Source organism: Lactuca virosa, chromosome 7 (assembly GCF_052849685.1).
Source record: "Lactuca virosa cultivar CGN04683 chromosome 7, Lactuca_virosa_CGN04683_v6, whole genome shotgun sequence".
NCBI lineage: Eukaryota > Viridiplantae > Streptophyta > Magnoliopsida > Asterales > Asteraceae > Lactuca > Lactuca virosa.
The window spans coordinates 224279157-224414382 of NC_136432.1; the positions used below are offsets into that span (position 1 = coordinate 224279157).

At 36.1% G+C, this 135226-nt stretch overlaps 5 protein-coding genes, 1 long non-coding RNA gene and 2 other non-coding genes across 12 annotated transcripts; 5 read left to right on the top strand and 3 right to left on the bottom strand.

Annotated features, from left to right (window-relative positions):
- Positions 1–45315: 45315 nt before the first annotated feature.
- Positions 45316–48476, bottom strand: LOC145123857 (MLO-like protein 11). 5 transcript variants are annotated; one of them, XR_013715368.1, is made up of 6 exons: positions 47873–48354; positions 47715–47773; positions 47515–47594; positions 47223–47296; positions 45664–45710; positions 45316–45503 (listed from the first exon to the last, which is right to left on the bottom strand). XR_013715368.1 is itself a non-coding variant. In XM_079059059.1 (6 exons), the coding sequence occupies exons 3-6, from the start codon at positions 47759–47761 to the stop codon at positions 45450–45452; spliced, it is 228 nt and encodes a 75-aa protein (XP_078915185.1). In that variant the 5' UTR covers positions 47762–47773; positions 47873–47980; positions 48365–48476; the 3' UTR covers positions 45316–45449. The 5 variants fall into 5 exon arrangements, 3 of the variants coding, with proteins under 3 accessions (XP_078915185.1, XP_078915186.1, XP_078915184.1); XR_013715367.1 differs by having other exon boundaries at positions 47219–47296; XM_079059059.1 differs by lacking the exon at positions 47223–47296 and adding an exon at positions 48365–48476 and having other exon boundaries at positions 47873–47980.
- Positions 48477–51624: 3148 nt separating this feature from the next.
- LOC145126132 (protein TUNICAMYCIN INDUCED 1-like) lies at positions 51625–53330 on the top strand. The gene is made up of 3 exons (XM_079061538.1): positions 51625–51840; positions 51967–52311; positions 52386–53330. Exons 1-3 carry the CDS (start codon positions 51715–51717, stop codon positions 53172–53174), a joined length of 1260 nt encoding a protein of 419 aa, XP_078917664.1. The 5' UTR covers positions 51625–51714; the 3' UTR covers positions 53175–53330.
- A 14075-nt stretch (positions 53331–67405) lies between these two features.
- On the top strand, positions 67406–71491 carry ALDH6B2 (aldehyde dehydrogenase 6B2). The gene is made up of 19 exons (XM_079060717.1): positions 67406–67562; positions 67673–67761; positions 68330–68401; positions 68519–68680; positions 68786–68864; positions 68952–69106; positions 69235–69298; positions 69381–69460; positions 69537–69602; positions 69723–69773; positions 69867–70018; positions 70098–70188; positions 70284–70364; positions 70490–70567; positions 70673–70708; positions 70811–70854; positions 70945–71023; positions 71108–71198; positions 71287–71491. The coding sequence occupies exons 1-19, from the start codon at positions 67538–67540 to the stop codon at positions 71400–71402; spliced, it is 1611 nt and encodes a 536-aa protein (XP_078916843.1). The 5' UTR covers positions 67406–67537; the 3' UTR covers positions 71403–71491.
- Positions 71492–72959: 1468 nt separating this feature from the next.
- Positions 72960–74320, bottom strand: LOC145123448 (uncharacterized). The gene is made up of 5 exons (XM_079058660.1): positions 74202–74320; positions 73768–73821; positions 73559–73645; positions 73278–73441; positions 72960–73169 (listed from the first exon to the last, which is right to left on the bottom strand). The coding sequence occupies exons 1-5, from the start codon at positions 74221–74223 to the stop codon at positions 73077–73079; spliced, it is 420 nt and encodes a 139-aa protein (XP_078914786.1). The 5' UTR covers positions 74224–74320; the 3' UTR covers positions 72960–73076.
- A 15373-nt stretch (positions 74321–89693) lies between these two features.
- Positions 89694–89796, top strand: LOC145127915 (U6 spliceosomal RNA). Its single transcript, XR_013716522.1, has one exon. It is a non-coding gene; the product is annotated as a U6 spliceosomal RNA (small nuclear RNA).
- Positions 89797–90419: 623 nt separating this feature from the next.
- On the top strand, positions 90420–92916 carry LOC145123429 (uncharacterized). Its single transcript, XR_013715142.1, has 2 exons — positions 90420–91865; positions 92541–92916. It is a non-coding gene; the product is annotated as an uncharacterized LOC145123429 (long non-coding RNA).
- Positions 91671–91773, top strand: LOC145127914 (U6 spliceosomal RNA). The gene has a single exon (XR_013716521.1). It is a non-coding gene; the product is annotated as a U6 spliceosomal RNA (small nuclear RNA).
- Positions 92917–114923: 22007 nt separating the features above from the next.
- LOC145124859 (GATA transcription factor 24-like) lies at positions 114924–117194 on the bottom strand. The gene is made up of 6 exons (XM_079060329.1): positions 116333–117194; positions 116137–116220; positions 115891–116024; positions 115661–115765; positions 115371–115476; positions 114924–115279 (listed from the first exon to the last, which is right to left on the bottom strand). Exons 1-6 carry the CDS (start codon positions 116777–116779, stop codon positions 115133–115135), a joined length of 1023 nt encoding a protein of 340 aa, XP_078916455.1. The 5' UTR covers positions 116780–117194; the 3' UTR covers positions 114924–115132.
- Between the last annotated feature and the right edge of the window lie 18032 nt (positions 117195–135226).

The window sequence follows — 135226 nt, forward strand, 5'->3', positions numbered from 1 at the left end:
AAATATAAAATATATGGTTTTTTGTAATTGCTAAAAATATTTTAATACTAAGAATAATCAATTGGAAAATGATTAAAAAAAAAAAACACGCACACTAGGTACAAAGTTACAACCCAAATAAAGTGGACTCTAAACCCAGTCTATCACCAGCCAGCTATAGCCCAATTCACTGGTTTCATATAAAGTTACTCCCAATTCCCAAACACATATACTAATTATCGGTCTACAACTTGAACTAGAATATTTGGATCCAAAATTTCTGTATTAAACCTGATTATTATTGCAATAACCAAAAAGCTACGATTTCATGGTTTTTCTTCATGTTTAAGATTCTAATTTGCTTGAATTTGATTTTCACACATTGTTCATTGAGCCTTCTATGCTAGCTGGCTTGGGCTTTGGGCTCAAATTACTATAATACCATATCTGTCATTCATCAAGAGAGCCTGGACTCCTTCGTTTCCTTTTATTTTGAGCCCTGTATATAATAACTAAAAGATAACAAATATATAAACATAATGAAAAAACTGCAAATTTGGACCCTATAATTCGTCAAAATTTGAGACTTTGGTCCAAAATGTTTTGGAGTTGCACACTTGTCCAAAAAGTTCCATTTGTTGTGACTTTGATCCAGTTTGTTTTGAACTTTTTGAAAATGACGAGTTTGCCATTTGTATTTTCATTTTTTATTTTTTTATATATTTAACTATTTTCTATATTAAAAAGGAAAAAAATCACCCCACTCTCTACCTATTACTAACCACCCACCACTTCTACTCTCTCTCTCTCTCCCCACAACCGCCATCGGTACCACCGCAGCCGTCAAACACCACCGACTCCGATTAAGCAAAAAAAAAATTCAGATTTGCAAAATAAAACACTTATTTTTTAGATTTGCAATCTCAAACATGACTATCAATTTTTCTGCAAACTCAAGAACACTCAAGAACAACATATTTTTATAAACTGAATTTTTTCGAAAAACCTTAAACAAACAAAAGTCAAGCTGGTTCTCACTCTCGTTTTTACAGCAGCTCATGTTTGATTCATTCATTTTCCGTCGCCACCGCCATCTGAAAAACCTTAAATATTCAGATGTGACCGCCGCCGCCACCATCTGAAAAACCCTAAATATTCAAAACTTGTTCGTCTTCTCCGGTAGCAGTGGCGATCGGAGGGTTTTCAAAGAGGCTACGGTTCAACATGGGTGGGTTTTCACGAGTGCTCTTGAAGATTTCTAGACCTCGTTTGCAAATCTGACCGCCGCCACCACCTTTTGAAAAACTGTAACCATAGCGCTATCTGGAAATTTTTCCCTATTGCGGATCTGAAAAAACATTGGACCAAATATGCTATAAAACTCATTTGTGGACCGATGGTGCAACTCCAAAACTTTTTTCGAACAAATTGTCAATTTTTGACATACCACAAAGACCGTTTTTGCAATTTTGTCAAACATAAATCTATATGCATTTATATTTGTCTTTTTTATTATCTCATAATAATTCACGAGACTAAAATAAGTACATATAAATCGAAACACATATCATATAAACGGTAAATTACACAAAAGTCATTATAATTTTACAAGAATTTGATTTGATATTATGTTATTTTTTTACAAGTTAATCAGTTTTCTAATTTTGCAATGTTGGCCACTTAGCTGGTTAATTCAACTATCTGCTGACGCGACAGGTTAACGTGTTAATTTTTGTTGATGTGTCATACAGACATGACACTATTTCGTTATATGCATTGACGTAACATGTTAATGTGTCAAAAACTTTTAAAAAATGATACAAAAATCATTAGTTTTCTTTCCTTTTTGACATTAGTCTTTCATTTTTTTTCAATTTTGAAACTCTATTTCTTTGTTCCAAATCGAATATAATTTATTTCAGCTCCAATCGATGTCGAATCTTTCCATTTGAGACCGTATAAATAAATGTTTTTACATTTGAAGCCATATAAATAAACGTTTTTACATCTAAAAACCATATTTTTTTTATATTTCTATTGTAATGTTATGTATAAAAATGCATTATTTTTATTATAACCTTATTTTTCATTAAATATCGTAATTATTTACATATTTAAACCATATTGTGTGTGTGCATATATATATATATATATATATATATATATATATATATATATATATATATATATATATATATAACACCCTGTTTCGGATGTTTCTTAATTCAAGGTTTATGGGCTATAATTTAATCAAGAAAAGGCCTTTAGCTTTGAGGAAGTAAAGTTTAGACCTTATTGGATGATGAAAATATTGGTTATGAGATCTAAGCTCTTGATTTGTGTGCTGGAACCAAAGGGTAAAATGTGAAAAGTTATATGTCGGGCTTCTTGCATGGATTATGGTTTTAGTTCGACGTGTATTAAAAAAAAGTAACTAGACATAATTGTGGGGCTCTCCAATACCTTGTCATGCATATAAAGAACACAGAAATCGGAGTTGAAACAAAGAAGTTATGGTTGTTTGAAGTTGAATTGGAAGTTGCGGTTTTTGCCCTATGCAGGGCGTAAGAGAGCTACGCATAGCGTAGATGCTGAAATCAGATCTCGATTTTATTAATCTACGCATGGTGTAGATTTTTCTATGCATGGTGTAGCCGTTTCTGACCAAAACCTTAAACCTAAGGCTTTGAGCTTTATTTAAGGTCTCTAACTTCTTGGAACCCTTCCCATAACCAGCCTCCATCACCTCATATTGTCCCTTTGAAACCCTAACCACCAATTGTGAGATGTGGAAGCCTTAGTGTGATTTTTTGGTGCATTCTTGAAGAATGAGTCCATTAGAGAAGCAAGTGTGAGCTCCAAGCTTTGTCGATCCAAACTTTGCACTTCATCACCTATCTCTAGGAGGTATAAAGCTTTTATTTGTATTCTATTTTTGTTAAATCTCGATTGCTCATGGGCTTTTATGCTTATTCCCGTAATCTTGCTCATTGTGAGTATGGGCTACTACAGACCTTATAAGTTTCATTTCCAGTCGTTTTTGAGCTTGTAGAGTCATAAAAATGGGAGCTTAGTCACTCTCATTCATCCATGAATGAGCTCTTAACCATTTGAGTATTTTATGGACTTAGGGTTTGGTCTTGTGCTCTTTAAGCCATGCAAAAGCATAAAGTCAGAGGCTTTATCGCTTAGGACATTTATTAGGTCTAGATTTGAGAATTTGATGGTTGGTTTTTATGCATTAAGAGCTTAATAAGAAGTTGGTTAGGTAGAGCATTACGATAGGCATAATCTTAGCTACGCGGGGCGTAGCCTGAAAATGTCATGTTTTCCTTATGAGGTTCTATGTAGGGCGTAGAGCATGGTATATGTAGGGCGTAGCACCAGAAGAGTGATTTTTGGACAATTTGAATATTAGGTCAAGTAAGAGAGGGTTTAAACCTTGGAAGGGTAAAATGGTCTTTTACCCTAATTATTGCAATTATGAATCAAGACCCTTGACCTCGAGTATGGATTAGTACCTTAATTTCTTATTAGGGTCTTATTGTGTATATGATTAGTGTGGGGAGTTCTAGTATTGGAAATTCGAGTGTGAGATTTGTCTATCTGCAGATTGAGGTGAGTCTTCTCACTTTACTCATGGGTCGAAGGCACCAATGTCGGCCCACTAGATTATATTATGTAGGATGCTAGTTTTCTTTGTGATACATGCATAGAAGACCTCGGGGGTAGCCCGTGGCATTTGTATAAAAGACCATGGGGGTAGCCTGTGGCATTTATATGAAAGACAATTGGGGTATCCCATGGTACTTGTGTGTAAGACCTTAGGGTAGCCAAGGCACTACAAGGGAAAACCATGGGGGCAGCCCATGCCAATAAAAGACCATGGGGGTAACCCATGGCACTTGTATGTAAGACCATGGGGGTAGACCATGGAACTTGTATGCAAGACCATTGGGGTAGCCCATGGCAATATATGTATAATATGTGGTATTTTGGGGAACTCACTAAGCTTTGTGCTTACGGTTTGTGGTTTTCTCAGGTACTTTTAGTTCCAGAGCGAAGGTCACGACGTGATCGCACTGCATCCCCCATAGTTTATTTCGCATTGGCTAAATGTGATTTTTACTCTGATGTTTTGAGAATGCTATTACTTTTCTTATCTTTTGGAACAAATGAATGAATGGTTTGATTGATTAAAAATGAAATTTTTCCTTGGTATTTTTGGGATGTTTCAAGTTGGTATCAGAGCCTTGGTTTGAGGGATTCAGGCACACTCTTGGGTGTGTCTGAACTCAAACTAGGGAATTGGTAATCTTTTTGAAAAAAAATCTAAAAAGACTTTTATAGAATAAATAGGTGTGATGCGTGCAATCAGTCGAGCTCGAGTAAGTGATTACCAGAATACCAATACATGTTGATATATTATATGTTTTGGAATGATTTTCATGCTAGAGGTTACATAATGATATGTATAGGGTTGCATGATTGGATGACGATTAAGAGAGATGTCTATTAGGAAGGATGCCTTTTGGTGTTTTGTGGCCTATAGAGTTATGTTGCTCTAATGTTGCTTAATTTGTGCTATGCAGGACTCATATTGATGTAAATTAAATACTAAATGAATATGTTAAGTTACATGCTGTAAAGGTTAAATAATTTTAGAATGATTGATTCGGCCTTATTGCGCAGCTCTCGTCTGAGTCTAACAGTTGTAGGGTTGGGTCTTTTAATCGAAAGATTATTTAAATTTTGTTGCATGTAATTGTATTCATGAAGTAGTTAGTTGACATTAATAGGAGTCTTTCAACAGCTGATGGCAGGGTGAGGTGAGGATCCTAGGAGATCCTAGGAAGTGTTTTAGTACGAGTGGTACGCCTTTTAGCAGGTATTGGGAGTATCAGTATGAGGAAGTGACTTAGAGGATTCAGGATGATTCTTGAGGAAAATATGCACAGGATCCGTACTTGAATCCAGGAAAGTCACGAGGACTCCAAGAAGCCTACAGAATGAGGATTTCTTGGATATGTTTTGATCAATTGCATGGTTTCTTTTCAGTATGGTGGTGAGCACTCGAGGGGGAGGTTCTGGTTCTGGTTCTGGTTCTGGTTCAGGTTCAAGCCCTGGTGCTGAGCTGATTGATGAGGGGATGTGTGATCTCTTCACGGCACCCGCTGACATAGCTATGTATCGACCTCCTATGGTTAGTGGGAGGAATGTTAGGGTTCTTAGGTCATATTGGATTGAGGAGATGGAGGGTGTCTTCCGAACCAGTCCCTATCCTATAGAGGTCAAGTTTCAGTTTGCTTTATACCTCTTACGTCATGCAACAAAGAGTTGTTAGGATATGATTGTGCAGTTTGTTTCGATGATTGAGTTGGAGACTATGTCATGGGATGAGTTCACAGCCTATTTTAAGGAGAGATCTTCATTGGGTCCATAGTATGTGTCAGCAGAGGGCTCAGCTAAGAAGCCCAAGACTTTTGATTCGCAAGATAGACGTCAGTAGGGTCGGGGCCTTTGCGGCAAATACAGGAAACCACGTGATGAGGTGTGTCGATCTGGAGGTATGGGCTGCTACAAGTATGATGGGATTGGTCATGTCAGCAGGGATTGTCCCCAAGGATCATGTCTGATTTGTTTTTAATGCAACCAGGTGGGCCACAAGAAGGCCGATTATCTGGGGTTGACAAGTGTAACAGTGAGGGAACCTGCTCCAGCTACGTTGAGGATCATAGATGGCCGCGAGGGCAGAGTGGAGGCTCCAGTGGCAAGGAGCCGAACATTTTAGTTACACGATGAGGAGGCTCGAGCTTCGCCTGATGTTGTTACTAGTAAGTATCGGATTCAAATCCTTCCTGTTTGATTATTCATGTTCATGAATATGTGATTGTTGTACATGAGATGTATCATTCGAGGGATTTTCATATGTCGTTTTTTCATACCGAGAGACGTTCTTACAGGGTATATGGATAAACGGTATCAGTCTTCGACATGGAGGACATCGGCCAATGATAGGGTAAGCCCTAAGTGGAGGAAAAATGAGTATTCTATTTGGAAGGATCAGCAGACAAATTGATTTTGGGGGTCCGGGGAAATTGTAGTATAAGTTTACTAGATTTTGGTATTTGAGTTTATAAAGATCCTCTATGCTTGCGAGGTGTAAGGGATTGGTCGGAACACGAGTATAGGATTAGTTACAGTCATGTTTATTACTTCAGGGATGTACGTGTGGGCATTGCAACGGAAACTCCTAGGAAAACATCTCATTGAAGCCAGTTGTTCCTCTCTGGAACACCGAAGATTAGGTTAGAAGATTCTTGAACCACTCAGGTTGAGTTTCCGTAGAAGGGTTGGTTAGCTCGTTTTACTGATTGCTATCTTTAAAAGGGGAAGAGTTGACGTTGATCTATTAACCAACTTCGGGGTTTGGTGGATGCATCTTCGCATGGGTTTTGTTTAGTAGTTGAGATTGTTCGAGAATTTTTAGGTTATATCGGTCGACGGTGTTGTGGGTGCATCGATCCTTCATCAAGTGTGGAGCAATGTATATTTTGGACCCCTACTTAAGGTGTCGGAGCAGCGTCGTTAAGTTTTCAAGAAGGACCACATATCTACGTTGGATCCGATTTTGGTAGATCGTGTCAGTAGGATTGGTAAAGTTGTCGATATAATCGTGGTCCTGACAACATTCAGGTAAATTTGGAGTTTTCCTTAAAGCAAGAATTTGTTCGATAAGTTGTGCATTTGCAGAATTTGTTCGGTTATTTGAGATTAGCATGTTGTTTTGAATTGAGAAGGTTTTATGGTTGGGTTTTTTATTGATATGGATGGGGAGCACAATTTGGAAATATTGGGGTCTTGTCGCTATGGATTACAATTGTATAGTGGAAATCATGGAGTTGTTTAAGGAATTCGGATTATTTTATGCCCAGAAACGACATGTGTGAATGTCGAGGACTAAATGGGTGATGTTTTGGGATAGCTAGGAAATTTGAAATGTTATCAACTGATTAGATCGTAGCTGATTTCAAGTGGAGGAGAACCACTTGGGATTAATGGAAATATTTCTAAGTACAGGTCAACTTGGAATATCATAACCAAGGGAAAGGGGGTAGCCAATTTTGATTGTGGGTTGAGCTGATGCGGATTAAAGGGATAATGTTCAGTGGTTAGTTATAATCAGGGAAGCCAAAGTTGAGATTCAGGATTATCTCATTCTAGGACGTGAAGTAGCGGTATTGGCTCATGTTGGATTCGTGGCTAGGTTCAGGTTGAGGGTGGTGTTAGGGCATCTCTGCATTTTCTTGTATGATAAAGGCTTTGGGGTTCAAAGCATGACCCGAACGCCTGATAAGGTCCAGCAGGTTGGGGGTTCAGCTCGTATTGATATGTTGATTAGGTATTCTGGTGGGTAGTTGGCAAGACCATAGGATGGGCCCATGGCAGTTGTAGAAGTGTTGTAAGATTGTGGGGGTAGTCGTAGCATTCACTAGGTTAGTGGGAAGTTTTGGAAGTTTTGTGTTGGGTTCAAATTGGTTGTGAGGTGTCGAAACCTTCCTAGTCTTGTGTAGGTGTCGAAGTTTGTCTTGTATGTTTTGCATAGGGGCATGTTAGTGTCGAAGCTTTAACGTTTAGTCCCTTATGTAATTTTTGTATGCTTCAGTCATCCCTATAAATAGGGGTAGATACAATAGTTAGAGTAGCTTTTTGAGCACTTCGTTATTGTACTCTAAACATTTTCTCTATATCTTTCTGAAGCATAATTGAGCCATCCAGATCATATTTACATTTGGTGTTCATATTTCAATCTATACTCTGATTCATTTCATACACTTAATCTAAAACCTACTACATTTGGTATCAGAGCAGGATTCATACAGTTGTTATCTGATTTTCTTTTGATTTCAAAAGTTTTTGGATCTCGTTCTAGATTCAAAATCTTTCCGCGCTTCTGAATATGGAAATCCTTACAGATCTGCTGTATTGATTCGATTATGCTTTCGGTTCTCATTTGATTTCTCGAAGTTTCATTCATCAAATTCTTATTTTCAGAAGCTTTTCTCAAATCTCTTCCGTACAACAATGGCTAACTTCAACATGAACACAATGACTTTGTATTCTCATCTTCTTTGTTCATCAACAAAGATTCCTATGTTGATTCCCGAGTTCTATGATCAATGGGCTGATCGAATGGAAGATTATCAGAATGGAATCGATGAAGATCTCTGGAAGTGTAGTATTGATGAAATTCATCCTACAAGTTTGTTACAACAAGTTGGAACTGCTGCTTCTAATTCTGATGTTGCTCAACAAATAGAGAAAAGAAAGAAAAATGAGAAAAGATGCTTGCATGAACTCCGTGGTGCTCTTCCACCAATGGTTTACAACTATGTGCGTGGTTGTAAGACATCTAAGGAAATTTGGGATACTTTGAAAGAAAAGTATAAAGGTAGTGAGAAGACAAGGAAAAGCTCTGTTAAGTAATGTCTGCTTGAGTTAGGAGAATTCAAGCAAAAAGAAGGTGAGAAAATTGAGCTCTGCTACGATCATCTGAATGACTTAATATTCAAGTGCAACAGATATGGAGTCGTCAGGTCAACAGTGGAGTATAACTTAACCATCCTAATGAGGCTTCGCAAGGAATGGCGTAATGTCAGTCTGATAATAAAAACTCAACAATGCTTCAATAATTTTTCGCTGAGTGATATTTATAATGAGTTGAAAGCTCATGAAAGTGAAGTCACTGAGATAGCAGAAGAATCAAAAATAAGCTTGGGTGGTCCTCTAGCTTTGGTGTCAAAAGTGATAAGCAGAGAGACTGAGGTTGAATCAGCTGAGAATGAAGGGTCTGAAGACAAAGGACTGATAGTTAATTCTAATGATGAAGCTTTCGCTTTTTACTCAAACAACAAAGTGAAGAAATTCTTCAAGAAGCCATTCAATTCGAAGTCTAAAGCTAGTGAATCGAAAGGAAGCTTGTCTGGGAAGAATGTAAGAGAGGAGAAGAAAGTGGAGAAAAAGGAAGTTAAGACTGAGGATTCGAATATTGAAAAGAAGCTTAAGGGTGACTCAGGGTTCGACTGACATTATTGCAACGATGTGAACCATATGCAGAGTGATTGTATGCTTAGGAAGAGGGATGAGAAGAAGAATAGGATTAAAGACGAACCTACTATGTGGAGAGGCTTGAAGAGGTTCGTGCAAAAACAAAGGGAATGCCGTTGGTTGCGAGAGGAGCTGGTGAAGAAGAAGAGACTTACCGAATCTGGTCCTCAAGATCAGACGATGAGGAGATGTGAAACCTGACTCATGGAGCAATGTACACAATGTTCGAAGAGGAGGAAGAGGATGAGGAGAATGTTACTGGAAGATGCTTTGTATCAACCACAGCTCACAAGTCTCCTATGACTTCGAAGGTACATTCTCTTTTTGAATCCTTTAATATTCTGTCTAGTTCATATAATTCCATTTTATCTGAGTTAGATGTAGCTATTACATATGTTAATGATTTGCTCATTTCTGCTATTAGTGATGTTGAAAAGTCTAAAACGTTACTGCTAGAAACTCAGAGAAGTTTGGAATCGAAGAAGTCTATGATAGACAATTTAGATTTACAATTGACCAATGTAATGTGTGACAGAGATGTTGGATTAGGTGTCTAAGCCCATAACTATAATTGGTATGTACTTGACCCGAGAGTAGCATGGTCCATTTCGGGTTACATTCACCAGAACAATTTGATTGGATGGATATTTGAGAAATAGGTTATTTGTGATTTATTAATATATTATAAGTATAATATATTAATTGAGGAATCATGTTATTTAATTAGTATTGATCAAGAAATAATTTAGTGATCAAAAGAGACTAATTAAATTAACGGGGACTGATTATGTAAATCAGTGATACATATAGTTTGGACCAATGATCCATGATTGATTACTGATGGACTACGTTTATGTGAAAGTCCATGAAGTGTTAGTCCATAAGGCTAATGAGTTATTGGATTAAAAGCCCAAGGGAATTAGGGTTTAAAAGTTGAAACCCTAGGAGTTCCAAACTATATATTGAACCCCTAAGCTTGCAAAATCGGCCCAAGACTCCTAAGGTGTAAGCCTAGCCGATTTGAGCTTCATAACTTTTCTCTCATATTCATCTTTTGTTCGTGGTGTCTTGTGAACCGTTTGAGGCTTCACACTTGAGCTGTTAAGCTCTTGAAATGCCAAATTCTACATGCTACAACTAAGAGGTATTCTTCCAACTAGTTTTTATGTTTCAAATATCAAATTGTATGCTAGTTGTAGGCTTCATGTTTTGGATAATTTTATTGCATGTATAACTAGAGAAAACTTAGATCCAAAGCATTAGGGTTGTATGTGCACCATAGGGATGTTAGAGTACATAAAACCCAACAGTGGTATCAGAGACATAAGTTGTTTTCTGTTATATAATTGCATTGGTTATTTGTTCAAAGCTGGAAAAGTCGAAAACTACACTTTGATAGAAGGACTCGACGAGTCCATACATGAACTCGACGAGTTCATAGTGATCTCGACGAGTCCATAAGCTGAATTGACGAGTCGGACAGGTTGGTTGCAGTTTTTCGGGTTTTTTGGCCAGAATTGGATTAGGATCATTACCATGATCTGTTTTATATCATAAAATCTATTTTTTTATATGGTAGTGATTAACCTCATCCAATTAAAATATAAATTGTCAAATCTTGAGATAATTACTAGTTTATATGATAAGCTAATTGTTTCTAATTCTTTGATTTGAAGTTATCTTGCTATAAGAGTTGCATTAGGTTAAAATTTGATCTAAATGTCTTAAAGGAGTTACAAAACTTGCCATCAAGTTTTGGAACTCAAAAAGTTTTTTTTAAAGGAGTTACAAAACTTGTCATCAAGTTTGGAATCAAAAGGTTTTCAAGAGTTACAAAACTTGCCCTCAAGTTTTGTACCTAAAAAGTATCGTTTTATGAAACATTAACTCTAGTAATTGAAAGATTTCAAAAGGTAGCAACTCTTGGGTTCATAACTTAAAAATTAATTAAATAATTTTTTAATTTTGAATTTTTTTATTTAGAACATTGATGTTTTTTGAATAGTTCAATTACACTCTTATGGATTTTATTAAGTTAATTAAATGTTTAATTAAGATAGTATTATTAAAACCATAATCACATGGTTTAATATTAATTAAATTAAGAGTATAATTCATTAATAGATTAAACCAGCTAGTATTTTAAAAGTTTAAAATACACCCTTATACTATATAAAATTAAAAGTTTAATATATTATATATGTATAAGTAAAAGGTCAGTCTTACCGTTAGTAGGCCTCATTTACGAAGCTGGTCTATAAGGGTGTTTAAGGAAATTTCCTATAAAATGACGATTGAATGAGTATCCACTCTTACCCACTGCACTCTTGACTAGTGGAGGGTCGTTAGCCGAACGGGTAGGATAGGACACTAAACCCTCATTAAAAGTATAATGAATTATAAAGTAACTAAACCCTTATAAACTCTCAATCTTAGTTACTTTAGGAAAAATGTGAATTTGATGCTAATCCATGAAATTGCACATTGCACCTTATTGGTCAGTTAGTGGAGCGTGTGTGGTTAACCGGCACACTAATGTGGACTAATGAAGGATGGCAATGGGTTTCTCGTAAATTATCATTGATCAATGGAGCGTGTGTGGTTAATCGGCACATTGATTAGGTAATTAATGACATCGAGAATACTAAGCTAATTTTCATGGTTATTCACACCTTGTTTGTGATCCTCGGTATCCCAGTCACAAACTTGAAGAGCATAATCGAGATTAAACATGCCTTTGAAAAGTTCAATTAATCTCAAAAGAATCTAGAAATTTCAATTCATTTAAAACCTAATATTCATTTTCGTTTTTCATGGTGGAAATCGGTAAATCGTCATTTACCTACCTTCAAATATTTTACAATTGGATTACGGAATCCCTCTTCCGAATTGTAGAATATTGTGTTGGGTCCTAGCCTTAATATTTCATTTGGGTGTTATATTAAGACTTAAATCAATTAACTTGAATTTCTCCCTTGTAAATGTCTAGTTCTGACAACTATGATCTTCCCGAATCTTATGGAAAAAGCTTTCCTCATGAAGATGATGTTCACAGAAATCATACGTTACTTCCTCCACCTCCTCCAATAATTCTCCCTACCCTACATGTTCGTCGACTTGAAAAATTTCAAGGTCACTCAAACCCTATTGGCAAGCAAACACCAAGATGGAAGGTATGGGTGTGCACACGTCTTAGAGATGAAGTCACACATTGACAGGATGAGAATGTTGGGTGTCGTTGTCTCGAGGAAGTTGGTTGTTGACTTGGTTCTTCAATCACTCCCTAAGTCATATAGTGAGTTTGTTAAAGACTATTATGTGATAGACCACGACGTGACTCTTATCGATCTTACCTATTTGCTAATTGTTTCTGAATCAGCAATGATTTGGCGCACTGGTAATGCAAGTTTGATTGGAAGCTCTAGTTCCCAAACTTCCATGGACATTGATATTGGAAACATTGGAAGTCCAGAAAATATTTCTCTTCCTAAGGGAAAGGGAAAGGCTAAGTCTGAGATTGTCCCGTGTGCCATTCCAAAAGAATCTATTTGCTTCTATTGCCAAGAGAAGGGGCATTGGTTGCGAAGCTGCCTTATCTATCTGAAGGATCATGAGAATGGTAAAGTTAGAGTGTATAACTCTGCTTCAGGTAAGTCCACTATCTAACTCTATTAAGTTCCTATTTGAAGATTCTTAATACATGATGTGATAAGATCACATTTTGATGTTTTGTAGGATCGATGAAGAGAAAGGAAGCTTAAAGGAAAAGCATGTTGAGTCTGATCGCGAAGAGATGAATTTCGATCGCATGGTTCGATGATCGGATTTTTGAGCTGCTACTTAGGAGTTATGATAGATTGCTTAGAAACATGTAGTAACATAGTTTTCATTTGTAATTGCATTATAAGGACAAGATTTTCCGCAATTTTATAAATAAAGAAAATTTTGATTTTATCTTGTTTCATATTTCCTTGCAATGGCATTTATGAAAATTGGTGTTTATATATTGTTAGCAATATTGGAAAATGGATTTGATTCTTTCGTTTGTGGTAGTGTCTAAAAATTTACCAAATAAGGAAAGATTCTCATCAACCAAGTTTCAATTGGACAGAAACTTGGAATCATGCAACTTGTATTGTATGATGATAGAGAACCTTCATCTTTGGGAAATTAAGACTAATTCCTTGTTCACATATAGATATGAGTCAAGTGAAGGACTAGGGGATCTAGTACACATTGTTGTGCACTGATCAGGTCCACTACAAAATACAATAAGACTATTCGTCATGATTTACTAAGAGTTTAGTAAATATGATTATTCTTACAAGATTAAGTGTAATTGAGAATCATTGAATAAGTTTCAATGTATAGCACAACGAATAAGAAGAAACAATTAGGCAGAAAGATAAAAGTTTCTCCAATCTGAAAGGAAAGGAGAGTACTTTAGTATCGTGTTTTATGATCATCTTGATGATTATGAAAACCATATCACAATTGATCCTCTAAGGACACCTTAGTGCACTTGTATGGCTAAGAAGAAGAATCGGGAATTTTTGAAATGGTTAAATCAATTAAGGTGAGTCATACTTCGTTCAAAAATCAAGTCTTAGAGTCATACTCCAAGATTGTTTCTTGAGTGACATATCTTAAGTAGATTTATAACACATTTAGAATTGGTAGTTGTGATGTCTTTAAGACAAAGACCAACTAAGACCAATTGTATGAGGTGTTTTTCCTTAATAAGAATCCGCACTAACTCTTGAATATTTGTTTGTCAAGGAGTGTTTTCTTGACAAGAGAATCTAATATGTCAAGAAGTCAGTGGGAGTCTTAAAGATCTTGAAAAGTTTCAGGAACTAATCAAGAATAAACCTATTGTTTATCACTAGCTCACAACTTGAGGTTTGTAACCTATCGTGTTGACATATTCTTGTTTTTGTGCCCATTCCAGTTAAAAGTTGACTATGCATGTGAGTTCTATGAGTTCTCAATTGTTTGCATAAGGCAAAGCGCCTTGAACAGTGAAAGTTCATTGATCCGTATAGGTGAGCTGCTTAACAACCTGGAAGACATGGTAGGCCCTTGTGCCGCCAAGTGGCAAGAAATTAAGATTGAACAAGTTCAGTCCATATGAGTTTGAATTTGTCTTAGACCTTGTCTTATGATAATGAAAAATTCACATGGATAGGAACACAAACACCATTAAATCTAAGTGACAAAGGTTTCTCTCCAGTTCATGAAAATGATTGTGAGGAAACGCTTTCACTAAGTAGATTTTAAGGAGATAGAAGTTGTGTTAATTGTGTTCTTAAATTCGATTATGATTACGACATCCCTCTTCATAGTTCGAATTGTGAGAAATGGCAAATAGTTTGAACATTCGGAACTTATTGTTGTAAGTTCTGAATTGTTTAAACACACATATGAGCTTTCTTATAAAAGGTGTATGAGCTTAGATAAAGTATTATCGAAGCATCTCGTATCAGAAATCTGAATTGTGGAAAGAAATTCAATAAATATTGATTTCTGGAAGTCCAGTTGATTTTTGGATACATGTCAAAGCTAGTGGGAACATAAATGTTATGCTAGTAACAAAATAATTGTTATTCTAGTGGGAGCATAATTATTATGGTAAGTGTTGCTAGTTAGCAATACTATTTATAGGAAACAAAGTTCTAATTTGCAAAGTTGCAAAGGTTGAAAAGTTGTTTCGCTATAGTAAGGGAGAAGATACTTATACTTTATTTCGAATCTAAAAGTTTAGATTGAAGTATTAATCAAACTTAGTCATGGATATATATGAATACCATGTTGAAATATTTCAACATTGGAAATTCTATATATGGAAATATTATAGCAAAATACTGGTCAAGTATCATGTCATTATGAATCGTGTCCCATATGCTTCGGATATAGGATCGATTGCATATGCTATAATATTCACGTGTTCTAATTTTCCAAATGCCTAGGGCGTTAAGAGGGAAAAACGACTAGAACCTGATATGACTAAAGTGGTTAAACAAATGTCAAGGACAATTTAAGGTTCGTTAAGAATTGGTTGCTTAAGGACAGTTGGAAGTATAGTAATGGATGGACCATATTGACATTATTATGAATAGACAGAATTCTATTAATAATGCATTGCCATATGGAAAATATGGAAATGTTTTCATAATGGGAGTTGGATATTAAGAATCTATGTGTAGGTTAGAAACCTTTATGCAAGAAGGATGGTTAAAGGAATGTACTTTGAATTTGAGACTTCACTTCCTTGGAATTGTTTTGTTATCAATCTCCAGTGGAAAGTTTTGTAATATCGTTGGCAAAGTCTCTGTGACTTTGGCACCTCGACATTACAAAATATACATTGCATGATAGTTTAGAATCTAACAGTTTCTTATAGTGGCAAGAATTAGGTATTCTTACACTAAGTAATAAGGATTTGGAATTGTGAAATGAGCATCATTGAAATGTTTTCAATTGATCTATTTCACAAAGTAAGGACCATATATAAACATAGTGTGCATGCTTGGAGCATGGGATAACTATTGTTTTAATTCAAGTATTAAGTTGATTAATCGAAACATTATACAATGAATAATGTGTAATCAATATGGTGATTAAATAAAAGGTGTTTTATTTATATTCAAAAGTTTTGAGACCATATTGGATTTGATTATTCTTGTGTTTCACCTGACATGTTTTGACTTCCCGAATAATAAGATTATTCAAACTATCCACAATCGATCATACTTTAGAAGTAGGTATTGAGGCAAGACTGTCATGAATCTGTCTGTAGATTGTCTAAGTGTTAGACAAAGCACAAGTTTGCTACAGTGTTCATGAGTACTCCTCTAATAAGATTTGAGTATTGGATTAAACCCACGCTCATCTGAATCACTTCATGGATTTCATCACGAGTGATTGTGAGACGATAATATCTTATATTCTTGAAACTGAGACATATAGTTGCAGTTTACAAGTCGGTTGCACATTGATGATATGTAAACGCACTAGTAACTTGGTGTTATAAAACGTATCATTGTGTGTGATTTGATGAGTAAATAGAGCAAGCATATGAGTCAAAGTTTATCCGTTCCTTTTACCCTAAGAGGGATAAAAGCGATATCTGTGGGCCCCTCGATGATTTAGTGATGACAACCCTAAGCGCTTGGCCAAGCCTGGACTGATTTGATTTGTACAATTAGTCAGTCGTCATAAATCGAAAATCGGGAAACAACACATGAATAGAGAGAATGATTATAATCCATGTCTCAGTTTATACGATATCTTGTATAATGGAGGAATATATGATCCCTTATCTAATGGACGTGTCAGAGTTCGACAGCGGCTTTTTGAGAGCTACGATTGCTAGTCGGTGTTTAAGTCGTACTTGCAGTTATAGTTATTAGACTTATCCAAGTGGGAGACTGTTGGATTAGGTGTCTAAGCCCATAAGTATAATTGGTATGTACTTGACCCGAGAGTAGCATGGTCCATTTCGGGTTGCATTCACCATAACAATTTGATAGGATGGATATTTGAGAAAGAGGTTATTTGTGATTTATTAATATATTATAAGTACAATATATTAATTGAGCAATCATGTATTTAATTAGTATTGATCAATAATTAATTTGGAATCATTTAGTGATCAAAAGATACTAATTAAATTAACGGGGACTGATTATGTAAATCAGTGATACAAATAGTTTGGCCAATGATCCATGATTGATTAGTGATGGACTAAGTTTATGTGAAATTCCGTGAAGTGTTAGTCCATAAGGCTAATGAGTTATTAGATTAAAAGCCCAAGGGAATTAGGGTTTACAAGTTGAAACCCTAGGAATTCCAAACGATATATTGAACCCCTAAGCTTGCACCAAGACTCCTAAGGTGTAAGCCTAGCCGATTTGAGCTTCATAACTTTTCTCTCATATTCATCTTTTGTTCATGGTGTCTTGTGAACTTTTCTCTCATATTCAACTTTGGATTTTTACTCAAACAACAAAGTGAAGAAATTCTTCAAGAAGCCATTCAATTCGAAGTCTAAAGCTAGTGAATCGAAAGGAAGCTTGTTTGGGAAGAATGTGAGAGAGGAGAAGAAAGTGGAGAAAAAGGATGTTAAGACTGAGGATTCGAATATTGAAAAGAAGCTTAAGGGTGACTCAGGGTTCGATTGCCATTATTGCAATGATGTGAACCACATGCAGAGTGATTGTATACTTAGTAAGAGGGGTGAGAAGAAGAATAGGATTAAAGACGAAGCCTACTATGTGGAGAGGCTTGAAGAGGTTCGTGCAAAAACAAAGGGAATGCCGTTGGTTGCGAGAGGAGCTGGTGAAGAAGAAGAGACTTACCAAATTTGGTCCTCAAGATCAGACGATGAGGAGATGTGAAACCTGACTCATGGAGCAATGTACGCAATGTTCAAAGAGGAGGAAGAGGATGAGGAGAATGTTACTGGAAGATGCTTTGTATCAACCACAGCTCACAAGTCTCCTATGACTTCGAAGGTACATTCTCTTTTTGAATCCTTTAATATTCTGTCTAGTTCATATAATTCCATTTTATCTGAGTTAGATGTAGCTATTACATAGGTTAATGATTTGCTCATTTCTGCTATTAGTGATGTTGAAAAGTCTAAAACGTTACTGCTAGAAACTCAGAGAAGTTTGGAATCGAAGAAGTCTATGATAGACAATTTAGATTTACAATTGACCAATGTAATGTGTGACAGAGATGTTGGATTAGGTGTCTAAGCCCATAACTATAATTGGTATGTACTTGACCCGAAAGTAGCATGGTCCATTTCGGGTTACATTCACCAGAACAATTTGATTGGATGGATATTTGAGAAATAGGTTATTTGTGATTTATTAATATATTATAAGTATAATATATTAATTGAGGAATCATGTTATTTAATTAGTATTGATCAAGAATTAATTTAGTGATCAAAAGAGACTAATTAAATTAACGGGGATTGATTATGTAAATCAGTGATACATATAGTTTGGGCCAATGATCCATGATTGATTAGTGATGGACTACGTTTATGTGAAAGTCCATGAAGTGTTAGTCCATAAGGCTAATGAGTTATTGGATTAAAAGCCCAAGGGAATTAGGGTTTACAAGTTGAAACCCTAGGAGTTCCAAACTATATATTGAACCCCTAAGCTTGCAAAATCGGCCCAAGACTCCTAAGGTGTAAGCCTAGCCGATTTGAGCTTCATAACTTTTCTTTCATATTCATCTTTTGTTCATGGTGTCTTGTGAACCATTTGAGGCATCACACTTGAGGTGCTAATCTCTTGAAAGGCCAAATTATACATGCTACAACTAAGAGGTATTCTTCCAACTAGTGTTTATGTTTCAAATATCAAATTGTATGCTAGTTGTAGGCTTCATGCTTTGGATAATTTTATTACATGTATAACTAGAGAAAACTTAGATCCAAAGCATTAGGGTTGTATGTGCACCATAGGTATGTTAGAGTACATAAAACCTAACAAGAGACAGTCTTAGAACTGATAATCAAATTATGTTAAAACAAAGAAATATATATTGTAATTCGGCTAAGTGCCTTTATGGCAAGTTAACTACTTTGCATCATTCTTCTGACATTAGCAAAGAACAGCATAGGAAGCTTTTGCCCTTTTTAGCTTTCGAAAGGGAGAAAATTGATTCTACTTCCTATGACTGTGAGAAGAAAATATTTGAATTTGACAAGGTCCCAAATGACTCATATGCATATGGTGTAGTTAAAATTGATGAATGTTTAAATGCAAATTGTCACACCCCAAAACCGAAACGGCGGAAACGTTCGGGGGTGGAGGACGTCATGTTTAGTATCACAAGATATGCATTATAGTAAGCAAGTAATGAACAACCATTTCATGAGAAAGAAAGTGTTTACAATGTGTGTGTTCACAAAACATAGAATTCATAAGCAAATAACAAAACAAGACTTGAAGCTATTATGCTCCATCTTCTAAATTCCCAGCACGAGTACCTGTCTACTAGGCTCCTGAGAATACAAGTTATTTGAAAGAGTTGATCAGCAATTAAGCTGGTGAGTTCATAAGATTTTAGTGATGTAAGTAAGTTGTAAAATGTTGTTGTAAAATGTAGTTGAAAATGTAGTAAGTTGTAAGTTCTGTTTAGAAAAGTTCGCCTGTTCCCCTAGAAAATCCTATATTTCCTACTTTAATGGAAGATAAGTAAAAATGACTCTACAATCCCTTCTATGAGTACTAAATGGATACAAGTTATATAAGACTCAGAGTAAACAAACAATCGATTGTGCGCATCTGCCCTAAGGCGTAAATCACACATCCCATTGTTTGTTTGATCATTGTGGTATATAACCCTGGTGTATTCACTTGTTACTCATGGAGTTAATTGTAATGGTTCCTTTATATTTAATGAAAAGATTCTTTAAGAAAACCCTTATTTCTTATAATAAAATGGTAACCACAACGATTACTTCTATAATCACTTAGTTTATACTGGATATATATGATCTAATATCGGATAGAAAGTTAATTGGGTGAATCTGCCCTAAGCCCACAACCAAACAAGGAACAGGAAGTAAGGCGGAAAACACACATCCAACTACCTATTGGGTATTAATGATATTCAACCATGATGTATAAACTAAAGTGTTATAGAGTTAATCACCTAAGGTCCTTTAAGTTTATACTAGTTTAATAAAATGGATTAAACCCTTTACTGGTAAGTTTCTAGTTTTGTATACCAAAAGTTCTGATTTGGAAAGTATGTTTTGTACTAGAAAACTGTGCATTGACTCTGTGTCCTATGACTTTACCCATACCTGGTACCCTTATGATGACTTAATGTATACTGAGCATATATATACCTAGAATCGAATAGAAAATAGACTGGGTGAATTCGTTCCAAGCCCACAACCAAACAAGGAACAGGAAATGAAGCGGAGAGCACACATCCTATTACCTGTCGAATCCTATTAATATATATATCCTTTGATGTATACATTAAGGAATCATAAGGTTAGCATTATGGTCCTCTCTACTAAACGTAGCCTTCTACCAAGGCATCTAATGTTATGTGTGTTTGTTTCTTGCATGAGTTGTGTATTTTCCCAAATGAGACTATCATTAACCAAAAATATAGTTTTTACATTACTGTTTATTGTGAGAAGATCACAATGTGAATGAAATGGGAAAATAATAAAGTACTGTAGTGTTGTATTATAGTAACTACTGTTGTACTTGTTGTATTATAGTAACTACTGTTGTACTTTCTACCTTAAATCAATTGTTATTTAAGGTATAATGTGATATGATTGCACCATACTATCGACTAATAACACGACGATGAAAGACGTCGGAAGAAATGACACTTGGCACCCGTAGACTTGCAAGTCCCACTGTAGCGAACAGCAAGGTGTAGGATAGTCAATCCAGTATATGATTATACCCAAATTCACGCTCTCCCTCTAGGAGATTCTGGCTACAAATCGAGCCATGATAGGTGATGCCATGCCTCGAAACAGTGATTCACATTTATGTTATAGTATACTTGTATATGTATTGTATGTACTAGATGTATTGTATGTTCTCTCTGTCTAGTATGTAGTATGTTTTGTTTGTTTCTCATCATATTATGCTTTGACTCATGTATGAACTGACTCTTTGTATGCTTCATTGTACTAGAAGTAATGAATAGTATCTTCCTAAACTATACATATTATAGTTTACTAATGTTTTACTTGAACTGTTATTGAAAAGACTCATTTATCTACTAAGTTATGATTGTACTTTAAAAACGGAGTTTTTGTAAAACAATAAAGTAACATAACTTTAAAAGAGTTTTTGAAATGTTTTGATCACTTATAAAAGACATAAGCAATATTTTGAAAGATGTTTATAACAAACAATTACACAATTATCATTGTGTTCAACTTGTATTCCCCCCCCCCCTTAAAAGCATTTAAAACAGTTAAAAGATTCATTACGGGGTATGAACTCACCTGATGTGGGTGATTCAACGAATACGCGTGTAAGGATGAGAAGTTCCACGAATGAAGTCCCGAGACACAACAAGTCCTAAATGACATATATTGACATATATTGGCATGAATATAGTGTTTATAAGCAACTATATGAAAGGAAACACCTTCCGGGACTAGGAAACACTTTGACCAAGTGTTGGAATCACATGTGATTCATCAAAGGAGAGTGGAATGGTACTATCATGAGTTTACTACCATGGGTTTACGGCCAAAGGGAGTTTACGGCCGTAAACTCATCGTCAAACATGTATAAGTGTGTGTTTGAAGGCTAGGAAAGTTTTAAGGACTTTTGCTCTACACAAGGATGAGAAAGACCAACTCAATGGAGGCTTTTGATGAGTTTACGACCCAAAGGAGTTTACAGCCGTAAACTCATGGTCATTATGCATTTGAGAGTAGTTTTAGGTCCTATTCCCATCAATGAAGGGTTCTAGGTCACAAGCTTTGCATCTAGGAGGGTTTATGGCCAAAATGGCACCCTTAAAGGGGTTTACGGCCATGGGAGATGGCTTGGCCGTAAACTCCTTTTGTTCTTGTGTTTTTGATGTTTTCAAGGCTCCAAGCATGATTCCTAACTAGATATCAAGTGTAGGGAAGAGTACTTACGATATAGAGGCTTGAAATGGTTGATTTTAGCCAAGAACACTAGTGTGTGTTCTTGGTGTTTCTTGAAGATCTAAAAAAAGTTGATTTCTATGGATGAAATCAATGGATGAAGCTAGATTAAGAGATATATCAACTAATCAAGGAAGAACACTTACAACTTTTGAAGATCTAGGATGAAAATCGGGATGATAGTTGAGAGAGAAATGGAGTGTTCTTGAGTTGGAAATGAGATAATGAATGAAAAGTGAAGGAAATGAGTCCTTAAGGGGGATTTTACGGCCCACCTTGAGTTTACGGCCGTAAACTCAAGTGTTGTGGCCGTGAACTCTTTTTGATGAGGGTAAGGCTTGATTTGTTGAACAGGGTCTCTAGCAGGTACATTCTAACACTCATTCCTTAAGTGTACTAGGCTCAAAACTCCTTAGAATGACCTTTAACCAAGCTAGAACTCGTTACCAATGAATCTGACACTCAGTTGAGTTGACTGACTGAGCTTTCAAAGCAAAAAAATTTCGGGTTGTCACATCATCCCCCCTTTAGATGGAATTTCGTCCCGAAATTAGCTTTCTTACTGCACTACTGGGGGCGCTCCTCTGATTTGCAGAATACCCACTCGTAGACCTGGCAACTTTGCCCTGGTGTTCATGATACGATTCGTACTTGGTCCATCTATCATTACCACGTGTATACAAGTTGTATATAGTTAGGATTAGTAAGACGGTCGGATATGCGACTCTGCCCCAGGTCCACAACCAACAAGGAACAGGAGAGAGGGCGGAAACACACATACTAAATCTGCATAATCATAATCATATACCACCCTCGCGTATACCCTGAATAGTGATAGGTGGGCTGTATTCGTCCATAGCCTCTGTGCTCGAACTTGGCCTGTTGGACGAGTGATATTTCGTGACGGTCTGCAGACATCTGACGATAAGGCTTCGGAGGACAAAGTACTCTTCGCACGAGTACTTCGGGGTTTAGAATACGAAAGATAAAACTGAGGTTTAGGTCGGACTTTTGATACGAATGACGAAAGTTTCGAGAACTTGCCGATCAAGGCGATAGAAACATATGAACTTAGTATGGTGAGGACCACGCCAATTCATGACGAATGATAGTAACGGACTCTTTACTGAACAAAGTTTTGGCCAATTTTGAAAGAAACGTCTGTTATACGATGATGTATCCCTAGTATGTTCGACAATGTACTCCTAGTGTGTTCGAAATTGTACTCTTTGTAAATGATCCAGGGCTTTCTGTTTTCCCTTTGATGTTAACACTCCTACGTATCGTACCGCTATGTGTGCATACATACAAATGAAAGTGCTTTGATAACTGGTGATGATACTTTATATCATGATCCTCCTTGGTACCACTACGATCGCCTGTCATATACAAGTTATGGATAATTAAGATGAATAAGACAGTCGACTGAGTAACTCTGCCTCAAATCCTCAACCAAATAAGGAACAGGGATTAAGGCGGAATCACTCACTCTAAGCCTGCAGCCTCTTAGTTATTCACAACCATGATGTATATGCTACGCCATCATAGCTTCTCTAAACGGATCTTTTAGTTCTCTTGAATACTGTGATCTATTTCAATATGTGAGTTATTATAATTACTTTTTAAGTGTTTTCCCCAAGTTTTAATCTTATATGAATATAAATTAATTTTTAAAGTAATTACTATTTCTAAAACGTACCTTCTTCCCAATCAGGCTGATAAAATCACTTATGTCATGAGCTACCTTACTCGTCTCACATTGAGTTAAGAGTTGTCTACTCTGCTCGTTGACGACTCTGGGGTAGATTCTCCTGCGGTGATCATCAGAATTCGTCCATCCGCTCCTGAGTTCTTTGTTATCGGGCAGTCCCTCTGATTGTGTCCAGACTCACCACAGCCATAACAGGCTTGGTTTTCTTCAGCTCCGGGGACTTGGGAGATCGGTTGAGCCGGTGCCCTGCAGAAACGGACTGTGTGTCCCTTTCTGTGGCAGTTCAGACACTGCATTTCCCGACATACTCCGGTGTGGTGATAGTTGCACTTTCCACACTTCGGGAGGGTTCCAGCATATCGACTGGCAGGTGCTGGAGCAGCAGGCGTACATAGTACTCGCTTTTTGCTCTTGCGGGGTGTCGTGTATTGTTCGCTTCTTCTTCCTCTTGTTCCCCGACTTCTGATTATAGTCCTTTCCCTTTAATGGCTCGGGAACGAGGACTTCCACACCATGACGGACTCCATGGTCGATGAGTCACTGGGCAGGCGTTTGGCGCTATCGAATGTGGCTGGGTTAGAAGACAACACATCTCCTTGGGTCGGGGCAGTCAGACCCCAAATGTATCGTTCTATCTTCGTGCTCTCCGGGGTAACCATCCCGGGGCATAGTGATGTCAGGTCACTAAACCTGTCAGCGAAGGCCACTATGTCTGAGCCGACCATCTTGAGCTCCCATAGTTCTTGTTCCATCTTTTGTAGTTCTCCCCTTGGGCAGTACTCTTCCATCATTAACTCTTTTAGGTTTTCCCAACCTATTGAGTTAGCCACTGATAGGGTCAGTGACTTAACATGGCTGTTCCACCATGTCAGGGCTCTCTTGGAGAAGGTGCAGGCAGCAAACTTCACTTTTCTCCCTTCTGGGCACGAACAGATTTCGAAGACCGAATATGTTTTCTCGAACCATCGCATCAGCGCGATGACTCCACCATTCCCATTAAAGGAAAGAGGTTTGTAGTTGGTGAAGTCCTTGTAGGAGCACTCTCTCGAGCGCACATGGACCTCACCTTGGGTAGAATGAACAGGTGTCCCACCTCCACTAGAACTGGTAGGATGATATTGAGCCATGGCTGTTGCCACAGCCGCAGCTACTGCAGCATTTAGAGCTGTCGTATCGATTTTTGGAGGAGGTGTTGGAGTTATCGGAATAGTGCGCCTGTTTGGTCTGCGAGGAGGCGTCTTTGCTAAAAGAATACAAAGATGAGACGGAATAAGTCTAAAGCAATGGACACAAGCCGAAAGCTGAAAAGACAAGGTTATCCTAGTTCTGGGTGTATCGGGTCTTGACTTCCACAGGGTTCTAGAAACAATTCATAAAAGAGTCTATACCTAATAAACTCTATGAATTTGAAATGGCTATCCTCGAATGAATATATGTTGCCTGAATAACTGTTACCAGCTGCATGTAAGAAAATAATCCTAACACATAATGTGAGCAGTGTTTCCACTAACTCATTTAGTTAACCAAGATTATTATTTATTAGTGTGACTCATTAGACGTTCTGGTTACTTCGGTTGATCCCTCCTTCAAAACTTCTCTTGACTGCTTATGAGGAAGTGGTTACATCTATCTGGGTTGTCGTGCGAGAATGGAAGTGTCTAAAGAATCTATGACATTTAGGGTAACTTTATGGGGTGATCCTTACAAAGTCCTTCTATAATTGTACAATGTATACAAGTTGTATATAATTCAAGATTAAATAGACCTTCGAATAAGTGATCCTACTCAAAAACCACAACCAAACAAGGAACAGGTAGTGAAGCGTAGATCACAAATTCTAAGTCTATAAAATCTCAATTATATATAACCTTGGGAGTATACATTGCAAGATTATAGACCTATCCGTAAGGGTCTTTTAAGTTATCACATAAGTTGTTTACATGGCCTAAAATACTCCTATAGTACTTTAATGTAATGTACTTGATCTAGAATTCTCTTGACTCGTGTTTAGGTAAGTTTTAAGACTGTTGCAACACCACATCGCTCCCAAACACATGTCGGTCACATCTCGAATGAATATAGTTGATCAGGCTATATTGATCCTAGCTATAATTACATAACTGTTTAGGTTTGACGACAGTAATCAACCTTTAAATACTTTAGTTCTGTTCTTCTTGTGATACTTGATCTACATGTATAAGCAAGTAGGTATATTTTTATAACTTATCGTTATACTCTTAAAATATATCATTATCCAGAGCACTTAAGCCCCATTGTATTTATAGTTGTATATCTTTTATCGGTTGATATACTTAGTTCACTATAAACAATGCTCTGATACCAATCTGTCATACCCCAAAACCGGAACGGCGGAAACGTTCGGGGGTGGAAGACGTCATGTTTAGTATCACAAGATATGCATTATAGTAAGCAAGTAATGAACAACCATTTCATTAGAAAGAAAGTGTTTACAATGTGTGTGTTCACAAAACATAGAATTCATAAGCAAATAACAAAACAAGACTTGAAGCTATTATGCTTCATCTTCTAAATTCCCAGCACGAGTACCTGTCTACGAGGCTCCTGAGAATACAAGTTATTTGAAAGAGTTGATCAGCAATTAAGCTGGTGAGTTCATAAGATTTTAGTGATGTAAGTAAGTTGTAAAATGTTGTTGTAAAATGTAGTTGAAAATGTAGTAAGTTGTAAGTTCTGTTTAGAAAAGTTCGCATGTTCCCCTAGAAAATCCTATATTTCCTACTTTAATGGAAGATAAGTAAAAATGATTCTACAATCCCTTCTATGAGTACTAAATGGATACAAGTTATATAAGACTCAGAGTAAACAAACAATCGATTGTGCGCATCTGCCCTAAGGCGTAAAGCACACATCCCATTGTTTGTTTGATCATTGTGGTATATAACCCTAGTGTATTCACTTGTTACTCATGGAGTTAATTGTAATGGTTCCTTTATATTTAATGAAAAGATTCTTTAAGAAAACCCTTATTTCTTATAATAAAATGGTAACCACAGCGATTACTTCTATAATCACTTAGTTTATACTGGATATATATGATCTAATATCGGATAGAAAGTTAATTGGGTGAATCTGCCCTAAGCCCACAACCAAACAAGGAACAGGAAGTAAGGCGGAAAACACACATCCAACTACCTATTGGGTATTAATGATATTCAACCATGATGTATAAACTAAAGTATTATAGAGTTAGTCACCTAAGGTCCTTTAAGTTTATACTAGTTTAATAAAATGGATTAAACCCTTTACTGGAAAGTTTCTAGTTTTGAATACCAAAAGTTCTGATTTGGAAAGTATGTTTTGTACTAGAAAACTGTGCATTGACTTTGTGTCCTATGACTTGACCCATACCTGGTACCCTTATGATGACTTAATGTATACTGAGCATATATATATCTAGAATCGAATAGAAAATAGACTGGGTGAATTCGTTCCAAGCGCACAACCAAACAAGGAACAGGAAATGAAGCGAAGAGCACACATCCTATTACCTGTCGGATCCTATTAATATATATATCCTTTGATGTATACATTAAGGAATCATAAGGTTAGCATTATGGTCCTCTCTACTAAACGTAGCCTTCTACCAAGGCATCTAATGTTATGTGTGTTTGTTTCTTACATGAGTTGTGTATTTTCCCAAATGAGACTATCATTAACCAAAAATATAGTTTTTACATTACTGTTTATTGTGAGAAGATCACAATGTGAATGAAATGGGAAAATAATAAAGTACTGTAGTGTTGTATTATAGTAACTACTGCTGTACTTTCTACCTTAAATCAATTGTTATTTAAGGTATAATGTGATATGATTGCACCATACTATCGACTAATAACACGACGATGAAAGACGTCGGAAGAAATGACATTTGGCACCCGTAGACTTGCAAGTCCCACTGTAGCGAACAGCAAGGTGTAGGATAGTCAATCCAGTATATGATTATACCCAAATTCACGCTCTCCCTCTAGGAGATTCTGGCTACAAATCGAGCCATGACAGGTGATGCCATGCCTCGAAACAGTGATTCACATTTATGTTATAGTATACTTGTATATGTATTGTATGTACTAGATGTATTGTATGTTCTCTCTGTCTAGTATGTAGTATGTTTTGTTTGTTTCTCATCATATTATGCTTTGACTCATGTATGAACTGACTCTTTGTATGTTTCATTGTACTAGAAGTAATGAATAGTATCTTCCTAAACTATACCTATTATAGTTTACTAATGTTTTACTTGAACTGTTATTGAAAAGACTCATTTATCTACTAAGTTATGCTTGTACTTTAAAAATGGAGTTTTTGTAAAACAATAAAGTAACATAACTTTAAAAGAGTTTTTGAAATGTTTTGATCACTTATAAAAGACATAAGCAATATTTTGAAAGATGTTTATAACAAACAATTACACAATTATCATTGTGTTCAACTTGTATTCCCCCCCCCCCCTTAAAAGCATTTAAAATAGTTAAAAGATTCATTACGGGGTATGAACTCACCTGATGTGGGTGATTCAACGAATATGCGTGTAAGGATGAGAAGTTCCACGAATGAAGTCCCGAGACACAACAAGTCCTAAATGACATATATTGACATATATTGACATGAATATAGTGTTTATAAGCAACTATATGAAAGGAAACACCTTCCGGGACTAGAAAACACTTTGACCAAGTGTTGGAATCACATGTGATTCATCAAAGGAGAGTGGAATGGTACTATCATGAGTTTACTACCATGGGTTTACGGCCAAAGGGATTTTACGGCCGTAAACTCATGGTCAAACATGCATAAGTGTGTGTTTGAAGGCTAGGGAAGTTTTAGGGACTTTTGCTCTACACAAGGATGAGAAAGACCAACTCAATGGAGGCTTTTGATGAGTTTACGGCCCAAAGGAGTTTACAGCCGTAAACTCATGGTCATTATGCATTTGAGAGTAGTTTTAGGTCCTATTCCCATCAATGAAGGGTTCTAGGTCACAAGCTTTGCATCTAGGAGGGTTTATGGCCAAAATGGTACCCTTAAAGGGGTTTACGGCCATGGGAGATGGCTTGGCCGTAAACTCCTTTTGTTCTTGTGTTTTTGATGTTTTCAAGGCTCTAAGCATGAGTCCTAACTAGATATCAAGTGTAGGGAAGAGTACTTACGATATAGAGGCTTGAAATGGTTGATTTTGGCCAAGAACACTAGTGTGTGTTCTTGGTGTTCTTGGTGTTTCTTGAAGATCTAAGAAAAGTTGATTTCTATGGATGAAATCAATGGATGAAGCTAGATTAAGAGATGTATCAACTAATCAAGGAAGAACACTTACAACTTTTGAAGATCTAGGATGAAAATCGGGATGATAGTTGAGAGAGAAATGGAGTGTTCTTGAGTTGGAAATGAGATAATGAATGAAAAGTGAAGGAAATGAGTCCTTAAGGGGGAGTTTACGGCCCACCTTGAGTTTATGGCCGTAAACTCAAGTGTTGTGGCCGTGAACTCTTTTTGATGAGGGTAAGGCTTGATTTGTTGAACAGTGTCTCTAGCAGGTACATTCTAACACTCATTCCTTAAGTGTACTAGGCTCAAAACTCCTTAGAATGACCTTTAACCAAGCTAGAACTCATTACCAATGAGTCTGACACTCAGTTGAGTTGACTGACTGAGCTTTCAAAGCAAAAACATTTCGGGTTGTCACTCAAATGATCTTGTTGATATTGTAAATAAGACCTTGACCAAAATCGAACAAATGTAAATTTGGAAAAGAACTGAGAATTCAACATCTAACTCTCAAACTAATTTTGCTGATATTGAAGATAATTCTGATAATATCAGTGAAATTGAGGAGGAGGAAGTTGTTGACTGTTCGAAGTTATTTGTCATTAATGTCACTTCAATGGCTAAGGGTAAAGAAATCTATAATGATTCTTCAGTTAAAATTGACACTGACCAACCCTCAACTTCGAAAGTTCATGACTATAACCGTGTAATTATCGAAGACAGTCAGACAGACAACGATGACGAAGCGGAATCAGATGAAACAATCATTCCAAGGGTTGTGGTGGATCAAGTTTATGAGGAATCGGAAAAGTTCGAAAAATTAATGAAGGAAAAAGGTCGTCATTATCTTGAATCGAATTCGGTGGTTTATCCAAACTTAAAATGCACCGATAACATGGTGTTTCCAAATCAAGTGTTTGTTACGACGGGAAATGGATAAAAAGTCAATCCTAAGATTATCAAAATTGTTGTTGAGGACAACAAAGAAGCAACAAAAGAAGGATTTTTCTCTAATCAAAGCACTATCGAAAACAACATAAATAAAAACTCATCCATTTTACAACCACAAAAACCAAAAAGAGTTTGGGAAGTTAAGAAAGTAAAAGTTAATGAAGATAAACTTTCAACTGAATCAGTTTCTAAAGATCAAGTCACAAAAAATCAAAGTTTCAAAGAACAAATTGAAAAGATTTCAAAAGAAAATGGGATTTCAATGACAAAAGCAAGAAAGAAGGTTTATTGGGAAAATGTTGAGTCTCGAAAGAAACAAAATGTTTTGTTAACAAAACCGTCTGAAAAGAATGAGTCTAAGCCTGTTCAGACATCTCCTCAAAACAAATCTTGTATTAAGAAAACACCCGCTCAACCACAAAAAAAATTGTCAAAAAGTTCATCACAAGCTTCGAATTCAATTCCAAAACCAAATTTTCAAAAACCAAGACATGCGAATTTTCTGAAAAATCAACAATCAAAGAATTTTGCTCCTAATCATCAAACAAAAGGTTTTCACAAAATCATTTTCAAAGAAATGGTGTTCAATCGTATGAATAAAGGAGTTTTCCTCAATTTTCCAATCAAAGACGATTTTCGAATACAAAATAAGTTTTTCAACGAACAAATGTTGGTTATCATAAACATTATCAAAATCTTTTTCAACCACATGAAAAACCGGTGTTTTCAAATCAACGTTTTGAAAAGTTGGAAGTAAATGGAAAGGAAAATGCATCATTCAAACCCAAACAACCTCATTTTCCCAACCCTCCTTTGAAGCAGAAAAGTAAAGCTATGTTTACCAAAGGCAAATCAGATGTCAAGAACATTAATCACTAGTTGGAGGGGAAAGGCAAACTTTATCAGTTTGGGAAGTTTTCACAGGAAGAAATCAAGCATGCTTACGAGAGCTACTTGAATGAATCTTCGAATAAAAGTTCTTCATCCAAGGAGTTGAATCCTTTCGTTCGACAATGGAGACTTGTTCCAAAGGCGAAGGTTGAAGTAAAACAAACTAAGAAGGAAAAAGGGAAAGTCGGTGTTGAATTTAAACCATCGAATGATTTTATTTCAGTACCTTTGACTAACGAAGTGGACTTTATTGATAGTTTGAAATCGAAAGTTCGTAATTGGGTGTTAGGATCTTCATTTCATCATGCATTCTGTTCAAATAACCAAGGACCCAAACAGTCTTGGGGACCTAAATTCTTTCACTGATTGCAGGTTTTAAGTGACGAGCAATATGATGAAAAATGGTACATCTATAGTGGTTGCTCTCGTCACATGACAGGTCGAAAGGAAAACTTGCGAGATTATGGAAGTCTGGAAAATGTTGGTGTGGTGAAGTTTGGCAATAACCAAAAATGTCACGTCAAAGGTTATGGGAAGGTCACAAATTGGAAGTTTACTGTGAATCGGGTAGCATATGTAAGACTACGGGGTAGCCATAGCACTCACTAGGAATAAACTAGAAGAAAAGAAGGGTTTAGTAGAATCTCTAGGTTTAAGGATTACTAATCTTTTGATAGATAGAGACTATATTCGAATGGACAATATTATGCTTGTAAAACAAAAAAATATCTATTGTAATATTGCTAGAAGGTTGTATGCGAAATTAACTAAACTTTATCATTCGGTAGAGATTTGTAATGAACGGCATCGAAAGCTACTTCCTTTTCTTACTTTTAAAAGAGAACAGATAGACAAAACCACATATGACTGTGAAAGCAAGATAATAAATTATGATAAAATTCCAAATGATTCTTATGCATATGGTATTGTAAATATTAATGAATGTTTGAATGTTGATGATCTTGTGAAAATTGTGAATGAGACCTTAACCAAAAATGAACAAGTCAAGATTTTGAACATGACTGAGAAGTCGACACTTGGTTCTCAATAAAATTTTGATGATATTGAAGATAATTCTGATAATGTCAGTGAAATTGAGGAAGAAGAATGTGTCAATTGATCACAATTGTTTGTCATTAATGTCAACTCAATGGCTAAAGGCAAAGAATATAACGATTCGGTGTCAAAATTAAACAATGGTCAATCTTCGACATCCAAAACCTGTGATTCTCATGATTATGTTGTGGTTGAGAATTATGTGAGTTATGAGGACGAAGTTTCGAATAAGAAACCAATTCCAAGAATTGTGGTAGATCAAGTCTTTGAAGATTCAAAGGAGTACACGAAAGTGTTGGAAGATAAATGAAAACATTATCTTGAATCAAATGTAGTGGTTTATCCTAGGTTCAAGGATTCAGAAGATGTTGTATTTCCAAATCAAGTATTTTATAACAAAGGAAATGGTGTTAATGTTGCTCCTAAATTGAACAAGTTAGTAAATGAAGACAATGTGAGTGTGACAAAATAAGGATTTTATTCAAATCAAAACACAGTCGAAAATTGTTTGAAAAAAAACTCAAAAAGTTTTCGACAACAAAATAAAACAAAACGTGTTTGGGCTATGAAAACAGAAAAATCTGTTGTTGATAATAAAACAAAGAAAATTTTGTTGAGTCTTTACCTAATAATCCAAAACATCAAAAGGTGAAAACACAAACTTTCAAAAGAGAAGTAGAGAATTTGGCTTCTGATAAAGGAATTTCGAAATCAAAAGCACAAAATAAAGCCTATTGGAAAAATGAAAATGTTTTCCACAAACAAAAGGTTTTTAAACAAAAATCTCCTAAAACTGCAAAGAAGTTTTCACAAAATGCAAAGAATTTTCAAAAACAAAATGATTTTCAAAGGAGTCGATATCTTGTCCAAAATAACATTTGACAAAATGGTCTACAAAGAAATTTTCAAAACCATGGACAAATAAGTTTTGGTCAAAATCAAAACGTTTTTCAACAAAATGGTGTTGGTTATCAAAACCGATATCATAATCGTTTTCCAAATCATTCACAAATGTCAGTTCCCAAAAGACAATTCGAAAAATTGGAGGTTAAAGGAAGGAAGAATGAGCCTTTTAAACCTAAAAATCCAAATTTTCCAAATCTTGATTCGAAATATAAGATGAAAGCTTCATTCACAAAAAGCAGAGGTGACGTAAGGAACATCAATCATTGGCTTGAAGGAACAGGAAAACAATAGCAATCACAAAAGTATTCTCAATAGAAATTCGAAATGCTTACGAGAAGTACTTTAATGATTCAATGAATGAAAGTACTTCATCTCCAGAGTCTACACCAATGGTGCGAAAGTGGAAAGAAATTCCAAAGAAGAAAATTGATGTTTTTTAGAAAATGGATGAAAAAGAGAAAATCAAAGTTGAACCTTCCCCATTATATGATTATATTTCGGTGCCTAAAGCAAATAAAGTTGACTTAATTGACAATTTCAAATCGTAAATTCGTAATTTGGTTTCAAGTTCTTCATTGCACAGTGTGTTTCAAACTAATGTCCAATGACCCAAAAGGTCTTAGGGACCTAAATTCTTCTAACTGATCGCAGGTATTATGTGACGAGCAATATGATGAAAAATGGTACATCGATAATGGATGCTCGTGTCACATGACTAGGAGGAAGGAAAATTTGAGATATTTTCGAAAGTAGGATAATGTTGGTGTTGTAGAGTTTGAAAATATTCAAAAATGTAAATTCAAAGGTTATGGAAAAGTAATATGTGGAACATTCACAGTGAATCGAGTCGCTTATTTTGAAGGTTCAAAGCACAATTTGATTAGTGTTTCATAACTAGTTGTTGGAATAGGAAATCAAGTTCTTTTTTTATGAAGAAGGAAGTATAATCGCAAACAAGGAAATTAATGAGATCCTATTGAAGTCGAAATGAAAGGTAGACATGTTCACTATTGACTTGAAACCAATTATGGGCATTCCCTCAGTGTGTTTGCTATCGAAAGCATCCTTGGATCTCATCTGGTTATGGCATAGACATCTTTCTCATTTTAACTTCAAAAATTTAGATAAACTTGTTCTCAATGATCTTGTTTGTGGTTTACCTGTTTTGAAATTTGACAATGATTCTTTGTGTGCTGCATGTGAACATGGAAAACAACATTGTCAAGGTCATTCGATCATAATTGATTCAAAAATCATTGAACCTTTGGAACTTCTTCACATTGACTTGTGTGGACCTTCAACTGTTGAGTCTCTCAATAAGAAGAAGTACATACTAGTTATTGTTGATGATTTTTCAAGGTTTACTTGGGTTTTCTTTCTTCGACAGAAATCTGAAACTGCTCAAGTGATGATTGATTTTATCAAGAACATAGAATTGAGCTTAAAAAAGAAAGTTTGAAAGATAAAGAGTGATAATGGAACGAAGTTCAAAAATCAAATTTTAGATTCATTTTTTACTGAACTGGGCATTTCTCATAATTTTTCGTCTCCATGCACACTGCAACAAAATGGTTTTGTTGAAAGAAGAGCGGCGAGAACAATGCTTACATATGAGAATCTACCACAATACTTTTGGGCAGAGGCGGTTTCGACTACTTGCTTTACGCAAAATCGTTCTTTTATTCATCTTCGTTTTAACATCGCACCTTATGAAATTATAAACAAAAGGAAACCCAATTTTAAAATTTTTTCATGTTTTTTGATGCAGATGTTTCATCATGAATCTCAAGGATAATCTTTCCAAATTTCAATCGAAAGCTGATGATGGAATTTCCCTGGGATATTCTCAAAATTCTGTAGCCTATATGGTGTTGAACAAACGAACAAGGAAGCTAGAAGAAACATTCAATCTCACATTTGATGATCATTTTGTCAAGAGAGTTGAACAGTCATTAATTCAAAAACCAATTATTGTTGAATCTGAGCAAATGAATACTTTTGATATTGATCTTGATCTGATTTTTGGCATTCCTGACAGGACTATCAATGCTAGAATAAATGCTGAAGATAATCGAATTCCTGAAGAATCAAAACATTTTGATGATTCGACAATTTCAATTGAATAAAATGATGCTCAATCTTCATCAACCTCGAGAGTTAATATCGAAAGAATGCAAGTTTCGATTGATGATCAAGTGGAGGGGGAGCACTTGATTTCATCCCTTCATAACGAGAGACAAGATTCTCATGTTGAGGGGGAGCACAAGCCTCACAATGCTGATGTTGAAGGCGAGCACTTGCCTAACCATACTGATCTCGAGGGGGAAAATCACACTACAAATCCATTGGTCGAGGGGGATCCATGTGGATCGAATCATGATGAAGGTAATATTCCAAATAATGAGTTTCAAGATGTAACTGATAATATCTCAATTAGTGGAGAAGTTTCGGATGCTGATGACATCTTTGAAGATGCACCTTTAGACTTTGATCCTACATATCTACCGATGGACAAATGGACAAGAGATCATCCGAAAGACCAGATTCTTGGTGATCAAAAATCTGGTGTCTTAACACGAACCCAAATTCGAGCCAAAAATGAGGTGTTAAATGTTCATCAATAATTCTGTATGTTTAATGTTTTTATTTCGAAATTAGAACCAAAAATAGTAAATACTGCATTAGAACATCTTGATTGGGTTGTTGTAATGCAATCCAAACTTGCTGAATTTGAACAAAACAAGGTTTGGAGATTGGTTCCTAAACCCGAAGATGTTTCAACAATTGGTCTGAAATGGATTTTTAAGAACAGAACTGACAAAGAAGGCAATATTGTAAGAAACAAAGCAAGGCTAGTCGTAAAAGGTTATTCTCAACAAGAATGTACTGATTATGATGACATCCTTGCCCCGGTTGCAAGACTCGAGGCGGTACGCATTTTTCTAGCTTATGCAGCTCATAAGGACTTCGATGTCTACCAGATGGATGTAAAATGTGCATTCCTCAATGGTGTTCTGGGTGAAACGATGTATGTAGATCAACCTCCATATTTCGTTAACGATAAGTATCCTAATCACTGTTATATTTTAGACAAAACAGTATATGGGTAGAAACAAGCACCTCGTGCCTGGTATGCAACTCTAAATTTTTTTTTGAAAATCACTAAATTTAAATAAGGATCAGTTGATCCTACTTTATTTCGAAAGAAAGTAGGGTATCATCTGATGCTCATTCAAATTTATGTCGATGACATTATCTTTGGTTCGAATAATCCTTCACTATCTAAGGAATTTGAGGAATTAATGAAAAGTCAATTCGAAATGAGCATGATGAGTAAAATTAATAACTTTTTGGGTTTAAATATTCGTCAGAGCAAGGAAGGAATCTTTATCAATCAAGAGAAATATACTCGAAACTTGCTTGACATGTTTGGCATGAAGAATAACACGAAAGTCAAAGTACCTATGGTTGTTGGCACGCGCTTAAGTCCTTCATTGGATAAGCATGTTATGGATCTCACGACGTATAGGAGCATGATTGGTTCACTTTTGTATTTAACTGCAAGTCGACCAGATATTATGTTTGTTGTATGTAACTGTGCCAGGTACCAATCGAATCTCAAAGAACCCCATCTTACTGCAGTCAAGAATCTCTTTCGATACCTCAAAGGTACAGTTTCGTTAGGATTATGGTATCCTTTGAAGTTATGATTCTTTATCCAAACATTTTCTGATGCAGACCTGGGTAGATGTCAATTGGATCGAAAGAGCACAACTGGAGGGTATCAATTTCTGGACGAGAAACTTGTGATTTGGCAATCAAAAGAGCAAACTTGTGTTTCTATTTCGATAGTTGAGGCAAAATATATCGTTGTTGTTGCGTGCACATCACAAGTGATTTGGATTCAAAGCCAATTATGTGATTATGCAATCAACATGAAGAAAATACCTTTATATTGAGATTCTCAAAGCGCAATTCGCATTTGTCACAATCCGGTCCAACATTCGAAAACAAAACATATTGCTCTTTGTTATCATTTTATCAAAGACCACGTTGAAGATGGAAACATTGAAGTCCATTTTGTCAAAACAATAGATCAACTTGCTGACATTTTCACAAAACATTTAGATGAAAAATCATTCTTAAGGATTTTGAATGGATTGGGAATGATGGATGAAAGCTTTGTTCCACATTCTTTTTGAATTTGAATTAAACATATGTTTTACCTTACTTTCGATTCCTCTTATTACTTTCGATTATTAGGTATAACTTTCATGTGTTTTATTCTATTTCGACTGTTTGTGGTCTGTTTAGAGGTTACTGTTCATGTTAAGCGTTCGACTGGCTTCGCATTCGACTTCCTTTTGAATCGTTCATAATAGGATTTCAATTCGCGTCTGATGGGAGACTTTCGACGTACAAACTACTCTTAAAGACAGTTAGCTTATGGGCTGAAAGTATCTAGGTAACGTTTTAAAGTTCTTTTATTTTTGTTTTTGCTTTTCAAAAATCAAAATTCCAAAAAGATTTTATTTTTTTTGATTTTTCAAAAATTAAAAATCCAAAAATATTTTCATATTTTTGTTTTTGCTTTTTCAAAAATCAAAAACCCAAAAAGATTTTCTTATTTTTAGTTATGCTTTTTCAAAAATAAAAAATCCAAAAAGATTTTCTTATTTTTGTTTTTGCTTTTTCAAAAATCAAAAATCCAAAAAGATTTTCATATTTTTTTTTTGCTTTTTCAAATATCAAAAATCCAAAAAGAGTTTCTTAAAATTTGTTTTTTCTTTGATAAATACAAAAATACAAAAATATTTTCGTTGGAATCTCATTGTAACAACATGATGCTCTTTCGCATGCCACATGAGAATATTCATCAAGGGAATAGGTATTATTCGACAATATGTACTAGTTATGTGTCCTTAGAAGTATGTTGCAGCATGTTGTCCTCAAAGCCTCAAAGATTGTTTGTGTCCAAAGCCTTAATGAAACCTTTCACATGAAAGTTTCTTCCCAATCAGGTTGTATTCACATTAGTCGACGAGCTACCTTACTCTTCTCATGATGAGTTAAGAGTTTTCTGATTGGTCCAAAATTTTAGCAGAGGTACAATGAGTTCTTTCACCAAATATTTTTCACCCAAAATTTCTTTCACGATCACACACTATGACACATAACCAAGAAATCTCTGGTCGAAACCTACCATGATATAATTATGTCACAACTCTGTGTTTATGATCCTGAATCATTTTTCCATGATAAATGTGAAATCCATCAATCTTAAACTTAAATGAATTGACGGCGAACGTTCTTGTTCAAGATTTTCACGAAACATTTGTTTCAAGGTACCATTTTGATATTCAAATTCTCATTTCCATTCGTATTGCGTGATCTTGATAAAATGTTCTAATACCAAGACGTTTATACCCACAACGATCCAGTTTTTCATTTTTTTTTTTGGGATGAGATTTCCGAATGAATATCTTCTCTGAAGTTTTGTTACTTATAATCATCATCACCCATACTTGTTCTTGACGACACTGGTCATCCAAGTAATTTTGAACAAATAAATCACACGTATGTTAAGTTGTGATCTTGTGTAAAATTGAAGCAACCTTCGAAACCAAAAGAAAAAGAAGTCCTTCGATACTCATCAACGAGTATTCGATTGTAATTCACGGGACACTACACAAGCAGTTCTTCATCTCTCTTGATGTCGAATGAAGAGATCTTTGCTCGGGATCAATCTGTTTTCATATCAAAAGGATTTTTGATATCACGATTCTCATTATTTTTTATTATTGCCTCTATCTCATTCTTTGGCACACGAAAGCACTGAAATCCTTGAAGTTTTGGGTATTACCAACTCGAAACTTAGATTTTGCAAAGTCTGACATATGATTTCGCTTCACAATCCCATAAGCGAATGAGCCCTGCCTCTATGCCGACGAATTTGTTCTTTATTGGTAACTAAACTCATGGCATACTCATTTAGGAACGAAACTTGTGATAGTTTTTATCTAATTGGGAAAAGAGAAAGATCTGATGGATGTGACGGTTCAGGATTTTCACGGAAATCAAGGAGCAATGTGATGATCACTTTTATTACGTGGCGATTTTTTTGGTGTTGGTTAAGTAACCAACACACCACGTGGCATTTTCTTATTGGGTACCAGTTCAAATTCAAAAATAACACAAGTTATAAAAGGAAGATGATGATTTCCTTTTCAACTTTCTGCTCTCTGATTAAACCTCAAGAACCCTAACTGTTTACCGCTTCTAAATTATTCAAATTTTCTTACAATGGATGCTTCTCAACGCAATGTTGATAAAACAACCAATGACGAAGATGTGTCACAACCTATGATGAAGATTCAACACACTAATCTTCGTCTAGTTCCCACTCTTGATCAATACGCGGAGGAGTTACAGATGCTTGTTCAAACCCTAAATAACTCTGTATTATCGTATGATCTTTCTGTTTTGTTTGCAATCCCAATGGAATGGTTGTTCGTTGTTGCTTCAACAGCGGTGCTCAACAAAACAACCAAGGTGGTTACATTCCAACTTGCGAATTCAAAATTAAAGAAGTTTACTCGGAAACAGTTTGCACAAATTTTGATACTACCAACTTCAGGTACTTTCTATGAAGTTACAAATGATCAAGTGATTCATATGTTCAACGAAGTGGGACATCAACCTACACTCACTGTAATTAGCCACTTTAATAAGTCCAATTTTCCATGTGTTTAAAGTTTCTTGTTTGGGATTGTTTTAAGATGTTTGACAGATTGAAGCTCTGGACTTGGCAAGGCCAAGCTTGAAGTATACTCAGTTATGGCGTGATTATACTATGGTCTAAATGTCGATTATGCTTCACTTTTATGGGAAGAATTTGGAATTTCAATTTCTCACACGAAGCTAGCAACTAGTGTGTCGAGTGCTTGGTTTTGGGGATTAATTCTAAATGAGATCTATAGTCAGTAGAATATTATGGTTCCACCAGGTGTTGATACTGCAGAATTTCTGACGATGACTGCTCCAATGGTTTCTGTGGATGATGCTAATGTCTTTCCTAATGTTGCTCGAATTCCGGATTCGATGCTCAAACTTGTAACATCCCAAATTTCAAGCCCAAAAATTTCATTTTTAATTAATTAATTCGCAACATAGTTTACCAAAACATTTCCCATGCCATGTCATTTGTAAAAAGAAACATAACAATGTGTCTGAAAATCATATTGTCAAAAGTAAAATAAATCAGAGTACATTCCCAGAAAACTCCATGCGGAAACCATGTGTGTGTGTGATGCGCTGCTACACCGCCGGCTCCTTCCCCTTAGACGAAGAGGTACCTGAAACCAAAACTAAAACTGTAAGCACAAAGCTTACTGATTTCCCCCATCATACCACATACCATACACTCACATAGCATACATACTGCCGGACAATTCTGAGGCTCCCGTCCTACCCATGTCAAGCCATTCTAGGGGTGCTGACCTACCCATGTCAAGCCATTATGGGGTGCTGACCTACCCATGTCAAGCCATTCTGGGGTGCTGACCTACCTATGTCAGGCTATTCTGGGGTGCCGACCTACCCTCCGGTCTCTCAACCGAACACGAGGACTATTTCACCCCTACTGCTAACACATAACATCATATCTCAATCATGCTGTCAGACATATCTGGGGTGTCCGACCTACCCGTTGGTCCTAACGACCGATTCGGGGACTAGTCCCCTCCTACTGATACTATCTCACATAACATAGCAAACTAGCTTAGTCACATATCAAGCAAACCAGCATACTCGCATATCAAGCAATAGCAGACCAGACAATTATCACAAAGACAATCGTCTCAGCTAAACAACTACTAGTGGGCCGGCCTTGGTGCCTTAGATCCACTTCTACTGGAAGGTAACTCACCTCGATGTCGCGTAGTGTCGGAACTGTCCTCGGCGTGAAGGTCGGCTCTCCTCGACTCCTCAATCCCTACACGACAACACTCAAGTCATCAAACAGAACATGCACCCCTAACCAGGGTCAACTCAAGTCCAGTCAAGGTCAATATTGGACAAAGTCAATACCCAGTTGACTTGACTCGCCGAGTTGGTCTACCAACTCGTCGAGTCCATACTTCACTAACCCGATCCAACCCCGACTCTACTCGTCGAGTCTAGCAAGAACTCGACGGGTTCTCCTTCATTCAAACCATCGGGACCATCTTCATCCGACTCGCCGAGTTCATCCTTGAACTCGTCGAGTTCATCTCCCTCATACGAATGTGTCCAGTCTATGACTCGCTGAGTTGTATGAACAACTCGTCGAGTTCATCTTCAAAGATTGGGAGATTGCCTTGGACTCGCCGAGTCTGTTTATCCACTCGTCGAGTCCCATGATTCCCAGGCCCCCTTTTTGCGTCTAAACAACTAAGGGACTTCCTTCCCTAACAACTGGTCCATCCACAGAAAGGATTTTGGTGCTCAATACACACCGACTCGCCGAGTCCCAAGAACGACTCGTCGAGCCCATCCATGACCATTACTATACAGTCGATTTAGATGGGTCTTAACTCATAAAAACCATAGATCTGGTCCCCTAATGTCCATTTTACACGTAAAGTTTCCAACTTGGTGCACATGCAAGGGGTCTTTGGCTCAAAAGGCCATTAAAAGTGATCCACAAGATGCATGGGGCTCTCATGGCCATAAAGTTGGCACCTTTATGCCATGAGACCCTTCCAATGACTCAGATCTGAAGTCAAGACCTCATATAACACTCCACAAATCCGAATATGGATTGGAAAGCCCTAAATGTGCCCAAAACCCAAGTCCAAAGATGAATAAACACATAGAAGACCAAGACAGGGGAATTTTACCTTGATTGAGCTCAAAATGGAACTAGATCCCTGAATCTCTAAGCCCCAACTCGAACTCTCAAGCTTCTTTCTTCTTCTCCAAGCTACACAACCCACCAAATGTACCAAAATGGCCTTAGAACACACAAAAACGGCTAGGGTTTCGATATACAGCTCTCTGGGAGTGATAAGGACAATGGAGGCTGAGATAAAGTGTTTAAATAGGGTACAAACCCTCAAATTTAGGGTTTCACTCAAACAACACCTACTCGTCGAGTCAGTCTCCGACTCGTCGAGTAGGTCACTTAAACTTCCCGCGGATCCCGTCTCTACTCGACGAGTTGGGCCACCAACTCGTCGAGTCCCAGAGGAAATACATACAATTCTTGAATAAAATACATACCAGGAATCAGGTGTTACAAAACTGGTGGGTCCTAAAAATCAGTTGTTGGTGCAATATTTGGCTTCTATTGATTCTTCTAATCCAACTTGGGTTATTCCACCAAAGGTTTCTCAAAAAGGGTAGAAGGAACATCGAAAGGCTCTAAGGCTACAAAGAAGAAGAAACAAGTAGAATAACCATAATTTGTGGAGGAGGAGGTTGTTAAAAAAACCATACCAACGAAAAATGGGATTCTTAAACAAACTAAGAAACCAACTAAGAAACCTTCTGATTCTTTAACCAAGACATCTACTCAAGAGCCAATTGTCGAAAGTGTTGAGCCCAGTGTTGTTGAACCCTCAAATCCTATTTCTTCTAAGGGTGGTACAAAGAAGGTTAGAAAGTTACAATTTACCAGGAGGGGAGTTATTGTTCGTGAAGTTTCGAGTCCTAGATCTCTAACATCAAAGAAGTGTCGAGCTTTAGATGTTGCTCAACATTTAAAGAAGACAAAGCATGATCAAGTTCGTATTCCACTTAAGAACGTGAATGTCAAGACCACAAATGGTAGTGATAACGATAGGTCAGACATTCGAATCGAGGATTATTTTATTGGTTCACCACGAAAGGATACCCCTGTCAAGTCAACTTTTGAGGAGACGAGGATTCCTAGAGTCAATGTAAACGTATCTGATATGGATACAAACATCAATTCGGGTGATCAACAACAAACCAACATCCCTGAGAAGGCTTTAGTCAAACCATCCGGGGTTTCGAATACGGAGTCCGTTCAGGAGGAGGTCGGAACTCCAGCCATCACTGTGAACTTATCTAATAAGGACACAAATATCAACATGGATGAAGAGATGATCAATAACGAATCTACTATCACAAATTCCATTGCAACTTCAACAGCTTTACCACAACCAACATAACCAATTCCTACTTTCGTTCCTGTTTCGACTGTCTCACCAACATTTTTTGGTGTTATGCAAGAACCTATCACCACTATTTTCTCCTCACAATCAACTGAGAAGTCACTTCAACGAGACAAAGCTGATGATGAAGATATCATGGTTTCATTTGCTGATATTCAATTCAATCCAGAAGAAGAAGATATTTCTAATGAACTAATAATGTCAGGTAGGCAATTCAAGATACTCGACTTAAAGATCAATTCTCTTCTTCAAATATCAGCAGCTACTGGAGGAAAGAATTATGTGACTGGGTTCAAAATGGATTATTTTATGAAAAATCAAGAATCACGATTACGAGATCTGATAGAGAGTGTGGAGCAGAAACCAGCAGAACGATTGGCTATTCATTCAAAGAGTTTCGATTATGAAATTCAAAAGCTTCGTGATGTTGCAATTGAATGTCATGAACTCTTTATTGAAAAGGTGAATGCAACGAAGGAGCCTCTTGACTTCAAGGTTGTTGAGATAAAATCTTTGATGTCAGAAGAAGTAAAGAAGCTGGAGGAAAATTACAAGTTATTGCATGGCAAAGTCGATGTTATTGCTGGTGTCATAACTCGTTTGGTTGAATTCAACCCTGAATATACTAAGCAGCTTCAAGTCAAGTCTGAGAAGGACGAAAAAGTGTTTGAGAAAGTGGAAGAATTCTTATATAGAATTAAAGAAACTTTATCAAAGGTGGACCTCTTGAATCAATCAACCATCTCTCAAGAATCAATCTCAAAGATGGTTTCGAATATTGAGTCGAACATCAAAGTCGAGATGGCTCCAATCCTAAGTTTGGTACTTAGTTTACCAACTAATGCTCCATGTGATGTGCAAGTCTCGAAATGGGGGAGATAACAGAGTTGGAGGAGCTGGATCTTCCAAAGTTCCTGGTGATGATACATGAGTCGTGGTTTGGGAAGGTTCTTTCGACTCAAAATCCAATAACAATCCCCATGAAGCCAATAACTATATCTTCGACAAAAATGACTACAACAACCAATGTGTCGAGAGTGTCATTGAAAGGTATTTCGATTAAAGAGGGTGAAGGAAGTTCGAGTAATGCTCTTGTAAAAACAACTTCAACAATTGATCTGAAAGACAAAGGAAAGGTCATCCTAATTGAACAATCAGATGAGGAAAAGAAGAAGCTACAAGATGCAGAGTTGGAACGTCAAAGGCAGATAAATAACATTCTTAGACAAAGAGAGAATGACCCACCAGGCTTGAACAAAGGTGATTCGAAAAAATACTGGTGTTATGAAACAATCGAAATAATTGTTTTGGGGAAGAATGATGAATTTCTCAAAAGACCAAAGATGAGTTTTGAGACTGAAAATTCTGATTTCAATCAACTCGATTTTCCAATTAATCACATGCTTTTCACATCTCCACAGTTCAAATTGGCAGATAACTTCACAGACAAAAATGAATACAAAAGGCTGAAGATTCGCTTTCATGCAATCTTAGGAAAGAATGAAGATGAAGTATGGTCATTGGTGAAGATTGTGAAAGTGATGAAAATCGAAAGGGATACTCTGTTCGAGGGTTTGCTTCAGAACTTTTGTTACTCGGTTGTAAGAGCAAACAATGTCGAGTGTGAGTTCATAGTTGTTGATTTCCCTTTGATGAATTTGAATGATCTTATCTCATTTACAAAGATATTGATCAATGTGGACGTGTCAAAGATCCCTGAGATGAATCGAAATGACTTTATTATTGGATTTGGTCATATTAAAGCTTTTCTGTATAGCTACTATGAATATTTGGCTATCACAGATAATGATCTTGCCACTACTATCAAGAATAATGCAAAAGTGCCACAAACTCTGGCAAAGGCAAAATTAGACATCAATGAATTTGAAGACGGTGAAATCATTCATCAGCCTTATGGTGTTGTGATCTAGGGAAAGAACAAGAGAGGGAATTTGACGAAGTTTTTGTTTCAATTGTCTGACTTGGAAAGATATACAAATTCTCATTTCACAAACATCCTAATTCGAATCAACAACTGCAAAAAGAATGATGATGGAGACAAGGCAGAGATAAGGAAGACAATCTTGTGGTATATGGAAATCAGAAGAGAGCTTTTACTGACGGCAAATTTGATTGCTTAATTTTTGACTTTTCTCACTAAAGGGGAGAATGTTGGGTCGAATGTGTATCGTGAGAAGTCGAAAGTAGTCTGTGTCTATAAGGTGTCGAAAGTAGAATGGTTTTGACACATTATCTATTTTATAAGGCATTTCAGTTTTGATACATAATGTTTAGTCCTTGTAATTTTTTGTTAGTCTATTGTACCGTATAAATAGGGTAAGTACATAGAGTATAGGGTAACGATCTGAACGTCATTTTCTTTTGTACTCAAAATTCTCTCTCGTACTCGACAGACTATAATCAAGCCAAACATATCTTATTTAGATCCCGTGTCCATTTATAGATTTTATTGAATCAATTGTGTTTTTAATAAATCTCTAACTCACATAAGTGTTCCAATCCTAAACAAAAAATACCCAATATATTTGTAGAGAAAGAAACAAATTTCAAGAAAATATTATTTACCAAGTGGAATTATACATGAAACTGCACATATTCTAAAAGAAAATTCTAATAATAAAATCAAAAATAGTATTATAACAACATTAAAGCATCTTGAAATAGCAATGTACTAACAATAAATTGTGAACAAAGTTGGCCCGATGAACTCAAAATTGTCATTGTCCTACAAAGAAACGAAAAGATCATTAATTCTTTTTTGAATGCATATAAAAATAAATAAATCAAATTATACTTAAGAAATCATGTTTGTAACAGGAATAAAGTACATTGCTTATGTTAGTAATAGGAATAAACATTTAAAAAAAATAAAAAGTCAATGCTACCTTGAGTGATTCAAGTGTACCAAGCTTTGCACATTCCTCTTGAACATCTGAAACATAAAGAATGATTAGATAAACTCGAAAACTTATGTTAAATGCTTTTAGGTTTTCATTGATCACTTATTGATTATTGTTGAATAATCTTTCATCGATTTTATTAAAGAAACATATATAGTTACGTTTTCTGCATAAATCTACATATCAATGGCAAGATTCCAACATATAGTTCTCTTAGATATGTTTTACTAAAAAGTTTCAAAGTTTTCTATTATATGATGTAACCTTACTTTTTGTTCTTTCTTAAAATAGTTGCTATCATGAAAAAAAGATTTGCCTAGAGAGAATTAAATCTTCTGTGTCAGAGCTCTTTGCCTCTCTGCCTCTTAACCTCTTCAACAATTTTAATTATCAAGTTTATTGCAGATTTTAGGATTTAAACGTAATAAATGATAATGATTATCAATTCTCATCTAACTTTTGAATTCGCTAAAGTTTAAAAGTTATTCATTAAGTCATCAAAGTTTCTAAAAATAATTCATTGTAATATACTAATATGTCATAAATCGATTGTTGTTAACATTTACTAACACAACGATTTTTTGTCATACACAATGATATATATGTTTAAAGGATTGTACAATTTGTATATTATACAGCCTTTTAGAACATAAATTATTGTATATAAAAAAAAATATGACCGTACTAATCATCTCCTAATATCGGGTTTTAATACAATGTCAACTAATTTAACCAAATCACCTAAAATAACTTTTTTTATAAGATTTGAAAAATATATGTAGTTTTTTAACACATATGGGAATGTTTTGGGTGGTGTGGCTCATTTATTGACAATTATGGTTTTACCGACTCCGTGTCTTCATTTCTTTAGACAATACCCTTCATTACTTTCCCACCACCAGCATAAATTTAGTAATAAACTTATAAGATTCAAAAAAAAAGGACCACTTTGATGATGCATCGTCATGGTTAGATTTAACTTACAGTAAGTTAAAGTGGACATCGGTGGTATCTCATTAACCTTTAACCCATCGACATTGCTTTTTGGTCCTTCAGTATAGCTTATATTTTCTAATGCTGTTCCTAAAAGAGTTTTTGCTTCCAATTTTAATTCTTAAATATCAGCTTCTGTAACATTTTGGTCCCTGGATTGAAGGTTGAAAGACCTTCAATCCATGGGTAGTAAGTCTACAAGAAGCTGTCAGAGCTTTAGCCATTGGACCACATCGATCTAGTGCACTTAGAAAGGTAGTTGATTTCATTAGGGAATTAAATTGCAGGAAGGTCAGGTAGTCCTTTCAGGCAACTGTCACCTATTCTATATTATTTCATAAGTTGTTGAGTAACCATAATTACAATAAAGACAATCATGTAGGATCCTTGGTAACTTCAGTTATTCTTTTATTATCATGAACTGCAACTTCTATTTCCGTTTTGGGGAGACAAATATAATTGTTATTATGAAAAGATAACATAGATTAAAAAAGGCTATTATTTATTTTTTTGTTTATGTAGCTCATGATCTTAAATCCTAAATTACCTACAGAATGATGCATCATTTGAAGCCAAAAAGTGAGGCAAATTATCTTCTCTTTTAATATGCTTTGTAATGATCAGTCTGCAATAAGAAAAAAGGTAAATTTATTCCTTAATATTCTTAGATTATCATCCATTAGCTTCAAATATATGAATAAAGGTGGATTTCTTCCCACTATTGGGGTTTAGAATTCTCAAAACAATCAAAAGCCCATAAATCAATCCTAAAGATAATCATGTGCAGTTGGTAAAAATTCACCATATGAAACGTAACTTCTGGGTGAAATTCGAAAAACGTACCTTTTGGACCGATACAAATATTGGATGTACTGCTGGAGGTAACTACAAGAAGGGGTGATATGAAGCCAAGAAGCATCAACCTTGCAGACAACAATCACGTGATGATGATGATGATGATGATGATTTTATGAGAACAGTGAAAGATGTAGAAAGATCGGATCTACAATATTAATAGCTTTCATATATGATATACCAATTACCTTCTTTCATTTTTTTCAATAGCTGCAAGCATTGGCTTGCGTTTCATTTTGTTCAACCACTGGCATGCAAAAGAACATTCATTATAGATCACGTTCATGTGCAGATAACATTATAATTTCATTTTAGGGGAAAAGAGAAGGATGGAGAAGCAACTTACATTGCTCAAGTAACAAATTAATTGAGGTTTCTGGAAACAACATTATTCTCATCCATTCAATCCCAAGCAATAAGATCATAGGCAGAAAGTTGTCGATGAGTTAAGGGCCTGATTCAAAGATCATAAAGGGTTAATGAAAAACTGATGAAGGGTAGAATCGAAGAAGGGAACAGAAAGAAAGTGGAAGGAACATCGATGATCAATAACCACTGGAAATAGAACACAAAAAGCACACGTTGTTGATATACGGAAGCGTATAACAATATAAGAGGAAAAAACCCAAAATAAAGTGGGGGGAATACTTTATGAGCAAAAGAGAAAAAAAAAAGAGAAGCGATAAGCGAAGCAAAAACGTTTCCTATCTAGCAGGAGTATCAGAGACAGTATCATCGGTTTCAACTCTCTTCCCGTCACATAGAAAAAACAAAACAAACACGTATGAGGTCGCTTACATATAGATACGGGAAAAAACCCTAGAAAAAAGGGAACAACCTTTAAAGATGGCGATGGTGATGACGAAGGTGAGCTTGAGGTTTGAGACGCCTGGTCGGAGAGAGTTAGAAGATTCAAACCAAGCAAGGTCAACAAAAATTTATTATTCCTAACTTAGTCAAACTTTTATATATATATATATATATATATATATATATATATATATATATATATATATATATATAAAATGATTTTTAAATATAAAAAAAATATTTATACAGTTTCAAATGGAAAATAATCAGATATTTAATAAAAACAAAAAAATAATAATGTTTGATTTTTATTAAAAAAAATGAATATCAAAATTTTTTTAAAAAAATTAAAAACTTAATATTTTTATGTCATTTTCTTTTTGTATTTTTGATGGTCACATCAATACCATATAACCAAATAATATAATATCAACAAGATAACTTAAAAATAAAAAAAAATAAAAAATAAAAAAAATTTAACAAAACATAACCTAATCTTAAAATGAGTAAATTACAGAAATGGTCCTAGTGGTTTGTTTAAATTTGCAGCTTTGGTCCAACCTTTGAAAAGTTGATAAGTTGCATCCCTGTGGTTTTCAATTATTGCAGTTTTCGTCATTTTGTCTAACTCTGTTAGAAAAATTCCGTTAAAATCGTGTAAAATGACTAACATGCCCCTCATTTATTTATTTTTAATTTTTTTCTTTATTATTTTATTATTATTTATCTTTAAGGCAATGTTGTATTCCGATCAGCCCTTCATCGCTACTCTTCCGATCAGCCCTTTGGTCATCTTCTTAAAAAAGTAATCTTCAACCTCCAACTTGTTTGTCTAAGCAATCCGATCGAATCAAAACACCACATCCACACAACACTTTGGAAGTGGATGTTATGGACATCACCGAATCTAACTATAAACCAAAAACATGAATTCTTAAAGGATTTGTTGCACAAAAACAAGCAAAAAACTAGATACCAAACATCTTATGAGATTTCATGCACCAACAGAGGACAACAATTAGATCGGAAGGAAGGGGAAAGTGGAAAAGTAGATACCAAAAACCACATTCTAATGTGATTTGATGTAAAACTACCTACATTGCTTCATTCATGTCATTTGTATTAGTCTATCATATTAAAAATAAAAATAAATAAAAATAAAAAAACATTCCCAATTGATTGAACTTCTATCTGTCTTAAAGCATCAACATACAAAGGAAAAAAAGGAAAGCAAAGGTGTTGGGAGAGAATTTCTGCTGTAGGAGGAGATAAGTGTTGATGGTGTCAGCCGACACACGGTATCGTCGGAAGGGATGACAACCATAAGATGAGGGAGGTAATGGGATAAGGCAGGTGGCAAGTGATGCCATCAACATGGATTTCTTTGATCCTTTTGTTGTCTCTCTCACTAATATGTGTCTGGAATTCACTTTGATGAATAAGAGTAAAAGGTGTGAAGTAGGTGCAATTAAATGGTGCGACGGAGAGTAGGGGTGAGCATTTGGAACGAACCGGACCGGACTGGCGCTTGGACCGGACCGGTTATGGAGAATATTGCGGACCATGGACCGAACCTGATGAGTCGTGTCCGTGTCCGTGTCCGGGTGCAGGTCCAGGTCCGGGTTTTCCGGTTCTTGGACCCGTTTGGACCGATACAACTTTAATTGCATAGAGTACAAGTCGTTAAAATAAGTTTTTAGGTTTGATACGATACAACTTATAAAAAGGATTATGTTTCTGTTTCATGGATAACTAATCTACCTTGATGTTATAATATTATAAGTTGCAAAATTAATTTTCCAAATAAAATCAACTAACATATAAATCAAGTTCACCAAGATCCCTTTCATATGATTTATCTATCAAAGATACATAAAATTCAGAATTATAGTATAAAATGATAGTTAAAAAGTTGAAATATTTTAGCTTTGATAGCTCAACTTTGAAGGATTGTAACTCACTGAATATAATACCAAAATCAACAAAATTATAGTCTAAATTTATCTACAAACTGTAAACTAAATGTTGGAAAAAAACTTCAGGTCAATCCGACTTAAAACGAATGAGTTATGGTTGTTTAAAAAATTTTACAGATTACAAAATTTTAAAAAACTTGCTGAAAAGCTGAAAATTTTCAGCTTTGATAGCTCAACTTTGAAAGACTATAACTCATTGAATATAATACCAAAATCAACAAAATTATAGTCTAAATTCATCTAAAAACTGTAAATTAAACGTTGGAAAAAAACCTCATGTCAATCCGACTTAAAATAAATGAGTTATGCTTGTTTAGAAATTTTCACAGATTACAAAATTTTAAAAATGTTGCTGGAAAGCTGAAAATTTTCAGCTTTGATAGCTCAACTTTGAAAGTCTATAACTCATTGAATACTATACCAAAATCAACAAAACTATAGTCTAAATTCATCTACAAACTGTAAGTTGAACGTTGGAAAAAACCGCGTGTCAATCCGATTTAAAACGAATGAGTTATGGTTGTTTAAAAAATTTCACAGATTACAATTTTTTTTTAAATCGGGTCCAACCGGTTCTAAACCCGGTAAAAACCGGACCGGACCGGGATGGATTCCTAGAACCGAGAACTGGCCCGGGGGTCCAAAAAAACGGTCCGGTCCGGTCCGGTCCGATCCGGTCCACCGGTCCAAATGCTCACCCCTAACGGAGAGGGATAGAGGAGGATGCGATAATGATGGTGGGGTGGGGGAAGTCGTTCATGATGGAGGTGGGGAGAGGGCAATGTAATGATGGAGACAAGGTTATCGATTTGTAGTATAGGAAGAAGGATGGAGGGGCATGTTAGTCATTTTACACGCTTTTAACGGACTTTTTATAATAGAGTTAGACAAAAGGACGAAAACTGCAATAATTGAAAACCACCGGATGTGACTTATCAACTTTTCAAAGATCGGACGAATGTGAATTTGAACAAACCACAGGGACCATTTCTGTAATTTACTCTCTTAAAATCGAATTTATGTGGTCCGTTTTCTCATCTACTACGGCGTCGTTTGATCGGGATATGTGGTCCGTTTTCTCATCTACTACGGTTTCGTTTGATCGGGAAAACCCCTAAGCCTAAAACTCACGATTGACTTTGACTTCAAATACCCCAATCATGATTGACTTCCACGTGAGCCAATCCGATGTGGACCAATTATATCTACCCACGTATGATATCTGCGTCATACCTACGGACTCTAGAATCATCTTCCAAGTTCTAACCGTTTTTGCCTCTAAATCTCGAAGTATAAAATCTCAAAAATACAAGAACAACTTCAAATCGAATCTCTTTTTGATTTGAGAACTTATATATATTTTTTATTAATCATCCTCTTCGCCATCATTCTTCACGTATCGATGGATTTTAGGGCTTTGAATTTCGCAGGTTATGTGTGTTTGTTCGCTTTGATAATACAAGTTTCTGATATAAGAGCTCTTATCTCGATGCCAGATGTTAATCGTCATTATCCTAAAGCGTTAACTGTAAGTAATTTATGAATTTTGACGTTTTAATGTCGATTCCTTTATATCAATATTTGGTTGCTTCTGCGTTTGACTTTTGCTCTGTGAGGGAAATTTGTATCTAATTTTACCTGGTTTGTTTTTTAGGATTTGAAGGAGGCTATTGTTCAGGGATTAGGGAGTCAATCAGACAATTTCAACTTATTTGGGTTTGATTTGAAGGGTGCTTTAGTAGCTCAATCCATGGAGTTTGATCTACAGATTGATAACAAAATTCTTCCAATTAAATTGTTGGACGATGTAAACAAATGGGAGTATGTCGATTTGCCTACTTTCCTAGTGGAAGATCCGATCAAATTATCCGGCGAGAATCCACTTGTACAGAAGAAGCAGACTTCCGGCAACCGGTTGCCGAGTTTACCCCCATTCCAGCTCGCCGGTCCGATGGAGCTCTGGATTCAAGACGCCAAGGACATGAGACTCTTTCTGCCAGTAAGTTTTATTCCGATTCATATAATAAAAAACGTTTTCTGTCGATTTTTCTTAACATTGTAAACGATGTACAGCATGATGTTGACGCCGGTGAGCTGAAGAAAGTAATTCTAGCAGAAGGCGCGGTGGTGACAGTGAAAGGCGCCAAATCCGTCAGTTTACGCCACCCTCTTGACCTCCCACTCCCTTTCAACAAATCAAACAACAATTTTGCTTCCGGTCTCCAAACACTTTCCGACCACCTCCGTACCGGAACCCAACTCCTCTCTCTCCGTATCACAGGCCCCACATCCCTCAATTCTCCGGCGACACCATCGCCGACTTTCAACAAGCTGAAGCTAAAGCGACTTGCTCCTGGTTTAGTCGAACTATCCTCCGTCCCAAAGGTAAACACAAGCAACTCAATATCCGTTATCGATGATACCTTCTTTTCTCCCGGTCATTTTCCCACTTTCTGGCCGATGACATCCATTAATGGGTCGAACTCAAACCTGCGTGGGCTAGAGAAGCTGCTATCTGCAGTCCTGACCTCCACCGGAAACAATGGTGGTTCGTTTAAGCTTTTGAGAGCGGATGTATCTGCTCAGATGTATGTGAAGATGGGTTTTGGGGCGGAGAAGAAGCTGAACGGGAATGAATCGTTTTTGGAAGGATATCCAGAGTGGAGAAGTAAGCCGGAGAGTGTGAAGATGGAGTATGAGGTGTTGGCGAAGGTGGAGGGAGAGAAGATTGTGCCGGAGACGATAGTGGAAGTTGAGCCTGTTACGGTGGAGGATACGGTGGCGCTCGGTGTTGCTAGAGGGAACATTACGGTGTCGAAGATGCCAATTTTGAACGTCCCTTTTAGCCCGTTTGATTTATGAAGACGTTTGAGTCAAGTCAAGTGTATATATATATAAAAACATGGTATGAAATCTACACAGCAGATGAATTAGAAAAGTTTCTCCAATTTTGAGGCCATATATCATATCATATAGTGATAGTTGTAAATAATATAAAGATATCTCTCTTTCTCTCTCTTTTTAGGGGTATCTGTTTTATTGTTTACTTTACTCATTTTATGCTAAACTAGACGGATGTCCGGGCGTTGCGCAGAAACACTTGTTGAAATCTTTATAAATATGTGTTTTTTTTTTTAAAATAACAATAGCGTTGTTAAATTTTAATAGCGTTGTTAAATTTGATATAGTGATTCGTATTCTAAATTGATATAATATATTGATTATTTTGAATTATATAATAATATATATATTTATTATAACTGGATAATCTCAATCGTTTGAATGATTTCCACCCGTAAGTTGCTCATTAATAAAATTAAATATAATATATGGTTTAATGTTATTTATAGTTGTTATTGTTAATTAATTTTTTTAAATTTATTTGCTTAATGTTTTAATTTCTATCATTATAATTATTTAAAACATCAAACATTGTTTTTTAATTTTAAAGGTAACAATATAATCATTTATATAGAGTTATTTTTAACTATTTTTCTTGTAAGTTATTTTAAACTACTTATTTGAAAACTTTTAACGAGTATAAAAATATATTTACGAAATATTTTAGTTAAATTGATATTGCAATTTACTTTTTGCATTTAGCACTACAATTTATCATTTTTAACTATTCACAAAATATTCTTTGGGTTTTTTAAGTGGAATGAAATTTATATTTAAGTTGACACTTTAATGTTATATTTAAATTAACAGTTTAAGTATTTTGTCCAAACTGTTCAAAAGTTGTAGTTTTAAACTGATAATGATTTACATACAACAACATATTAAATCTAATAAATTAAGTATAATATGTTAAAAGTTAAAGACATAACTTTATAAATAGAAGTAAAATATATTATTTTAATATTGAAATTTAGTTTATTTATGATTACACTTTAGGTTTGATATTTATTTAACCTTATTAACCAACTTATAATCATTATCATAAATACTCTACAATTTATCACTTTTAACTATTTACAAAATATTCTTTAGGTTGTTTAAGTTCAACTAAAATTTATATTTAAGTTGACCTTGTAATGTTATATTTAAATTAATAATTTAAGTATTTTATACAAATTGTTCAAAAGTTGTAGTTTTAAAATGATAATGGTTACATCCAACAATATATTAAAACTAATAAATTAAGTATAATATGTTAAAAGTTAAAAAACATAACTTAATAAGTAGAAGTAAAAATATTCTTTTAATATTGAAATTTAGTTTATATATGATTAAACTTTAGGTTTGATATTTATTTAACCTTATTAACCAACTTATAATTATTATTAGAAAGAAATTGAAAAGTCATGGGAGTTTCAAATGAATGTGGTGAAAGGAAAAATGAATGAGAGTTTCAAATGAATGTGGTGAAAGGAAAAATGCTTCCTTTATAAGTATACTAGGCGTAACCTCGCGCATTGCGCAAGAATGCATTTAAGTGGTTAAAATAATTATGAGAAAAAATAAAAATATGTTGAAATTTACGTTTTTAGTCATGTTTTGGGCATTAACTGAATTATCAAATAACATAAAAATTCATCAACTTATATTTTGATACTATCTAATATAGTTCATACCTTATAAACTTTACTTTTACTTTTATAATAAGTTTTTGTATAACATTAATATAATCTATTTTTCTTATGTCCGATAATATTTTTTGGATAAAATAAGAAATAGGTTGTTTTGAATGAGCTATTAATAAACAATATTGAACTAATAAACTTTGTATTACACTATTTATATTACACCAAAACATCCAAGGTTTCATATATGAACTTTCAAATATTAAACATTGAAATTAAGAATGAAGTCATACAAAATATATCATTGTACATAAATGTCATCAAGAGTTTTAACATAAGTTTATTAGTAATTATGATATTTAATTTTAATTAAATATTTTGCAAGACGTACGTTTGACTTTATGTTGCTGCGCCGAGAATCTTCTTCCTTAATTTGTACCTAAAAAATTAAGGTGAATAGGCATATAAAATAGATATTACTAAGCATTAATATAAATAATAAAAAATAGTATGTAGATTTCCTACCACCGGTTAAAGACAACATACCTCTCTAGTGGTATTGATTCCTATGTGAAATTAAAGTAGTCATTCTATGTACACCTTGTTTTCTAATTACATAAACAAATATGAGTAACCAAACATAAAAATGTTATCTTTATGTAGGAAAAATATTTTAGTTAACTAACAAATTAAATAATATAAGTTTAAGAGTTAGGAGTTTCAAAACATTAATATTTTTATTAATCAATCAATTAAGTAACACATGTTGAAAATTTTAAAATCATTATTAAAAAGCATTTGAAATATTAGATTTTAAATGAATTTTGGTTAAAGTGTTTTGACCTCTTAACCACTCACACAACTCTTTAAACTATTATAATAAAAATCTACCATTGTGAACTATATATATCTCAATGTTAATCAATTTGTATCATAAGAACCATTAAGTATCATAAGTTAAAAAACTATTGAGTGGTAGTTGTTAATTAGATGCTAGTGAAAAATTATGCAGGTTTAAATACATATTATGGATTCATTATTATAAAGAAATATGAAAAGACATGGAGGTTTCAAATGATTGTGGTAATAGAAAAGATGCATATATATATATATATATATATATATATATATATATACACTAGGCGAATCCCCGCGCGTTGCGCGAGAATAGAATTATATAGTTAAAATAATAACTTTTACAAAATTATTATTTGATATTTCTACTTTGAAACAAAATGTTAGTGGTAAAGCAAACATATAGTTAACATATTAGTTTTATTAAACATTATAGTTTAATTTTTAAGTCATTGTGATATATACAATTATTTGATAATTTTATAAACCATTTAAAATTGTGTAAATTATATATGAAATGAATGATAATATAACGGGTAACAAAACGTATGAACAAAAATATGAACTGCAACTTTTAGTAACATAAAAATAGAAAAACATCTATTATAACATTTGTATTAAAAAAGATATATATACAACGAATAATAAAAAATATGAAAAATAAACACTATAACTTTTAATAATATAAAAACACTAAAACATCTATTATAACATTTATATTAACTCTTCATATTTAAATCACAAATCTCTTCAAATACATTAATGTTTTTAATGAGCAAAACTTTACAGCCTTATAAAAGAAAGGAAAATAAAAAGTTATTTGTGATTACTAATTAATAATCATAAGTTAAAAACTCTTGAGTTGTAACTAATAAATATACATAAATTAGAAAACTCTTGAGTTGTAGTGTGAGTTTCAAATGAATGCGGTACATGGAAATGTATTATTATTATTATTATTATTATTATATTCGTCTAAATAATTGGTTTTGATGCATCATTTTAATCTCTTCAATTATTAAACATAAAGATATTTAATTATAAATTTATAACATACATAGGTGCATATACATGTTAAACAAATCACATATAATATATATATATTCGTAAATGTCATATGTAATTCTTGTTGTAGTAATATGGATAAATTACTTTCATATAAAGAACATATCATGATAAGTCTATTATAATTACATATCAAATGTTCAAAATTATGTTATATTTTAAATATTGTCTTTTAAATATGTTGTGTAGGATAACCCAGCAAAAAAAGAAAAAGAAAATAAACATAATCAAAATAGAAAAACTATAATCAAATAAATAAGAGCATTGGGTGGTTGAATATATAAATAAAGATGTTACATAAACATACATTTAAATCAAAAGAAAAAACTAACATTCGTCAACTCTGCTCAAACAAAAAAAAAAACCTATATCCATTTTATGAATCTTCTTTCTTCATTTAACACCATTCAACGATAGAAACTTGATGACAATTTTTCACTAACCTACAATCAAAATAATTTTCTTGAAAAAGAAGAATCATAAAGATATTCCAAGCAAAACATTGATGTTTGGAGAGTCACATTCAACATTGAGTAATACACACAAATCACATATAAAGATTAAATGAGAAACTGAATATAGAAAAGCTTCATTTGTTTTGGTTGAAAGAAAAAATCATATTACAATTACCATCGATGCGACATAACCCATTTCTTCAAATCATCATATTTGGATCGTGAATGCTTCAACTATATGAAAACTTTTGAATCACAATATCTTCAAATCCTTCTTACATGTAAGATTTTATATAACACAAAAGACACAAAAGATTGGCCTTTTTATAGTAAACTTTTCACTAAATTCTAATTAAACATAATATAGTTATAAAACTTTTGAGTGTTAAATCATAATTAAGAAAACTTTTGAGTTGCATTAGTTAAAAAAGGGGGTTTCAAATGAATGTGGTTTGAGAAAGTTAAAAAATGGGGTTTCAAATGCATAAGATTCAAGAAAAAATGCTAGCTTTATAAGTATGTATGATATATATATATATATATATATATATATATATATATATATATATATATATATATATAGAGAGAGAGAGAGAGAGATGGAAAGTATAACATATGTATGAGTTTTAATTAATTATCTTTTTGAAACGGTACAATTACAAAACAAAAAAAACATATTTAAAATATTTAATTAAATATTTTCGACATCGCCCTATATAACATATGATCAATATATTAACGATTAAACCACAATATACAACGATTGTATTACAATAATCCAAAAACGAAGAAAATATAAAAACGAATTAGTATAACAAACTTACAAATTAAAAGCTCTAATATAATAGCATATCTCCAAAAGTGGTCATAAGACCTCAACCCAACACAAAAACTTTTAAGTTTGTTTTCTTTCTGAAATTTGTATATGATTTGTATGCATGTATTCCCAAAAGAATGACCTTTTTGCAGTAAACTTTTCACTAAATGCTAATTAAACATAATATAAGTTATAAAACTTTTGAGTGTTAAATCATAATTAAGAAAACATCAATATATTAACGATTAAACCACAATATACAACGACTGTATTTACAATAATCCAAAAACGAAGAAAATATAAAAACGAATTAGTATAACAAACTTACGAATTAAAAGCTCTAATATAATAGCATATCTCCAAAAGTGGTCATAAGACCTCAACCCAACACAAAAACCTTTAAGTTTGTTTTCTTTCTAAAATTTGTATATGATTTGTATGCATGTCTTCCCAAAAGATTGACCTTTTTATAGTAAATTTTTCACTAAATGCTAATTAAACATAATATAAGTTATAAAACTTTTGAGTGTTAAATCATAATTAAGAAAACTTTTAAGTTGCATTAGTTAAAAAAGGCGGTTTCAAATGAATGTGGTTTGAGGAAGTTAAAAAATGGGGTTTCAAATGAATGTGGTTTGAGGAAAAATATTTCTATTATAAGATATATAGATAATGATTGATTATAAGAAAAAACTAACTGGATAATCTACCTCATCTAATAAATAAAACATTTAAATTTCACATGTTCCATTTCTAAGTAGGCTATTTGACACTTGGTCGTAGAGTGAAGACACTGACCATGACTATCCAATCTCATTTATCCGCGCAAATCAAGGAGGCTCAGCTAGAAGCCTTAAAACTAGAGAACATGTCGGGTGAAGCCTTGAGAGGAATGGAAAAGAACCTAGAAATCAAGGGAGACGGAGTTTATTATTTCATGGACCGAATCTGGACCCCAAAGTTCGGTCGTTACAAAGAGGTTGTAATGAACGAAGCTCACAAGACTAGATACTCCGTTCACCCAGGCTCGGACAAGATGTACCTCGATCTCAAGAAACTGTATTGGTGGTCGAACATGAAAGCAGAGATCGCTACCTTCGTGGGCAAGTGCCTGACTTGCGCCAAGGTGAAGGTCGAATATCAGAAGCCCTCGGGTCTACTCCACCAGCCGGAGATACCGGAGTGGAATTGGGAGAGAATTACTATGGATTTTATCACCAAATTACCCAAGTCTCCGAGTGGGCACGACGCCATCTGGGTAATTGTCGACCGACTGACTAAATCCGCCCACTTCCTGCCGATCAAGGAAAAATTCAAAATGGAGAAACTCACGCGAATCTACATCCGAGAGATAGTTCGACTGCATGGTGTGCCTGTGTCCATTATCTCCGATCGAGATAGCAGGTTCACTTCGAGGTTCTGGCAGTCACTGTAGAAAGCTCTTGGAACTAAGCTGGATATGAGCACAGCTTACCATCCTCAGATTGATGGACAGAGTGAGAGAACAATTCAGACATTGGAAGATATGTTGAGAGCCTGCGTCATCGATTTTGGCGCGTCATGGAACACTCATCTTCCTTTGGTTGAATTTTCCTACAACAACAGTTACCATACCAGCATCAAGGCTGCGCCTTTCGAAGCCCTCTATGGTCGCAAGTGCAGATCCCCTCTGTGTTGGGCTGAGGTGGGCGACACACAACTAGCCAAGGGGCAAGTCCCTGACAGCACTCTCACTGGTCCAGAAATCATCCGCGAAACCACAGAAAAGATCGTACAAATCCGAGAACGACTGAAAGCCTCACGAGATAGAAAAAAGAGCTACGCCGATAAACGACGAAAACCCTTGGAGTTCCAGGTTGGAGACCGTGTTCTGTTGAAGGTCTCGCCCTGGAAAGGCGTGATACGCTTCGGAAAGCGTGGAAAGCTAAATCCAAGATACATAGGACCCTTCGAGATCCTCGCTAGGATCGGTCCCGTAGCCTACAAACTTCGTTTACCGCAAGAACTTAGCAACATTCATCCTGTATTCCACGTTTCGAATCTTAAGAAATGCGTATCCAACGAAACCCTTACGATTCCTCTCGACGAGATTGAAATCAATGAGAACCTAAATTTCATGGAAGAACCAGTCGAAATCATGGATAGAGAGATCAAACGAACGAAACAAAGTCGCATCCCGATAGTGAAGGTTCGTTGGAATGCCAAGCGGGGACCTGAATTCACTTGGGAGCGCGAAGATCAGATGAAACAGAAATATCCACATCTCTTTCCTAATGCATGATTTGTATTCTATGTTCGAATTTCGGGACGAAATTCCCTTTAACGGGGGATGATGTGACAACCCGAAACTTTTATCTTGTACAATTGATCTTTATATCAATATTAAACTCGATTTTATCACCATTTTTCACCATTTAAGGGTTCGATAAAGCGTTCTAAGCCTCATACAATCAAAGTTTGGGTCCTAGGTCGAGTAATACCAAGTCATAGTACAACATTCGGGCCATACACCCTCTCGGGAGGAGTGTACGACCGTACACATGAGTGTGCGGCCGCACACCCATCTTCCAGCCGCACATCCATCCCTATATATATAGGGTGACCCCTTCACTCATTCCTTTCTTTTGGCTGCACTCTACTTGCTCTCTCTACTTTCTCTCTCTAGAAACTTCAACCAAGAACACTCTAAGGGCCTCAAAAACGTGAATTACTCCATCATTCAACTTGTTATACTGGTAAGACACCTTGATCTAAGCTTAAAACTCTTCATGTTCTTCATGTTCTTCGTGTTCTTCATCACTTGAAGGTGTACGGCCGCACACCTTCATAAGGTGGCCGTACACACCTCAAAAACCCTCCAAAGTGAGAGTTTGATCCCCTATCTGCTAGTTGGACTTGGTATTGGCCTTGAAACACCTAAGAATCGACATTTTGGGCGTGAATGAAGAGTGTACGGCCGCACACCCCTCTGTACGGCTGCACACTCCCATGTACGACCGCACACCCCTCTGTACGGCCGCACACACATGCTGACCGCACACCCTGGCCGCACACACACTCTTTAGGCCTTACACCTCCTTTGTTTGATCATATAGGGTCCCGACAAGCATTTCCAAGTCTTTAGGATGTTTTCCCGTCACGTTTAGTCATGAAACACCCTAATTCTAACACATGTATGTGTTACTATATGTTATTAGGATCCACTTGAGTACGAAACATCAGTTGACACTCGGCACTCGTAACCGACCTTACGCTCGAATCATACGTCAAACTGTGAGTTCATACCCCTACGCTTTTTTCGAGTTTTTCATGTTTTCAAGGGGGGGAATACAAGCAAAAGTACAAGGAAACTTGTGCTCAATGTATCTCATTTTGCATAAAATAATTATATGTTCAACATGCTTTTAACACAGAAAACCGTTTTACCAAACGATTAAGAAATCAACTTGTAGAAACAGTTTTCAAAACTAAAGCAAGGAACTTGTAAATCTTATCATAAAAGGTGATATTTTATAAAGGATTTATACAAAACATAAACAGGATTTTCGGTATTATTACTTGTAAATTTGTTATTTTAAGTTGGAGACACGTCCTTGGTAACACTCCACCGGATTCGTGAGTGTAGGACTAACCCTTGTAACCAGAATCTCTTGTAGGGAGAGCGTGACTATTGTGTATAGATCTATACGGGACTGACTATCCTGCACCTCGCTGCTAGCTACAGTTGGACCGTCAGGTCTACGGGTGACAAAGTCATAAAAGATATTGGCCTCGTTACGTGTCATATCAAGTTTAATGTATGGTTATAAAACTCGCAACCTAGGTAACAGAGATTTACTTTTGTAATAATGAAACAAGTGAACTAACCTCAAAGTAAAAACCGATTTGATTACTAGAGGGTATTAATAATACCCTTAGGATTTAGTTCACTACCTATCTATTAGTTTTATTTATGTAATAAGGCTAATACACCTCATAGGGAACAAACAGGGTTTTTCAAGGAAACTACATCTAACGATATAAGTATGGTAGATACTTGTACACCTCAGACAAGAACAGATAACCAACTATCAACTTTTAAGGAAAATATAGGATTTTCCTGGGATAACTCAACCTTACATAAACAGGCTGTTTAACATATAACTAATGGATATTCAAACATCTTTCATAAGAAAATATAGGATTTTCTTGGGAAACACTTTTCAAAGGATCAAAGAAACATTTCTTTCACCAGAACTAAACGCTTATGAACTCACCAGCTTTATGCTGATATTTTAAAACTCCTTGTATTCTCAGGGCAACAATAGACAGGTACTCTTGCCAACTTTTGGAGAAGACGGAACATTCTGGAGTCACATCTTTTACTTTTGTTATATACTGTTATGTATAAACCATGTTTTCAAACAATGTAAATATTCTTATTATAATGTAATGGTTGTGTCTACTTCACTTACTATGATACAACTGTTGTGATACTACGCATGACGTCAACCACCCCCGAACGTTTCCGCCGTTCCGGTTTGGGGGTGTGACAGATTGGTATCAGAGCTATTGTTTATAGTGAACTAAGTATACCGAACCTTACATGGTATACAACTATAAACATTAAGGGGCCGAAGTGCTCTGAACTAAAAGTATACTTTTAAAACATAAAGTATTTTTACAAAAGTATACAAGTATACCTACATACCAGAAACGGTATCATGAGTAGAACAAAACAAAAGTATTTTGGATGTTGAATACTGCGGTTAAACCTGGACAGTTATGTAATCATGTCTAGGGTCAATATAGTCTGATCAACTATATTTATTCGAGACATGACCAACATGGGCTTGGGAGTGACTTTGGTGTTGCAACAGGCCTAAAACTTACCCAATATCCATACAACTTAAAATACTATAGGAGTATTTTAGTCAGAGCCGAATACATTGTAGAAATTCAGTCCTAGTGTTGCTACCTATTTGTTTCTTAGCGATAACTTATTTGCATTGGTAGCTTTCCTTTGTTTATCGCTTAGTAGAACACTCTAGCCATCATATTGAGATACATCTTTATATCTCTTGATTCGATTCCAGAGGACTTACCATCCTCTTCTTCCTGGTTGTTTATAGAACAAGATGCCTCCCCGAAAAAGACCTATCAGAAGGAATGACGACGCTCCACCACCACCACCGCCCCCTCAGTTCGATCCCGTTATGTTCCAAGCAGCTGTTACTGCTGATGTGGCTGCCGCGACGTCACAAGTTAATCCTGGCGGATCTGGTGGGCAGGGAGGTGGTACTCATCCCCAAAATCATGAAGGTGGTCAGGGACACCAAAAGGAGTGCTCTTATAAGGACTTCATGAACGCAAAACCCACATCTTTCGACGACAAAGGAGGGGTTATTGCCCTGACTCAATGGATCGAGAAAATTGAGTCCATTTTCGAAATTTGTTCCTGTTCTGAAGCCAACAAAGTAAAGTTCGCCGCTTGCACTTTCGCCAACAGAGCACTTACCTGGTGGAATGGTCGAGTCAAATCCCTAACCCTGCCAGTAGCGAATGCTATGGGTTGGGAAAGTTTAAAGGAACTCATGCTAGCTGAGTACTGCCCACGGGGCGAGATGCAGAAACTAGAGCACGAACTCTGGAACCTAAGGATGAAGGAATCCGACATTGCTGCTTACACTTCTAGGTTTGAAGACCTAGCACTTCTTTGCCCGGGAATGGTCACCCCGGAAAGCAAGAAAATAGAGAGATACATTTGGGGACTGACACAACCCACCAAAGGAAATGTCTTGGCTGCTAGGCCAAACACCTTTGACAGCGCTAAGTGTCTGGCGCAGACGCTCATAAATCATGGAGTTGATCTTGATAAAGTGACAACCGCTCCTGAGCCAGTAAAAGGGAGTGGTGAGAAAAGAAAGTTATGGAAGCAGCGGAAGGACCAGTCTTCACAGGAGCCCTCAAAGAAACAGCAAACGGTGGCAGTCCACACTGCTACTACTCTTGCCGCTGCTCCTGCCACTCAAGCACCTACTAGAAATTATGTTGGTACCCTTCCTCGGTGCGACAAGTGCAATTACCATCATAATCTCGGCCCATGTCGTGATATTTCATGCACTAACTGTGGCAAAAAGGGGCACACAGTTCGTTTTTGCAAGACACCAGTCCAACCAACCAATCAGGCATCTGGAGCAGGCGTCGGTCAAGCCTGTTATGGTTGTGGAGAAGTCGGGCACTACAAGAGAAACTGCCCCAAGGCAACAACAGCAGGTGGCATGGGGAGAGTGCTAACGATGGGTCAAGAAGAGGCAGTTGCAGATCCCATCGTTGTTTCGGGTACGTTCCTCCTCGACAACTCTTATGCATGCATTCTTTTCGATTCTGGTGCGGAGAGAAGTTTTATTAGCCATGCATTCAAACATCTCCTCAAACATAAACCTCAACCACTAACTGAAACATTTACCGTCGAGATGGCTAACGGTGAGAAAGAGAGCACTAATGATATATACGTAGGCTGTACCCTCACCTTGAACGATCATTCTTTTCCTATCGACCTTATGCTAGTCTCCATAAAAAGCTTCGATGTCATCATCGGCATGGATTGGTTGAGCCCCAATCATGCTGATATCCTTTGTTATGAAAAAACTATCCGTCTCAATCTTTCCTCTGATGAAACTCTCATGATTTACGGCGATAAACTCAGTTCAAACCTCCGTATCATTTTGTGCATCAAAGCCCAGAAACCTCCGTATCATTTTGTGCCCGGTTTGGGGTTGTGACGGCTTAGTAATAATATACAATAACAATGATTTTATCATATATTTATCTATACACTTTTATATAGTACATATTCCTTTTATAAATTGTCTTTAACACCTTTGGACGTCAAAATTTCATTCAAATTGAAAATGATACAATTTTCGTTGGCTGTTTGTTTTGCTATGACCATAAATAAAAGTCAATGTTAATCGATATCAAATGTTGATTTTTTTTACAAGAACCAATTTTTTCACACGGTCAGTTATATGCTGCTTTATCCAGAAAAATGAGCATATAACGATTGAAGTTATTGATTTTAGATAAAAGTTGTAATTTAACCAATAAAACGTCAAATGATATATACAAAGAAGTGTTTCAAAATGTAATTTAAAATATTTTCTTTTTTATTTATCAAATTCATCCAACTTTACTTACAATCTAAAATACATTGCTTTTTATTATGTTGACATTTAATCTTATTTTTGTCTATATAATAAAAAATTTGAACATACCTATCGTGGTTTCCACGAGTTATAACCTAGTATAGAATACAAAATGATAATATAAAAACTTTTAAATTATATAGAATTCAAGGTATTATAGATGTTTTTACATAGAATTCAAGGGCATTACAAATATATTCATATAATTAAAAGATTTGTTAATGTCTTTCTATTACAAATATATAGTATGTCCTTATATTTGTATAATTCCTCATAATTAAAAGATATGTTCATGTCTGTTTCTTACAAATATACGGTGTGTATTATAGATGTCTTTATATTCATATAACTAGGTGTGAGACCCGTGTACTACACGGATTGATTAAAATAAAAGTTTAATTGCTAAAAAAACTAAAAATGGTATTAAATCAAAATCGATTATAATGAGTTACATTGAATTTATCAATTATAGAGAGTCACTTTCAATTTGTTTCGGATGGTAATGTATTCGTTTTCTATCAAAACTATTTAAGAGGTTGCACTTAAACTTCAAATGACTTTTGATCCATATAAATTGACTTCTATGATTTAAGTTAAAATTTGACTTTGAAGCAGCCAATCAATGTGTCAAGAAATTGATGTAAGTTTGGTAATTATATGGTAAATTGTAATACCGTATAAGAAACATGGTATTATTTTGGAAAATATATACGATTAGCTTAGAATTTGGGTGACAATCAAAATTAAAAGCGTATTTATGATATCATAGGAAAGAAACATATATATAGCATTTATAATTTTTATTTTCGAAATTAATAGAATAAATACATTAATTAATTAATTAATCTCATTTAATACAAAGCAACCACAAATGACATGTGGAATTAATTTATTAAAAAAACCACAAAATTACCTGTGGTAAAACTTTTGAGAATTTGACAAGTGGCAAAAAAACTTTCACTGTTAGAGAGGATTAAAAGATTTTTTAATGTACATAGTGTGTTTGATATCACTTTTATTACAATAAAACTTTAGTTGTTATCAAAACCATATAAGCCAAAAGAAAAAGCAACAACCTAATCCTTGTGATTTCATTACATATGTTAATAGAAATTGCAACACCTTAAATGCTTTCCCAATATTTTCAAACACTACAAGATTTTTCTAACCTAATAATTCTTTTTTTCTTTTAATCTTCCCGTTGAAATCACACATATATTATAAAAAGATTAATTACATAGGAGTAGTTTAGCAAATTTAATTCATTTATGATTAACTATTGGTTGGCATAGTTTATATGACATATGACACTAACATTTATTATGATATTTTTCGAAAAATACCCAATAAAATTTTTATAGGAGATTTGACATTTTGACATTTCTTCTGTTTAAAACATAGTTGCTCTTCTATGACATACTCTGTATAATTTAATGATGAGTGTACGCTGATTATGATAATTATGATGCCTTGCATATTTTGATCTAATTTTTTTTTATCTTTTCTATTTTTTATTTTTATAAAATTGCATCCTAATGATGTATAGTTGTCCAATATACACTATACTTTGTAAAACTGGAGCACCAAAATGCCTTTCGGACTCATATAACCGTTGTAACAAGCGATGAGTTCAGATAATTGTAGTCGCCAAGAGACCATACCGCCATCAAGCAACTCGATTGATGTGGGTTGAGGTCGAGCCATCTTTCTTTCTAGTAATAACATGTGACAATAAGTTAGAGAGGTGGAGGCAATAAGGTGAAGCCATCTTTCCTTCACTCACAGTTTAGTGAAGGAAAGAGACGATGATATAGTGTAGGAGGTCAACAAAGTTTTTTGGTCATGGTCATAGAGAAAAAAAAAGACAGTGAATAAAAAAAAGAAAAAAACAAGAAGTGGTGAGGTATGTGGATCACTATATTAAAATATATATTTTAATTATTTCGATAATAAAAAGCCAAATTTAATTACAAAATGTAAGGTAATTATTTTAGATAGAGTGATAGACCAGTTACCAAAACTGAAAGATTTGAAAACCATAAAGCGACCTATTAACTTTTTAAATGTTAGACTGAACATATAAATTTAAACAAACTACAGGGATCATTTATGTAATATTTTTACACCCAACTAATAAAAGAATCGTTCCACTCACCCAAGATTTTGTCCGGTTTCCATTTTTTGAACACTTTTCTACTTAATCCAATCACACACTACTCTTTCTACCTATAAATTAACCGGGGACATCCGGACATATCGAACAAAATCAAGAGCATCATCATCCACCTCTAACAGATTCTCTCTACCCATCGCTAAAAAAATGTTGCGATTATCAATCCGACGAGGTAAACTTCTCTTCACTTTGTTGACGAAGTGATTTTGGTTATAATCTGCTAGTCTAGCTTGCGCTAATATGAATTTTACTGATTCGTTTTTGCGAATGATTGTGCAACAGTGAGACCTTTGAATCCTCAAATATTTGCCCTAAAAAATCGTAATCTATCTACCGCTACTGAGCAGTCTGTGATACACAGCGATCCTCCGGTATGGTTGTGTTCTTTACTGATGTTGACTGAATATCTATTTTGTGCAACTTCTTTCTATATCTAGGAGCTGGAAGTACATGTAAATGTAAAAAGTGAAACAACTTTCGGTTTTAGTATGTTAACCCCGAAAAACTAAAATCGTTTTGAGTGTTAATGGATTACCTGTTTAATTTTAAATTGATGTGGAATTCTTTGATTTCTGAGAAAAATTTGCTAAATAGATTGAGATTTACAAGTACGACATGATAAAATGGTGCTAAATGATCGAACAATATTCATTCTTATATTTGAACTCGGATTAGGACCAATTTTCTTTTTCAGACCACTTATTAGGCAGTTTATTTTGACCAATGTGAACATCAAGTAAGAAGTAATTCAATGTAAGATTATAAATTTCTTGTTGAGTATAACTGTATAAGCATCTTGTATTTAGGTTTCTCTAGTTTGATTGTGTATCTGGCAATTTCTAATAGTTAGCAACTTAGCATGCATATATGTTTTAGCTATTACTTTCACCATTATTGCATTTGTTCTCTTTCAAGGACTAATCGGTCTAATTGTATCAGAAAGTGCCCAACCTAATAGGAGGCAGCTTTGTAAATTCACAATCATCCGAGTTTATTGATGTTATAAACCCAGTAAGTCCTAAAACTCTTTCCCTTTTCCCTTTTCCCTTTTGTTTCTTGTTTATTCACATGATACATATCCATGAATCTTAACTATTATTGTCTAATCAACTACTATTATGGAGTTAGGCAACACAACAAGTTGTTTCTCAGTTACCCTTGACAAAACATGAGGAGTTTAAAGCTGCAGTATCTGCAGCCAAACAAGCTTTTCCATCATGGCGTAACACACCAATCACCACCAGACAACGTGTCATGTTAAAGCTTCAAGAGCTTATCAGAAGAGACATGGTTAGCATGTATATGTTATATACTTATATATAAACATATAGTTATATATATACACACACATACATACATACGTATATGTATTTATCAATATTATACTTGTGACAGGATAAGCTTGCCATGAACATTACTACAGAGCAAGGAAAGACATTGAAGGATGCACAGGGTGATGTGTTTCGTGGACTAGGTAAATTCATTGATGATTAAAAGTGTAGAAAGTAAGAAAACAAATCAAGATTTTGATATAATTTTAATTTGTGTGTATATTTTATAGAGGTTGTGGAACATGCAAGTGGCATGGCATCTTTACAAATGGGAGAATTTGCTTCAAATGTATCTCATGGAATTGATACTTACAGCATCAAAGAGCCTCTTGGTGTTTGTGCTGGTATATGCCCCTTCAATTTCCCAGCAATGATTCCCTTGTGGGTATGATTATGATTTATGATTCCCATTTCCCAATTTACCCTTGCTCTCTTTCACCATGAATAAACAAAAACAAGACAAAGTTATCTTGGTTCTTGATTCTTGAATCTTCCATTTAATCTTTCTTGCAGATGTTTCCAGTTGCTGTTACTTGTGGTAACACTTTCGTTCTAAAGCCATCAGAAAAAGATCCAGGTCATTGTTTTCTCCCTTTTTTTTTTCATAACAATTTTATTTTTAAATTTTTTGTTATTATACATTTATACTTTTTTTTCAGGAGCTTCTATGTTGCTTGCAGAACTTGCAATGGAAGCTGGTTTACCAAATGGTGTTTTGAATATTGTTCATGGCACCAATGTAATTTAATCATATCTTTCTCTCATTTCAATATTCAGCATCATCAATCTAATACTTTTTTTTTAATTTGAGACAGGAAATAGTGAATGCTATTTGTGATGATGAAGACATTAAAGCTATATCATTTGTTGGTTCAAACACTGTATGTAAAATCTTTTTTACATAATAAAGTTTATCCAACAATATATATATATATATATATATATATATATATATATATACACTAATCTTTTACTTTTTTACCATTATAAATTCCTCAAAGGCTGGGATGCATATATATTCAAGAGCATCAGCAAAAGGGAAACGTGTTCAGGTATCATTATCATTTCTTTCATCTTTTTCTATGATGATAATTGATAAAATAAATCTATATTTATAAAACTGATTATAGTTTTAATGGATGTAGTCAAATATGGGAGCTAAAAATCATGGAATTGTGATGCCTGATGCAAATATTGATGCTACTTTAAATGCTTTAGTTGCTGCTGGATTTGGAGCTGCAGGACAAAGGTGTATGGCTTTAAGCACTGTAATCTTTGTTGGAGATGCAACACAATGGTATTATATTATATTATTTTACTTTTTTTATTTTAATTCTATTGTGAATTTTGAAGTAAAATTTAATCTTATTTTTCAGGGAAAATGAGTTAGTGAAGCGTGCGAAAAACTTAAAAGTCAATGCAGGAGTAGAACCTGATGCTGACCTAGGTCCAGTTATTAGCAAACAGGCAAATAAAATTTAATTTTAAATATTATTATATTATGTACATAAACAATAATTCTTGTTAATTTTTTATTTGAATTTTGTTTTTACATTTATCAGGCAAAAGAGCGAGTGTGCAGATTGATCCAGAGTGGAGTTGAAAGTGGTGCTAAACTACTGCTTGATGGAAGAGATATTGTGGTATTTTTTTTTTTCAACTTCATGTGAAATCTGTTTTTTGGAATGAATGTAAGGGCAAAATGGTCATTTAGTCCCATTCAGCCGACTTAAATAAGGAGACATCGTATTGTTTTGATGTTGACTAGGTTCCAGGATATGAACAAGGGAACTTTGTTGGGCCCACAATCTTGTCTGGTGTTACTGAAGATATGGAATGTTACAAGGTATAAGCTTTTTCTAGTGCTATTTTCAGTGATGAAGATGAGGAAGGGCATTTACGTCTTTTGTACAAAGTATGTTATAAGTTTTAAACTTTTATCTTAATGCAGGAGGAAATATTTGGTCCAGTTCTTATTTGCATGCAGGTGTGTTAATAGTAATACTTTCTATATAAAATCATACTTATTTAACTGATTACGTTCATTCTCTTGAGGGCTAATTTCTTAATTTCACCTTTTATTTTTCAGGCCGACAGCTTGGAAGAAGCCATAAATATTTCCAACAGAAATAAGTAAATTTTATTCCTCTCTTTTTGTTTAAAACAAACTCCCATCTGTTTTGCTTTCATTATTTAAAAAAAAAAAAAAAACTTTTTCTGCAGATATGGCAATGGGGCTGCTATTTTCACATCGTCTGGTGTGGCTGCTAGAAAATTTCAAACTGACATCGAAGCAGGGCAGGTAAGTAATTTTACATATCCTATGAAAATTATGTAAAACATTTAAACTATTAAAATATGATTTTTTTTTTTTTTTTTGTGTCAGGTTGGCATAAATGTTCCGATTCCAGTTCCGTTACCATTTTTCTCGTTTACGGGGTCGAAGGCGTCATTTGCTGGTGACCTTAACTTCTATGGTGGGTGAATTTACAAATATGCCCTTTGTGATGTAGTAAAAGAATTTGAATTTGAGTTTGAGTTTGGTTTTTGGTGGTGGAATTGCAGGGAAGGCTGGGGTTAACTTTTATACACAGATCAAGACTGTGACTCAGCAATGGAAGGATTTACCGGGTGGTTCTGGTGTTTCACTTGCAATGCCAACTTCTCAAAAATCTTCATAATTGAATGTTAAATGTTGTATGGATAAATAAATAATAAAGTTGATTGCAATATTTGTCTGAAATGACTATTTTACCATTTTTCTGATTTATTACTTTATATTTATATTTGTTGATTAATGATATTAAATTGAGAACGAGATAAAAATAGCCACAAAGTTGCCGATGATGAGTAAGCACAGAATGTCCATATGATATAATGGTGATATGGCGAGTACACATAAGCCTACTACTCTCATTCACAATCAAAACCAATCCAACTATCCATTAAAAAAATAATTTATCTCTTTTTCACATACTCAACCCAACAAAACCCAATTTTTTACACCCATTAACATCCAAACCCAAACCAAACATTTATATTATTTATAATTAAGTTATTATATTATACAAACTACATATTATGTTTTTTTTTTTCAATTTATAACTCAATTTTTGATTATTTTTAAGATTATATAGATAATATAAAAAAACTATTAAAAAAATTCTTAAAATATATCAATACTGATATGTATTTGTAGACAAAATTATATTACGTATTTTAGTGTATTTTGTTTATTTTTATAATAAAAATAAAACGAAATTAATTACAAAATGATGTTTATCTAAAAAGAGTTATAAACAAAAAATAAAAGAAAAGAAAAAGAAAATGGGCGACTAAAGGTTTGGTGGAGCAAACCTGTCGTGGGTTTTCAAAGGAATTTCTAATTTCTTTTAAATCAATTGTGGCAACCGACTAAAGATTTAGTTGCGCAAGTCTAAGGCAAAATTGGAATCTCTATATGGCTTAGGTCCCGTTTGATACGCATCTTTCCAGGTCCAAACAGATCTTTCTGGCTGAATGGACCGGAAAGACTGTTTGATTTGCACAAAAAATGAGTCTTTCCCGGTAAGATATGTCTTTCCCAGAAAGCCCCAAAATCATATCTTTCTAGCTGAATGGGCGGGAAAGACAATTATGCACCAAACCCCGTCTCTTTCTTTTTTCTTGGATTATTAATTTTTTTAAATAACTTTTTTAAAATTTATTTTTTATTGAATTATTACTTTTTTTTTCATCATTCAGCACAGTTAATCAGATGTACAATCAAACAGCATGGTTTCTTTCCCAATCAGAAAACTTTCCCAGAAAACACTTTACCAAACAGCACTTTCCAAGACAGAAACTATCAAACGGGACCTTAGTGTCATCTCTTTAGTTTGACGATGATGAGTAAAGATCCGTTTTTGTTGAAAATTTGGTTGCAAAAAACATATTTATTAGAAGTTGATGAAAATGAAGCATATCAAACTTACTAAAACGTTGATATTATTAAAAAACAAAAAACATTTCAATTATATTATACCGGTTTCAAATCAAAAATAGAAAATAGTTTTGAAATATTATATCGGTTGCTATATAATGAAAGCAAGATATCCATAACATCAAATCCACTTTAAAAAGGTCAGGGGTATGAAGAAAAAGTGAGGATTGTTTGAAGAACAAATGCATACAAATGAAAGCAAGATATCTATAACACCACATGGTTTTAATTTTTAACCCATCATACAATCACATGATGAAGAGAACATCAAGATCATTTATTAGCCACCAAAGTTCATAACCACTCCAACAATACCCAAAAAATAAAGTTTCATTTCATCGGAATGTAATGTGTTGTGTGAAATTGCATACACTCAAGCATTCAGAGCTGTGTTTCTTCTGCATTCAGCCAACATATCCATGTAAAACTGGCACTTCCCAATATCACTCCCAGAGCTGTTAATACACTGCACAAAAAAAAACCAAGAAACATGAATGGTATATATTTGAAATCATCAAAAGATAGAGTGTCAAACAAACAAGAGATCTAAAATGGAGAGAATCAGAAGACATACATCTTGGAATGCCTTGGTGTGCATGCCACAAGCATCAGAGACAGGGTTGTTTGTAGGCATATCAGTAGCAGCAGCAACAACAGCTTCATGTTGAATTGTACGAGGACCCATCACAGCATCCACAGCCCTATGAGCAACAGCACTTCCAGTACCAAAAGCCATGCCTAAAGATGCATAATGCCATAATCACAGTTTCAGAACATGGACTATGAGATTATCACACTTATGGATGATTGATTATATGTGTGAAGATTTCAATCTATCTTTGATGATCAACGTACCTTGGGCTATAGTTGAACCAATACCTCCAAGCATCGACCCACCACCGCTACTCTGCTGAACAGGAGCAGGAGGGGGTGCACGGCTTGCTGCAACACCACAATCATCAATGGCAGATGTTAATCAGAAGAAGAAGAAGAAGAAGAAGAAGAAGAAACAAATTTATATGAATTTGATTTTGGAGTTTGAAAAAATGGCTATAAAGCGTTACCTGGGGCTGGAGGGTTGCGTGCTGGAGCACGAGCAGGTGCCCTAGCTGACCTTCCTGTAAGATAACCAAACATAAGCAAAATACGCAAAAATTGGGCAGATTCATGCGCTGTGTATCTTATGAAAGGGCTTATACAATAAGCATCGTTGTAAGTTTCCCATCGTAAGATGCTTTAGATATTAGAAAGCAGATTCCGAATATCCATAGCCCCATAGATCAACGATTTCCCAATCAAATCATGAAGGTATACAGATTCAATTACAAAATTAATCATTCGAACAATCACGGAAATGTAACGAAGGTTTAGAAACCCTAATATTGAAATGAAATGTTCGATAGTCCGGTGAGTTTGCAAATTTGATATCAAAGTATTGGAGCAATGTAGAATCGAGAATTTTAGGCTATAAAAATCATAGATCGGAAGAAAAACTTACCGCCGGAGCTTCTGCGAGGCATGGTGAGAATTCTAGAGAGAGAGGGAGAGGCGGTGGGAGGTAGAGAGAGAAAATACGTAGATGAGAATGCTTTACGATCAAAACCCTGATACCATGTGCGTATATTCTATTTATATGCAAAATCTGTGTTCCTTCGTTGTTGTATCTTATGCTTGAGATATTGTACGTTGTTGTGATAACGTTAAACCGGATAACCGGTTCCTTGACATACGGGGTTTATTCTAAACCGGGCAAAAATATTCCTTTCTAGACCAAAGATATGATCATTCACAAAAACACGTCATATATTTGCTCTTTTTCCTCCAAAGCGGGTAACTACAAAAATGGCTGTCATAAAGGGCCAAAAAAACTATGTAGTGGTTTTAATTAATAGACATAAAGTAAATGGATAAATTGATAAATTAGTGAGACTTGGCGGAGTGGATTCGCTAAAGCTGCTCGCCATCGGTCACTACGTATTTGGAACACCGCCGTCAGGCGTTCGCTAGGGGGCTCGCCATGGTTGCCTTGCTACAGACGAAACGAGATGAGAGAGAATGTTTGTTTGACTTGTGATTGGATGAAGGGGGATTGATGGGATCATTGACCACCATTTAATTCTTTAAACCTATTTTCTTCATTTAAAAAAAAATGAATGTTAGGAGTGCTACCACTCCAAATTAGGTGCTAAAAGAGAAAAATGGCATGAGACACAAAATGTGACAATGTGCTAAGAGTGTTACCACCCCCTAGCCTGAGAGTACAAGTTCTTTTATGTATTTTGGGCGTATTTTGACCCTTTTGACCAACTTTTTCATTTTGACACGTTGGTTATGTAATTTTGAGTCTCGTTTGTTGGACTAGCTTTCTAGGGTTATATTTGATGAAGATGACATTCATGTCTTTTAGATCTTTTCTTGGATGCAACAAAGAATGCAACTGTTGTTGTGTATGAATGACACTTTGATCAAGACTTTGACAATTCCAAGTGTGGTGGAGAAGAGCTTACGAAGAACTGAAACCAAAACCTAAATATGATGGTCCCAAATCGAATCTGAAATAACCCGTTTAAAATGGTTGGTTATTTTGCTAATTTACCAAAAAAATAAGTTATTTTTATTAACAATATTTTAATTTATGAGTAGTTTAAATATTATCCTCACTTTTTATTAGGGTGAGCATGGTGCATTTCAGAGTGGTTTCTGACTAAACCGAATCGAATAACACACATATCAGTTTTTGATATTCAAAACCAAAACCACATTAAATGTAATGACCCCTAAAATCCAAAGTAAAAAAAATTTATTTTTATTATAACCAAAACACTAATGTAACTTTGTTCAAGACATTGAAAGACATTTCAGTCAAAACAAATATCAGAGTCTAATCCCAAAGATCATATATTGCGGAAAGCACGTGTGTATGCGCTGCGATCGTCCCGAGCTCTTTCATTTGAAAACTAGAGTACCTGAAACAAAAACTGAAAATCATAAGCACAAAGCTTAGTGAGTTTCCCAAATACCACATATAATACAAACATACTGTCAGACATATCTGGGTGCCCGACCTACCCCTTCGGTCTATTTCAACCGGATATTGTCGAGCATATCTGGGTGCTCGACCTATCCTTGTCAGGCATATATGGGTGCCCGACCTACCCTTCGGTTTATTCCAACCGATTACGAAGATTATTTCACCCCTACCACTACCACATAATATCATACTATACATATTGTCAGACATATCTGGGCGCCCGACCTACCCCTTCGATCTATTTCAACCGGATACCAGGTCTATTTCACCGCTACCACTACCACATAATATCATACCGAAAGCATCAAGCAATACATGCACAACTGACAATTATCATGCAGACAATCATCATACTATAACATACAAGTGGGTCGGCCTTGGTGCCTTCGACCCACATATTCTACGAAGGGAGACTCACCTCGAATGCAGAAGCTTACTGAAAGAAATCCCTAGTTGCTGCTTTGACGCCTTCCCGAGCTATCAATACCAAAATATCACCCAATTAGCAATTGGGTTCCAACCCATGATCCATAATCCAAACTTGGGGTAAAATGACCATTCTACCCCTAGCCCAACAAGACTTACAACCAAGTCCCAAGCCCAAAACCAACAAGGCCCAAAACTATAAGATCCATAAAAACACATTAATGGCCCAATTTTCCAAATTGGGCCCAACCCATATGGGCCTTACCCAAAATCCCAACAATTCCTGGTCCAATAATAATTCTTCGATGGCCCAAAGACACAAAGCCCATTGGGCCCACCAAAGTCCAAAACCATTAGGCCCAATACAAAACCTTGGCCCAATTAGACATGCCCAAACAAGAGTTCAAGGCTATAAAATTCCTTTGACCAATAAGCCCAACACACAAAGCCCAAACCCAAGCCCGAAGCCCAAACGAGAACAAACCCAAAAGTCCACAGTTGAACGTACGTGGGGCGTACCCCTAGGTACGCTCAGCGTACTCGAAGATACAGATCGGGGCCTCAAATCAGTATGCGGGGCATACATGAACTTACGCGGGGCGTACCTGCTATTTCTCCAAAACTCATATTAGGGCTTAATCTGTTAAGTCCTTCCTTCAAAACCTCTGGATACCTTCCAACTAAGCTCTTAATGCATAAGGTCGGCAACATTATGCATTTACATGACTCAATGGGACCCAATCACCAATTTAATCCATTAAAACCCAACAAGAATATGCATGGACCTCAACTAAGTATCAAACAAACATTTTTATAAACTTGTAACCTTAGATCTGCCAAGAGTGGCAACTCAAAGCTTCTGGAGTGGTGCCCAACCACTAGATCTCACTCTTGAGGTCAAAATGGTACCAAAACCCACATAATCTTAGATCTCAACTTCTAATAGGCAAGTTAAGAACTTTTTACCTTTTATGAGCTAAGAATGTAGCAAATAGTCCAGATCCACAAGCCTTTCTTTGAATTACTACCTTGTAGGGATGAGATTTAGAATCGGAAAACCGAACCGGAACCGGAATCAGACCGGAACCGGAACCGTTAGAGCCAGAATATATAGAACCGGTTCCGGTTCCGGGTTTAAAAATTGGCTTTATCCGGGTTCCGGGTAATCCGGGTTTGGTTTCATCGGGTCCGGGTAAACCGGGTCTAAAAACCGGAACCGGTGTTTGGAACCGGAACCACTTTTAGGGCCGGAACCGGGTTTTTGTGAAACGTTTAAAAGATGCATATCTCGTTCGTTTCAACTCTGATTGACATACGGTTTTTTCCAACATGTAGTTTAGACTTTGTACATGATTTTAGACTATAAAATTACCATTTTTAGTGTTATATTCATTGACTTACAGTCCCCCAAAGTCAAGATATCAAAGCTGGAAGTTTTTAATTTTTCCGTTTTTTTTGTATTCGGTGAAAGTTTTAAAACATGCATATCTAATTCGTTTGAAGTTGGATTGACATGTGGTTTTTTCCAACTTGTAGTTTACAGTTTGTACATGAGTTTAGACTATAATTTTGTTATTTTTGGTTTAACATTCAATGATTTACAGTCCTCTGAATTCGGGATATCAAAACTAAAAATTTTAAACTTTTTAGCTATTTGTTTTTGTACTTTGTATTATGTGAAAATGTTAACACATGCATATCACATTCGTTTAAAATCGGATTGACATGCGGTTTTTTCCAGAGTGTATTTTAGAGTTTGTACATGATTTTAGACTATAAGTTTGTTAATTTTTGTTTCATATTCAATGAGTTACAATCTCCCAAAGTCGGGATATCAATATGAAAATTTTCAAAGTTCAACCCACTAAGTAGTAGTAATTACCAAAAAATTCTGGTTTTTCCGGGTTTTCCGGTTCTAAACCCACTTTATCCGGTTCCAACCTACCCACTTTGATGTTTCTGGATTTTCCGGTTCTAGACCCACTTTACCCGGAACCGCACCCGGAACCGAACCGGAACCGGTTCCTATATACCGGTCCGGTTTCAGGTTGTTAACCGGTTCTGGATTTTCCGGGTCCGGGTCCAACCGGTCCGGGTTTAGACCCACTTTCATCCCTACTACCTTGTACCAAGCTCCCACTCCTTGAAATACACTATAATCCACCAAAATGCACTTACAAGGCTCACAAAACTCTTGGATGCAACTATAGCTCGATATTTAGGGTTTAAGACACTGGAGGATGAAAGAGAGGCTCACACCATGGACTTAAGGAGCTTAAATAGTGAACCAACCCTAAAAATTAGGGTTTTGGAGCTCAGCACACTTCGTTACGCATAGTTTTTGTACGCTGGCCGTACTGCTCTAAGTCTCGCGTTTCACTTAATCAGCACTACGCTGGGCGTACCCCAGTTTACGCTGGGCATACTTACGCGCATACATCCTTGCATGCATGGGACGGCCTTGCCAAATGTCACAACCCGAAAATTTTTTGCTTTGAAAGCTCAGTCAGTCAACTCAACTGAGTGTCAGACTCATTGATAATGAGTTCTAGCCTGGTTAAAGGTCATTCTAAGGAGTTTTGAGTCTAGTACACTTAAGGAATGAGTGTTAGAATGTACCTGCTAGAGACACTGTTCAACAAATCAAGCCTTACCCTCATCAAAAAGAGTTCACGGCCACAACACTTGAGTTTACGGCCGTAAACTCAAGGTGGGCCGTAAAATCCCCCTTAAAGACTCATTTCTTTCACTTTTCATTCATTATCTCATTTCCACCTCAAGAAACTTGATTTCTCTCTCAACTATCATCCCGATTTTCATCCTAGATCTTCAAAAGTTGTAAGTGTTCTTCCTTGATTAGTTGATACATCTCTTAATCTAGCTTCATCCATTGATTTCATCCATAGAAATCATCTTTTCTTAGATCTTCAAGAAACACCAAGAACACACACTTTCTTGGACCTTAATCACCATTTCAAGCCTCTATATCGTAAGTACTCTTCCCTACACTTGATATCTAGTTAGGACTCATGCTTAGAGCCTTGAAAACATCAAAAGCACAAGAACAAAAGGAGTTTACGGCCAAGCCATCTCCCATGGCTGTAAACTCCTTTAAGGGTGCCATTTTGGCCATAAACCCTCCTAGATGCAAAGCTTGTGACCTAGAACCCTTCATTGATGGGAATAGGACCTTAAACTACTCTTAAATGCATAATGACCATGAGTTTACGGCTGTAAACTCCTTTAGGCCGTAAACTCATCAAAAGCCTCCATTGGGTTGGTCTTTCTCATCCTTGTGTACAGCAAAAGTCCCTAAAACTTTCCTAGCCTTCAAACACACACTTATGCATGTTTGACCATGAGTTTACGGCCGTAAACTCCCTTTGGCCGTAAACCCATAGTAGTAAACTCATGATAGTACCATTCCACTCTCCTTTGATGAATCACATGTGATTCGAACACTTGGTCAAAGTGTTTCCTAGTCCCGGAAGGTGTTTCCTTTCATATAGTTGCTTATAAACACTATATTCATGCCAATATATGTCAATATATGTCATTTAGGACTTGTTGTGTCTCGGGACTTCATTCGTGGAACTTCTCATCCTTGCACGCGTATTCGTTGAATCACCCACATCAGGTGAGTTCATACCCCGTAATAAATCTTTTAACTATTTTAAATGCTTTTAAGGGGGGGAATACAAGTTGAACACAATGATAATTGTGTAATTGTTTGTTATGAACATCTTTTAAAAGATTGCTTATATCTTTTATAAGTGATCAAAACATTTCAAAAACTCTTTTAAAGTTATGTTACTTTATAGTTTTACAAAAAATCCGTTTTTAAAGTACAAGCATAACTTAGTAGATAAATGAGTCTTTTCAATAACAGTTCAAGTAAAACATTAGTAAACTATAATAGGTATAGTTTAGGAAGATACTATTCATTACTTCTAGTACAATGAAGCATACAAAGAGTCAGTTCATACATGAGTCAAAGCATATTATGATGAGAAACAAACAGAACATACTACATACTAGACAGAGAGAACACACAATACAACTAGTACATACATTACATATACAAGTATACAATAACATAAATGTGAACCATCGTTTGGGGCATGGCATCACCTGTCATGGCTCGATTTGTAGCCAGAATCTCCTAGAGGGAGAGCGTGAATTTGGGTATAATCATATACTGGATTGACTATCCTACACCTTGCTGTTCGCTACAGTGGGACTTGCAAGTCTACGGGTGCCAAATGTCATTTCTTCTGACGTCTTTCATCGTCGTGTTATTAGTCGATAGTATGGTACAATCATATCACATTATACCTTAAATAACAATTGATTTAAGGTAGAAAGTACAATAGTAGTTACTATAATACAACACTATAATACTTTATTATTTCCCCATTTCATTCACATTGTGATCTTCTCACAATAAACAGTAATGTAAAAACTATATTTTTGGTTAATGATAGTCTCACTTGGGAAAATACACAACTCATGCAAGAAACAAACACACATAACATTAGATGCCTTGGTAGAAGGCTACGTTTAGTAGAGAGGACCATAATGCTAATCTTATGACTCCTTAATGTATACATCAAAGGATATATATATATATATATATATATATATATATATATATATATTAATAGGATCCGACAGGTAATAGGATGTGTGCTCTCCGCTTCATTTCCTGTTCCTTGTTTGGTTGTGGGCTTGGAACGAATTCACCCAGTCTATTTTCTATTCGATTCTAGGTATATATATGCTCAGTATACATTAAGTCATCATAAGGGTACCAGGTATGGGTAAAGTCATAGGACACAGAGTCAATGCACAGTTTTCTAGTACAAAACATACTTTCCAAATCAGAACTTTTGGTATACAAAACTAGAAACTTACCAGTAAAGGGTTTAATCCATTTTATTAAACTAGTATAAACTTAAAGGACCTTAGGTGATTAACTCTATAACACTTTAGTTTATACATCATGGTTATATATAATTAATACCCAATAGGTAGTTGGATGTGTGCTTTCCGCCTTACTTCCTGTTCCTCGTTTGGTTGTGGGCTTAGGGCAGATTCACCCAATTAACTTTCTATCCGATATTAGATCATATATATGCAGTATAAACTAAGTGATTATAGAAGTAATCACCGTGGTCACCATTTTATTATAAGAAATAAGGGTTTTCTTAAACAATCTTTTCATTAAATATAAAGGAACCATTACAATTAACTCCATGAGTAACAAGTGAATACACCAGGGTTATATACCACAATGATCAAACAAACAATGGGATGTGTGCTTTCCGCCTTAGGGCAGATGCGCACAATCGATTGTTTGTTTACTCTGAGTCTTATATAACTTGTATCCATTTAGTACTCATAGAAAGGGTTGTAAAGTCATTTTTACTTATCTTTCATTAAAATAGGAAATATAGGATTTTCTAGAGGAACAGACGAACTTTTCTAAACAGAACTTACAACTTACTACATCTTTCAACTACATTTTCAACTACATTTTACAACAACATTTTACAACTTACTTACATCACTAAAATCTTATGAACTCACCAGCTTAATTGCTGATCAACTCTTTCAAATAACTTGTATTCTCAGGAGACTAATAGACAGGTACTCGTGCTGGGAATTCAGAAGATGGAGCATAATAGCTTCAAGTCTTGTTTTGTTATTTGCTTATGAATTCTATGTTTTGTGAACACACGCATTGTAAACACTTTCTTTCTAATGAAATGGTTGTTCATTACTTGCTTACTATAATGCATATCTTGTGATAGTAAACATGACGTCCTCCACCCCCGAACGTTTCCGCCGTTCCGGTTTTGGGGTGTGACAGATTGGTATCAGAGCATTGTTTATAGTGAACTAAGTATATCAACCGATAAAAGATATACAACTATAAATACAATGGGGCTTAAGTGCTCTGGATAATGATATACTTTAAGAGTATAACGATAAGTTATAAAAATATACCTGCTTGCTTATACATGTAGACCAAGTATCACAAGAAGAACAGAACTAAAGTATTTAAAGGTTGAGCACTGTCGTAAAACCTAAACAGTTATGTAATCATAGCTAGGATCAATATAGCCTGATCAACTATATTCATTCGAGATGTGACCGACATGTGTTTGGGAGTGATGTGGTGTTGCAACAGTCTTAAAACTTATCTAAACACCAGTCAAGAGAATTCTAGATCAAGTACATTACATTAAAGTACTATAGGAGTATTTTAGGCCATGTAAACAACTTATGTGATAACTTAAAAGACCCTTACGGATAGGTCTATAATCTTGAAATGTATACTCTTAAAGTTTTATATAATTGAGATCTTATAGACTTAGAATTTGTGATCTACGCTTCACTACCCATTCCTCTTATGGTTGTGGTTTTGAAGTAGGATCATTTATTCGAAGGTCTATTTAATCTTGAATTATATACAACTTGTATACCTTGTGCAATTATAGGGGGACTCTGTAAGGATCACCCCATAAATTTACCTTAAATCTCATAGATTCTTTAGTCACGTCCATTCTCGCACGACAAACCCAGATAGATGTAACCACTTCCTCATAGTAGACAACAGAAGAGTCAGGAGGAAACGAGAGCAAGTTCATGAGGAGCTTTCAAAGAAGGATCAACCGAAGTAACCAAAACGTCTTATGAGTCACACTAATAAATAATAATCTTGGTTAACTTAATGAGCGTTGAGACACTGCTCACATTATGTGTTAGGATTATTTTCTTACATGCAACTGGTAACAGTTATTCAGGTAACAGATATTCATTCGAGGATAGCCATTTCTAATTCATAAAGTTTATGTAGTATAGACTTTTTATGAATTGTTTCCAGAACCCTATGGAAGTCAGGATCAGATACACTCAGAACTAGGATAACCTTGTCTTTCAGCTTTCGGATTATCTCCACTGCTATAGACTTATTCCCATCTCATCTTTGTACTCTTTTAGCAAATATGCCTCCTCCACAAATCGATACGGCAACTCTAAATGATGCAGTAGCTGCGGCTGTGGCAACAGCCATGGCTCAATATCATCCTACCAATTCCAACAGAGGTGGAACACCTGTTCATTCTACTCAAGGTGAGGTCCCTGTGCGCTCGAGAGAGTGCTCCTACAAGGACTTCACCAACTGCAAACCCCTTTCCTTTAATGGAAATGGTGGAGTCATCGCTCTAATGCGATGGTTCGAGAAAACAGATTCGGTCTTCGAAATCTGTTCGTGCCCAGAAGGGAGCAAAGTGAAGTTTGCTGCCTGCACCTTCTCCAACATAGCCCTGACATGGTGGAACAGCCATGTTAAGTCACTGACCCTATCAGTGGCTAACTCAATAGGTTGGGGAAACCTAAAAGAGTTAATGATGGAAGAGTACTGCCCAAGGGGCGAAGTACAAAAACTGGAACAAGAACTATGGGAGCTCAAGATGGTCGGCTCAGACATAGTGGCCTACACTGACAGGTTTAGCGACCTGGCAGCACTATGCCCCGGGATGGTTACCCCGGAGAGCAAGAAGATAGAACAATACATTTAGGGTCTGACTGCTCCGACCCAAGGATATGTCTTGTCTTCTAACCCAGCCACATTTGATAGTGCCAAACGCTTGGCCCAACGACTCATTGACCATGGAGTCCGCCATGGTGTAGGAGTCCTCATTCTCGAGCCATCAAAGGGAAAGGACTATAATCAGAAGTCGGGGAACAAGAGGAAGAAGAAGCGAACAACACAGGACACCCCGCAAGAGAAACAAGCGAGTACTATGTACGTCGCTACAATGCATGCTGCTCCAGCACATGCCAGTCGATATGCTGGAACCCTCCCGAAGTGTGGAAAGTGCAACTATCACCACACCGGAGTATGCCGGGAAATGCAGTGTCTGAACTGCCACAGAAAGGGACACACAATCCGTTTCTGCAGGGCACCGGCTCAACCGATCTCCCAAGTCCCCGGAGCTGAAGAAAACCAAGCCTGTTATGGCTGTGGTGAGCCTGGATACAATCAGAGGGACTGCCCGATAGCAAAGAACTCATGAGCTGATGGACGAGTTCTGATGATCACCGCCGGAGAATCTACCCCGGAGTCGTCAGCGAGCAGTGGTACATTTTTTCGAAATGGTAATTACTTTAAAAATTAATTAATTAATATTTATATAAGATTAAAACTTGGGGAAAACACTTAAAAAGTAATTATAATAACTCACATATTGAAATAGATCACAATATTCAAGAGAACTAAAAGATCCGTTTAGAGAAGCTATGATGGTGTATCATATACATCATGGTTGTGAATAACTAAGAGGCTGCAGGCTTAGAGTGAGTTATTCCGCCTTAATCCCTGTTCCTTATTTGGTTGAGGATTTGAGGCAGAGTTACTCAGTCGACTGTCTTATTCATCTTAATTATCCATAACTTGTATATGACACATGATCGTAGTGGTACCAAGGAGGATCATGATATAAAGTATCATCACCAGTTATCAAAGCACTTTCATTTGTATGTATGCGCACATAGCGGTACGATACGTAGGAGTGTTAACATCAAAGGGAAAACAGAAAGCACTGGAACACACAAAAAGTACATTGTCGAATACACTAGGGATACATCATCGTATAACATACATTTCTTTCAAATTGGTCAAAACTTTGTTCAGTAAAGAGTTCGTTACTATCATTCGTCATGAATTGGCGTGGTCCTCACCATACTAAGTTCATATGTTTCTATCGCCTCGATCGGCAAGTTCTCAGAACTTTCGTCATTCGTATCGACAGTCCGACCTAAACCTCAATTTTATCTTTCGTATTCTAAACCCCGAAGTACTCATGCGAAGAATACTTTGTCCTCCGAAGCCTTATCGTCAGATGTCCTCAGACCGTCACGAAATACCACTCGTCCAGCAGACCAAGTTCAAGCACAAAGGCTAAGGACGAATACAGCCCGCCTATCCCTATTCAGTGTATACGCGAGGGTGGTATATGATTATGATTACGCAGATTTAGTATGTGTGTTTTCACCCTATCTCCTGTTCCTTGTTTGGTTGTGGACCTGGGGCAGAGTCGCACATCCGACCGTCTTACTAATCCTAATTATGTACGACTTGTATACACGAGGTAATGATAGATGGACCAAGTACGAATCCTATCATGAACACCAGGGCAAAGTTTCCAGGTCTACGAGTGGGTATTCTACAAATCAGAGGAGCGCCCCCAGTAGTGCAGTAAGAAAGCTAATTTCGGGACGAAATTCCATCTAACGGGGGGATGATGTGACAACCCGAAATTTTTTTGCTTTGAAAGCTCAGTCAGTCAACTCAACTGAGTGTCAGACTCATTGGTAATGAGTTCTAGCCTGGTTAAAGGTCATTCTAAGGAGTTTTGAGCCTAGTACACTTAAGGAATGAGTGTTAGAATGTACCTGCTAGAGACACTGTTCAATAAATCAAGCCTTACCCTCATCAAAAAGAGTTCGCGGCCACAACACTTGAGTTTACGGCCGTAAACTCAAGGTGGACCGTAAACTCCCCCTTAAAGACTCATTTCCTTCACTTTTCATTCATTATCTCATTTCCACCTCAAGAAACTTGATTTCTCTCTCAACTATCATCCCGATTTTCATCCTAGATCTTCAAAAGTTGTAAGTGTTCTTCCTTGATTAGTTGATACATCTCTTAATCTAGCTTCATCCATAAAAATCATCTTTTCTTAGATCTTCAAGAAACACCAAGAACACCAAGAACACACACTAGTGTTCTTGGACCTTAATCACCATTTCAAGCCTCTATATCGTAAGTACTCTTCCCTACACTTGATATCTAGTTAGGACTCATGCTTAGAGCCTTGAAAACATCAAAAACACAAGAACAAAAGGAGTTTACGGCCAAGCCATCTCCCATGGCCGTAAACCCCTTTAAGGGTGCCATTTTGGCCATAAACCCTCCTAGATGCAAAGCTTGTGACCTAGAACCCTTCATTGATGGGAATAGGACCTTAAACTACTCTCAAATGCATAATGACCATGAGTTTACGACTGTAAACTCCTTTAGGCCATAAACTCATCAAAAGCCTCCATTGGGTTGGTCTTTCTCATCCTTGTGTAGAGCAAAAGTCCCTAAAACTTCCCTAGCCTTCAAACACACACTTATGCATGTTTGACCATGAGTTTACGGCCGTAAACTTCCTTTGGCCGTAAACCCATGGTATTAAACTCATGATAGTACCATTCCACTCTCCTTTGATGAATCACATGTGATTCCAACACTTGGTCAAAGTGTTTCCTAGTCCCGGAAGGTGTTTCCTTTCATATAGTTGCTTATAAACACTATATTCATGCCAATATATGTCAATATATGTCATTTAGGACTTGTTGTGTCTCAGGACTTCATTCGTGGAACTTCTCATCCTTGCACGCGTATTCGTTGAATCACCCACATTAGGTGAGTTCATACCCCGTAATGAATCTTTTAACTGTTTTAAATGCTTTTAAGGGGGGGAATACAAGTTGAACATAATGATAATTGTGTAATTGTTTGTTATAAACATCTTTCAAAAGATTGCTTATGTCTTTTATAAGTGATCAAAACATTTCAAAAACTCTTTTAAAGTTATGTTACTTTATAGTTTTACAAAAACTCCGTTTTTAAAGTACAAGCATAACTTAGTAGATAAATGAGTCTTTTCAATAACAGTTCAAGTAAAACATTAGTAAACTATAATAGGTATAGTTTAGGAAGATACTATTCATTACTTCTAGTACAATGAACCATACAAAGATTCAGTTCATACATGAGTCAAAGCATACTATGATGAGAAACAAACAGAACATACTACATACTAGACAGAGAAAACATACAATACAGCTAGTACATACATTACATATACAAGTATACAATAACATAAATGTGAACCATCGTTTGGGGCATGGCATCACCTGTCATGGCTCGATTTGTAGCCAGAATCTCCTAGAGGGAGAGCGTGAATTTGGGTATAATCATATACTGGATTGACTATCCTACACCTTGCTGTTCGCTACAGTGGGACTTGCATGTCTACGGGTGCCAAATGTCATTTCTTCCGACGTCTTTCATCGTCGTGTTATTAGTCGATAGTATGGTACAATCATATCACATTATACCTTAAATAACAATTGATTTAAGGTAGAAAGTACAACAGTAGTTACTATAATACAACACTACAGTACTTTATTATTTCCCCATTTCATTCACATTGTGATCTTCTCACAATAAACAGTAATGTAAAAACTATATTTTTGGTTAATGATAGTCTCACTTGGGAAAATACACAACTCATGCAAGAAACAAACACACATAACATTAGATGCCTTGGTAGAAGGCTACGTTTAGTAGAGATGACCATAATGCTAACCTTATGATTCCTTAATGTATACATTAAAGGATATATATATATATATATATATATATATATATATATATTAATAGGATCCGACAGGTAATAGGATGTGTGCTCTCCGCTTCATTTCCTGTTCCTTGTTTGGTTGTGGGCTTGGAACGAATTCACCCAGTCTATTTTCTATTCGATTCTAGGTATATATATGCTCAGTATACATTAAGTCATCATAAGGGTACCAGGTATGGGTAAAGTCATAGGACACAGAGTCAATGCACAATTTTCTAGTACAAAACATACTTTCCAAATCAGAACTTTTGGTATACAAAACTAGAAACTTACCAGTAAAGGGTTTAATCCAGTAAAGGGTTTAATCCATTTTACAACTTACTTACATCACTAAAATCTTATGAACTCACCAGCTTAATTGCTGATCAACTCTTTCAAATAACTTGTATTCTCAGGAGACTAATAGACAGGTACTCGTGCTGGGAATTCAGAAGATGGAGCATAATAGCTTCAAGTCTTGTTTTGTTATTTGCTTATGAATTCTATGTTTTGTGAACACACGCATTGTAAACACTTTCTTTCTAATGAAATGGTTGTTCATTACTTGCTTACTATAATGCATATCTTGTGATAGTAAACATGACGTCCTCCACCCCCGAACGTTTCCGCCGTTCCGGTTTTGGGGTGTGACACCAAATATTTCCATTAGGGACCAAAACTGGCAATAACTTCAAAATACCATAACCCCCTCATCCTAGGTCCGTTTCCAACGAACCTTATATCCACGAAAAGGTGGCGAGAAGCCCTACGCTCCAAACAACACACCCAAACCTTAAAACCTCCTGAATAAAACCCAAAATCTACAAAATACCGAGATACCCAATTACAATCATACCCTTGGCTCCGAAGACACACTCGAATACTTGGATCACTTATACCATGACAACTACATCCGAAATGGGCTAGATCCTTCCTTTCTCGAAGCCCTAAGCCTCATGACAACTGATGACTAGGCCGCAACCCCAGGCAACAGAGCAAATCTGAAACCCATTGTTACATTAAACCAATCGGTTGCGTTTTTTTTCGGTTTTAATTAATGCGTTTCGATTTTTTAAACCCCATCCGCAACTATAAAATTATATACTAAAACAAGAAGTTTCGGTCTCCCAAGTTAATATCGAATCAAACTCCAAATATTAATGTTTGTATGTCGGTTTTGATATTTTATAGATAAAGACAAAATAATTGTATATCCATCAATCGATGTGAGAGTAGATGTAATATAATGTATAAGTTTGCAATTTGATCAATACATTTATAATTAGAGAGGAAGAAGGAATTTTACCAACTAGCCGATATGGGATGAGTAAATCACAACAACTAAAAATCAAATAAAATAAGTTTAAGGAATTTGAACCCTAAACCTCAAATTCATATGTTCACCACATTAACCAACTCGACATGCTACCAATTGTTATAAAATTACATAGGTTTATAGAAGATATATGTAAATAAAATATATTTATATATACAAATCGATGCAGTTCGGGTTTTTTTGCAGTTTTCTAATTTCTAAAACCGAAACTAAACTGAATATTTCGTTCTCTGAAAAAGTAGAAACTAAACCATTAGTTTTATCTTCGTTTTTGGTTTTCTTTACAGATTTCTATTTGCGGTCTAGTTTTTCCGGCCCAACTTTTTATAATGGGGGATCTAATATAATTATTATTTATGAAAATTAAAAAAAAAAAACCCAAAAACGTCGACTCCTTTCTATCTATACGACTATATTAGTAAAATACTAAAAACTAAAATGTATAGATGTCGTCTTATACTCTGGTTGGTTTGGTGCCTGATACTGATAGGGTTTCACCATCTTCACTTTGAGGTGGTAAAACAAAAAGAGTGCAGTGAAAATTAGGGCTTACAACCAAATAGTTAGATTATCGTCTGATTAAAACAATGCCATTGCTTCCCACATCGGTGGCTGGAACGAGGGCTTACAACCAAATAGTTAGATTATCGTCTGATTAAAACAATGCCATTGCTTCCCACATCGATGGCTGGAACGTAAGCTTTTGATTTTATAATGCTTCGCCTTCGAGTATAGTTCGTCCCTTCGGGGACATCCGATAAAATTGGAACGATACAGAGAAGATTAGCATGGCCCCTGCGCAAGGATGACACGCACAAATCGAGAAATGGTCCAAATTTTTTTTTACCCTAATTCGCTCGATCGATTGCTGCATCTCTTTTTCAGATTCGGTTCAGAAAGGTACCGCTATCGGATCCTCTTAGATTCAATGCCATTTTTTCGCTTATCTCGCTAAAAAACTTATTGATTTCTTGTTATTTGCTGCAATTTCTGATGCTTATATGGATTCACAGGCATCAAGTTTATTATACAACTGTCTTTTTTAGAGGTGGAGATGAGGGTTTTTCTTTTTCTGTTTGATGTAGTTATTGTCTTCAATAGCTTCTGTTGGTTTCCTTTGTTCTTAATTGGAATTGGTGCAACTTCTGGGTGTATCATGTGTGTTTGATAACAATTAACAATCACAAACTGTCTAAAGTTGCATACTTTAACATACTTCACTGGTTCGTTGGTTAGTTTGGAATAAAGCCACAAATATGATATGATTGGTTAGACACATGATTCAGTCCTTAATGATAATGATAGTGGTTGGAAGTTTATAAGAGTTCTTTTTCGTCTTCAGGCTTGGACATTAGTTACTGAAATTATGATGTCATGTTCATAGCAACAACAACATGGAAATATGGGAAATTCATTAGTCCTGAATGGCTGATAGCATCAATTGATGATGAAGGTAAGGTATGCATGATATTTCTGATTAGTCTCTGTTAAGCTGTTAACTTTTCATGATACTTAAGTATCAGTTGTTCAATGCACATGTTATCTCACTTTCATGTCTATCATCACAATATTGTAATTTCAGTTTTTTATTAAAACATTCCACTTTAAAAGATCTTATCACTTGTAACATTGTACTTTCAAAATTCTCTTATTAGGACATTATACTTGATAAAATATACTCAATTATAGCAACGAAAATTGCCTTGTATTTAGACGTCAGTTATATCAAGATGACAAGATCCATTTAATATTGCTTTTATGAACCTAACAGAAAGCATGTTCTGCTATTTCTGTTTTAGTTGATTCTACTAATAATTTCAGGACTTGAACTTGAAACTGGACTAACGCAATTAGTGCTAATGATGGAGGGGTAATTTTGTCATTAGCGTTATCTTTTGTTTACATGGTTTTGAGTAATTAGAATCAATACATTAAGCCTTTTGATTGAATTTGTGCTATTTTTTTGTGTTTGCAATGTGGATTTAAAAATATAACTATATAATGAAAATCTACAAAAAAAAAAAAACAAACAAACAAAAAAATTTATGAAATTGCAAAATGCATCAGTCACATTGTGTGTAACCTTAGATGGTCCAATAATGTCTCAACCTTAGGATCCTATTAATGTTTCAAGCTCTTCATCGACGACAAATAGAGGTCCATGTAACTATTTTTCTCCATGTCACATAACTTAAACTTGTTCATGTGAAAAAAAAAAAAAAAAAAAAACTAAAGACACAGTTGTTGACCAACAACGAAATATCGTGGACAAAATTTAAAAAAAAAAAAATTGACTTTCGGCTTGGTTAATATTAAAAAAACGCCTTTCGATTTGGGTAACAGCCATAATTTACTATTTGCATTCACATAAAAACCCTTTGCTCATAAACCAGGTAATAGTCATTTTTTGAGAAAATTAAATAAGTGAAATTCTTTTGTTCAAAAAAAAGGATGAGAAATAGAAAATAAACAGCACACATCTTGATTTTTTAGTAAATCACCTTGTGACTTGTTCATTTTGCTGTGTATGTTGACTTTGATTACTCTTGATGGGTTCCAGTATGTTGACTTTGAGGTAAAACGAAGAAGAAAGTAAAAATTAGGGTTTTCCATCCTAATCAATTTCTAAATTTGCTCTTTTGATTCGTGGTTCCCACATCGGTGGCTATTGAAAGGCGTTTATGCTTTATATATCCTGACCTCGCATCATATATCGTCCCTTCGGGGACATCCGATAAAATTGGAACGATACAGAGAAGATTAGCATGGCCCCTGCGCAAGGATGACACGCACAAATCGAGAAATGGTCCAAATTTTTTTTTTACCCTAATTCGTTCGATCGATTCAGCGGCGTATTTCACTAGTTTTTTTGTTTCTTTTTTTTTTTTTTAATTCAATAGCTCCAGAAAGGTACGCTATCTGATCCTCTTAGATTTAATCCATTTTTTAGCTTATCTCACTAAACAGATTATTGATTTCTTTGTTATTTGCTGCGTTTTATGATGCTTATATGGATTCACATAACAAACGCTATGATCCATTGCTAATGAATGTAGATGTAATGTGTTAAGCTCCTTGTCTAAATAGTCTGGTAGAATCAGTTCATAATCAGGCATCAAGTCTATTATACAACTTTCATCTTTAGAGGTCGCTGTAGACTGTTATGTCCTTGAAGCTTCTGTTGGTTTCCTTTCTTCTTAATTTGAATTGGTGCAAGTTCTGGATGTATCATGTGTGTTTAATAACAATTATAGCAACGAAACTCGCCTTGTATCTAGAGGACATTGCTATAATTAAGTAGAAGTAGGTTGCTATATAATAAACAAATAAACGAACGTATGTTGTTGTTTCTTGCATTTAACCTAATATTTGTTGTTTTACATCTTTCTAAATAAATCTTACTTTTTCTTACATGATCAGATGATTAAAACCGACAACATTTTACAAAATTGTATATTTTATCTAGATCGCGTTATTTGTGAATGTTTTCTACTAACTTGCAAAAGCTAATGCCTTTCACTGTGCTTTATTTTTAAATATTTTCCTTACTTCTAACATTGTTTGTTTTGTATTGTTTTTTATTAGTGATCTAGAAAAGGCAAACACAACCGACTTTAAAAGAATCTTGAAACTCACCATTCAAATGATGGCACCTTCCTTCATGTTATCCCAAAGTGAAAACAAGTTGCATTACCGAGGCACAAGTGGTGAAACACAATTCAAATGATGGCAATAATGTAATATTGTGAAAAAGTATGTCTTAAATAGAAAGGCCCGGGATATACCCTCATGGTGTTATTTAGAACTCAACTTAAATTCTTTGTTATTATTGTCCAAAGATATTTTTTTATTTTTACGATTGTAATGATCTTGTGTAGGACAGTTTGGATGCACTGCTTGTTGTCTTGCAAATTATAAGCTAAAATGATTATGATTTATGAGATGTATTACTTCATCAGAACTCAAACTAGGTGACTTGTTGAACTTTTATTGTTATAACTGTTAGCATAATGCTTCTAAATGATCACAAGGGTAGTTTCGTCATTTTTTACATAAACAGGGATAACATTGTAATTTAATTAATTTGGTAGTTAGAAGTTAGCTAAGTTTGTTTGTGCTCTGTAATGTCTTTCCCTTCTGTATATAGATTGTATCTCTTTCATTTGTGAGAATTAATGGAAAACATTCTTCTCTTAGATTCATTCTTTTCTTCATCTTTCTTCATCATGAAATTCTACATGGTATCAGCTTGATCTTGTGAACGTCTTCCGCGAATCATTTCAATCTCTGTTTTTCGATCATTTTTTTTTGCAATGGCTGCACCACAGATTCCGATTGAATCTTCAACAATCGACATTTCTAGCCCTTATTACCTTGGTTCTTCAGATAATCCTAGTGCAGTTCTTGTTTCTACCATTTTCACTGGAGTTGGATTTGCTACTTGGAAACGATCTATGATTTTGTCTCTATCAGCAAAGAATAAGCTTCAATTTGTTGATGGATCTCTTCCACCACCATCAGAAAATTCCCCAATGTTTCCAAAGTGGTCTCGTGTTAATTCAATGGTGATAAGCTGGCTTCTTAACTCTCTTCACAAGGAAATCGCAGAGAGTGTTCTATTTCTCCCAACTGCAAAAGAAATTTGGTCTGAGTTACATCAGAGGTATGAACAATCAAACGGTGCTCTCATTTATCAAATTCAACAGCAGTTGTATTCGATTTCTCAAAATTCTGATGAATTCTCAACCTACTTTACCAAATTAACAAAAATTTGGGATGAATTACGTGATGTTCAAGAGATTCCTACTTGTTCTTGTGGTGCGTCTGGTAAAATCCAAAAATATCTCGAAGATCAAAGACTAATTCAGTTACTTATGGGATTGAATGAATCTTACAAAATTATAAGAGGTCAAATCTTGATGATGAAGCCTTTGCCAAGTTTGTCCACTGCTTATTCATTGATCATCCAAGAAGAAAGACAACGAGATATTCATACTTCTCCCGCAATCAACAATGATGCAATTGATATGGCTGCTACTATAGAATCGCAATTTCATTCTTCAAAGAAATCTCTTACATGTGCTCACTGTAAGAAAACAGGCCATAGCAAATCCCAGTGTTATAGGCTCGTTGGATTTCCATCCACCTTCAAATTCACAAAGACAAGAAAAGAAGAACCAAAATCCAGTACTCAAAATGTGATCACAACTACTTCTGAATCTATCACTCAAGAGCAGTTTCAACAACTTATGCAAATGCTCAATAATCACTCCATGCAACCAAACACCAGCCAAGTCAATTCTCCCATTTGTGAAAACTCAATGAATCCTGATGGTAATTCTTTTTCATTTGAGAGTTTTGTTGCCAATGTATATAAATCCTCTTCTAAACTTCAACTATATCACTCATGGATTATAGACACAGGCGCTACAGATCACATGTGTTCTAATAAAGATTTCTTTTCTTTTTTAACACCAATTTCTCAGTCTCATTCGATTGGCATGCCTAATGGTCATCACACTTCAGTTTCATTCATTGGTGATGTCAAATTACATGATTCTCTCATTTTACATGGAGTTCTATATGTTCCAGATTTCAAGTATAACTTGATTTCAGTTTCCAAATTATCATCTCATTTGCAAACCTTCACTCTTTTCACTGATGAAGCATGTCTTTTGCAGGACCCTTCACAGAAGCATAATCTTGCTCTTGGAGTGATTGGCAAAAGAATAAATGATCTTTATGTTCTTGATCCTACTGATTTTAGTAGTACTTTGTCATACAATGTATCTGTACTCAAGTCTTTTAATGACTCTCATGCTTTTGTAACAAATTCTACTCTCACTTCCAATACCATTTTGTGGCATAATCGTTTTGGTCATATTCCCATTCATAAACTCAAAACTCTTTCTTTGTTGCCTTCCAATTGTGATGAACATTGCTTAAAATCATGTGTTATTTGTTCAAAAGCTAAACAACACAAGCTTCCATTTCCTGCTAGCATCTCATCTACTACAAATCCTTTTGAACTTATTCATGTTGATGTTTGGGGTCCGTATAAACATCAAACTCATGATAAATTCAAATATTTTATAACTATTGTGGATGACTATAGTAGATACACATGGATTCATCTACTGAATCACAAAAGCTATGCTTTTACTCTCATCAAAGCTTTCGTTTCTTTGATTAAGACACAATTTGGTGCCAATATAAAGTCAATCAGAACAGATAATGCTTTTGAACTTGGTTCAAGCAATGAAGGAATTGATTTCTTTCAAGAAAAAGGTATCATTCACCAAAGATCCACACCACATAATCCACAACAAAATGGCATTGTGGAAAGAAAGCACAAGCATATTTTGGAAACAGCAAGGGCATTATACTTCCAATCAGGCATTGGTATTTCTTATTGGGGTGAATGTATTAAAGTTGCTGTTCATCTTATAAATAGAATGCCCACCAAAGTTCTAAAACAGAAATCTCCTTTTGAACTTTTGTACAACACAAAACCAGCTCTTCAACAACTAAAAGCTTTTGGTTGTTTGTGTTTTGTTTCATCTAATCCAGTTGGCCGTGACAAGTTTATGCCAAGAGCACACCCTTGCATTTTTATTGGATATCCTTATGGGCAAAAGGCTTACAAAGTTCTTAATTTGGTTACTAAATCCATTTTTGTATCCAGAGACATCAAATTTCATGAACACATCTTCCCTCTTCATTCTTTTAATAACAATCCTTCAGAGTTACCTTCTTCTCATTTACCAAACATTGTTTATGAATCATGTTCAAATGAAGAAGTTTTTTCTCATCCTTCTGTTACAGCTCAACCAATTCCACCTCTTAATCCTCCTCCTTTATCAAGACCTACTCGACAAAGACAACCACCCATAAGGCTTCAAGATTATGTTTGTCACAATGCTATCTTAGAAGGGCAGTTTGGTAATTGTGATCATACCATCACCAATTTGTGCATTGCTGATGACAATCTTCATTTTAAATCTTGTAATCCATCATCTACATCTTTTGCTTTTCATGTTCAAACACATAAAAAAGAACCTGCCTTTTATCATGAAGCAAAAGGAATACCTGCTTGGGAAGAAGCCATGGCAAAAGAAATTCAAGCTTTAACAGAAAATCAAACATGGGACATTGTTCCTTTACCTAAAGGGAAGAAAGCCATTGCATGTAGATGGGTGTTCAAGGTCAAATATAAGGCTGATGGCACAATTGAAAGACACAAAGCACGACTAGTGGCTAAAGGTTTTACTCAAAGAGAAGGCATAGACTATCATGAAACATTTTCACCTGTTGTCAAATTTAATACAATAAGATGTTTAGTTGCTTTGGCTGTAAAAAGAGGGTGGGATATTCATCAATTTGATGTAAATAATGCATTCTTGCATGGTGATTTACATGAGGAAGTATACATGAGACTTCCACCTGGTTATAAAGTCTCTTCTCCTTCATTTGTTTGCAAGCTCAAAAAATCTTTATATGGTTTAAAGCAAGCATCTAGACAATGGTATGATAAATTGTCTAAAACTCTTATCACAAAAGGATATTCCAGATCAGCTAATGATTATTCATTATTCATCAAGAAGTCTTCTACTTCAATGGTTATTATTGCTATATATGTTGATGATCTTCTTGTAACTGGAAATGATCCAACAGAAATTTTAAACATCAAAAACTCTTTGCATGACCAATTCAAAATAAAGGATTTGGGACAAATACATTACTTCCTTGGATTGGAATTCAACAAGATTGATACCGGATACATTGTTCATCAACAAAAGTTTATCAAAGATCTTTTACAGACTTATTCCTGTTGGATTAATGTCTAAGTCCATAACTATATTTGATATGTACTTGACCCGACCCGGCATGGTCCATTTGGGTTGCACTTCACCGACACAATTTATATGGATAGTCTTTTGAGATTAGTATATTTATGATTTATATTAATATATTATAAGTTATAATATATTAATATGGAATCATATTATTTAATTAGTATTGATCAAGAATTAATTTAGAATTAATTAAGTGATCAAAAAGAACTAATTAAATATGGACTCTTATATATATGGAATGGGCCAAGTTCATTTAGGTTGGGCTAAGCTTTCATGGATGGTCCATGGAGCTTTTAACCCATGGATCCTATGTAAATGAAAGGTCATGGGTATTAGGGTTTACATGGATGTAACCCTAATCCTCCATGATATATAAAGGGGTCCTTGGCTCACAAAATTGAAACAAGTGTGTGAAAATAAGAGTGAGCCGATTTTAGTGTGCATACATATTCTCTCAAGTTCTTCCAAGGTGTTTTGGTGATTTGTGATTCCATTTGAGGCTTCCACACTATTGGGGCTAAGCTCTTAAAGCTTGAAGACATCAAGCTACATCAAAAGGTAGGTCATCTAACTAGAACTTTGTAGTATAGGTGCTTCATAATATGCTAGTTAGGATGAAACCTTGGAATAGTTAATATTTGCATGTATAATAGAGAAAACATAGATCCAAGGTTTATAGGGTTGCATGTACACCATAAGAGTGTTAGAATGCCCAAAACCCAAAAGTGGTATCAGAGCCATGGGTTGTTTTCTGTTATATTGATGCAAATGTTTTATTTTCAAGTTGAAAAAAAAAGGAAAAAAAAAACATGACGTTTGTCAAATTTTAAGATAATTACTTGTTTTGTGAAAAACGAATTATTTGTAAAATTTGAATTATTTGTTATATGAGTTGAATTAGGTCAAATTTAGTAAAAGATAAAATGATATGATTATTTTATTAGTTTTAAAAGTTTGATCTAAATGTTTTAAGGAGTTACAAAATTTGTCATAAAATTTTGGAGCTCAAAATTTTTCTTTTTAAAGTTGTGATCTTAAGAGTTTTGAAACTTCCATAAGTTATGGATATGAAAGTTTTTTTTTTAATAAAAAAAAAATTGATTCAAAGTTTTTATGGAGTTACAAAACTTGGTGTTAATGTTTTAAAGAATTCCATAACTTGTTCTTAAGTTATGGAACATGGAAAGTTTCATCATAAAACACCATTAATTCCATAAGTTATGGAATCCAAAGGTTATCAAGAGTTACAAAACTTACCCTCAAGTTTTGGAATTTGAAAAAAGTTTTTTATGAAAAAAAAAATTGATTTCTAAGACTCTTGGGTTCATAACTTAAACAATTAATTAAATGATTTTAATTTTGAATTTAATAATTGGAATTATAATGTTTTGTTGAATAGTTCAAATTAACTCTTATGGACTCTATTAATAGTTAATTAAAGCGTTTAATTAAAAGAGTATTATTAAATCCATAAATAAAGATATGGTTTGAGTTTAATTAAATTAAAAGTCTAGTTTAATTAATAGATTAAACCACCAAGTATTTTAAATGTCTAAAATACACCCTTATACTATTATAATATTAAAAGTTTAATATATTATATGTATAAGAGCAAGTCGTCTTACCATTAGTAGGCCTCATTCATGAAGCCGGTCTATAAGGGGGGTATAAGGTTACTGCCTATAAAATGGCAGTTTAATGGGTGTCCACTCTCACTCACCGCTTCCTTGACCGGTGGAGGGTCGTTAGCCGAACAGGTAGGACAAGGACTATAATTCTCCCTTCATTATAAGTATAATGATAAATACTAAGTAACTAAACACTTATAAATTCCCAATCTTAGTTACTTAGGAAAATGTGAATAAGGTGCTAATCCATGAAATTACACTTTGCACTTTGTTTAAGCTGTTAGTGGAGCGTGTGTGGTTAACCGGCACACTAACCTGGACTTAACAAGGTAGGCAAAGGGTAACTTAATGTTTATCATAGTATCGTTGGAGCGTGTGTGGTTAACCGGCACATCGATTGAGGGGTAAATATTAAGGGTACCAAGTATATTTGCATGGTTACTTCACACCTTGTTTTGTGATCCTCGGCATCCCAGTCACAAAACCTGAAGGGCACACTCGAGATTGAAACATGCCATTGAAAAGTTTAATGAATCTCAAAAGAATCTAGGAGTTTCAAAACCAATTAAAACCTAATAATACATTTCGTTTATCTTGGTGGAAATTGGTGAATCGTCATTCACCTACCTTCAAATATTTTATAGCTTGGATTACGGCATCCCTCTTCCAAGTTATAAAATAGTTTGGTGAGTCCTAGCCTTAATATATCATATTGGGTGTTATATTAAGGACTTAAATCAACTTTACGTGAATTTCTCCCATTGTTGATGTCTGGTTTAGACAACAATGATCTTCCCAAACCAAGCTTTCCTAATGAATATGACTTCCCGAGTTTGGCTCATGGAAGTCATACTTCTCTTCCTCCACCTCCTCCAATTATTCTCCCTAACCCACAAGTTCAAGGTCACTCAAGCCCTAATGGCAAGCAAGGTCTATGTGTGATCACATCTTAGAGATGAAGTCACATATTGACAAGCCGGGAGAGTTGGGTGTCAAAGTCTTGAGAAAGTTGGATGTTCAATCACTTTCTAAGTCACATAGTGAGTTCCTTTGGGACTACTATGAAACATACTATGCCATAAACCTTAATGATCATATCTATTTGCTTGGTGCTGCTGAATCAGCAATGATTTGGAACGATAGTAAAGCAAATTTGATTAGAAGATCAACTTCCCAAAAGGTTTATGGACAGTGACAATGGTGACACTGGAAATCCAAAAAAAACATTCTCTTCCCAATGGAAAGGGATTGGCCATAGTCAACCCGGTTGACCAAATGGTAAAGAGAAAGGCTAAGTCTGAGATAGTCCCATTACCAAAGGGTCCATATGTTTATTTTGCCAAAGGAAGGGGCGTTGATTGCAAAGCTGCCAAATTTACCTAAGGATGTTAAAGTCAATAAGTTTGACTCTACATCAGGTAGAGCCCATTATCTAACTCTGTTAAGTTCTATTCTGAGATCCTCATTACATGATGTGACTGGGTCACATGTTGATGTTTTAAGAATCAAAGAATAGAGAGAAATCTTAAAGGAAGTATATGCTGATTCTGATCGCGAAGGTGGATTTCGATCGCATCAGAATTTTGAGCAGTTGCTTAAGAAGTTATGATATATTGCTAAGGAATAGATAACAACAATTTTCCATGTGGATTGTAAGGATAAGTTTTGCCGCAAAGTTTTAAAATAAAAGAAAATTGTTTAATTTTATTTATTTGAAGTATCCTTACAATGGTATTTGTGGAAAATTGTTGCTTATATGATTCCACTGACAGCAATATTGGAAAATGGATTTGATTCTTTCATTTGTGGTAGTGTCTAAATTTACCAAATCAAGAAAGTTCCTCATCACCCAAGTTTCAATTGGACCGAAACTTGGAATCATGCAAGTTGAATAGTATGATGAATGAGAACTTTCAAGCATTGGAAAATCAAGACTAATTACTTGTTCACATGGATGTGTGAGTCAAGTGAAGGACTAAAGGGATCGAGTACACATTCTTGTGCACTGGTCATGTCCACCACAAAGCTCGTTAAGACTATTTGATTTACTAAAGTTTAGTAAATATGGATATACTTACAAGTTTAAGTATAATTCTGAAACATTGGAAAAGTCTCAATGTATGGCAGAACGAATGGGAAGAATCAAATTAGGCAGAAAGATAAAAGTTTCTCAAATCTGAAAAGATGGGAGAGTACTTTAGTATCATGTTTGTGATCATCTTAATGATTTAGAAATCATATCACAATTAGTCCTCTAAAGGTCATCTTAGTGCATTATTATGACTAAGAAGAGGAGTCATGAATTGTTGAAATGGTTAGATCAGGAAGATGAGTCATACTTCGTTCCAAAACAATTCTTAGAGTCATACTCCAAGATTGTAACTTGAGTGACATATCTTAAAGAAAAGTTTAAAACACTTGTCAAATGTAAGAGTAAAAGTGTCCTACTCTTGTACATTTGAAATTGGTAAGTTGTGATGTTTTGGATAAAACAAAGACCAACTAAGGCCAATTGTGTGAAGTGTTTGTCTTGATAAAGAATCTGCACTATCTCTTGAATATTTGGCAAGATAGTCTTATATGTCAAGAGGATAGTGGGAGTCTTAAAGATCCTAAAAAGAATTTCAAGAACTAATCAAGAATAAAACCTGAGGTTCTTCACTAGCACACGACTTGAGGTTTATAACCTATCGTGTTGACATATTCTGTGCCCATTCCAGTTAAAGTTGGCTTTGCATAGGAGTTCTGAAAGTTCTCAATTGGTTGCATAACAACTTGGAAGCAATGACAGGCCCTGTACTGCCAGGTGGCAAGAAGTTAAGATTGCATAAGTTCAGTCCATATGAGTTTGGATTTGTCATTATCCTTGTCTTGTGACTATGGTTTTGATGATTCACATGGATAAGAACACATACACCATAAAATCTAAGGGTCATAAGGTTTCTCTCCGATTCATGAAAATGATGGTGAGGAAACACTTCCACCAAGTAGATTTGAAGCAGATGGCAAAAGGTCTAAACAATTGAGACTATGATTACGACATCCCTTTTCATAGTTCTGAAATTGTTTAGACACACATGCATGCTATCTAAGGAAAGGTGTATGATTTTGATAAAGTTTTATCAAAGCATCTCGTATCAGAAATCTGAACTTTGGTAAGAAAGTCAATAAAGTATTGATTTCTAGAAGTCCAGCTGATTTTTGAGTACATGTCAAAGCTAGTGGGAGCATAAGTGTTATGCTAATAATCATCATGTTAGTAGGAGCATGATAATTATTGTTAGTGTTGCAAGTTAGCAATGTTAATTATAGAAAACAAAAGTTTCAATTCGTGAGGCTGCAGGGATTGAAAAAGTAGTTTTGCTAAAATTAAGGGAGAGGATATACTTCATTTCAGTTCTAAAGGCTTAGATTGAGACCTTAATCATCTTTAGTCAAGAATATATATATGAATTTCATGTTGGATTGGTTCAACTTAAGGAAATTCTATATATTGCGTTCTCAAAATTCGATTATGATTACGGCATCCCTCTTCATAGTCAAATTTTGAAAACATGGCAAATAAAAATATTGTAGCAAAAGACTGGTCTAGAATCATGTCTTTATGTGAGACATCATGAATCGTGTACCATTTGCTTTGGGTACAGGATCAATTGCATGTGCTATAATATTTGTCATTTCTAAATTTTTCCAAATGCCTAGAGGCATTAAGAAGGGAAAAGGTCTAGAATTGGATATGACTAAAATGATTAAGCAATTGTCGAGGACAATCTGAGGTTTACCAAAGATTGGTTGCTCAGGGACAGTTGGAAGTATAGTGCTAATTTTGGAAGGACCATATTGACATATTCTGAAAAGAGGCATCTCTTACTCAGAAGTGATAGTCAAAATGAGAATATGGAGTTGTCTCCATATGTGGAAGTTATCTGTGTAAGATTAGAAAACTTAATGCAAGAAGCATGTCCAAAGCAATGTACTTTGAATATGAGACTTAGTTTCCATGGAGTTGATCTCCATTGGAATACCTTATAATGACTGTTGACAAGTCTTTGTGACTTTGAACATATTCATTACAGGAGGGTCAGTGCATATAAGTTTAAAATCTAAACAGATTTCGATAAATGATAGGAATTTGAAATTCTCACATTTTTCGATAAGGATTTGGGAGTGTGAAATTAGAATCATTGAAATTATGTTCAATTGGTTTATTTCACAAAGTAAGGATCATAGACAAACATAGAGTGCATACTTGGTGTATGGAAAAGCTATTGTTTAAGAAAAACATAGTGTACATGCTTGGAGCATGGGACAACTAGTGTTTTTAATTCAAGTATAAAGTTGATAAAACCGAAACAATGAATAATGAGTAATCAGTATGGTGATAAATAAAAGTGTTTATTTATATTCATAGGGTTTGATACCATATTTGATTCATTTATTCTTGTGTTTCACTTTGCATGTTTTGACTTCCAGAATAACTAAGTCGCTCTTCCTGAATGATTAAGTTATTCAAACCATCCACAGTCGGTCATATGTTGGAAGTAGATATGAATCAAGACTGTCATGGGTTGGTTTGTAGAGGTCCAAGTTGGTGGACAAAGTGGTGCTACAACACTCATGAGTGCTCATAAGTTCTGAGTATTGGATTCAACCCGCGCTCATTTGAATCACTTCATGGATTTTATCACGAGTGATCATGAGACGATAATATCTTATATTCTTCAAACCTAGAGATATGAGTTGTTACTATGAGTTGGTTATACATTGATTGCACGAAAACGCATTTGGTAACTCGATGTTATAAAACGTGCCTTTGTGTATGATTCAACAAGTAGTAGAACAAGCCATATGAGTCGAAGTTTATCCATTCCTTTTACCTTCGGGATAAAAGCGATATCTGTGGGCCCCTCGATGATTTAGCGATGACACATGTGAGTGCTTGGCCAAGCCAGGACTGATTTGATTTGTTCAATCATTCAGTCATCATAAATCGAAAATCGGGAAACAACAAATGGACAGAGAGAATGATTATAATCCATGTCTCAGTCCATATGATATCTAGAATGGAGGAATATATGATCCCTTATCTAATGGACAAGTCATTGACAAGGTCAGAGTTCGACAGCGGCTTTAAGAGTTACGATTGCCAGTTAGGTTTTGAAGTCATACTCAATAATAGTTTTAAACTTATCCAAGTGGGAGACTGTTGGATTAATGTCTAAGTCCATAACTATATTTGGTATGTACTTGACCCGACCCGGCATGGTCCATTTGGGTTGCACTTCACCGGCATAATTTATATGGATAGTGTTTTGAGAATAGTATATTTATGATTTATATTAATATATTATAAGTTCTAATATATTAATATGGAATCATATTATTTAATTAGTATTGATCAATAATTAATTTAGAATTAATTAAGTGATCAAAAAGAACTAATTAAATATGGACTCTTATATATATGGAATGGGCCAAGTTCATTTAGGTTGGGCTAAGCTTTCATGGATGGTCCATGGAGCTTTTAACCCATGGATCCTATGTAAATGAAAGGTCATGGGTATTAGGGTTTACATGGATGTAACCCTAATCCTCCATAATATATAAAGGGGTCCTTGGCTCACAAAATTGAAACAAGTGTGTGAAAATAAGAGTGAGCCGATTTTAGTGTGCATACATATTCTCTCAAGTTCTTCCAAGGTGTTTTGGTGATTTGTGATTCCATTTGAGGCTTCCACACTATTGGGGCTAAGCTCTTAAAGCTTGAAGACATCAAGCTACATCAAAAGGTAGGTCATCTAACTAGAACTTTGTAGTATAGGTGCTTCATAATATGCTAGTTAGGATGAAACCTTGGAATAGTTAATATTTGCATGTATAATAGAGAAAACATAGATCCAAGGTTTATAGGGTTGCATGTACACCATAAGAGTGTTAGAATGCCCAAAACCCAAAAGTGGTATCAGAGCCATGGGTTGTTTTCTGTTATATTGATGCAAATGTTTTATTTTCAAGTTGAAAAAAAAAGGAAAAAAAAACATGACGTTTGTCAAATTTTAAGATAATTACTTGTTTTGTGAAAAACGAATTATTTGTAAAATTTGAATTATTTGTTATATGTGTTGAATTAGGTCAAATTTAGTAAAAGATAAAATGATATGATTATTTTATTAGTTTTAAAAGTTTGATCTAAATGTTTTAAGGAGTTACAAAATTTGTCATAAAATTTTGGAGCTCAAAATTTTTCTTTTTAAAGTTGTGATCTTAAGAGTTTTGAAACTTCCATAAGTTATGGATATGAAAGTTTTTTTTAATAAAAAAAAATTGATTCAAAGTTTTTATGGAGTTACAAAACTTGGTGTTAATGTTTTAAAGAATTCCATAACTTGTTCTTAAGTTATGGAACATGGAAAGTTTCATCATAAAACACCATTAATTCCATAAGTTATGGAATCCAAAGGTTATCAAGAGTTACAAAACTTACCCTCAAGTTTTGGAATTTGAAAAAAGTTTTTTATGAAAAAAAAAATTGATTTCTAAGACTCTTGGGTTCATAACTTAAACAATTAATTAAATGATTTTAATTTTGAATTTAATAATTGGAATTATAATGTTTTGTTGAATAGTTCAAATTAACTCTTATGGACTCTATTAATAGTTAATTAAAGCGTTTAATTAAAAGAGTATTATTAAATCCATAAATAAAGATATGGTTTGAGTTTAATTAAATTAAAAGTCTAGTTTAATTAATAGATTAAACCACCAAGTATTTTAAATGTCTAAAATACACCCTTATACTATTATAATATTAAAAGTTTAATATATTATATGTATAAGAGCAAGTCGTCTTACCATTAGTAGGCCTCATTCATGAAGCCGGTCTATAAGGGGGGTATAAGGTTACTGCCTATAAAATGGCAGTTTAATGGGTGTCCACTCTCACTCACCGCTTCCTTGACCGGTGGAGGGTCGTTAGCCGAACAGGTAGGACAAGGACTATAATTCTCCCTTCATTATAAGTATAATGATAAATACTAAGTAACTAAACACTTATAAATTCCCAATCTTAGTTACTTAGGAAAATGTGAATAAGGTGCTAATCCATGAAATTACACTTTGCACTTTGTTTAAGCTGTTAGTGGAGCGTGTGTGGTTAACCGGCACACTAACCTGGACTTAACAAGGTAGGCAAAGGGTAACTTAATGTTTATCATAGTATCGTTGGAGCGTGTGTGGTTAACCGGCACATCGATTGAGGGGTAAATATTAAGGGTACCAAGTATATTTGCATGGTTACTTCACACCTTGTTTTGTGATCCTCGGCATCCCAGTCACAAAACCTGAAGGGCACACTCGAGATTGAAACATGCCATTGAAAAGTTTAATGAATCTCAAAAGAATCTAGGAGTTTCAAAACCAATTAAAACCTAATAATACATTTCGTTTATCTTGGTGGAAATTGGTGAATCGTCATTCACCTACCTTCAAATATTTTATAGCTTGGATTACGACATCCCTCTTCCAAGTTATAAAATAGTTTGGTGAGTCCTAGCCTTAATATATCATATTGGGTGTTATATTAAGGACTTAAATCAACTTTACGTGAATTTCTCCCATTGTTGATGTCTGGTTTAGACAACAATGATCTTCCCAAACCAAGCTTTCCTAATGAATATGACTTCCCGAGTTTGGCTCATGGAAGTCATACTTCTCTTCCTCCACCTCCTCCAATTATTCTCCCTAACCCACAAGTTCAAGGTCACTCAAACCCTAATGGCAAGCAAGGTCTATGTGTGATCACATCTTAGAGATGAAGTCACATATTGACAAGCCGGGAGAGTTGGGTGTCAAAGTCTTGAGAAAGTTGGATGTTCAATCACTTTCTAAGTCACATAGTGAGTTCCTTTGGGACTACTATGAAACATACTATGCCATGAACCTTAATGATCATATCTATTTGCTTGGTGCTGCTGAATCAGCAATGATTTGGAACGATAGTAAAGCAAATTTGATTAGAAGATCAACTTCCCAAAAGGTTTATGGACAGTGACAATGGTGACACTGGAAATCCAGAAAAAACATTCTCTTCCCAATGGAAAGGGATTGGCCATAGTCAACCCGGTTGACCAAATGGTAAAGAGAAAGGCTAAGTCTGAGAGTTGGCTTTGCATAGGAGTTCTGAAAGTTCTCAATTGGTTGCATAACAACTTGGAAGCAATGGCAGGCCCTGTACTGCCAGGTGGCAAGAAGTTAAGATTGCATAAGTTCAGTCCATATGAGTTTGGATTTGTCATTATCCTTGTCTTGTGACTATGGTTTTGATGATTCACATGGATAAGAACACATACACCATAAAATCTAAGGGTCATAAGGTTTCTCTCCGATTCATGAAAATGATGGTGAGGAAACACTTCCACCAAGTAGATTTGAAGCAGATGGCAAAAGGTCTAAACAATTGAGACTATGATTACGACATCCCTTTTCATAGTTCTGAAATTGTTTAGACACACATGCATGCTATCTAAGGAAAGGTGTATGATTTTGATAAAGTTTTATCAAAGCATCTCGTATCAGAAATCTGAACTTTGGTAAGAAAGTCAATAAAGTATTGATTTCTAGAAGTCCAGCTGATTTCTGAGTACATGTCAAAGCTAGTGGGAGCATAAGTGTTATGCTAATAATCATCATGTTAGTAGGAGCATGATAATTATTGTTAGTGTTGCAAGTTAGCAATGTTAATTATAGAAAACAAAAGTTTCAATTCGTGAGGCTGCAGGGATTGAAAAAGTTGTTTTGCTAAAATTAAGGGAGAGGATATACTTCATTTCAGTTCTAAAGGCTTAGATTGAGACCTTAATCATCTTTAGTCAAGAATATATATATATATGAATTTCATGTTGGATTGGTTCAACTTAAGGAAATTCTATATATTGCGTTCTCAAAATTCGATTATGATTACGGCATCCCTCTTCATAGTCAAATTTTGAAAACATGGCAAATAAAAATATTGTAGCAAAAGACTGGTCTAGAATCATGTCTTTATGTGAGACATCATGAATCGTGTACCATTTGCTGTGGGTACAGGATCGATTGCATGTGCTATAATATTTGTCATTTCTAAATTTTTCCAAATGCCTAGAGGCATTAAGAAGGGAAAAGGTCTAGAATTGGATATGACTAAAATGATTAAGCAATTGTCGAGGACAATCTGAGGTTTACCAAAGATTGGTTGCTCAGGGACAGTTGGAAGTATAGTGCTAATTTTGGAAGGACCATATTGACATATTCTGAAAAGAGGCATCTCTTACTCAGAAGTGATAGTCAAAATGAGAATATGGAGTTGTCTCCATATGTGGAAGTTATCTGTGTAAGATTAGAAAACTTAATGCAAGAAGCATGTCCAAAGCAATGTACTTTGAATATGAGACTTAGTTTCCATGGAGTTGATCTCCATTGGAATACCTTATAATGACTGTTGACAAGTCTTTGTGACTTTGAACATATTCATTACAGGAGGGTCAGTGCATATAAGTTTAAAACCTATCGTGTTGACATATTCTGTGCCCATTCCAGTTAAAGTTGGCTTTGCATAGGAGTTCTGAAAGTTCTCAATTGGTTGCATAACAACTTGGAAGCAATGGCAGGCCCTGTACTGCCAGGTGGCAAGAAGTTAAGATTGCATAAGTTCAGTCCATATGAGTTTGGATTTGTCATTATCCTTGTCTTGTGACTATGGTTTTGATGATTCACATGGATAAGAACACATACACCATAAAATCTAAGGGTCATAAGGTTTCTCTCCGATTCATGAAAATGATGGTGAGGAAACACTTCCACCAAGTAGATTTGAAGCAGATGGCAAAAGGTCTAAACAATTGAGACTATGATTACGACATCCCTTTTCATAGTTCTGAAATTGTTTAGACACACATGCATGCTATCTAAGGAAAGGTGTATGATTTTGATAAAGTTTTATCAAAGCATCTCGTATCAGAAATCTGAACTTTGGTAAGAAAGTCAATAAAGTATTGATTTCTAGAAGTCCAGCTGATTTCTGAGTACATGTCAAAGCTAGTGGGAGCATAAGTGTTATGCTAATAATCATCATGTTAGTAGGAGTGTTAGAATGCCCAAAACCTAACAATTCCATCATGGATCTGCCCACTACAACTATGCCTTTGCCAGAAAAGCTTCAATTGGTTCATAACATGGAGAATCCTTTAGTAGATCCTACACTCTACAGGCAATTAATTGGAAAATTGAACTTCCTAATGCATACCAGACCCGATTTGGCTTTCTCAATTCAACATTTGAGTCAATTTAATCAAACACCATCTCAATCTCATTATGATGCAGCTATTCATGTATTACAATACTTGAAGGGGATAATTTCTCAAGGTTTGCATTTCAATAACAATTCATCTATCAAGCTCGAAGCTTTTTGTGATTCAGATTGGGCTGCATGTCCCATTACACGAAGATCAGTCAGTGGCTTCTTTATACTTTTTGGTGGTACTCCTATTTCTTGGAAATCAAAGAAGCAACTCACTGTGTCACTTTCTTCATCTGAAGCAGAGTACAGATCAATGCGCAGAGTTTGTGCTGAATTAGCATGGATTAGTCGATTATTTGAAGAACTTCAAGTAGAAAATTTGACACCCATTCCATTAAAATGTGACAATCTTTCTGCAATTTACATTGCAACCAATCCTGTCTTCCATGAACGTACCAAGCATATTGAGATAGATTGTCATTATGTTCGAGAGAAGTTACAGGATGGCTTAATAAGTTTATCTCACATTAATACCAAAGATCAATTAGCAGATGTATTCACGAAGAATTTAAGTGGTATTAATCATAAAGATGCAGTTTCCAAGCTTGGTTTCTCCTCATATCCACCAGCTTGAGGGGGGGTGTTAGCATAATGCTTCTAAATGATCACAAGGGTAGTTTCGTCATTTTTCACATAAACAGGGATAACATTGTAATTTAATTAATTTGGTAGTTAGAAGTTAGCTAAGTTTGTTTGTGCTCTGTAATGTCTTTCCCTTTTGTATATAGATTGTATCTCTTTCATTTGTGAGAATTAATGGAAAACATTCTTCTCTTAGATTCATTCTTTTCTTCATCTTTCTTCATCATGAAATTCTACAATAACAGACTGTGGCTATTGGTGGAATTTGTTTTTGTAACACCATAAGATACATCATTTCTTGCCATATGAACAAGAATTGCATCCATTTAAACCTCAAATTCGTACCTAAGTTCTCAAATTGAGTCTCTGATCTGTGATTGCTATTGTGCTTCAAGCTTTGTTGTTGGCTTGTTGCTTCAGCATTGCTTGTTTGATGTTCCTAGGTCCCAATTGATTGATTCTTGGTATCTGTCTTAATGAAACTTCTCTATTATGCGTTCATAAAAACCATGGATAATCATGGATAACCTGTAAAATGGTTTATCAAACTGTTCAAAAAGTACAATGGTGTAATCATTGTATATATATAGGTGTATCTTTTTTATTTAAATGGTAAACCTAACCTCCTCGGATAGAAGAGGGAGACCCTAATTGGTTGACTGTTTGTTTGACCTGTATTTGTGTTGGTAATAAGTCTTATTTTTAGCAGATTTGAAGTATGCATTGTGTAAATATCTAATTTCATAGATAATATCTTGAATTTAAGCAGCTTTTTCTTCGATGATTGATGGAAAAAATGAAGAGATGTCTACATCCGAGTTGTCTGGAGGCGCTCGAATACATTATATTTTCCGGTTAATATTTGTTAAAAGTTTAGAGGTCTTTTAGTTTTTAGTATTTACACAATAAACAGGCTTAAAATAGTGCAAAACTAATTGTAATATGTTTCTTATGTTGCAGGAGACTGATCCATGTGAAGGTGGTAAATCGGGTTGTCGTTCTGTGTTTTTGCATAACACAATTCGATACAAATTATTTTTTCTTAACACGAACATGACAAGACATGATAACGTGTTTTTTTTTCGTTAACACGAATACGACTCAATAAAAATACGATAACACGACAAAAATAACAAAAAAAAACAATTTGCATAATGTCACACATAAGTTCTTGTAAAAAAGTTTATTTAAACACCGATAAAAAAATAACATAAAACAACATAGTTAGCTACTAAATACATGTCTTTTGAACACGAAAATGACGTTTCGTGCTATTATCGGGTTGAATTTTGAACATGAACACGACACGACATCGGAACCTCCCTCAATACATAATGCAACTGGCTCACGATCTTTGATGTTTGTGCCTGAATATTTGACCGATGATGTCCTTTTTTTCAATTATTGATATCATTATGGATGATTTTCTTCTTTTTATTTGTTATTTGATATATAATGGTCTTGTGGTATGTATTTTTTTCTGAGGTTTAGTCTAAATCTTGATTTTTTTAGCTTCGTTGTCCTTTTGAGTTAGTTTCATTGCGAATTTGGTCCTTCAGTAAACTAAAATGACTGTAATACTAATACCCTTGAGATATTTATCTTTCATTTTTTTAAATCTAATAGTTATTTATTTATTATAATATTTATTTTAATAACTAAAAAAGAGGCCCACCTCTCTCTCACTCACACACACACATCGGAAAACCCAAGCAGAAAACGGAGGCTGCTACCCTCCGTTCTAGCCATGTTTCCTTCTTCTTACTCGATGACAAGCAAGCCAAACACCCTCTGATACTTGTTGTTGCAGCCTCCCTTCTTCTACAGTTTTAATCGAGAAAAGCTCCACCAGAGGTGGGATTTTCTAGCAGTCAAGAGGACAACAGCCCCCTCCCGTTTTCCTTGTGCTTATCGTCGACTTCACAGCAACCCAAACACCCCCACCTGTTGTTGTTCTATCTCCGATCTGCCTTGCCACTTCCTTTCGTGTTTGCTTCCGGATCAGAATAGGAACAATCAAGAGGTCGCTGGAGCACCCTTTAACTGCAGCAGTCGACAGCAGACTTTGCTGCTTCGTTCTTCTCCTTCATCCATCTGCCTCCTCCCGATTTGTACCGTTGAGCATTCTGCCAGCCCTATACTCTCCGCCGAAAAGAACACCTCCACGACCATAGTAGTGTCTCTGACAGTAGCATCTCCGGTAACATTAGACCCAACATCGGTATCGTGGTTGTTTCCCCCTCAGTTGTTTCTGACATATTTCACATAGTCCACTTCAAAATCTTCAAGCCACCCGATGATGGCTGTGAAAATGGTGCTGATATCAATCACCATACCAAATGGATCTGACGGTGATATGTCGATTATGTACGTAGAAACTGGATCTAGTGAGCCACCAAAACGATCATGGATTTCTGGCTTAACGAAGCTTTCTCCCCCTTTGTCTGACATGCCTTCCACAACATACCCATTCATGATCCTCAAAGGTGAAATCAGATTGTCTTAGGACGTATGAGCAGGAAAAACTGGCCATTGAGAATAGTTCAGAGCCACTTCAATGAAAACCTGAGATTACGCTAAATCGCCAAATCAAAATCAAAATCAAAACATGGATAATTCATGATCATTTTTTCTTCTATAGATTTTTTTTTCTTTTTTTTATTTGTTTTGATGATTACCGACTACCAAGATCTAGAAAAGACGAACAAATCCCAAACAAGAAAAGCCTTAATTTGGGGGGGGGGGGGGAAACTAAAACACAGAGCACCCAAAAATCTCAGAGAGAGGGAGAGAGAGAGGTGAGCCCTTCTTTTTTAATTATTAAAATAATTATTAAAATAAATAAATAACTATTTGATATTAAGAAAATGAAAGAAAAAAGAAAAATAAATGCCCCAAGGGTATTAAAGTTATTTCATGTAACATCCTGTTTCGAGAAGTTTCTTATTTTGGGATTGTGGGCAATAAATTGATTAAGTAAAGGCCTTGGGCTCCAAGAGAATAGGGTTTAGACCTTATTGGATGTTGATAATATTGGTTATATGATCTAAGCCATTGGTTTGTGTTTTGGAACCAAAGGGTAAAATGGGAAAAGTTATATGTTAGGCTTCTTGTATGGATTATGGTTTTTAGTTCGACATGTGTTAAGCCAAAATTAACTAGATAGAAGTGTGGGGCTCGTCAATACCTTTCTGTTGATATAAAGATCACCGAAAAAGGAATTGAAACGAAATAGTTATAGCTGTTTGAAGTTGATGTGGATTTGGGAGAAAACCGTCGCCACGAAGTGGGGATCAGAGCCCACGGCATGGCAGTCGCCATGAAGTGGGGATCAGAGCCCACGACATGGCGATCAGTCACGCCCAAACCCATGATTTTAGGGTTTTCAATGTATTTAAGCATAAGTTCTGCATTTTTGGACATTTTATCAGCCTCCATCACCTGTAGAATCCCTTGAGAGAAACCCTAGCCTCCACCTTCAAGATTTGAGCTTCTCCTCTCTCATCCCTCCTCTTTTGTATGTTTTTTATGTTATTTTGATGGAGCATAAAGATCAAGAAGGTTCTTTTGGTTGCAAGGAATGATGCTTCAAGTTTGGATCCATCAAAGACACTACATTTCTAGACCATTGTGAGTATAAAGTTCCAATATTGCTATCTAGTTCATTAGATCTTGTCATTTGGGTTTTTTTCGGCACTTTTGGTCCATTTTATGAGTGATCTTGGAGTTGAGTGGACTCCAACATCTTTTGATCAGTTTGGAATGTTTCTTGGACCCCATGGACTAGGAAAGTTATAATGTTTGCCTTCCCTTTTAGTCATGCAAGTTATCTTGGTCATTTAAGTCATTTTGGTATATTAAAGTTTAGATCTTAGAAGATTGTGGAATTATTATGGATAAAGTTGGAAACTTATGCATCTAGACACCTTGTTGATTCAGATCTCGAAGTTGGAGACTTGGATTTAATGGATTAAGTTGAGAAATATGCATTTTGGGTACTTTTGAGACTTAAAGTCTAGACCTTGGTGGTTTGGACATTCCTAATGGCTAAAGTTAGAAACTTTATCCATTAAGACCTTGGAAAGGATCAGGTCTGAGCTTTGGAGCTCTTGAAATTGGAAGAAAAATGGATTAAGCTCGTTTGAGCTGTTCAGACCAGTCCCCACGGCATGGCCTTAGGTTGCCACAATGTGGCGACTGGGGAATCAGCAATTGTTTTGGCATTTTGTGCCCAAGACGTGGCCAAGGAAGGCCACGACGTGGAGGGCTGCTGATTGACAATTTTGACTTTGACTTTGACCGTTGACTTTTTGATCATTTTGACTTTGGTCAAACTTGAGTAGAATTGAGCATTTGGCTAAGGATTTGTTTCGGTTTAGCTTTAGGAAGCTTGGGTTGGATGTTCTGTTGTTGAGGTAGCTTTTGGGCTTCTGTTGAATAGTCCAGGTGAGTCTCTTCACCATACTCGTGGGTCGAAGGCACCAATGTCGGCCCACTAGATTATGTTTGTAGGATGATAGTTGTCTTTGTGACACTTGTTGATATGTCTATATGTGTTTGTTGTCTCTGTGGTATTTTGAGGGACTCACTAAGCTTTGTGCTTACGGTTTATGTTTAAAACGTTTTCAGGTACTTCTGGTTTCAAAAGGAAGGGTTCAGCTTGATCGCACTGCATCCCCTGGAAATTTATTCTGCATTAATTGTTTATGACTTTACTCTGATGTTTTGAAAAATATTTTTACTCTGATCGTCTTTTGGGATACTAAATGAATGGTTTTGATTTATTTACAATGAAATTTTTACTTGGTATTTTTGGGACGTTACATTTCAATTTACTGAGGAACCAAATCCGCAATGAAACTAGCTCAAAACGACCACGAAGCTAAAAAAAATCGAGGTTTGGACTAAACCTCAGAAAAAATGCATACCACAATGACCATTTTTGCAGCTTTGTGTAATGTAAAGTATGCACGTTCTCTTTGAAGTGCTTTTTAGAAAGCAATGCTTTTTAGAAAGCAAGTTGCATCGTTGATAAAGGCAAGGGCCATCCTTAAAACCTACATTTGTTTATGATTTTTATTTCAGAAATTGTTTAGGGACAGGGGTTTGAGTTTTAATTACAAATGTGGATAGGGTTCTTTGTGGGCTCAACCATCTAGTTGGCTGTTATGTACCTAAAAACAACCTACATTTGTACATGTGAGCAAGGATTCGGTAGACTATGAAAAACAACCTAATCTGAAAGAGGCTATTTCTGTCTAAGTGTACTTTATGTTATTCAAATGTACTTTAAATTTTAGTACTGATAATCTAACATCTCCATTCATCTCAACTTTGCAGCTTAACCAAGGTTAAGTTGAAAAACAAACACCTGGTAATCTTTAAAATTCTCATACTTCCAGCAAACACAAGTTAGGGGATTTCTTCAATAACTGTCTTCAGTAAGCTTTTAGGGTAATTTTCTTAATTACAGACATTAGACGAACTACCATTCTACCAATGGAAGCTAAAACAATAGAAACAGGTTTTGGATTCAGGGTTTAGGGTTTAACAGATAAAAATACAGGCATACTCAAATGAATCGATGTTTAATGAGATGATCAGAGAGAGAGAGAGAGAGAGAAGGATACAAACACCAAAGATTCGAAAACCTACAACTAACAACACTATGTAATACAGCTCATACACTGTAGCTGTCATTAATGTCTACAAATCTCTATAAAACCCGGAAGCATCTTTTTTTTTTCCTTATTTTACAACTTTTTTACTTCAAATCACTCACCTTTCTCCAGCCACACCTGAAGTGTCTCCATTAGACACCACAAGAACAGCAGCATTCACATTTCCAGCATCCAAGTTGTTCGACTTCCCACCTGCTTCCTGACTTCCTGATGCTGAAACCTTGCTCAGATCTCTTAAAAGTCCCTGAAAAAAATCAATTTCCATAATAATAATAAGTCAACTATCATTCACTTCAATAACACAAAATGACAAATTTCAGCAAAAGAATTATTACCTTATTAGCCCATTTGAGTCCGCATGCATTGCACAATGTTCTTGGCCCATCGGGCCCACGTCGCATCATCGGAGTTGACTTCGAGCTTATTCCACAGTGCCTACATCTGTATGGACAAGGGCATTCACGTCTTTTCATACAGAAAAAAAAAATTGCCCAATCACACCAGGACGAGTACTAGTTCTGTACAACCTGTTCTGTTATGTCATATCATATCATGTCTAACACAGAACGAGATTCAGTACAACTTGTTTTGTTCTGTCGTATCATGTCTATAAGGTGATACTTACGTTGTTTCTTCATCTTGGGTGGGCCCTCCATTCCAATCAGAAGAAGATCCAGATACATCAGAAGTTGCCTTGGATGATGTAAATTGACCCTTTTTTCGTTGCATTCTGTTTTTATTAATAATAAAAAAAAAAATCAGATCTTGTGTAGCATACGACATGAATATGAATATTATGTGATGGGAAATTTTAAAAAAAAAACAATGCTAGATTTCGGATAATTCTAGTACCACCTCAGGGCAACTTCCTTTCGAACAGTGTAGCGGATTTTCTTATCAAAGCATCTTTCTTTCCTCTTCTCTCTAAACCGAATCAATGATGCAGCCCTTTGAGATTGACTTGATCTTGCAGGAAATTCTGCCAAATCCTATAACACCACATTTCAAGAAAAACTTTTAATAAACTCAAATCATCAAATACTCATATCACATAGGGTTAATGTCATTCATGTTTCATGGGTTATACTTAATTACTCATACCCTTTGATTTTGAGGAGGTATCCCTAAAGAAGTGACCCCTGTAGGTACTTCATATCCACCCAAAAGTAGCAACACAGATTGCACCTGTAACACAAATAATACAACTTTAATACTTTAAAACTTTAAAAACCCACAATGAAAAGCTACAAACTTGTTGGATTAGGTCAGCGATTGATGCAAAGAGTAAAGCAAAAACCTTTTCAGGTGAAACCGCATCGAACACATAAACTTCACCCTGAAACGACAACGTAAGCTGATCAGCGCCACCAGTACCACCACCACCACCCACCGCCGCATGCTGCTGAATTTCAGACTCCGGAACATACAAACCATGTGGCGGAGCACTCATTTCCTCCATTCCCCCTTCCAAGCCACCGCCGTTTTGTAAACCATGGTGTTGATGATGTGGATTGTGGTGGTCGTAACGGATCTGGTTAGGGTTATCGATAGACTCTTCTTCGCCTCCGGGAACGTCGTCGTCGTCTTCCTCTACTACTACATCATCAACCATGTGATGTTGATTTCCATCGTCGTTATTGCTATTGATAGTAATTCCTTGTTGCTGATGATGATGACGCTGTAAACTTACAGGCTCGTAGGTAGCTCGATGAAGATGCTGATTGCTAATATTCGCATCCGACATTATCCAAAAGCATCTAACAACGAAAAAAACCCTTTCGGATGAAAAGAAACACAAGGGGTTTACTGATTCCTAAGCTGTATATATACACGGGTCTAACAGGAATCAAATCAGAGATGGGTTTATTGATACAACGACGACAGCTTGAAGAAATCGAAAGGGAAAGATGAAGAAGATGAAGAAAAAGACCAATTGGAGTCAAAATATTGAAATATAAGAACCCTAATTTGGAGCAGGAAACGAAGCAGGGAGGGATTGGGGGTACGAGAAACGGAGGTGGATGGATGGATTTCTACGGACGACGATTTGACAACATTGAATTTGGTGGGCAGGCGTAGGCGTAAACGTAATTGGCAGCAGTATAAGCCCTTTTTCAAGTCGTAAGCCGTTGGGTTCAGGTCTAAATTTGTGAAAGGGGAAATTGTGCTTTGGTCTAATCCTTAGGATATTATTTTTAGAAAAAATAATAATATTCTACAAAATTCCACTATATATGGTTTTATAAGATACTAGAACCAAAAAGAAAGTTGAATACAAATTTCTATATATGTGATATTTGAATTTATAAGAAACTAACAAAATATTAATTATTAAAATTGTAGTGTTTTTTCTCTTATAAATTTAAACAAAATTTTACATAAATAAACAAAAGAAATTAATGTGTCTTTAATTTAGGAAATTTGAAATTAAAAGATAAGTCTAATAATGAATTTAATATTAATTTATTATTACATAGTATTACATTTAAATATTATGTAAAATTTAATCATAAAATTACATGCGGGTAAAAGTTAATTTAAAATAACTACAAAATTACATGTGACAAAATGAATTAGAGTATGACATGTAACAAAAAAAAATCTTTATTTATTAAGTAGATTAATCCATGACAATATTGCAAACGTTTTTATAATTTTATTTTAAGAAAATGATTTAACGAGTAATATAATGTTTGTTTTGTATATATTTAATTACTAATGTTTTTTATATCTATATTTGACAATTTAACTTGTTTTTTTTTAACATATTTAATCCTTATAATCGGCTACTTTAGACTATGGAACATTCCATTCTAGGTATTTTTCTCTTTGGTCCTTGAAGTTTGATTTTTTTGTGAAAATGGTCCCCTCATACGTTAGGCGTACGTTTAGGTACGCTTAGCGTACATGCACACTTTTGGATCAAGGGGATTAGCCATGTACGCTGAGCGTACGTGGTATACGCAGGGCATACATAGCCAAAGACTAAACCCTAATTTTTAGGGCATGAGCCATATTTAAACAACATTATGGCCTTTGGACACTCACGCTCATCAGTATTGTCACACCCCCAAACCGGAACGGCGGAAACGTTCGGGGGTGGATGACGACGACATATGTAGTATCACAACCATTGCATCATAGTAATCATAGTAAACACAACCATTACATTAAATATATGATAAAAGGTAATTACATCTGTTTGATTCTTGTCTTTATACATCAAAAGTATAACCAAAAGAAAAAGACGTGACTCTATACGCTCCGTCTTCTCAAAACTCCAAGAAGTACCTGTCTACTGATTTCCTGAGAATACAAGCAGTTTTGAAAGAGTATCAGCATAAAGCTGGTGAGTTCATAAGCGATGTTTTTGTAATGAAAGTCTGTTGATGACTCTATAAAAATGTCTGTATGTTTCCAAGAAAATCCAATATTTTCTAACATATATGTTCGTTACTATGTTCTGTAGCAATGTATGATGTATTAGTTCGCATGTCTGGTTATCACCAATCTGTATTGTATGTGTGTATTCTGTACAAAACCCTTGCATAGTATGTTCTATTTGAAAACTATGGCTACCACCAGTATGTTCTGTTTGAAAACCCTGGCTACCACCAGTATGTATAGTATGTTCTGTTTGAAAACCCTGACTACCACCAGTATGTATAGTATGTTCTGTTTGAAAACTCTGGCTACCACCAGTATGTATAGTATGTTCTGTTTGAAAACCCTGGCTACCATCAGTATGTATAGTATGTTTATACTATTGTGGGTCGTATAACCATGCTTGATATGACTGATGACCTCAGCGACGTTCTTCAGGCGTCGTACGGTATGATATTTGTCACCCCAGGCATGCCTGCCTAACTGTAGCTAGCAGTTTAGGTGTGGGATTGTCAGTCCTGAATAGATCTATTCACAAATCTCACGCTCTCCCACTAGGAGACTCTGGTTACACTAAATGTTGAGGATTTTACCAGTACCCAGAAGGGTATAATTGAAGAGTGGTCTCACAATCCTGTATTAACTAGTTTACATGTGGTTCTGTAGTGATCTACTGTATTGAACTCTGTGTGTATACTGTATAAGGTAATAATTATACTTAAATAATTATTAAATGTTGTTCTCTGGTAGTAATGTATGTCATAAACTAAATTTGACATAGTTTATGTGGTTACCCATGAATGTAATCTGAATTGATAAGAGCTATGTATTGAATTCCCCAAACTGTACCTATTATAGTTTGATTGAAAAGTTATGTACTTGGTTTGTAAGATGATCTGAAAACTATGCAATTATATTTCCAAATTGAAAGTGTCCCTTATGCTCAACATAGTACAAAAGGGATAAAATATCTAAATATTTTATAAAACGTGGAAATAGTTTAACTGTATTAATTGCATACGTTTTAAACTTGTTGAATTCCTTTTGTTTTGATTCACAAAAATCATTTGTGTTTGGCTTGTATTCCCCCCTGAAAACATTAAAAACCATAAAAGCGTAGGGGTATGAACTCACTGTTAGTTGTGTACAAGCGTCGAATCAACGGACTGAAATGAAGACCCTCGAGTTGTAGTGTGTGGCACTTAACGGAATCCTAATAACAATTAAATACATATATGTATCTAAATTAGCGATTTCGTTAGATAAAGTGTTACATAAACACTTGCTTTCGGTTAAGGAATGTTACCGGGACTTGCTTGAATTGAGGAAAGTGAGTTTTCAGTCTAATACACTGCTTAGGAAGTGTGTACGGTCGTGAATGGGGTTTACGGCCGTGAAGGGAGTGTACGGTCGTGAACCGTGTACGGCCGTAAACTGCCTCTCGAAGGGTGTACGACCTTTGAAGGTTTGAAGTGTGTACGGCCGTAGACTGGTGTACGGTCGATGAAGATTTGAAGACTTGAAGGGTGTACGGTCGTACCCTCAAGAACAAAGGTGCTTGAATCGATGAAAAACGTGTTCTAGATGCTCCGAAATGACCCCCAATTAGTGATTCTCGATGTTTTCCGAAAGAATAAGGGTGTTTTAGGGGTGTACGGTCACGAGTTTAGAGAGAGAATGAGAGAGTGTCCGGCCAGAAAAGTGTAAATGAGGGGTAGGGTCTCATATTTATAGGGGTTTTGTGGTCGGTGGTAGGGTCCACCCGACTCTGGCCGTAAACGAGTGTACGGCCGAACACGGGTTTACGGCTGTAAACTCAGCCAGGCCGAAAACCGATGTTTTGATCGAACGAATAACTCGAAATCTCATGAAGTTTTGGTCCCGACTCATTTAACGGAGTCCGTATGAAGGAGTTACGAATTTTTCGCGGTCATTTAACGGACTAATCTCCTCCTACTGTTAAATTTAAGATCGGTCGAGAATTAGCCGATGGAGTCTAAATGAAAGTTGTAGATCTTGTTTTTACCTACACGTGGAAAAAAGAACGTCGAACACGGAGCTCGTATGCGAAAGTTACGGGGTATAGAAGTCGGCAGGGTGCTGCTGCAAAAGGGGTGACGTGGCACAATACAGGCCACACACATTTGGCCACTAGAAAGCTGACATGTGGCATGGACTCGGCGAGTCAGTACTTCGACTCGGCAAGTCAGTACTTCGACTCGGCGAGTCGATTAGGAATTCAGCCTATAAATACAGGTGCCGGGTTCCCTCATTCTTCACACCATCCAAACTCTTCTCTCTCTTTCTACTTTCTCTATCTAAAGCCACAAACCCCACCTAAAGTCTAAGTAAACCCCCTAGCACCCGAAGGAAGCCCCGAGAAAAGAGCCTTTCGGCTCAGAAACTCTGCTCCGGCGGAGTCCGGTTTTCGAGAAAACCCGCTGTAAGTGAGTTACGCCTACACTATTTTTAATATAGCTTTTAATTAATTATAGTAACATTATTAAGACCTTATAATAATTATTTAGGCTATTATTATGAGTTATATAAGAGTCGTTATAATATTTTTTTTAACCACTCGCAGTACGGGGAATCTGGTTTAAAGGGTCGCATAGGGTTGTTGGATTTCAGAAGTGTTATATGCCAAAATGGTCCTGCCCTCCGGTGTTTTATGTCTGGCCCCTGTCTGTACATAGTGGGTGAAGAATATTGTTTAACGCTTATATAACAATAATAATAGCAAAACTATTAATTAGTCTCGTCAAACATTAGACTAAACTCTAGTGGTAATGATACTAGGTTTTGTCCGAGGGAAATTGTTTTAAGATTAACGAAGCGCTGTCCGAGTACCGAGTGACCACCTTATCAGGTGAGTGCATAGTTACTTTCATCTTACACATAGATATGAATTATTTAATATAAATTACGTGTTATGTGCGCATATTGTCTGTATATTTTCCGTCTGTGTTGGGTGAAAGATTTTTATACATGTTTTAAATGATTTAAACTGTATATGTGTTTTATATCTACAAAATGTGTTGGGTAAAACATGGGTAGATGAAATAGTTGCTTTGTGATAAAAACAAAATGATGAGAGGTGATATAGACCGTGAGATAAGGGTGAGAGGTAAACCATGAGAGAAGCCTTTTACCCATGTGTTGGCCCCGTCATTCAGCAGAGTATGGATGATAACCACGGACTATTCTAGACAGTACAATGGACACTAGCAGGCTCGAAACCTGTAGGTGTTTTGAACTGTGTGCTCACCAGCTGTACTCTAAAAAAACCCCTTGACATGTGTTGTGAGAGGAGTCTCGGAAACGACACTGTCGATAGACGAGATTAACCCTGGCGACTATGATTCGGCTTCGTATGAGGAAGTTATGATTTTTCTGACTTCGTATGAGGAAGTTATGATTTTTCTAAGATTCGGCTTAGCAGTGCACGACCCGAAACTCGAATTTTAGTTCGAGCGGTTTTTGGCTTATGCGACCTAAATGAGAGTTGAAGATCTCATTAATAGGAACTCAACGGTAAAAAGACAGACGAAAACGGAGTCCCTTTGCTATTTTAGATGCATAAAAATGTCATCTTGATGGTACCCTAGGCTTCGGGGCTTTCTTCTATGTGACATCCCCATTTTCACGGCCAGAAAAGACCGATTTTGTTTATGCTTGTTTGAAAATCAGAGTAACATTTTAAATAAAAGTGTTGTGGAATTTGTCCCAAAACAAAATATGATAAAGATTTATCAAAAGCATTTCCAAGGAAATATATTTCATTAAAAGACTGGGGATGTCATGTTCGATACAGATCAAAAGCATAAACAGTACAATATAAGCCTTACTACATTATTTCATATCTACAGGCCTATATCCGTAATCCCTCATCCAAAACATCACATCTATGCTCGAGCACCACTACCTGTAATACATGAAACTGAGTGGGTCAGGCTTGGGGGCCTGGTGAGCACATAGGGTTTTCAACCCACAATAAATAAGTTTATTAATTTCATCAACCAACAATAACCCGATTACCCGTTCCCGTTATCCTCACTTTACGTCCCTAAACACCTATCATAAGGGACCTAGCCTAAGGATCATCATCGGGATGGACACTACTGCTAAGGGGGTTCCTCAACAATAAATGTCCTAAAGGCAACCATGATGGGGATGGAGTACACCGGTGAACACATCGTTCACAAACACCTACAGGTTGCGAGCCTGCTAGCGTTCCACTGGACTATCTAGAAGAGTCTGTGGTCGTCATCTATACTCCGCTAGATGACTGGATCACCAACAACATCGAGGCCTCTCATCATTTTATCACACATCGTCTTATTACATCTACCCATGTTTTACCCCAACATTTTTGTAGATATAAAATACATATACAATTTAAATAGCGAAAAACGTGTATAAAATCATTCATCCAACATAGACAGCAAGTATTCAGATAATATGCACACATAGCACGTAATTTATATAAAATACTTCATATCTATGTGTAAGATGAAAGTAACTATGCACTCACCTGATTAGGTGGTGACTCGGTACTTGAACAACACTTCGTTATCTCAAAACAATTTTTCATTGACCAAAACCTAGTATTAATACCACTAGAGTTTAGTTTTAACGTTAACTGCGACTAATTAATAGTCTAGCTATTATTATTATTATTATTATTATATAAGCGTTAAATAACACTCAATATAACTCATAATAATAGCCCAAATAATTATTTTAAGGACCTAATAACATTACTATAATTATTTAAAAGTTATATTAAAAATTGCGTAGGCGTAGCTCACTTACAGCGGATTTTAAAGAAAACCGGGCTTTGCTCGGAGTAGCGTTTCCGAACCGAAAGACCCTTTTTCTCGGGACTCCGGGAGTCTCGGGGCTTCCTTAGGGTGCTAGGGATTTTTCCTAGGGTTTAGGGGGTTAAAATGGGTAGTGAGAGAAAGGAATGAAGAAATGAGTGATTTCCTCGGCAGCCCTCGCAGGGTATTTATAGGGGCCGAACTTCGGATCTACGCGGGGCGTTCGGCAAGTTACGTGGGGCGTAACTTCAGATAAGGGTGCCAGCTCGCACCAGCTGGCTCGCACTCGCAAGAGGATCAGGTCCGAAGGTACGCTGGGCGTACCAGTCTTGGACACGGGGCGTAGGGCGAAGCGAGGCTACGTGGCGTTCATCGGATGCGAGACCGTGGGGAGCAAGGGAAGGCTGGGATTGAGCCACGTCATCGCATCTTGCATCAGATTTCGCAAATTGCACTCTCGACTTTAAAAATTCGTAACTTTCACATACGAGCTCCATTTTCGACGTTCTTTATATCCACGCGTAGGCGGGAACATACTCTACAACTTTAGTTTAGACTCCGTCGGCTAATTTTGAATTTATTTTAAAAGTTATATTTTTAACAGGCCGAGACAGGATTGGTCCGTTAAAAAATTCATAACTTCTTCATCCGACGTCCGTTTTCGTCTGTCTTTTTATCGTTACGCTGCTATTAACGAGATATTCGATTCTCGTTTAGGTTGTGTCGGCTAAAACCGCTCGATCTAATATTCGAACTTCGGGCTGTACACTGCTAAGCTGAAACTTCGAAAAATCATAACTTCCTCATACGAAGTCAGATTTGGGCGTTCTTTTTTATGGACTCTCTCGGTTTAACGTTTTCTACGAATTTCGTTTAGATCGCTAAGGCTAAAAATGCTTTATCGTAAATTCACTATTTACGCTTCCCGGTATCGTGTCGGTTCCATTGCGAAACTTCGACGGGTCATAACTTCTTCGTTATAACTTGGATTTCGGCGTTCTTTATATCTCCGGAATCCTTGTTTCCACCACTACAACTTTATGTAAAGATATCGGGCTTATCTCATACTTTAATTTTGACGCTTATTTTTATTCTTTATTAATTATACATTTATAATTAAACAATAAGCATATAAATTCACATAATTCACAAAATACTCAAATATTTCATCTTTATTACATCAAAAGAGTTACAATAGTTGACCTAGACTATTACATCGTCTAAAATGCTTAGCCCCGAAACCCGGGCGTTACAATTCTCTCCCTCTTAGGATGATTCCGTCCCGGAATCATGCATCATCAAACAGATGCGGATAGCGACTCATCATGTCATCCTCTGTTTCCCAAGTGAGATTCGGCCCATTCGAATGTTTCCATTGGACTAGCACTAAGTCGACCATCTTGCGTCGTAACTTCTTAGTCTTACGGTTAACAATTGTCCCGGGCTCTTCAATCAGCCTCTTGTTTTCATCCATTCTTAGCTCTGAGATCGGAATTATGTCGGGAACTTCTCCCGTGAATTTCCTCAGATAACACACATGGAAGGTGTTATGAATACCATCGAGTTCTTCGGGCATTTCCAGCTTGTAAGCTTGGTTCCCAATCTTCTGAAGAACTTTGAACGGTCCAATAAACCTTGGACTTAGCTTTCCTCGTTTTCCGAATCTTATAAGTCCCTTCCACGGTGAGACCTTAAGCAAAACCGAATCCCCAACTTCGAAGGTCATTAATCGTCTTTTCTTGTCAGCATAGCTCTTCTGACGATCCTGAGCTGCTAACATCCTTTCCCTGATCACCTTTAACTTCTCAGCAGTCTCATGGACTATCTCGGGGCCCATAAACTAATTTTCTCCAGCCTCAAGCCAACAAGACGGCATACGACACTTTTGCCCGTACAAAGCTTGATAGGGTGCCATCTTGATGCTCGAGTGGAAACTGTTGTTGTAGGAAAATTCTACCAAAGGTAAGTGCTCATCCCAATTACCTTGGAACTCGAGGGTACATGCTCTCAACATATCTTCAAGCGTTTGAATCGTTCTTTCGCTCTGACCATCAGTTTGCGGATGGTAAGCTGTACTCAAACACAACTTCGTACCTAATTCCTCTTGTAGACTTCTCCAAAACCTTGACGTGAAACGACAATCACGATCCGATACAATCGTTAGAGGAACACCGTGAAGTCTCACAATTTCCTTCACGTAAGCATTTGCAAGCTTATCCATAGACCACCTTTCGTTGGTAGCTATGAAGTGTGCACTCTTTATGAAACGATCCACGACCACCCAAATCATGTCGTGACCGTTCTTCGTCCTGGGTAGTTTAGTCACAAAATCCATGGTGATGTCTTCCCATTTACCCATGGGTACAGGTAAAGGTTCTAAACTCCCATACGGTTTCTGATGTTGTGCCTTAACTCTCGCACATGTTACACACTCGGCCACATACTTCGCAACATCGAGCTTCATCGTCGGCCACCAGTAGTAGGGTTTTAGGTCCCTATACATTTTTGTGCTACCGGGATGAATCGAGTACATGGTCTTGTGAGCTTCTTCCATCAGAAGATCTCTTATTCCTCCCGTCTTAAGTACCCAAATCCGATCTTGGAATACCTTCAGTCCTTGACGGTTTGTACCGAATACCAACGTCCTTCCCAAACGTTCTTCCTTTCAGTCATTCTTTTCTGAAGCTTCTTCTTGAGCTTTCTTGATACTTTCCACAATCGTCGAGACAACGTCTATTCTCAACGCTCTTGGCCTTTTCTTTTCAAGATTGACTTTCCGACTGAGGGCATCAGCAACAACATTTGCCTTACCAGGGTGGTAAAGTATCTCACAGTCATAGTCCTTGAGTAATTCTAGCCAGCGTCGTTGTCTCATGTTTAATTCCTTCTGATTAAAGAGATACTGGAGACTCTTATGATCAGTGAAAAGTTTGCACTTCGTTCTATAGAGGTAATGCCTCCATATCTTTAGAGAAAAACTACCGCTGCCAACTACAAATCGTGAGTGGGGTAGTTCTTTTCGTGCTCCTTCAATTGTCGAGATGCGTATGCTATCACCTTTTCTCTTTGGGTCAGAACACAACCCAACCCGACTCCAGAAGCATCACTATAGACCGCGAAGTCTTCAACTCCATCGGGTAGAGAAAGAATCGGTGTTTCACATAATTTCTTCTTTAGCTTCTCGAATGCTTCTTCGTGCTTCTCGCTCTATGTATAAGTAGCTCCTTTGTGGGTCAAAGCAGTCAATGGAGCAGCTATCGAAGAAAAACCTTGGATAAATCGTCGGTAATATCCAGCTAATCCAAGAAAGCTTTGAATCTCTTTGGGACTCTTTGGACGTTCCCATTTCATTACAGCTTCGATTTTTGCTGGGTCAACAATTATCCCTTCTTCGTTAACCACATGACCCAAGAACTGGACTTCTCGGATCCAAAAATCACACTTGGAGAACTTTGCATATAGCTTCTCCTTCTTCAAGACTTCCAACACTTCTCGTAGATGCTGGCCATGCTCCTCCTGGCTTTTCGAGTATATGAGAATGTCATCTATGAACACTATCACGAACTTATCGAGGAATGGTTTACAAACCCTGTTCATCAAATCCATGAATGCTGCTGGAGCATTGGTTAGTCCAAACGACATAACCAAGAACCCGTAGTGTCCATATCTCGTTCTGAACGCAGTCTTCTCGATATCCTGATCTCTCACCTTCAGCTGATGATATCCTGACCTAAGATCGATCTTTGAGAAATAGCTCGAACCTTGCAGCTGATCGAATAGGTCATCAATCCTTGGCAATGGATACTTGTTTTTCACCGTTGCCTTGTTCAGCTCTCGGTAGTCTATACACATTCTCATGCTTCCGTCTTTCTTCTTTACGAATAGCACCGGAGCTCCCCAGGGTGAAGAACTAGGTCTGATAAAACCGTTGTCCAACAACTCCTGAAGTTGCGTCATGAGCTCCTTCATCTCCGTCGGTGCTAATCGGTATGGTGCTTTCGCTATCGGTGTTGTTCCTGGTAACAAGTCTATTCTGAACTCCACTTGTCTATCAGGCGGTAATCCGGGAAGATCTTCGGGAAAGACTTCCGGATAATCACACACAACCGGTATATTCTGCACCTCTTTCTTTTCCTTCTTAGCATCGATTACGAATGCCAAGTATGATGCACATCCCTTGGTCAAACATTTTCTGGCTTTCATCAGGGAGATGATTCCAGAATTTACTCGGCGTTGTCACCGTACACCATAAATGACTCTTTTCCGGGTGGGTTTACCCTTACTATCTTCTTTCAGAATTGAATCTCAACATCGTTGGCGCTAAGCCAATCCATACCCAAAACGATATCGAAACCGTTCAACTCTATAGGTAACGGCTCCTCGTGGAATTCATTTCCGTTTATGTCGATGACAATGTTCCTAATACGATCACTAACAGGTACGAACTTGCCACTGGCAACTTCCACAATTAGGGCATTATCAAGTTTTTCTACAGGCAATGCTAATTTTCCTCCAAATCTATGCGATACAAAGGAATAGTTTGCTCCCGAATCAAATAGTATATTGGCAGGCAATCCATTTACAAGAAAGGTACCTGAAGCGACGTCTACTGCCTCCTTTGCAGCCTCGAGCGTCATCTGGAAGGCTCTTGCCTTCGGCTTCGGTGGAATGTTGGGTCTTCCTGCCTCCTTCTTCTTCGGACAGTCCCTCGAAATGTGCCCTTCCTCGTTGCACTCATAACAGACCTTCTTAGTGAACGTGCACTTGTTGGCATAGTGCCCAGGTTTTCCACATTTGAAACAAGTGACTCCTCCGTCACATTTCCCCTGGTGCTTCTTCTTGCACTTGTCGCACCATTTGGCTTCACCTCCTCCAGACTTCTGCGTACCAGACCTTGAGAACTTGCTTTTCTTGCTGAATTTCGACGACCCATCAAATTTCCTTTTCTCTCCTACCTCCGCTCTCTCCAGACCCTTCTCTCGTATCTGGGTCTCCACATTCTTAGCAGCCCAGATGGCGGCTTTCAGAGTGGTTGTTTGCTTGACCATTGGACCGAAGTCCGCTGGTAATCCGAGGGCAAACTTGTTAACCTTGGAGAGTTCAGTTGGGACGAGGTGAGGAACAAGCTTCATTTTCTCTGTAAAGCTTGCAGCGTATTCAGTAACGCTCATTCTTCCCTTCTTCAGATTCTGGAATTCGTTGTTGATCTCCAGAAGATCCTGCTCAGAGCAGTATTGCATCTTTAACTGCACCAGAAAATCCTCCCACGACATCTTGCTCGCTTCTCCTTTGGGCATTGAATCAGCTAGTAGCTTCCACCAGCTTAGTACTCTAGATTTCAACAGAGGAACCGCGAGAGTGGTCTTCTGCCTGTTGCTACACTCGCAACTCTCAAACATCATTTCCATCTCGGAGATCCAGTTCATGACTTCCACCGGCGTCGGGCTTCCAGATAGACACGGTGGTTTAGATGCCATGAAATCCTTGTATTTGCATCCACGTCCGTCATTTCCTCCATCCTGGTGGTTTTGCCTAACTATCGGTGGGTTGGCTTGACCAACAGTCCCACTGTAGTTTCCTCCTTCTGACTGCCCATCATTCAGCTTGGGCTCTACGATTGGTATGGTAGCTTCCTCACGATTTTGTTGGAGCAAACGCCTGCTTTCCTCCATTTGACGATCCAACATCATCTGGATCATCGCTTGCACTCCGGCCATTGTGTTTGGCTAAGGAACATCTGCTATAACAGGTATTTGCTGAATCACTGGGGGTTGATTCCTATTCCCATTTGCATTCCCAGCTCCACTGCGGGTTCTTGCCATTTTGATCTATACACCGAATAAGGTGAATTTAGATCTTTATTCAGGATAGACGTTTCAATCATCCTTATCACTCCGAAACATTTACATGTTAGTTCTAATATCGTAGTCGTATGTTTAGAATCCTAAACACATAAGGTTTCCAGATCCAGTCGGCAACAGACCATAGATCCGAACAAATAACAGCATATCAGGCACAAAGCATTTAGCACATAAAAGCATTTTAGGCATAATTCCTAAAATAAGCTAGTGCTCACACCTCACAATCATTGCTTAGCATTCTAAGTTTAAGTCTAGAAATCCTACAAATTCCTAGTTCGCTTAAACTAATGCTCTGATACCAACTGTGACATCCCTATTTTCACGGCCAGAAAAGCCCGATTTTGTTTATGTTTGTTTGAAAATCAGAGTAACATTTTAAATAAAAGTGTTGCGGAATTTGTCCCAAAACAAAATATGATAAAGATTTATCAAAAGCATTTCCAAGGAAATTAATTTCATTAAAAGACTCGGGATGTCATGTTCGATACAGATCAAAAGCATAAACAGTACAATATAAGCCTTACTACATGGGTAGATGAAATAGTTGCTTTGTGATAAAAACAAAATGATGAGAGGTGATATAGACCGTGAGATAAGGGTGAGAGGTAACCATGAGAGAAGCCTTTTACCCATGTGTTGGCCCCGTCATTCAGCAGAGTATGGATGACAACCACGGACTATTCTAGACAGTACAATGGACACTAGCAGGCTCGCAACCTGTAGGTGTTTTGAACTGTGTGCTCACCAGCTGTACTCTAAAAAAACCCCTTGACATGTGTTGTGAGAGGAGTCTCGGAAACGACACTGTCGATAGACGAGATTAACCCTGGCGACTATGATTCGGCTTCGTATGAGGAAGTTATGATTTTTCTGACTTCGTATGAGGAAGTTATGATTTTTCTAAGATTCGGCTTAGTAGTGCACGACCCGAAACTCGAATTTTAGTTCGCGCGGTTTTTGGCTTATGCGACCTAAATGAGAGTTGAAGATCTCATTAATAGGAACTCAACGGTAAAAAGACAGACGAAAACGGAGTCCCTTTGCTATTTTAGATGCATAAAAATGTCATCTTGATGGTACCCTAGGCTTCGGGGCTTTCTTCTATGTGACATCCCCATTTTCACGGCCAGAAAAGACCGATTTTGTTTATGCTTGTTTGAAAATCAGAGTAACATTTTAAATAAAAGTGTTGTGGAATTTGTCCCAAAACAAAATATGATAAAGATTTATCAAAAGCATTTCCAAGGAAATATATTTCATTAAAAGACTGGGGATGTCATGTTCGATACATATCAAAAGCATAAACAGTACAATATAAGCCTTACTACATTATTTCATATCTACAGGCCTATATCCGTAATCCCTCATCCAAAACATCACATCTATGCTCGAGCACCACTACCTGTAATACATGAAACTGAGTGGGTCAGGCTTGGGGGCCTGGTGAGCACATAGGGTTTTCACCCACAATAAATAAGTTTATTAATTTCATCAACCAACAATAACCCGATTACCCGTTCCCGTTATCCTCACTTTACGTCCCTAAACACCTATCATAAGGGACCTAGCCTAAGGATCATCATCGGGATGGACACTACTGCTAAGGGGGTTCCTCAACAATAAATGTCCTAAAGGCAACCATGAGGGGGATGGAGTACACCGGTGAACACATCGTTCACAAACACCTACAGGTTGCGAGCCTGCTAGCGTTCCACTGGACTATCTAGAAGAGTCTGTGGTCGTCATCTATACTCCGCTAGATGACTGGATCACCAACAACATCGAGGCCTCTCATCATTTTATCACACATCGTCTTATTACATCTACCCATGTTTTACCCCAACATTTTTGTAGATATAAAATACATATACAGTTTAAATAGCGAAAAACGTGTATAAAATCATTCATCCAACATAGACAGCAAGTATTCAGATAATATGCACACATAGCACGTAATTTATATAAAATACTTCATATCTATGTGTAAGATGAAAGTAACTATGCACTCACCTGATTAGGTGGTGACTCGGTACTTGAACAACACTTCGTTATCTCAAAACAATTTTTCATTGACCAAAACCTAGTATTAATACCACTAGAGTTTAGTTTTAACGTTAACTGCGACTAATTAATAGTCTAGCTATTATTATTATTATTATTATATAAGCGTTAAATAACACTCAATATAACTCATAATAATAGCCCAAATAATTATTTTAAGGACCTAATAACATTACTATAATTATTTAAAAGTTATATTAAAAATTGCGTAGGCGTAGCTCACTTACAGCGGATTTTAAAGAAAACCGGGCTTTGCTCGGAGTAGCGTTTCCGAACCGAAAGACCCTTTTTCTCGGGACTCCGGGAGTCTCGGGGCTTCCTTAGGGTGCTAGGGATTTTTCCTAGGGTTTAGGGAGTTAAAATGGGTAGTGAGAGAAAGTAGAGAGAGAAAGGAATGAAGAAATGAGTGATTTCCTCGGTAGCCCTCGCAGGGTATTTATAGGGGCCGAACTTCGGATCTACGCGGGGCGTTCAACAAGTTACGCGGGGCGTAACTTCGGATAAGGGTGTCAGCTCGCACCAGCTGGCTCGGACTCGCAAGAGGATCAGGTCCGAAGGTACGCTGGGCGTACCAGCCTTGGACGCGGGGCGTAGGGCGAAGCGAGGCTACGTGGCGTTCATCGGATGCGAGACCGTGGGGAGCAAGGGAAGGCTGGGATTGAGCCACGTCATCGCATCTTGCATCAGATTTCGCAAATTGCACTCTCGACTTTAAAAATTCGTAACTTTCACATACGAGCTCCGTTTTCGACGTTCTTTATATCCACGCGTAGGCGGGAACGTACTCTACAACTTTAGTTTAGACTCCGTCGGCTAATTTTGAATTTATTTTAAAAGTTATATTTTTAACAGGCCGAGACAGGATTGGTCCGTTAAAAAATTCATAACTTCTTCATCCGACGTCCGTTTTCGTCTGTCTTTTTATCGTTACGCTGCTATTAACGAGATCTTCGATTCTTGTTTAGGTTGTGTCGGCTAAAAACCGCTTGATCTAATATTCGAACTTCGGGTTGTACACTGCTAAGCTGAAACTTCGAAAAATCATAACTTCCTCATACGAAGTCAGATTTGGGCGTTCTTTTTTATGGACGCTCTCGGTTTAACGTTTTCTACGACTTTCGTTTAGATCGCTAAGGCTAAAAATGCTTTATCGTAAATTCACTATTTACGCTTCCCGGTATCGTGTCGGTTCCATTGCGAAACTTCGACGGGTCATAACTTCTTCGTTATAACTTGGATTTCGGTGTTCTTTATATCTCCGGAATCCTTGTTTCCACCACTACAACTTTATGTAAAGATATCGGGCTTATCTCATACTTTAATTTTGACGCTTATTTTTATTCTTTATTAATTATACATTTATAATTAAACAATAAGCATATAAATTCACATAATTCACAAAATACTCAAATATTTCATCTTTATTACATCAAAAGAGTTACAATAGTTGACCTAGACTATTACATCGTCTAAAATGCTTAGTCCCGAAACCCGGGCGTTACAATTCTCTCCCTCTTAGGATGATTCCGTCCCGGAATCATGCGTCAGCAAACAGATGCGGATAGCGACTCATCATGTCATCCTCTGTTTCCCAAGTGAGATTCGGCTCATTCGAATGTTTCCATTGGACTAGCACTAAGTCGACCATCTTGCGTCGTAACTTCTTAGTCTTACGGTTAACAATTGTCCCGGGCTCTTCAATCAGCCTCTTGTTTTCATCCATTCTTAGCTCTGAGATCGGAATTATGTCGGGAACTTCTCCCGTGAATTTCCTCAGATAACACACATGGAAGGTGTTATGAATACCATCGAGTTCTTCGGGCATTTCCAGCTTGTAAGCTTGGTTCCCAATCTTCTGAATAACTTTGAACGGTCCAATAAACCTTGGACTTAGCTTTCCTCGTTTTCCGAATCTTATAAGTCCCTTGCACGGTGAGACCTTAAGCAAAACCGAATCCCCAACTTCGAAGGTCATCAGTCGTCTTTTCTTGTCAGCATAATCTAAAACTTTCATTTATAACCCTAAGGCTAAAAAGTATTATATCATAAACTTACTTTTTACGATTCCCGGTGTCGTGTCGGTTTTGTCGCGAAACTTCGACAGGTCATAACTTCTTCGTTAACTCAGATTTCGGCGTTCTTTATATCTCCAGAATCCTTGTCACGACCACTACAACTTTATTCATAGATATCGGGTTTATCTAACATTTTTTTTACGCTTATTTTTATCCTTAATTTATTATATCATCATAATTAAATATAAGACACATAAATTCACATAATTCATTCTTATTACTTCAAAACCCATTACAATAGTTGACCTAGACTATTACATCGTCTTTAACACTTAGCCCAGAAACACGGGTGTTACAAGCACGACTTTGGGTTAAGTCGCGTACACTGGGCATACTGGGCTTACGTTGGGCGTACCAAACAAAGGTGGATCGCGAAGGGATCAACCTGGTACGCTTGGTGTACGCAATCAGACCCCAAACCCTAATTTGAGGGTTTTAAGCCCTATTTAAGCTCCTTAATTCCTCCAAACCCTTTCCATTCTCAGCCTCCACCCTTCAACGTCGTTCCTTTAAACCCTAACCCTAGTTTGAGCCTTGTGAGCAAAAAAAGGTGTTTTTAAGTTCTTTGGAGTGTTCTTGGTGCATCTTGGAGATGAAAGATCTCATTAGAGAAGTGTTGGTTGCATTGAAGGTTGTAGATCCAGACTTTGTTCACCTTGATCTTTCTTCTAGAGGTATAAAGTTTGAATCTTGATGATACATTTGTTAGATCTAGCTAGTTTTGGGTGTTATGAGCTTTTGGTCACTTTAAGTGCATAAAGTTTAGATCTTGAAAGTTTGTGACCTTGTTACGGATAAAGTTGGAAACTTTATCCATCTAAACATCATATTGATTCAGATCTGAAGGTTGAAGACTTAGACTTAATGGTTTAAGTTGAAAAAGATGCATTTTGGTCCCTTTGAGACTTAAAGACTAGATCTTGGTTGCTTGGACCATTCTAATGGATTAAGGTCGAAGCTTTATCCATTATGGAGCTATTAAGAATAATAAAAATGTGATCTTGGTCCTTCTATCCCTTCCATGCAAGAGTTATGATGTCGTAATGGATTAATAAGTTAGGGTTTTGGCTTTTGGACCTTTTTTAGACATGAAAAGCATAAAGGTGGGGACTTTATGACTTAGAATGATGTTATGGGTCTAGATCTGAGTGTTGGATGAATTGATATAAGACAATAAGAACTTAATGGAAAAGTTCCATTTGACCGAGTACGCACACTTATTGGAAAAGTGCCATCTGACTGAGTACGTTGTGCGTAATCGTATGGAGTACCATTTCTAGACGGTGAGTACGCCATACGTACGAGCTGAGTACGTTAGGCATACTCAACCTGAAGTTTGACTTCTTGACTTGTTGATTTTGACCTTTGACCAGGGCTTGACTAAGTATGACCTAAGGGTATTTTGGGTATTTTAGACAATAGTTCGAGGCAAGGTCACTGTTTGTTGTAGAGGTGACTAGTAGAGTTGGTGTGCGGAGCTGTGCTGTGTTCAACTATCTTTTCATACTGAGTGATGAGTTTTCCTCACTGTACTTGTGGGTCGAAGGCACCAACGCCGACCCACTAGGTTATGTATCCTGGTATATAGGATGTTGTTATGCTTTAGTGATCTGTTAGATCTATGTCCTGGTATGTAGGATGTTGTGTTTGCTGTAGTGATTTGTAGATCTGTTTGTTTGTCTGTTGACTGGTTATGTGTTATTCCGTTATAAATATGTCGACATGTTATGGTTTTGGGCTGAGGCTTTACTGCTATGTGCGTGAGCCCATAGACCGGGGGTATTCCAGTCCAATGACCGAGTGGACCCAAAGGTATTCCAGTCTGATGCTTGAGTGGGCCAGGGCATTCTAGTCTGATGACTGATTGGGTCGGGGCATTCCAGTCCGATGACTGATTAGGTCAGGGGTAATCCAAACTGATGGTTGTGGACCCAAGGGTATTCCGGTCAGATGATTGATTGGACCCAACATGCATGATTGTATATGT

Coding starts and splice junctions, on each gene's coding strand:
- LOC145123857 (XM_079059059.1), bottom strand. CDS start 47,761: ATGAAACGCAAGCCAATGCTTGCAGCTATTGAAAAAAATGAAAGAAG. Junction 45,711..47,514: donor TATTTGTATCGGTCCAAAAG/GTACGTTTTTCG, acceptor TTTATGTTTCAG/ATGTTCAAGAGGAATGTGCA. Junction 45,504..45,663: donor GTACACTTGAATCACTCAAG/GTAGCATTGACT, acceptor GTTTCTTTGTAG/GACAATGACAATTTTGAGTT.
- LOC145126132 (XM_079061538.1), top strand. CDS start 51,715: ATGGATTTTAGGGCTTTGAATTTCGCAGGTTATGTGTGTTTGTTCGCT. Junction 51,841..51,966: donor ATTATCCTAAAGCGTTAACT/GTAAGTAATTTA, acceptor TTTGTTTTTTAG/GATTTGAAGGAGGCTATTGT. Junction 52,312..52,385: donor ACATGAGACTCTTTCTGCCA/GTAAGTTTTATT, acceptor AACGATGTACAG/CATGATGTTGACGCCGGTGA.
- ALDH6B2 (XM_079060717.1), top strand. CDS start 67,538: ATGTTGCGATTATCAATCCGACGAG. Junction 68,681..68,785: donor AGCTTATCAGAAGAGACATG/GTTAGCATGTAT, acceptor TACTTGTGACAG/GATAAGCTTGCCATGAACAT. Junction 70,709..70,810: donor CAGTTCTTATTTGCATGCAG/GTGTGTTAATAG, acceptor TTTATTTTTCAG/GCCGACAGCTTGGAAGAAGC.
- LOC145123448 (XM_079058660.1), bottom strand. CDS start 74,223: ATGCCTCGCAGAAGCTCCGGCG. Junction 73,822..74,201: donor GCCTCGCAGAAGCTCCGGCG/GTAAGTTTTTCT, acceptor GTTATCTTACAG/GAAGGTCAGCTAGGGCACCT. Junction 73,646..73,767: donor ACGCAACCCTCCAGCCCCAG/GTAACGCTTTAT, acceptor GTGGTGTTGCAG/CAAGCCGTGCACCCCCTCCT.
- LOC145124859 (XM_079060329.1), bottom strand. CDS start 116,779: ATGTCGGATGCGAATATTAGCAATCAGCATCTTCATCGAGCTACCTAC. Junction 116,221..116,332: donor ATGCGGTTTCACCTGAAAAG/GTTTTTGCTTTA, acceptor TTTGTGTTACAG/GTGCAATCTGTGTTGCTACT. Junction 116,025..116,136: donor TACCTCCTCAAAATCAAAGG/GTATGAGTAATT, acceptor GTGGTGTTATAG/GATTTGGCAGAATTTCCTGC.